Source organism: Papaver somniferum, unplaced genomic scaffold, assembly GCF_003573695.1.
Source record: "Papaver somniferum cultivar HN1 unplaced genomic scaffold, ASM357369v1 unplaced-scaffold_128, whole genome shotgun sequence".
NCBI lineage: Eukaryota > Viridiplantae > Streptophyta > Magnoliopsida > Ranunculales > Papaveraceae > Papaver > Papaver somniferum.
The window spans coordinates 13,844,236-13,988,414 of NW_020621936.1; the positions used below are offsets into that span (position 1 = coordinate 13,844,236).

The window sequence follows — 144,179 nt, forward strand, 5'->3', positions numbered from 1 at the left end:
GGGAACTCCAGGATCTTTGAGCAGGTTAAAAGCTGAAAGGAACCAAATTATGCCCCAGGATGGAGTTTATCGTCCAAATCAGATGGCTTCTATAATTTCGATGGAGCTGTCTTCTCAGAAATGGGAGAATGAGCTTACTCATGAACTTAAATCATTGAATGTTAATGGTGGGAGGGGCCACCATGACCAGAGTGGTAAAAGGGTCGAGAATTATTCCATGTCTCCAAGCTTGCTGCATAACAAAAGCATAGCAGGCAATGAAAATCAGTGAGTTCTTTCAGTAGGATTTTTCATGAGAATGGCTTTCATCTTTGCTATGTGTTTAACAAAACCAATCGTGTCACATATGGATTAAACTTTGCCCATGTTAGGAAATTTTTGGATCATTTCACACTGCACTACTAGTCTAGGATTTAGCCTTGTATTAACTCAGAGTTGAAGTCCTAACTAGCTGCAACTTGAGGTCCGTGTTTATATAATCAATATGCCTCTTTACATCTGCAAGATTAATGGTTGGCCTTAATTTTTTTTTTCTTCCTAATATGGATTGTTTATAAGCTTTTGCCCAATGTTAGGAAATCTTATGATCATTTCACACTGCGCTGCTGGTCTAGGATTTAGCCTTGTATTAAATCAGAGTTGAAGTCCTACTAGCTACAATTTAAGGTCCATGTTTATATAAGACGAATCAATATGGGATGATGCCCAGGAATTGTAATTTCTTCCATATGTTTGGTTAGCCTTGGTAATCTGTATTCATTTATGTACAAAAAAGACCGAACACGACCAAGTTTTTAGGTATCAATCAACCTAGTTCACCACGACCGTCATTTCCCCCCCTTTTTTTGTTACTACTATATTTATCACTCGTTTGCTTTATTTTCTACAGGGGATATGAATCAGGGACAGCTCCTACTTGTAATGGACTTCTTTGTTGGAAAAAGACTAAACCTTACAACAAAGGGAAGGTAAGCTTTTGAAGTGTATATAAGTTTTTTCTGATTTTGAAGTTTCAGTTGTTAGTACTTTTTTTTTCTTTCTTTCTTTTAAAAGATCAGCATTAGATGATCGTCCATCCTGAATTGTAACAGGTTAAACAAGGAACCCCTGTTCGATCACACAAAAGTAAGCAATTTTTGTTGTTTGGGAATTGCATGAAGCCTAAGAAGACTGAACGAAGTAGATTTAGTAAATGAAAAGCATGAATTCTGCTTCGAATATGCTCTGCTTGTTCCCCATGTATTAAAATTCTCCGGCTGTATCTTTCATAATTTAAGCATATGTAGTTGAAACAACAGAAAACGTATCTCTGACCATCTTATTTACAGTATTAAATTATTTATTCTTTCTTTATATATTGTCAGAATAAAAAGGTGACAATATCTTGTGTAACCTGTTATAAGGCGGCAGGTTTTATTAGAGGGCCGGAACCATGATAATAATGTCCCTCTAGTTGATTAGGGGCTGTAAATTGTCTAGATTACCTTTCAGCTTTAAATGGACTAATTTGCCCCTCCTTTATTAGTTAAAAAGACTGAGTTGTCCTCCATCATTTAAACCTAATGAATGGGAAGAGAAAACAAAATCAATTTTCTTCATCTTCTTCTCCTCCAATAGAACCGTAACCTCCATTCCCATTAAAATCGAAAACTTCTCGTCTTTAATTAATCGGCGATCGCAAAATTAATAGTCGTTGATTGAAGTCTACATTAGAGATGACGAAGAAGAAAAAAGTTGACAAAGATTGTAGCGATTCTAATCAAGCAAATCCTCCAATAGGTGAAGAACAACAATTTCAATTTCAAACCCCTAAACCGGACAAATTAATTGGAATGATTTACATGAGGTATATTTTGCGAAACTTAGTTAGGATTTAGTTTATTTTGTTTGATTTAAGTTAATTTTCTACGAAAAATTAGGGTTTTAGATGAAACTTAAAATTTCAAATTCTGGGTTTTTGTTATTTACGGTTGGTATTAAATCAATTACGCACCGTAACTGAAGATTCTGATGTTGTTACGGTTTGTAACAATTGAATTTATTTCAAATACCTACCGTAAAATTATGGATCTGATAATTTTGTTCAGTTACGGTTGATGTCGAAACCAACCTTACCAACCGTAATTCGTCCTGCATGTCTACAATTTGTTCTACGGCTAAAAATTACCAACCGTAGTTTAGGTACGGTGTATAATATGTCTTTTACCAACCGTATATAATCCTGTGGATGAATTCATATATATTGTACGGTTCATAAGTTTAGTTTATTTATAAACCGTAATGTAGTTACAGCATGTGTTGTTATCTATATTTTCAACCGTATATCATCCTGTGTCTGAAAACATAAGTATCAAATAGTGTTACGGTTGATCTCGAAACGCAACTCACCAACTGTAAATTATTTACGGGTTTTCTCGATTGTCAAGTTACATACCGTAACTAGTCACGGTTTGTGTTGATTATCACATTTCAAACCGTAAATTGTTTTGGTCACAATTTTTTTGGTTTATTTGTTTCTATTTTGTTTGTTCAACCCTTAGAAAATCAATCAATTGTATTGCTTGTGTAGGAATCCTGATAGGGTGAAGAATAAGAGAGGGAATAACTTAACTCCGATTGATCATACGGCCACCCCTCGCGGTGACAAGCATTTATGGGTAGATTATAGAGGTATCCACAAAAATGAGAAGAAGAAGGATCAATTTGAAATTAGGTTGAGAGAACCACCTGTAGCTAAATCCGGGGTTGATTTAGAAGGAGCGGAACCTAATGATCAAGAAATTGAAGAGGTGGGAGTCGAAATTAACCGTGAAGGCAAATAAAAACAAATTGTAGAGGAAAAATCTAATGATGAAGAAAAGGAAGAAAATTCTAATGAATCCGGTGATGAAGAAGAGGAGGAAGAGGAGTCAAATGATAAAGAAGAAGGGGAAAAGGAATAAAATGATGAAGAGGAGGGAGAGAAAGTAAATGATGAAGAAGGGGATGCAGAAGCAAATGATGAAGAGGGAGAACAAAACAAGGGGAAAGAAATTATTGTAGCTACAACTCTAGTTAAGCCAGTTAAAGAAAAGAAGCCGAGAAAGGAACCCGCACCAAAAGAGATGTATATTTTGAAAAGACTTGTTGTTTCCACCGAACAAGAATAGAAGACCTTGGGGCGAGGCCCCAGATAAGACCTCAATCTTATTTGGTTATAACAATTCTTGGGCCGCAAAAGCCCGTGAGACTAGGGTATGATTTTATTCTTAAAACATTGTTATAACTTATTTCGATTCATTTTGTTTGTATTGTTGTATATTTTTGTATATCTCAGTTTAACAAAATACGTTCGTATTTTTTTAGGATCATGCAAGGGCGAAAAAATTGCTCAAGCGTCAAAAGGCTAAATATTGGCCATTAGGTGAAGAATGTGCTTTTGTTCGTGCTCTAGTGGCTAGTTCAGGATTAGGGCCTGGAATTCTGATGCCCAAGCGTAGTATGATAGTGTTGTGGTCTCTGCCTTCAGGGAAAGATATTGGATTGAAACCGATACGTTTCATCTCCCATTTGGAGAGATGACAAATAATACCGGACGATGTGAAGCAAATTCTTGACTTGGAAGTTGAAGGAAAATCTGTGGCAGAAGGTTTCGACAACAACATGTCTTGGAATGATCTTTACATCCTTGTTGAAGAAACGCTTGGGTGGGAGAAAGACGAAACCGAGATGGAGTTTCGGTTGGCCGCTGGTTATGACCCAAAAGAACCACATAAGCAACCTATCATCAGAAAGCTATTATTAAATAATTTGAAGGCGAAGTTTGGAGACACGCTCAAAAAGGAATTGGCATGTGAGATGATAAATGAAACAAGAGCTAGGCATACAGCCACATTGTATTTGTTGTATTCTATTGGGACCGTATTCATGCCCGATAACTCGGGAAATAGGGTGAATGTTCATTACCTACAATTATTGAAGGATTTGAACAAGACCAGAGAGTATTTGTGGGGCACTGCCACCCTCGCATATTTACTTGACAGCCTAAGAAAGGCCTCTAGGGTTGGAGCTACTGAAATTGCTAGGAATGTTGCGCTTCTAATGGTAAGTTTGGTTACATTTTATTATTTTTTATTATATGATAGTTTGTTATATTTATCATTTTTAATCATGTGCCAATTGTTTAAATTTTTAGGCGTGGGTGTATGGCCACTTTCCGAGCCTGAGACTTTCTACTGAATGGGAAGAAGATGATTATGGCCCTACAGGAAAGAAATTCAAGTTCACTGGTAGACAAAAAAGGAACAAAGAAGAGAGGCTCATTCAAGTGAGGGAGTAAATAAATGCTCTCACTGTTGAAGATGTTATCTTTGACCCTTATTTGAGGATTCAAAATGGAGTTGATGTTCGTCAGTTCACACAGACCGCAGGCTACAACAGACCATTCTATCATCCCACATGTTATGTTATGACCAATCCTCGTCGAACTCTACACCAAATTGCTCATATTCAAGAAAAGATCATTAAGGAAAACTTCAAATTATCCGAGGAATGATCCACAACAAAAGGCCCCACCATTGTACTCAACTTCCGCCCAACTCTGACGATTGATGCTTGGAACAACCGCCATGACAAAAAATACCAACTCGCAGCGGGAGAAGCAACGACAACAACACGAAATAATCCGTTGATGATTACATAAATTGGTATTATCATTTTGGTCATCCACATGTGATTAATAATGATCCGGAGGCCCGGCCACTTATTCAAAAGGATCAAGAAAAAAGGAAGGTTGTCGAGGAGACCAAAGAGAAAAATGGTCTATTTGGTATGACTTGGAAGCAACTATATTTCATGGGGGTACATAACTTTGTTATCCTCGTGACTTGGAATTTAAAATTAATTTATATTATGGAATAATCTCTTCACACTCCTTTTTATATGTTAATAGAAAGAGCGAGGACAAGCTTTGGCAAATAGTTTGACTTCATGCATCCATGCTAATAGTGTGATTAAAGCTCCTCAACAAAGGACCTTACAAGATAAAATAAGGAACACGCACGATCCAACCAAGAAAGAATTGTACAAGGGGTTGGTCACGGAAGAAAGATTCTTAAAGAGGAGCAGAAACTCTTTTGGAGGTGTGAGTACTAGCCATAATCAACCGTCACCTAGCAGCAAAGAGACATATTTCGAAGAGTATGTGCACGGTGTGGGTACTAGCCAAAGAGGTGGTTGTAGTCGGGGTGGTCGTCGTGATGGTCCTCGCACTCGTGGTGGTGGTACCACCAACAAAAGAGGTTTTGGTCGTCGTGGTTAATTATGATTGTGTGATATTCGATAGGAGAACACACCTTTTATTTCTTTTCTTTGTGTGGTTAGTTATGGATTTTAACTTATGGATATTATCAAGAACTAATGGTTGTGTGGTTAGTTTTTAGCTTATGGATATTATCACGAACTAATGGTTATGGATTTTGGCTTATGGATTACTTAGAATGAATTAACTTATTATCAATTGTGTGGTTAGTCACTGGTTGAATGACTAAATTGAGATAGCCCACCTATTAAGGTTGGTCTTGATTTTCAATTACCAACCGTAACTCCTCAAGGAACCAATATGTTAATTATATCATCTGTTATGGTTGATCTCGATTTTCAGTTACCAACCGTAACTCCTCAAGAAAGACTCATATTCATGTATATCTCCTGTTACGGCTGGTATCGATTTTGAATTACCAACCGTAAATCACCCTGGAACTCAGATATTTAGAGAGGTCACAATTACGGTTGGTAAGGAAATTAGTTAATCAACCGTAACTCCTCAAGAAAGACTCATATTCATGTATATCTCCTGTTGCGACTGGTATATATTTTGAATTACCAACCGTAAATCACCCTGGAACTCAGAGATTCAGAGAGGTCACACTTACGGTTGGTATGTAAATTAGTTAATCAACCGTAACTCTGAGGCAGAACTATTATGCATAGTTACGGTGTGTAAGGTTATCAACCGTACCTCTGGAATTGTAAATTCGTTTCGATACTCTAGTTACCAACCGTAACTAGTCATTTTCAGGGGAAAAAAAGGTTTTGTACTGACATGTCCTTGTTTAATTTGAAAATATAGCCGTTGAAACCTTCAGCGACTTTATTTTCAAAAAATAGATTTGTTACATAGTACAAACTTTATATATATATATGCTTATCCACCTTACTTAAAAGTTACACCTCCACATGAATCATCTCCTACTAAACTACCTTAAACTAGATTATGGCTCAAGTTCCTGAATTTACTTTGGAATAAGACTTATGTATTTGCCGAAACTATGTTCTATGCTGTCCAAAAAAAGGAGAAGAACGACGTCGAGATGGTTTTGTGAGTACATGTTATTTGAAAACCATTTATGAAAATTTTTGTTCCGAAACAGGTAACCCTTATAATCGCGATGGAATTATGTTGTATGTTCGGTATGGAGCTATTCGGGATAAAGTTAAAGAATTTATGACATTAGTTCGTATTATGGGTCAAATACGATTAAGGGGTGAAACTGACGCTGAAGTTTTAGAGAGCTCTATTCAAGAATGGAAATGATGGAAAAGGTCGAATTTTCAATACTTACCTCATTTCAACATCCTTAAAGACTTCTATCGCGCTCGTAAACCTGAATATTAGTATCTTTTAAGTCGCACGAATACCTTGTACTGTCATTTATATTTTCAATGGTGTAATGGTTGTAATATTGGTTTAGTATTGAAGATGGTTTAGTAATGAAGATGGTTTAGTGGTGGTAAACTCAATGTCTTAGTTTTTAGTTCTTGTTACGGTTTGTAACAAGATAATAAGTACCAACCGTAACTGACCCTGTAAGTTTAAATAAGTTTTTAGTGTTACTTACGGTTCGTAACTAGATAGTAGTTACCAACCGTAAGTAACCCTGGAAGATGAAATAAGTTTTAATGTTAGTTACGGTTCGTAATGGAATGAAATAAGTTTTAAGAACAATATAACAATATAAATTGAACAAAATACTTCATTCATAACGTGAATCAAATAGATATGATATTGTCACTTTTAATCACATCACGTTTAGTCAAAATACCAAAATACAAAATATATAATATAATTCGCCACCCTTCACAACATTTACGCATCCTCATCATCAGTCATAACTATGAATTGGGTTGGCCTCGACAATTGTATGGCCTTCCATAATTCAATTCTTTCCTCAAAAAGATTGCACCATGTCTTGGGGAGTTCACCGTCACAATCAAATCCCATCCTTAATGTAGGTAATGGGCTTCCTTCCTTCAATCGGAAGCCGATGTAATGGTCTCCTAGCACGTGCCTAATGACAACTGTTTTTGTTGTTGGCAAATCTTTGTCAAACGGTATTCTTGTTGGTGCAAATGTAAAACTCATATCTCTGGAGATTAAATGAATGACGCAATTGGATGTGTTGGCGAGTAGTTGGCCGCATATTGGCATGCACATCCAATATTCCCTTGTCAAACATTTATTGCCGTTTAACCACCTTTCCCATTCCGCAAAGCTCTCGTTTAACACCGCATCAGTTTCGTTTATTTCAACTCTCATCATTGGTTTATAGAAGTCGGGGTGACCACGTAGTTCCATTAATCATTTTTGTCTTACATAAGTAACTTGGTCACAATCCCACTCTTTCGCGTCTTCAAAGGGCCCAAGTTGATCCACGAAGACGTGGTAACCACAATTCCCATCACCATGAACATCATCCGTGGCCTTGATATAATCACGAATAAAGTCGGGGAAACAAAAAAGGTAATATTCATAGAGAATGTAATAGTTCTGGATATATCGACCATTCTCATCTCTAGGTGGTGGTTTAGGCACTCCTTTTATACGAATCGTCTACTTCTCACCACTTGAGGAATTTTTTCAACCATCAGACTCCTTCCATTGTTCCTTGCTAATTGTTTAACACCAACTTTACCAACAAATCTTTTTACTTAACCGTAAATTAGTTACGTTCCAAGATTATTTTCAAATACGAACTGTATTTGACCTATGGTTGGTCTCGATTTTCAAATTACGAACCGTAAATACATCAAACATATCGTAATTACACATTTCCAACCGTAGCAAATATTTGCAAACATACAGAGTCATTTACGGTGCAAAACTAAAATAAAACATGAACCGTACAATGATTTACGGTTGGTAATGGTTTTCATCTTACCAACCGTAAATAGTGCAGCAAATACCTCCATGCACATGATGTTGGTTGGTAACTACTAAACGTTATAAACAACCGTAAATCTTAGTTACGGTTCGTCTCGTGGATTCATTTACCAACCGTAACTGGTTTTACGTATGGATTTTTCCCAAATTTAACCAGTTACGGTTGGTACTTCATCTTTTACGAACCGTAACTGATACTTACGGTTGGTTACGAGCAAAATTCCAACCGTAATTAGCACTGAAAATGTAAAAAAATAGAATTTTTTACGTACTTTATATAACTTTGAGCAACAAAAATCTAGTTGGGACTAATTTAGAAGTATACGTGGTCATTTTCAGTGCTTAGTTCTTCACTTTGTTGGTTAATTTCTTCAATTGATTGAGATTGACCTTCACTTTGGGTTAAAACATCTCTACCATCTAACAAATACTCCATATCCGGATCTCCATCAAGAGGTATGTAGTATTTGTTTTCTCTATCATATAGAGGTTTACCCATCTCAAATTTGTCGTTGGAATCACTCATTTTGGTTGAGTGAATCAAAATCTAGGGTTTCACAAATATCACAAAAGTTTTTCTTTTCTTCTCCTCTAATTTTTTTTTTTTAAACTCTAAAATCTGATTTTTTTTATGTATCATGATCAATCAGTTCGAAAATGCAGTTGTTCTTCCTCTGCAGTCTTCTCTTGAGAGTTTGTGGGTCTCCTTCAAATCTTATAGGAGGAGGAGCATTGAAAACTTGTCCTCTCATTTTGTTGAGGATTCCTTCTCCTATTTCTTTGGAACTTTTTCTCTGGCGTTTGGCCACACAATTCCAAAGGAGCTGCAAATTCTTGTGATTAAACAACCAAAACTAGGAGTTCTTCTTCCACCTCTCCGAATTGTAATCATTTGTCTAATCATTAGACCACAAAAATCAAAGTTCTTGATTCCTCTGACAAGATGATATACAAGTTCAACAACATCTCTAGTCCATCTGGACTTATGCATATTGCTAGGACACAGGTTCGCAGAAGCTAGTTTTCCAAATACTTTGAGATGAAATTCAACATTGTGAAGGAGAAACGAATTACCTGACCATGCTCCACCGATTACAGACGAGATGGTATCGTTGTCAACTCTAAATCTTTCATCCAAACATGGTAAGAATGTGTTCATGTAGGGACAGAGAATCAATTCTGAAATCACTTGTTTATTTACCTCAAATAACCTTGTACCAATCATAGTACGAAAAGTACAACCTTCAAAGTTCATTTCATGCATATTAGCATAGAAAAGCTTCACAGGGTCCGGAGTTGCCTTGAATAAGATTTCATGGATGATACCCCATTCACGGTGATTCACAAAATTCATGTATTTTTTATCCGAAACTTTGACAAATATCATTTCCATAATGGGTTCTTTGATTGAACCGAATTTCTTAACACATTCATCATTCACAAAATAATTTTGGGAACCAACATCATAAGTAAGACTAGGCATGTTTTCGTAATTGATATCCCTAGTAGAATAGAGCATTGAATTCCTACTTGATCCGTCTCCTCTAACGAAATTTCTACTACTCCTAACTCTATTCTCCATTAAATCAACAAGAAGAATGAAGAACCACTGACAATCGATAGAACTTGTTGAGCATTGAATCTCCTTGCTTGAGATGAGTTGGAGCGAATTAAGTGCAAACCTTTGTTCCTTTTGAACTCTAGGATCAGTTGAAACAAGTTTCTCTTCTTGAATCGAACATGCAAAGATTACAAGAGGAGAAATTTCGAACCCTCGTGCACTGTTGGGGTTTCTTTGAAACCGACGAAGGTAGAGGAAGAGAAAGACCCATCCTTCTTTGTTTTTATCACCAAGACTATCTTGTATTCGGATGTGGATTCGGATCCAATTAAGACCGAACCATAGGCATGGAAACTTGGTTAGTGTCAACCAATTAACGGTTTTTTGAAAAAAAGTCAACGTGTTCAAGTCTTGATGAATTGGAAATTTTAGGTATTGACATGAGATTTTCATACAATAATACTTCATCTGTTTTGAGCAAGTCAAAACTAGCTTTAGTAGGTCTAATGTTGATATCCATAATCTTAAAATATTCAAGAGATTCTTCTGAAGAGTCATAAAGATCATCTTCATAGATATCAGTTTCTTCAGAGGTGTAGGTCATCAAATACTCATAAATGAGTTGATTTCCTTTTGATTTATTAGTTTCTTTTGAGTTGTATAGCTCTTTCAGAAACTCATCAACCTCATTTTGAACCCTACTACTTTCTTCAAGGATCTTAAGTGTTTTACACAACGACTCATCTTCCTTTTGTTCATATATCTTAATCTCATTTGTTAAATCAGAGAGTTGTTTTTCCATTTCAGCAAATTCTGATAATTTTCTGTTGATTTTGCAAGAAGCATCTTCTGTGAGACTAAGATATAAACGACATTCGTCAAATGTCCAAATTTCTTTGGAACAAAGAGACTCAACAATTTTGTTGTTTGTGTTTATGTCACCCATCTTTGAGTCATCTAATCTTGAGACTTCGTATAGGTTAGCTAGAAAGTTACTAGGATATGAGACTTACAAGTATTACATGAAGACTTGAAGAATGTGAAGAAGTAAAGAGATACAACGACGACATCATCTTTCCACTTAAGTTTAGTAATATCTGACTTGAACTGTTTCATTCCTAACGTATCTTTCAAGTCGTGCATATTGAAAACATAATTGCGAAGCTATGAATGATTATACTCTAGTTAGACATAGTATTAAGAAATTACAATACGAAGTATAACGTCTATCTTTTGAACTTCGTATATAAGACATCGAAATAATCGTATAAATAACTATTGTGATTATGTGTATGGGTATGGGTGAAGATTTCGTCCTAGGAAATAATGTTTTACATTCGTTTAAAGGAAGTACAATTCATAAACTTGTTTTATGAATCGAAAGGGAAATCACTAGCCTTATTGGTATTGTTATTCATTGCAAATCTTTGGATTACCAATATGTGTGTTTAGTATAACCGCTCATAACTTGTTTATATATCTTGGTAAAACTGTTCACAATGCTGAATTTTGTATTGGTATGACTTTTATAAGTGAAACCGATCCTAAGTAATCACCTGAGATGGCATGATCGATATTTGTAATTGGTGTGACCATTCCTAGTCATTGGGTGACCGATCCTAGAACTTGGTTGGGACTAATCACAAGATGTGTAATAGATCCTTGTAGTAGGTTAATAAGTTTTAGTAAGTGGTGTGACTGATCCTATAACTTGTGCAACCGATCACAAGTAAGTACCATAAATAAGTGGTAACCGATCCTGGTACTTAGTTAACAATTTTTTGGAAACTAATGTGACCGATCCTAGTAGCCACTTGGAGGTAGAACCGAAACTTGTTTTGTTAGAACCGTTAAACCCATGAATGGTGATTGAATGTTTTTAATCAATCACATATTTCTTTGAAATCAGATGAGCCAATTCTAAACTCGTTTGGAAGTGTGGGAAATCGGTTCCAAGATTGTAAATGTGAAAAAGGATTTACAAAGTAAAGATGTCGACATACTTTGAACATGTGTAGTAACTCTTATCTTTTATTGTTCAAAGATATTCCTTAATAACTAAAGGAGAATCCCGGATAGAAATAAATTAAGAATCTTTTAATTAAGGTTTTTAGTTTTATATGCTTTTAATTTCCAGCAATTAAAATGCATATCTTCAGAAAATTAAAATTGGTAAATGTGCATTTACTAATTGGAGATTTTCTACTGAGATTTCGGTCAATATTTGGACAGAGCATTTCCAGGAATTATGAAAACCGAATTTGGAAATATATTGCATATCTTGAGAATATTTTTGGTTTTGGAAATTCTTTGGTGTCCAAACTTCCTTGGTTTATAAATATTGAAGTTTGCATTTTGAGCAAACTAATCTTGGAAGTTTGCAAACTTCAATATTTATAGACCAAGGAAGTTTTGACACCAAGGAATTTCCAAAACCGAATATTCTCAAGATATTCAATAAATGCCAAATCGGTTTTCATAATTCCTGGAAATGTTTTGTCCAAATATCTATCGAAATCTCACTAGACTTTCTACTGAATATCTATCGAAATATCTATCGAAATCTCACTTTCTACTGAATATCTATCGAAATATCTATCGAAATATCTATCGAAATATCTATTGTTTAAATTTTTAGGCGTGGGTGTATGGCCACTTTCCGAGCCTGAGACTTTCTACTGAATGGGAAGAAGATGATTATGGCCCTACAGGAAAGAAATTCAAGTTCACTGGTAGACAAAAAAGGAACAAAGAAGAGAGGCTCATTCAAGTGAGGGAGTAAATAAATGCTCTCACTGTTGAAGATGTTATCTTTGACCCTTATTTGAGGATTCAAAATGGAGTTGATGTTCGTCAGTTCACACAGACCGCAGGCTACAACAGACCATTCTATCATCCCACATGTTATGTTATGACCAATCCTCGTCGAACTCTACACCAAATTGCTCATATTCAAGAAAAGATCATTAAGGAAAACTTCAAATTATCCGAGGAATGATCCACAACAAAAGGCCCCACCATTGTACTCAACTTCCGCCCAACTCTGACGATTGATGCTTGGAACAACCGCCATGACAAAAAATACCAACTCGCAGCGGGAGAAGCAACGACAACAACACGAAATAAGCCGTTGATGATTACATAAATTGGTATTATCATTTTGGTCATCCACATGTGATTAATAATGATCCGGAGGCCCGGCCACTTATTCAAAAGGATCAAGAAAAAAGGAAGGTTGTCGAGGAGACCAAAGAGAAAAATGGTCTATTTGGTATGACTTGGAAGCAACTATATTTCATGGGGGTACATAACTTTGTTATCCTCGTGACTTGGAATTTAAAATTAATTTATATTATGGAATAATCTCTTCACACTCCTTTTTATATGTTAATAGAAAGAGCGAGGACAAGCTTTGGCAAATAGTTTGACTTCATGCATCCATGCTAATAGTGTGATTAAAGCTCCTCAACAAAGGACCTTACAAGATAAAATAAGGAACACGCATGATCCAACCAAGAAAGAATTGTACAAGGGGTTGGTCACGGAAGAAAGATTCTTAAAGAGGAGCAGAAACTCTTTTGGAGGTGTGAGTACTAGCCATAATCAACCGTCACCTAGCAGCGAAGAGACATATTTCGAAGAGTATGTGCACGGTGTGGGTACTAGCCAAAGAGGTGGTTGTAGTCGGGGTGGTCGTCGTGATGGTCCTCGCACTCGTGGTGGTGGTACCACCAACAAAAGAGGTTTTGGTCGTCGTGGTTAATTATGATTGTGTGATATTCGATAGGAGAACACACCTTTTATTTCTTTTCTTTGTGTGGTTAGTTATGGATTTTAACTTATGGATATTATCAAGAACTAATGGTTGTGTGGTTAGTTTTTAGCTTATGGATATTATCACGAACTAATGGTTATGGATTTTGGCTTATGGATTACTTAGAATGAATTAACTTATTATCAATTGTGTGGTTAGTCACTGGTTGAATGACTAAATTGATATAGCCCACCTATTAAGGTTGGTCTTGATTTTCAATTACCAACCGTAACTCCTCAAGGAACCAATATGTTAATTATATCATCTGTTATGGTTGATCTCGATTTTCAGTTACCAACCGTAACTCCTCAAGAAAGACTCGTATTCATGTATATCTCCTGTTACGGCTGGTATCGATTTTGAATTACCAACCGTAAATCACCCTGGAACTCAGATATTTAGAGAGGTCACAATTACGGTTGGTAAGGAAATTAGTTAATCAACCGTAACTCCTCAAGAAAGACTCATATTCATGTATATCTCCTGTTGCGACTGGTATATATTTTGAATTACCAACCGTAAATCACCCTGGAACTCAGAGATTCAGAGAGGTCACACTTACGGTTGGTATGTAAATTAGTTAATCAACCGTAACTCTGAGGCAGAACTATTATGCATAGTTACGGTGTGTAAGGTTATCAACCGTACCTCTGGAATTGTAAATTCGTTTCGATACTCTAGTTACCAACCGTAACTAGTCATTTTCAGGGGAAAAAAAGGTTTTGTACTGACATGTCCTTGTTTAATTTGAAAATATAGCCGTTGAAACCTTCAGCGACTTTATTTTCAAAAAATAGATTTGTTACATAGTACAAACTTTATATATATATGCTTATCCACCTTACTTAAAAGTTACACCTCCACATGAATCATCTCCTACTAAACTACCTTAAACTAGATTATGGCTCAAGTTCCTGAATTTACTTTGGAATAAGACTTATGTATTTGCCGAAACTATGTTCTATGCTGTCCAAAAAAAGGAGAAGAACGACGTCGAGATGGTTTTGTGAGTACATGTTATTTGAAAACCATTTATGAAAATTTTTGTTCCGAAACAGGTAACCCTTATAATCGCGATGGAATTATGTTGTATGTTCGGTATGGAGCTATTCGGGATAAAGTTAAAGAATTTATGACATTAGTTCGTATTATGGGTCAAATACGATTAAGGGGTGAAACTGACGCTGAAGTTTTAGAGAGCTCTATTCAAGAATGGAAATGATGGAAAAGGTCGAATTTTCAATACTTACCTCATTTCAACATCCTTAAAGACTTCTATCGCGCTCGTAAACCTGAATATTAGTATCTTTTAAGTCGCACGAATACCTTGTACTGTCATTTATATTTTCAATGGTGTAATGGTTTAGGTTTAGTATTGACGATGGTTTAGTAATGAAGATGGTTTAGTGGTGGTAAACTCAATGTCTTAGTTTTTAGTTCTTGTTACGGTTTGTAACAAGATAATAAGTACCAACCGTAACTGACCCTGTAAGTTTAAATAAGTTTTTAGTGTTACTTACGGTTCGTAACTAGATAGTAGTTACCAACCGTAAGTAACCCTGGAAGATGAAATAAGTTTTAATGTTAGTTACGGTTCGTAATGGAATGAAATAAGTTTTAAGAACAATATAACAATATAAATTGAACAAAATACTTCATTCATAACGTGAATCAAATAGATATGATATTGTCACTTTTAATCACATCACGTTTAGTCAAAATACCAAAATACAAAATATATAATATAATTCGCCACCCTTCACAACATTTACGCATCCTCATCATCAGTCATAACTATGAATTGGGTTGGCCTCGACAATTGTATGGCCTTCCATAATTCAATTCTTTCCTCAAAAAGATTGCACCATGTCTTGGGGAGTTCACCGTCACAATCAAATCCCATCCTTAATGTAGGTAATGGGCTTCCTTCCTTCAATCGGAGCCGATGTAATGGTCTCCTAGCACGTGCCTAATGACAACTGTTTTTGTTGTTGGCAAATCTTTGTCAAACGGTATTCTTGTTGGTGCAAATGTAAAACTCATATCTCTGGAGATTAAATGAATGACGCAATTGGATGTGTTGGCGAGTAGTTGGCCGCATATTGGCATGCACATCCAATATTCCCTTGTCAAACATTTATTGCCGTTTAACCACCTTTCCCATTCCGCAAAGCTCTCGTTTAACACCGCATCAGTTTCGTTTATTTCAACTCTCATCATTGGTTTATAGAAGTCGGGGTGACCACGTAGTTCCATTAATCATTTTTGTCTTACATAAGTAACTTGGTCACAATCCCACTCTTTCGCGTCTTCAAAGGGCCCAAGTTGATCCACGAAGACGTGGTAACCACAATTCCCATCACCATGAACATCATCCGTGGCCTTGATATAATCACGAATAAAGTCGGGGAAACAAAAAAGGTAATATTCATAGAGAATGTAATAGTTCTGGATATATCGACCATTCTCATCTCTAGGTGGTGGTTTAGGCACTCCTTTTATACGAATCGTCTACTTCTCACCACTTGAGGAATTTTTTCAACCATCAGACTCCTTCCATTGTTCCTTGCTAATTGTTTAACACCAACTTTACCAACAAGTCTTTTTACTTAACCGTAAATTAGTTACGTTCCAAGATTATTTTCAAATACGAACTGTAATTGACCTATGGTTGGTCTCGATTTTCAAATTACGAACCGTAAATACATCAAACATATCGTAATTACACATTTCCAACCGTAGAAAATATTTGCAAACATACAGAGTCATTTACGGTGCAAAACTAAAATAAAACATGAACCGTACAATGATTTACGGTTGGTAATGGTTTTCATCTTACCAACCGTAAATAGTGCAGCAAATACCTCCATGCACATGATGTTGGTTGGTAACTACTAAACGTTATAAACAACCGTAAATCTTAGTTACGGTTCGTCTCGTGGATTCATTTACCAATCGTAACTGGTTTTACGTATGGATTTTTCCCAAATTTAACCAGTTACGGTTGGTACTTCATCTTTTACGAACCGTAACTGATACTTACGGTTGGTTACGAGCAAAATTCCAACCGTAATTAGCACTGAAAATGTAAAAAAAATAGAATTTTTTACGTACTTTATATAACTTTGAGCAACAAAAATCTAGTTGGGACTAATTTAGAAGTATACGTGGTCATTTTCAGTGCTTAGTTCTTCACTTTGTTGGTTAATTTCTTCAATTGATTGAGATTGACCTTCACTTTGGGTTAAAACATCTCTACCATCTAACAAATACTCCATATCCGGATCTCCATCAAGAGGTATGTAGTATTTGTTTTCTCTATCATATAGAGGTTTACCCATCTCAAATTTGTCGTTGGAATCACTCATTTTGGTTGAGTGAATCAAAATCTAGGGTTTCACAAATATCACAAAAGTTTTTCTTTTCTTCTCCTCTAAATTTTTTTTTTTAAACTCTAAAATCTGATTTTTTTTTTATGTATCATGATCAATCAGTTCGAAAATGCAGTTGTTCTTCCTCTGCAGTCTTCTCTTGAGAGTTTGTGGGTCTCCTTCAAATCTTATAGGAGGAGGAGCATTGAAAACTTGTCCTCTCATTTTGTTGAGGATTCCTTCTCCTATTTCTTTGGAACTTTTTCTCTAGCGTTTGGCCACACAATTCCAAAGGAGCTGCAAATTCTTGTGATTAAACAACCAAAACAAGGAGTTCTTCTTCCACCTCTCCGAATTGTAATCATTTGTCTAATCATTAGACCACAAAAATCAAAGTTCTTGATTCCTCTGACAAGATGATATACAAGTTCAACAACATGTCTAGTCCATCTGGACTTATGCATATTGCTAGGACATAGGTTCGCAGAAGCTAGTTTTCCAAATACTTTGAGATGAAATTCAACATTGTGAAGGAGAAACGAATTACCTGACCATGCTCCACCGATTACAGACGAGATGGTATCGTTGTCAACTCTAAATCTTTCATCCAAACATGGTAAGAATGTGTTCATGTAGGGACAGAGAATCAATTCTGAAATCACTTGTTTATTTACCTCAAATAACCTTGTACCAATCATAGTACGAAAAGTACAACCTTCAAAGTTCATTTCATGCATATTAGCATAGAAAAGCTTCACAGGGTCCGGAGTTGCCTTGAATAAGATTTCATGGATGATACCCCATTCACGGTGATTCACAAAATTCATGTATTTTTTATCCGAAACTTTGACAAATATCATTTCCATAATGGGTTCTTTGATTGAACCGAATTTCTTAACACATTCATCATTCACAAAATAATTTTGGGAACCAACATCATAAGTAAGACTAGGCATGTTTTCGTAATTGATATCCCTAGTAGAATAGAGCATTGAATTCCTACTTGATCCGTCTCCTCTAACGAAATTTCTACTACTCCTAACTCTATTCTCCATTAAATCAACAAGAAGAATGAAGAACCACTGACAATCGATAGAACTTGTTGAGCATTGAATCTCCTTGCTTGAGATGAGTTGGAGCGAATTAAGTGCAAACCTTTGTTCCTTTTGAACTCTAGGATCAGTTGAAACAAGTTTCTCTTCTTGAATCGAACATGCAAAGATTACAAGAGGAGAAATTTCGAACCCTCGTGCACTGTTGGGGTTTCTTTGAAACCGACGAAGGTAGAGGAAGAGAAAGACCCATCCTTCTTTGTTTTTATCACCAAGATTATCTTGTATTCGGATGTGGATTCGGATCCAATTAAGACCGAACCATAGGCATGGAAACTTGGTTAGTGTCAACCAATTAACGGTTTTTTGAAAAAAAGTCAACGTGTTCAAGTCTTGATGAATTGGAAATTTTAGGTATTGACATGAGATTTTCATACAATAATACTTCATCTGTTTTGAGCAAGTCAAAACTAGCTTTAGTAGGTCTAATGTTGATATCCATAATCTTAAAATATTCAAGAGATTCTTCTGAAGAGTCATAAAGATCATCTTCATAGATATCAGTTTCTTCAGAGGTGTAGGTCATCAAATACTCATAAATGAGTTGATTTCCTTTTGATTTATTAGTTTCTTTTGAGTTGTATAGCTCTTTCAGAAACTCATCAACCTCATTTTGAACCCTACTACTTTCTTCAAGGATCTTAAGTGTTTTACACAACGACTCATCTTCCTTTTGTTCATATATCTTAATCTCATTTGTTAAATCAGAGAGTTGTTTTTCCATTTCATCAAATTCTGATAATTTTCTGTTGATTTTGCAAGAAGCATCTTCTGTGAGACTAAGATATAAACGACATTCGTCAAATGTCCAAATTTCTTTGGAACAAAGAGACTCAACAATTTTGTTGTTTGTGTTTATGTCACCCATCTTTGAGTCATCTAATCTTGAGACTTCGTATAGGTTAGCTAGAAAGTTACTAGGATATGAGACTTACAAGTATTACATGAAGACTTGAAGAATGTGAAGAAGTAAAGAGATACAACGACGACATCATCTTTCCACTTAAGTTTAGTAATATCTGACTTGAACTGTTTCATTCCTAACGTATCTTTCAAGTCGTGCATATTGAAAACATAATTGCGAATCTATGAATGATTATACTCTAGTTAGACATAGTATTAAGAAATTACAATACGAAGTATAACGTCTATCTTTTGAACTTCGTATATAAGACATCGAAATAATCGTATAAATAACTATTGTGATTATGTGTATGGGTATGGGTGAAGATTTCGTCCTAGGAAATAATGTTTTACATTCGTTTAAAGGAAGTACAATTCATAAACTTGTTTTATGAATCGAAAGGGAAATCACTAGCCTTATTGGTATTGTTATTCATTGCAAATCTTTGGATTACCAATATGTGTGTTTAGTATAACCGCTCATAACTTGTTTATATATCTTGGTAAAACTGTTCACAATGCTGAATTTTGTATTGGTATGACTTTTATAAGTGAAACCGATCCTAAGTAATCACCTGAGATGGCATGATCGATATTTGTAATTGGTGTGACCATTCCTAGTCATTGGGTGACCGATCCTAGAACTTGGTTGGGACTAATCACAAGATGTGTAATAGATCCTTGTAGTAGGTTAATAAGTTTTAGTAAGTGGTGTGACTGATCCTATAACTTGTGCAACCGATCACAAGTAAGTACCATAAATAAGTGGTAACCGATCCTGGTACTTAGTTAACAATTTTTTGGAAACTAATGTGACCGATCCTAGTAGCCACTTGGAGGTAGAACCGAAACTTGTTTTGTTAGAACCGTTAAACCCATGAATGGTGATTGAATGTTTTTAATCAATCACATATTTCTTGGAAATCAGATGAGCCAATTCTAAACTCGTTTGGAAGTGTGGGAAATCGGTTCCAAGATTGTAAATGTGAAAAAGGATTTACAAAGTAAAGATGTCGACATACTTTGAACATGTGTAGTAACTCTTATCTTTTATTGTTCAAAGATATTCCTTAATAACTAAAGGAGAATCCCGGATAGAAATAAATTAAGAATCTTTTAATTAAGGTTTTTAGTTTTATATGCTTTTAATTTCCAGCAATTAAAATGCATATCTTCAGAAAATTAAAATTGGTAAATGTGCATTTACTAATTGGAGATTTTCTACTGAGATTTCGGTCAATATTTGGACAGAGCATTTCCAGGAATTATGAAAACCGAATTTGGAAATATATTGCATATCTTGAGAATATTTTTGGTTTTGGAAATTCTTTGGTGTCCAAACTTCCTTGGTTTATAAATATTGAAGTTTGCATTTTGAGCAAACTAATCTTGGAAGTTTGCAAACTTCAATATTTATAGACCAAGGAAGTTTTGACACCAAGGAATTTCCAAAACCGAATATTCTCAAGATATTCAATAAATGCCAAATCGGTTTTCATAATTCCTGGAAATGTTTTGTCCAAATATCTATCGAAATCTCACTATAAAATCTCCAATTAGTAAATGCACATTACCAATTTTTATTTTCCAGAGATATGCATTTAATTGCTGGTAACTAAAAGCAAATAAAACTAAAAACCTTAATTAAAAGATTCTCAATTTATTTTGGTCCGGGATTCTCCTTTAGTTATTAAGGAATATCTTTGAACAATAAAAGATAAGAATTATTGTACGTGTCAAAGTAAGTAGACATCTTTATCTTTGTAAATCCTTTTTCATATTTACAATCTTGGAACCGATTTACCACCCTTCCAAACGAGTTTAGAATTGGTTCATCTGATTTCCAAGAACTAAATGTGATTGATAAAATATCAATTATCAAATCACTAATCATGGGTTTACGGTTCTACCAAACACAAGGATCGGTTCTACCTCCATATGTTTACTGGGACCGGTTACATCAGTTACCAGGTTCGGTTACATCAATTACCAGGACCGGTTACCATATACTCATGGTATTACTTGTGATCGGTCTCACCAGTTACCAGGATCAGTTACACCAATTACCAGGACCGGTTACACCAATTACAAGGATCGATTACACACTCTTTTGTTATCGGTCACACCAATTACTAGGATCGGTTACTCCAATTACTAGTATCGGTCACACCAATTACAAATATCGATCATACCATCTTAGGTGATTACTTAGGATCGGTTTCACTAATAAAAGTCATACCAATACATAAGTCAGGCACTGTGAATATTTTTACCAAGATACATAATAAATTATGATCGGTTGTACTAATCACACATATTGGTAATCCAAAGATATGCAATGAATAACAATACCAATAAGCCTAGTGATTTCCCTTTCGATTCACAAAACAAGTTTATGAATGTACTTCCTTTAAACGAATGTAAACATTGTTTACTAGGAAGAAATCTTCACCCATACCCATACACATAATCATAATAACATTCATACGATTATTTCGATGTCTTATATACGAAGTTCAAAAGATAAGCGTTATACTTCGTATTATAATTCCTTAATGCTATGTCGATCTACTAGAGTATAATTGAAAAGGCGAGGGTACCCAAATATACCTCAAGCTAAAACTTTTCCTTCCTATAAGTCCTTTCTCCGAAAGTGATTGTCTATGGACTGAGTCGAGACAATACAACTAATCGTTTCACACTTCGTGTGATTGTCTATGGATACGAGATCGAGACAATAGAAAAACGAAGTATGTTTACTTGATACAAAGGTTCGGACTTAACCAAACAAAATAGGATTGCTTATCAAGTAAATAGGAATTAACGTTTGTGTAGTTTACTTCAATTATAATAAAACAATTATAATGCGGAAATATAAAGTAAATGACACAGCAAGATTTTGTTAACGAGGAAAACCGCAAATGCAGAAAAACCCCGGGACCTTGTCCAGAATTGAATACTCTCAGAATTAAGACGCTATACAAAATAAACTAACTTCGTATAGTTGAGCCCAAGCAACTAAACCTATAGTTCACCTAGTTCCGTCTGTATTCCCACGCCTCCAATTTATAAATAAGTCACGTACTTGGAACAATTTCTTTGGTTCGTATTCCAGACAGTAAAGGAACAACAAATCTGTTTGGTATCAACTCTCTTCAACCAAGTGATATGAGTAGGACAAATGCTCTTCTGTTTATCTTAACATAAACTCCTTCGTTAGGTTCTTAGATCTATCTTATGTTCAATTACCCAAAGTAATCATAAGATTTTGCAATCAATACCTTTAATCCCAAGGAACCGTATTGATGCCGATCTACTCAACTATTTTATCCAATCTACCACAAGGATAAACCGATTATAGTGAGATCCTCTTTTTACCAAAACAAGTATTGTGCACACCAAAGATTTATATAACCAAGTCAGAAATCTTCTATCTCTTCTTTGTCTTCAAATCTTCTTAGATCTTCAATAAACACCTGCACACAACTAATTGAATCTCTTGTGATCAATCACACACAGAACGGAGTCTGTTAAAAATGGATTATCACAAGATCATCTTTAGAACTAACAACAGTCTAAAGATCCCTGTCGAAACTTCGAACTAGTTTGAGTGAATCTTATATCAGAAGAGAAGATTCTCAAGCATAAACAAACTAGGTGCAATCAAAGTTCAACCACCGTTAGTCAATCAAATCAATCGAAAACAAAAGATAAACCGTAATTATCTAGTTTCCCACCAACGGTACTCGTAGAGCTTATTAATCCCAAAGAGGTCTTTAAATTGAGCGGACGTAAGAGATTTCGCCTAATTAGGTTACTCTCCTCTCCGAATAGGCGGCTTCACCAGTAACAGTACAACAGAGGAAGTTTACTGTCACGAAGGATTAGTTTGCTAGAAATGCAAACTTCAAGTATTTATAGACAAGGAAGTTTGGACACCAAGGAATTTCCAAAACCGAAAATATTCTCAAGATATTCAATAATAATTTCCATATTCGGCTTTCATAATTCCTGAGAATGCTCTGTCCAAAAATATTGACCGAAAATCTCCTTGGAAAATCTTTAACTTGTAAATCCACATTACTAATTCTTATTTTCCATATATAATTAAAAGCCTTAATTAAAAGATTCTTAACTTATTTAATTACGATCCTGGGATTTACTTCCTTCTTAGCTGTTAAGGAATATCTTTGAACAATAAAAGATACGCATTACTGCATGTGTTCAAAGTGTGTCGACATCCTTACTTTGTAAGTCCTCTTTCATACTTACACACTTGAAACCGATTTACCACGCTTCCAAACAAGTTTAGAATTGGTTCATCTGACTTTCAAGAGCTATACGATTGATTAAGAACTCTCAATCACAAATCATGGGTTTAACGGTTCTACCAAAACAAGTTTCGGTTCTACCTCCATGTGAGTACTGTGCATAGTGACACTAGCTTCCCAAAATTCGGTTGACTAGGTACTAGGATCAATTCCCCACATATATATGGTATCTAACTCATATGTGTTCCACATGTCCATAGGATCGGTTCCCCTTTCTGCTATCAACCTTGTTGCACCCCATACAAGGATCGATTCCCTTTTTTGATGTGTTGCACCTCTTACTAGGATCGGTTCCCCTTTACCCAGTGTTAGATCTTATAAACTACACAAACTCAATCATACCATCAGGTGATTACTTAAGATCGGTTTCACTAATAAAAGTCATACCAATAAAAAAGTCAGGCCTCATGTGAATAGCTTTACCAGGAACAAAAACAAGTCATGAGCGGTTATACTAATCACATATATTGGTCGTTCATAAGATATGCAATGAAGAACAATTCCAATAACGCCTGGCGATTTCCTTTTCGATTCACAAACAAATTTCATGAACTTACTTCCTTAAAACACATGTAAACACATTGTTTCCTAGGATGAAATCCTCACCTCATACCCATACATAATCACAATAGCATTCAAACGATTATGTCGATGTCTTATCTACAAAGTTTAATGGTTAAGCAATAAACCTCGTATTATATTCCTTAATACTATGTCTATCTAGAGTGTTCATGCTTCGCAGTTTTGTTTTCAATATGCACGACTTGAAAGATACGTTAGGGAATGAAACAGTTCAAGTCAAATATCACTAACCTCAACTGGAAGGATGATGTTGTGGTTGTAGCTCCTTACTTCTTCACTTCTTCAAGTCTTCGCAATACTTGTAATGTCTCATATCCTAATACTTTCAAGCTAACCTATACGAAGTTGACTCTAGTACATTTAATCAAGCGACTCTTAAATGAGTTTTGCTTCACTAAAATATGACAACCAAACTTGACATACCAACGCTAAGTGGGTTCAACCGATCTATGCTCTAACAATCTCCCCCTTTGTCAATTTTAGTGACAAAACTCTTACAATCATATGGATAAACAAATTACAAGAATTCATTACACATACGCTTGATTCTCGAATTCAACAACACATAACCTGCATACATTCAATCCGTAAAAATGCAACAGTTGTTGACATTATAATAACAAAGCTCATACTCCCCCTAAAGGAGATAGGTAGATTTTCAATCCTCACGTCTTTGTTATACCAAATCATATGATATGTTACTCCCCCTTAGTCTATGTTTTTCCTCTTTCGTTAGATAAACGTTCAAGCACCAATGTCCTTCTTCCCTAGTGACACCAATCAATATAAATTGACACCACCATCACTTGTTTACTCCATATATTTCTCTCCATTTTTGTCGCAAAATGACAAAGAAACGAAAAAATAAAGGACAACACGAAATGGATCTTACAAATCTCAAAATAGACTTGCAACCTATTGAGTCAAGCACGAGGGTTCCACATATCATTTTTGATAACCAATATCAAAACCGAAACTACAAAGTAATTATGTTTTGATATGTTATCATGGAAATAATTGCCCGAAGAAATTTTCCCAAATAGTTTATCAAACCAAAAATGAACTAAGCATATTAGTTCCTTTGCTAAACCGATTGTACAAATACAATCGCTTCATTCGATAAGACCAAAATAAAGATAACTCTATTTTTCTCATCAGGTTCTAATTATCCATATAACTTAGACCTTTAAGTTTTAAACAAGCCAAATACTAGGTTAGTTAACTAGTATTTCTTGTTAAGGCATTCGATTAGACTTGAATAACCGAAACCTCCACTTTGATAAGTCTAACTAAGATCAGAATTAACTTAGTTTCTCTTATCGGGAATCAAATTGGACTAAACAACTCATCCCGTAAACATATTATTTTTTCAAGCCATAAATAATTCATACAAACCAAAACAAATTAACTTGCATAATTATTCACCTCAACCGGAAGCAATTGAAACAACATACACATTAAAGCACCGCAATTGCACCGTAAATTTTGTAAGCCTAAACAATTGATACCACACAACAAAGTAAGATAACAATAGTTTTTCTTAACCGGAACCAATTGAATCACACACACATCCATACACACATAATGGAATAAAAACATCAATTGTACCGAAACTTTGTTAAGCAAAAACAAAAAGATATAAGCAATAACATTAGGCTTTTCTTAAACAGGAAAACAATTAACTAACAAGATGGTTACCTCAATTTTGCATCCAACTTCTCCAATATGATCGCATCTTCTTCTTCCAGGGAGAATTGATATTGAAATACCATTATGTTGTCATCCTTATGCAAAACAAAAGAATAACAACAACCAACCTTTACCAGAGAAAGGTTAAAACCGGTTTTTAACTATTGCAAGCAAAAGTTGAAAAACCCGTGAAACACATATGCTTTTATGCTAAACCAAACTGATTCAACATATTGTGACTTTTTCACATATTGTTTCTATCAGAACCCCTCATGATCCTTTGATAAAGCCTACCAACATGGGCTAGAACTTAATCCTGCTAAATCAAAAAGTCACCTAAACCATATGGGTTCACAACATATTATGAGATCGAATATCAAGGTAATAAAACAGAAATCAAACATCTCATAAATATACATAGCAATAAATAAAGCATTCAAGCACAGGCTATGTAAATCAAAAATTATCACAAGAAAAATTATAAATCAAATAACTTTATTCATAATAGTTTTTTATTCATAATAGACTTATTACAATCAATGAAAGAAATCAAAAATTGCAGCCTATTTTTCTATCTCAGTTCTTGAAGACAATTCAATCTTCAATGACTGGTTCACAAAGAGTCTCATCTTATTGCTTCTTCTTGTTTTTCATACAAGAGTTTTTCCAATTCACTTGTAATTCCGTTTAAGGAGAAATCTCATCGAGTAGAGACTGAAACTTCCACAAAACATCCTCATAATGATTAAGGATGTTGGTAAGATGCTCAATATCGTTTGACGAATTTTTATGAGCAGTTTTTATTAACTCTTTGTAGTAGAGTACTCGTTTCCATTCACTATCAACTCTTTCATCAAGTAAAGCTCTTCTTCCGATCAGGTCCAGTACACCATCGAGTAGGCTAGATGCATGTACTTTTGAAGAGGACATGAGTTGAATCAAATGGTAGCATGTATTGTTGCACAATGTCAACCTGTTAGAGTGTAAGGAGTCAAGATATCTTTCAATTTTGTAAAGACAATAATCACTGACAATTTCTCTGCAGACTATACCATTCACTTCATAGAAGATGTGATAGCACTTCCCATCGAGCATGCGAGCAAGTTTCTTGGAAAGTATCATAGTAGTCAGTTTTCTCCTTAGATCTTCATTCGGTATCATCTTTGAACACATGCTTGTGAGACCTTCAAGATGACTACTTTGAATAATGAAAATATTTATCTTCACCAAAAATATCATAAAAACTTGCGGAAAAACTCAAGTTTTAATTTCCGATGTTGTGACAACATATATTTTAAGGAAAACATATTTTCGGAAATACGTTCTTTTGATACCAAACCATTCAAAGATTTTTAGGTACCGGATTGGCCCGTAGATCCGAAGATCAACCCACCGGTTGTGAGTTATGTTTGAGCAATTTCGGTACATAAACCGATTTGAACCTTTTAGATTACTGATTCCCTTTAGCCTATCGCTGGTTTCAATAAAGTCATTGTGCGGAGAATGCATATGGCTATTTTTCTTAGAAAATATGAAGGAATACTTCCTTTTATCAAACTTGCAAGTTCGAAGTTTCTCCTTAACTCGAATTACATTGTATCAGGGTTCTATTACAATATTGGTCTTTAGTAAAATAGGACTTACTTTATTAGTAACCTTTTGTGTTATTTGATTCTTTGTTTTAAAATACCTTTCTACAAGATTGCTTCTAAAATCTATTCCAACAGGATTCTTTGTGAATATCATTGATACAAGACCAAATGTAAGATTCACAAAGCTTAAGATTTTTACATGATTGTCTCTTTTAGAGAAGTGTTCATGGTGAGAAACAGAAGCAATAAAGGAGATATTTTGAAACCCTCTCAGTTCAACATTATAGAACCTTTTGGAACTGTATTGATTTCCTTGTATGAAAGATTCATCAACAGAAGAAATCACAGAATTGTCTCTTAGATCTAAGAGAGTTTTTCTTAAGAAATCACAAGTTCTGGACCAACTTTTAGATGATTCCTTAAGTGAGAATATAGCATTCTTCATTTGAGTTCTCCACCATGGAACCCTGAATAGGTCAAATCCTGCCATTACGTTAACTGAATCATTAATAAGATTCAATTCTTATAGGATGGATCGCACCAAACACAGATTGTTAGATCTTTTCGTGTTTGCATGCTCTGATACCAATTGAAAAGGCGAGGGTACCCAAATATACCTCAAGCTAAAACTTTTCCTTCCTATAAGTCCTTTCTCCGAAAGTGATTGTCTATGGACTGAGTCGAGACAATACAACTAATCGGTTCACACTTCGTGTGATCGTCTATGGATACGAGATCGAGACAATCGAACAACGAAGTATGTTTACTTGATACAAAGGTTCAGACTTAACCAAACACAATAGGATTGCTTATCAAGTAAATAGGAATTAACGTTTGTGTAATTTACTTTAATTATAATAAAACAATTATAATGCGGAAATATAAAGTAAATGACACAACAAGATTTTGTTAACGAGGAAAACCGCAAATGCAGAAAACCCTCGGGACCTTGTCCAGAATTGAATACTCTCAGGATTAAGACGCTATACAAAATAAACCAACTTCGTATAGTTGAGACCAAGCAACTAAACCTATAGTTCACATAGTTCCGTCTGTATTCCCACGCCTCCATCTTATAAATAAGTCACGTACTTGGAACAATTCCTTTGGTTCGTATTCCAGACAGTAAAAGAACAACAAATCTCTTTGGTATCAACTCTCTTCAACCAAGTGATATGAGTCGGACAAAGGCTCTTCTGTTTATCTTAACATAAACTCCTTCGTCAGGTTCTTAGATCTATCTTATGTTCAATTACCCAAAGTAATCATAAGATTTTGCAATCAATACCTTTAATCCCAAGGAACCGTATTGATGCTGATCTACTCAACTATTCTATCCAATCTACCACAAGGATAAACCGATTATAGTGAGATCCTCTTTTTACCAAAACAAGTATTGTGCACACCAACGATTTATATAACCAAGTCAAAAATCTTATATCTCTTCTTTGTTTTCAAATCTTCTTAGATCTTCAATAAACACCTGCGCACAACTACTTGAATCTCTTGTGATCAATCACACACAGAACAAAGTCTGTTAACAATGGATTATCACAAAATCGTCTTTAGACTAACAAAAGTCTAAGGATCCCTGTAGAAACTTCGAACTAGTTTGAGTGAATATTATATCAGAAGAGAAGATTCTCAAGCATAAACAAACTAGGTGCGATCAAATTTCAACCACCGGTAGTCAATCAAATCAATCGAAAACAAAAGATAAACCGCAATTATTTAGTTTCCCACCAACGGTACTCGTAGAGCTTCTTAATCCCAAAGAAGTCTTTAAATTGAGCGGTCGTAAGAGATTTCGCCTAATTAGGTTACTCTCCTCTCCGAATAGGCGGCTTCACCAGTAACAGTACAACAGAGGAAGTTTACTGTCACGAAGGATTAGTTTGCTAGAAATGCAAACTTCAAGTATTTATAGACAAGGAAGTTTGGACACCAAGGAATTTCCAAAACCGAAAATATCCTCAAGATATTCAATAATAATTTCCATATTCGGTTTTCATAATTCCTGAGAATGCTCTGTCCAAAAATATTGACCGAAAATCTCCTTGGAAAATCTTTAACTTGTAAATGCACATTACTAATTCTTATTTTCCATATATAATTAAAAACCTTAATTAAAAGATTCTTAACTTATTTAATTACGATCCTGGGATTTACTTCCTTCTTAGCTGTTAAGGAATATCTTTGAACAATAAAAGATACGCATTACTGCATGTGTTCAAAGTGTGTCGACATCCTTACTTTGTAAGTCTTCTTTCATACTTTCACACTTGACACCGATTTAGCATGCTTCCAAACAAGTTTAGAATTGGTTTATCTGACTTTCAAGAGCTATGCGATTGATTAAGAACTCTCAATCACAAATCACGGGTTTAACGGTTCTACCAAAACAAGTTTCAGTTCTACCTCCATGTGAGTATTGTGCATAGTCACACTAGCTTCCCAAAATTCGGTTGACTAGATAATAGGATCGGTTCCCCTTTCTGCTATAAACCTTGTTGCACCCCATACAAGGATCGATTCTCCTTTGTGATGTGTTGCACCTCTTACTAGGATCGGTTCCCCTTTACCTAGTGTTAGGTCTTACAAACTACACAAACTCGATCTTACCATCAGGTGATTACTTAAGATCGGTTTCACTAATAAAAGTCATACCAATACAAAAGTCAGGCCTCATGTGAATAGTTTTACCAAGAACACAAACAAGTCATGAGTGGTTGTAATAATCACATATATTGAACGTTCATAAGATATGCAATGAAGAACAATTCCAATAACGCCTGGCGATTTCCCTTTCGATTCACACACAAAGTTCATGAACTTACTTCCTTAAAACACATGTAAACACATTGTTTCCTAAGATGAAAAATCCTCACCTCATATCCATACTAATCACAATAGCATTCAAACGATTATGTCGATGTCTTATCTACAAAGTTTAATGGTTAAGCAATAAACCTCGTATTGTATTCCTTAATACTATGTCTATCTAGAGTGTTCATGCTTCGCAGTTTTGTTTTCAATATGCACGACTTGAAAGATACGTTAGGGAATGAAACAGTTCAAGTCAAATATCACTAACCTCAACTGGAAGGATGATGTTGTGGTTGTAGCTCCTTACTTCTTCACTTCTTCAAGTCTTCGCAATACTTGTAATGTTTGATATCTTAATACTTTCAAGCTAACCTATACGAAGTTGAATCTAGTACATTTAATCAAGCGACTTTTAAATGAGTTTTGCTTCACTAAAATATGACAACCAAACTTGACATACCAACGCTTGGTGGGTTCAACCGAGCTATGCTCTAACAAAAATCATTCACAGCTTCGCAGTTATGTTTTCAATATAGCACGACTTGAAAGATACGTTAGGAATGAAACAGTTCAAGTCAAAATATTACTAACCTCAAGAGGAAGGATGATGTCGTCGATTTAGCTCTTTACTTCTTCACATTCCTCAAGTCTTCGAGTAATACTTGTATGTCTCATATCTTAATAACTTTCTAGTTTAACCTATACGAATTTGTCTCTAGTATATAATCAAGCGACTCTTTAATTGAGTTTTGATTCACTAAAATATGACAACCAAACTTGACATACTAACGTTTTGTGGGTTCAACCGAGCTATGCTCTAACACCTTTCTCGGCTTTTTTTCTTTAACTGGCTTAACTGGAATTGTAGCTACAATAATTTCTTTCCCCTTGTTTTGTTCTCCCTCTTCATCATTTGCTTCCTCATCCCCCTGTTCATCATTTTCTTCCTCTTCCTCCTCTTCTTCATCATTTGCCTCCTCTTCCTCTTCTTCTTCATTTGCTTCCTCATCAGACCTCTTCAGTTTCTTGATCATTAGGTTTCGCTCCTTCTAAACCAACCACGAGTTCAGCTACAGGTGGTTCTCTCAACCTAATCTCAAATTGATTCTTCTTCTTCTCATCCTTGTGGATACCTCTATAATCCACCCCTAAATGCTTGTCACCGCGAGGGGTGGGCGTATGATTAATCAAAGTTAAGTTATTCCCTCTCTTATTCTTCACCCTATCAGGATTCCTACACAAGCAATACAATTGATTGATTTCCTAAGGGTTGAACAAACAAAATATAAACAAATAAACCAAAAAAATTGTGTCCAAAACAATTTACGGTTTGAAATGTGATAATCAACACAAACCGTAACTAGTTACGGTACGTAACTTGACAAACCGTAATATTTTACGGTTGATGAGTTGTGTTTCGATATCAACCGTAACACATTTGATACTTATGTTTTCAGACACATGATGATATACGGTTGAAAATATAGATAACAACATATGACGTAACTACATTACGGTTTATAAATAAACTAAACTTATGAACCGTACAATATAAATGAATTCAGCCACAGGATTATATACGGTTGGTAAAAGACATACAATTATACACCGTACCTAAACTACGGTTGGTAATTTTCATACAAATACGAACCGTACAACAAATTGTAGACATGCAGGACGAATTATGGTTCGTAATTCTAGTTTCGACATCAACCGTAACTGGACAAAATTCTCAGATCTATGAACCTACGGTTGGTATTTGAAATAAATTCAATTGTTTCAAACCGTAACATCATCAAAATCTTCAGTTACGGTGCGTAATTGATTTAATACCAACCGTAAATAACAAAAACCCAGAATTTGAATTTTTAAGTTTCATCTAAAATCCTAATTTTTTGTAGAAAATTAACTTAAATCAAACAAAATAAACTAAACCCTAACTGGGTTTCGCAAAACATACCTCATGTAAGTCATTCCAATTAATTTGTCCGGTTTAGGGGTTTGAAATTGAAATTGTTGTTCTTCACCTATTGGAGGATTTGCTTGATTAGAATCGCTACAATCTTCGTCAACTTTCTTCTTCTTCGTCATCTCTAATGTAGACTTCAATCAACGATTATTAATTTTGCGAATCGCCGATTAATTGAAGACGATGAAGTTTTCGGTTTTAATGGGAATGGAGGTTACGGTTCTAATGGAGGAGAAGAAGATGAAGAAAACTGATTTTGCTTTTTTTTTTCCCATTCATTAGGTTTAAATATGATAGAGGACAATTCAGTCTTTTTAACTAATAAAGGAGGGGCAAATTAGTCTATTTAAAGCTAAAAGGGTAATCTAGACAATTTACAGCCCCTATAGGACATATTCCCTAACCAGCTAGAGGGACATTAATATCATGGTTTCGCCCCTCTAATAAAACCTTCCGCCCCTATAACAGATTACTTCTTTAGAGCAAGTCAGGGATCAGTGGAGTGTAACATTATTTATTTATTTATTTTCTTAAAAAAAAATGAAAAACATTAAATTAAAAAGAAAAAGGAGCTTTCACCAACATCATGTGCCTCTTTTTCTTGTTCCTTATTATTACAACTTCACAATATCATGCGATTCCTCAGCTCACTTTCATTTAAGATTCTCCAGCACAATTTGAGTTGTGAAAAATACTATAACCCCCTATTATATGGGTTCAATATATAGAAGCCCCACAAAATGGATCCTTCACTATCAACTCCATTCTTTCGCATTTTGATATTTCTAGGCCCAAAACTTTAGAATTCAGGGCTTAACAATAAGAATATTATCCATAATAATTCTAATAATACCAAGACTGCCCTTTAATATTTATAAGTAATAAAATCAATTCTAATAATACCAAGACTACCCTTTAATATTTATAAGTAATAAAACCAGGTCTAGTTTAGTTTTCAGTTTCGTTTTCACTTTCTCTCTCTTCCTCTCTCATTTTCTTTTGCTCTCTCCTGGAAGAAATATCCAGCCGAAAAGCACTACACCAAAACAGCCAATTTGGGACGGATATATGTGTTGCAATGAATTTAACCAACGCCTATATCCGTTGGTAATATGGCGTAGCAAATTTCTGTGCAACGACAATATCGTCGCACCAATTAATCTGTACAACGTATAAACGTTGCTCATCCGGTGTAGCAACTTTATTTTCTAATTTGAGCAACGTTTGCATTAATTTAGCCACGCAATACACTAATTTGCGCAACATTTATATTGCAAAACTATTTACTGGTTAAAAAAAACCGACGATAATTCCGGAAGATTTCTGCAGAATATATAATGAGAATCAGAAAAAAATACAGAATTACAAAATCTGTATATTTTATTGTATATTCTCGTATAAAATATTCCTATTAAAAAAAGTATTACAAAAACTTGCACTAGCTACATTGAAACCAATAACTTCTAAAGTTGCTACAAGTGAAATGACATTATTTCTGTTCCTATGGTTATCTAGGATTTCATTGAGCTCTTGTTGCTTAAAACATTAAATGCCTAAAAAGTCAGATGAGATAAACTAACTAGAAGAAAAAAAAAATACAAGCAAATGAACAACAAATACACAACATCATGACAAATTACCTCGTTGTAACTCATCTTTAAGCCAAGCAGCTGATCCAATTGAACCTCTGCAAAGATCACCTTTAGTTCATGTTGTAGGGTATGCTCCAATGACTTTCCTTACTCTAGTGGATGCAAAAGTCCCACCAATTGCGCTTGCAACTTGAAAATCTCTTATTGCCTTAGTTGTTTCCCACACTGACACGTAGTCTTGTTATGTCCATGTATGCCACAGGTGCCCCACTTTTTCTGTCTCCTGGGTTGTGTTTCGTCTTCTCTCCTCAAAGTTCTTGGACTGCCATGCTTTCATCTAATAACAAGTGGGTTCACAACAGGTAATGGCTGAAATTAGACAAAAGACGATGTGATTAATTTCAGTTAAGAAGACAAAGTAATCAAGTTTCTATTGTTGAATTAAAATTAACATAAAAGAAGTAATAGTATTGATGTTCTAAATGGCCAATATTATGAGAGGTTTTGAATCGGTGCACAAGGCTGACAAGTGTAAAATAAAAGGCCATGAAACATAAAAGTCTCTCAAATTGGATGAGGACCATCCTCAAAACACCGGCGTTGCCGATCCTGAAGCAAAGAGTATATAAGTGAATGGGCTTCCGTTGACAGGCAGAAAAATGACAAATTAAAGAGAGTGAAGTACCTGCTAGTTAAGAAAATTAATACAACAACACAAACATATCTCTACATACAATGCTTTAAAGAAGGAGAGGGATTTCCGATTATAGGTTAGACTTTAGAACAACAACTTGCTCATATCCATATAGGATAAATCTGAATCTGAACCTTCATACATATCTAAGCATTCACTCTTCACATAAGAACAAAAAACTTGATCTCAACCTAGAAACTATAATTTGAATTAGGAGAGACAAACATACTAGTAAGGAAAGGGAGAAGCCATAAGAAATAAGCAATCCATGCTACAGCTTGGCTGGTCATGCCAAGGTGGGAAAAATAATGCCTATAAAAATGTATAGGTAAACGTTATTACAGAGATCTCAACACTGTAATGTAGAGAGAAAACCAACGTACCAGCCAACTCACCAAAAATTCTCCATGTATGGTTTCCATTTCCATTGATTGACCCAACTCTATCTTCATCTGCTTCAAGTGTTAGCTTTCGTACGCCCAGTATCCTTCTTTGTCGCTGCATTGGCAACAAAGAAATTTTTCAAAGTACTTCAAGTATATGATCAAGAACAACAGCCTGCACAACCACCATACAAGTTAAACCATACACATAAGTTCAAAATGCAACCATCATCAAACAACATTCCTAAAATAAGAACAAGTTATAGTTGAGCTTGTAGAGCACCATCAATAAACAACATCATCACCAGAGTATTAACCTTGTAGAGAACCATATCTACCCCTCCACACTTCACTATTTGCGTTTTCACCAACAACCACCCATAACGCCAACAACTGCAAACTGGAAAGAAAGTCTCTCACCAAAGGATCAACCCTTATACTAACAGCACTAAGCTTTCCAAGTGCAAGAGCTGCACTAGAACGCACAGTCCTGTAATATTAACAATTTAGTAAGAAGGCATAGAAGAGCGTGAATATAGGTAGGCGAATTCTGGAAGTCCACATTTAACTGACACATTCCACCTTGAGCCAACGAGTTACCAAATACATACAGTATCATGAGTACAACGAAGAGAGACATGTTGCATCAAGAGCCTACAATTTAAAAACTCTGTACAACCTAGACAAAGACCAATCGACCTATAGCTAGAAGTTCACACATCCATACATAAAAATGGGAACACAAAATTAAATCAATGGAAGTGCTGCATATACTTTACAGTGCTTTCCTAGCGAAGAGCAAACAAGAAACTCATTCAAGAGTACAGAAAAAAACAACAAAACAGAAGCAGCTAGACTGACCTCGCGCTATCCTGCAGGCACTTAATAAATGTTGTCTGGAGCTGAGGAAGAAACGGCTTAAGTGCAATCCCACCCTTGGTTATTATGATCGACAAGGTTGACAAAATGGCACTTTTCACTTGCCAAGGGAATCGATCGCTTATGATTCGGATGAGAGGCCTGTGACAAAAAGTGCAACAAAAAACTTAACATGGTACTGAAGCTTAAGTCATCACTCAGAAGCAAAAGACTGTAAATCACGATAATGTACAATCTTGGGAAGATGAGAATTATCAGAGAATAATTAGTTGAATTATGAAGGCATGCACCCATCATGCTAGGATTTAATCTAGTACATACCCGGTAATGGGACCACGAACTCTTTAAGTGCTTTCTCACTAGTCACTTCAATCAATTCTCCTAGACCTTGCGCAGCTTGTTCTCTTAGTTCAGCCGAGCCACTTATTAAGCCCTTCATATAAAATTAGACAAGTAATCATTTTCATTAAAAAAATTAGACAAGTAATCATTATCATTAAAAAAAATCATAAATTGGTATCATAATATGGAAGAAGATTTTTGTTAGACGCCAGAACAGAATGGAATGACCCCCAAAATTGAAGAAGCCACAAAACAAGCATGCCAACACGTTCTGGTGCCCCACATCAACGTTTGGATTATCACAGATATACCTGAATCAACGGCTGAAGAGCCTTCGGGAGACACAGTCCAGGTATAAGAACAGGCCCTCCCAGAAATCACCAGTAGTACCATTAAGAAAGGAACGAAGATAGGGTTTCACACCGTAGTTATCTGCAGTAACATACCAGCCATCATAAATGTTCATATCCAAATATCAACTGCAGTTTGTTACCGTTCTGTGAAGTATCTTCACAAACAACTTACCCAGACGAATATACACTAACTTAACCTACTGTACTACAGTACTAGCTATCCTCCTGCATTACTGCTGAAACATCTCGTATTTCTAGACTGTCGAACCTATATTACTTAAAATGAACTTCTATTTGACGGGTTAGTAGCATAAAACAAATATGACTTCAGATTCTTAACACCACCGAACTCAGAACTAAATGAAGATCAAAGTTTATAGAAAGGCTATATAACCATTCATAATCTTCAGTTGCAAGAACAATATCCATTCTAACACTTGTGCTCTCGATCACCTTTCACGGAAAACATAAACATTAGATGTATGATGATAATATCAATTTGAAATTCCAAAAGAAAAACTCCAAAGATTTTCTCAAGTATTTCACTTCAAAATTCAGATTTCAGAACAAAAGTTCAGAGAAGAAACTCAAAATAGGTTCAAAAAACTCAATCAGTTTTATAATTGAATCAAACTTGTCATCTAACAAACCTAGACAAGAAATCAAAGAGAATAGTTCACCAAATAAAAACCCCAAATTAAACTAAGCAAAAAAAATGAAACCTAAGAACAGATTAAGATCTGAAAATGGTTAGAGAGTGAGAGATGATTATACCTGTAGTAGAAATCTAGGGTTTAGATTTGGAGAAACGGAGTTTGATTTATGAAAACTTGAGTTTGATTCGGAGATACCGCTTAGGGTTGGAAGAGAAGAAAAATAGGGGGAGAGAACTCGATGCCTGAGAGAGAAGAAAATTAAAAGAAAATAAAAGGGAGACAATATAAATTAGATAGAAAATTTAGCCTCAAACTAACTTAATAAATACAAGCGCGTCCCTATTTTCTTTTCTTTTTATTTTTTGAGAACTTTGATTTTTAGTCCACTAAACTCGACTCGGGTTAATGGCTAGTCCAGCGGAAAAATATATTTACTCGTTAGTCCAAAAAAATTTTGAAAAGAGTAAAATTACTCTACTAACCCTAACATATAACACTATTACTACATACTACATATGTTACTACATACTACTAGTATGTTACTACTGCTACTAGTAACATACTAGTAGTATGTATTGATACTACATATCAATATGTAGTATCGACGTATATGTAGTAACAATATGTTATGACTACATATAAATAAATATTGTTATGTTATGTATTGATACTACATATCAATATGTAGTATCAATATGTTATGTATTGCATATAAATAAATATTGTTATGTTATGTATTGATACTACATATTGATATGTAGTATCAATATGTTATGTATTACATATCAATATTGTTATGTTATGTATTGATACTACATATTAATATTGTTATGTTATACTACATATGTCACTACTAGTAAAGTACTAATTATTACTAGTATACTAGTTACTACATATTATTACTAGTTACTACATATTACTACTAATTACTACTAGTATACTAATTACTACACATTACTACTAGTTACTACATATTGATACTACATATTACTACTAGTTACTACTAGTAGTATACTAGTTACTACATATTACTACTAGTTACTACATATTGATACTACATATTACTAGTTACTACTAGTAGTATACTAGTATACTAGTTACTACATATTACTACTAGTTACTACTAGTAAACTAGTTTACTTTACTAGTTAGTTACCTAATTTACTAGTAACATATTTTTGTTACTACTAGTATAGTACATATTAATATGTAATATCACCATATTGATACTACTAGTATGTAGTAACATACTACTAGTAACATTTACATGTGTTGATACTAATTAGATCTGGAAGGGTGATTTAGGCATTTAGAAAACACATTTTATAATCTCCACAAAGTTTTTGGACTAGCGAGTAAATAATCTAGTCCAAAAACATGTTTTTGGACTAGGGAGTAAATGTTTTTCACGGGTGGACTAGCCATTAACTGGGTCATGAAAAACTGGATTAAACAGTAATTCCTACCTTTTTTTTCTTTCCCTAATAATTAACATTTTGTGCAACGTATTTTTTGGTGTGCAACGGATATAGATGTTGCACCGGTGCAACGTCTATATCCGTTGCACATCCCCGAAATTGAGGCGTTGCTAAAACCAGGATATGGTGTAGTGAAGAAACAAATTCTCATCGAAATTTTCAGAGAAAAATGGTTTCAAAACCTAGATCTAATCTTTACAAACACAAATCCTGATTATCTAAACCTAATTCAACATCATCATCACTTGTTCTTGGGAGATTCGGTGAAAATCAACGGAAGACGAAGTCATAATCATCATCAACAACAAATGAATATGAAGATTCGACTACAAAATCAAATCAAACAGATAAGCATACTCATCTTTAACATTTCAATTGAATTGGTTGATTTAATTCTGAGATTTTGAATTTTTATTTTCTGAAAAATCATTTGGGAAACTTTAATAGTTTCATTTCAGTTCAAATATGTTACATAAATCATAAATAGAGTTAGATCTGTTATATTCTTACCTCAATTTTACTTTTGAGAGAAAATTTCCAAAGAAAATTCAAAGAAATTTTTTTAGGGTTCTTGAACAAAATTGGATCTATCTTTTAATCTCTCACCTCGATCAAAAATTGGTTTTCAGATTCAAAATATGTGAAGCATTATTCGTTTTACCCATCTATTTGATATGAATTTCGTTTACTTTAATTTTCGAACTGATTTGAGCTCATCTTTAATGGATTTTGTTCTTGGCTGATTGTTTTAAGTTCAATCTATATTTGTTACATTCAGTACCCTGTCTTGAAGATGAAATCTTAATCGATGAAGATAACTGGAAGCATACAGTTAAATCTAAGCAACTTCAACAACTATTTCAATAGAAAATCAATGAAATAAGATAAGTTTCTTTGAGTTTTTTTATGGTTTGAATGTATCATATTGAAATTGTATATGCTTTATGATTTGAGTTTACTTTTCTTTTAGTCAAAATTGGATTAATATTTCAATGTGATTGAGTTTCTCATTTTGATGATTATTCACAACATGTGTAACTTTCGTCTACACATCCAAATTGCATGTGTAACTTGCGTCTATACATCTGAATTTCATGTGTAACTCTCAGCTACACTATTCAGATGCTTTGTAACTCCTAGTTACACTAGTCATATACATGTGTAACTCCTATTTACACAAGTCACGTGCATGTAAAACTGGTTATACATTGTTGTGTGTATTGTTCTTTTTAATCTCATAAAAGCTTATTGTTTTTTTATTTCTTCAGGCTGCCAATAACACAATAAAATTGACTGCTTATTTGTGGTATTTTTGTAGGATGGTCTTCCTGGAATTGGAGTTGGCGCTGAAATGATGAAATGAGGACTAGGAAGTGGAATTCATAATTGAGCAATTTTGGAATTTCAAAATGGAACTGAGGACCAAGTGAAGAAGATTGTTGACACACTAACGGTGTTGAAATTGCATCCATAGATGTTGTTGGTGAGTGGATGCGTTGATAAATATTGTGAATACGCTATTACATTTGATATTACTATGGATTAGAAGTATTTAAATGTATATGGGAATGTTTTTTGTACAGAGGTTATGGTCAGTCCTCCATTTGTGTTCCTTACCTCGGCTAAAAGGTAATTGTACCATGAGATTCAAATGGCTGCTTGCTAGGTGAAGAAAGGAGGTGCTTTCACTGGTGAAGTTAGGTATGCATGTGTTCAACCTTTGTGCATTTAATTAATCAGTTTACAAACCTGATCATCATCTCATATTTGATTGAATTTATCCATCCATCACTACAAGTCATATGCATGTGTAACTGAAAGTTACACAAGTCAGATGCATGTGTATCTCCTAATTACACATGTTATATGCATGTGTAACTCTCAGTTACACAAGTCAGCTGGTGTAAGCTTACACGATGATATGTCTCTATATGATTCTTGGTTCATTTATGGTCAATGTATGCTGAAAAATATTGAATAGTGCTGGCAATAATTTTGATTGCTTTATTTAGTTTTGAATTATTTTTTTGTAGTGGATTGACTACCTCAAACTACACAGAGCTTGATCAATAGTATCATAAGTACAAGGATCAAGGTTTGTGTTTCGATTTTTAAATGTCAGTACCTTTGGTTTATTTCGTCTAAAACTTATATAAGTAATTCATTGGACTTGACTAATAGACTAGCTTTGGCAATTGATATCATGAGATACATTGACATATTTAAATGAACCAAGAATGTTGTTCATGTGAAACCAATCCATTGAATCTGCAGTTTAAAATATTTCGGGATTTTTGGTTGAATTAGATGTTTTGAATTGCATAGAATATAAGAATGATTTAACATATTATTATTGTCCATCTTTTTTGGTTATTAATGATGTTACAGTAACTTAGGATGTATACTAGTTGAAACATATTTTATTTGTTTTACATTTAAAGCTTTTGGTGACTACTTGTTGAATATGACCTTCAGTGCTTGTATCCGTATAGTTTTTGAAGAAGCTGATGGTGGTAGTTATGCTAATTTCAGAGAGGATGTGTTGGTTATATTTCAGGTTACACTAGTCATTTCATGTATAACTGCTAGTTATATTTCAGGTTACACTAGTCATTTCATGTATATTTCATCTTTTCCACATGTAATTTCATGTATAACTGCTATTCAGATGCATATATTTCAGGTTACACTAGCCAGATGCATCTTCAATTTTTCTTCTCTTTTATTTTTGTTGTTCTCTTAAATACTGAATAATATTTGTTTGCATTATTGTTTTGCCATTGGTCCATATGTCTGTTCATTGTAACTGTTATCAACATTAAGCACTCTTATGGACTATTTTTTGTTGTTCTCCTAAATATTGAACAATATTCTTTTGCATTTTTCTTTTGACACTGGTTCATGTTTGTTTGTTGTTATATTTCAGGTTTCTGATAAATTCAGAAAACCTAATTGCTTATTTGTGGTATTGGTCTCGCTGGAATTGGAGTTGACGCTGAATACACAAGTCAGATGCATGTGTAACTCTCAATTAGACTAGATAAATGCATATGTAACTCTCAATTACACTAGACAGATGTGTGTGTAACTTCTAGTTACACATGCTAAGAAATTATTATAAATGAATATTAAAGTAATACATGCATTTTTTGTATGCGTTTCTTTTTTATGTCTTTTTTTTTTTTGTAAATAAGGCATTGCATTAAAAAACTAGGACTCTGAGAGAGTCACCATTACAGAGGAAGTAGAGCCATCTAATATGGGGTTTATGAGACTCCCAATATTAGATTTATCTATTAAGAGTTGATTTTTACTACAAATTGGTGGGATCTGTTCCCATGCTAAACAGTTTGTTAAATTTTTAGCATATTTGGCTATACTATCAGCCACTTGATTTCTTGATCTAGGCACAAAGTCAAAACCTAAAAAGTTATTACAAAGATTAGCTAGTCTATGAGCATCTAGCATATACGCTTTGGCTCTCCAAGAAATGTCTGCATTCTAACCATTAATGTAGTTAAAAATGCTTTCACAATCCCCCTCAATACTGAAGTTCTGTATCTACTTCTCATTTTCCCAAACTGCGGTTTGTCATACTCCTATAGCTTCTGATTCTTGTGGGTTGAGACCTGCTGCAAGTCCTGCTTTCCCTCCTTCACAGTCTCCTGCTTCATTTCTCAGAATAAAGGCATAAGTAGAGGTTAAAGATTCCGAATTCCAAGTAGCATCAACATTAAATTTCAGCCTTCCTGTACTAGGTGCTTTCCATTTAAAGTTGGTTTTCTTTTTTTTTTGTATGTTTTAAAGGCTTTCTTTTTTTGGTGGACCAGAACTCAACATATCTAAGTATTTCTAAGTTTAAAGTAGAACTGTCTTTACTTTTAACTTCAAAGGTTCTATCACATCTCTCCTTTCAGATGAACCACATTTTTGTGAGTAAGGTTTCCAAGGGGATATCTTTCCTAGGATTTTTCAATCATATTTTACAAAAATCTAAAATTGTAGCAGATTGATCTAAATTCAAAGAAACAGGACTAGGGACAGATTTCCAGATAGAAATAGCATATGGATAATGAAAGAGAAGATGTTCAGTAGTTTCAATATCATTATTACACATAGTACACATAGGAGAAATATCTTTAACTTTACCATAAAGTTTGGAGTTAGAGGGCAGGGCATCCTGAATGCATTTCCAAAGAAAGAGTTTAATTCTCTCAGAGACATTAAGACTCTAGAGAGATTTCCAAAAGGATTCAAGAAGAGATATACTAGTAATATCTATACCATTTTCATTTAGTTTTTCATACATTGACTTAACTGTAAACTTTCCTGATTTAGTTAAAGTCCATCTTAATTGGTCTTTCCTAAGGGTATGATAAGAGTTTATAAAGAGATGAATTTGCATTATTTCATTAGCAATGTTACAAGGGAAAGCAGAACAGATAAGAGTAGCATTCCAAGAGGCATTTTCAGAATTAATCAGGTCAGAAACTTTAACAAGATAACTATTACTAGCATTTTTGAGCTGTGATAAAGTGTGTTTTAAACCAGGGATCCAATTATCATCCCAGATTTTGATATCTTGGTCATTACCTACTTCCCAAATACTGTACTTATAAACTAATTCTAGACCCTGTTTTATGCATTTCCAAGTCCAAGAACTTCTAGAGTTCACTTTATTCCTAAAGTATTTTGGTCCTAGAGTTTTGACCCATAAGGCATTAGGTTCTTTTAGTAACCTCCAAGCTACTTTTGTTATCATTGCAAGATTGAATTTTCTTGCATCTCTAAAGCCAAGCCCACCTTTAAGGATAGGCTTACAGAGATTTGTCCAAGCTTTGGGATAAAAGCCTTTTCCTCCAGCTTCTTTTCCCCACCAAAAATCTCTCTGTAAAGCATTTATTTTATTAGTTATATTTTTTGGTAGAACAAAACATCCCATCAAGTAGGTTGGAATACTAGAAAGCACTGCTTTATTAAGGACAGATCTACTAGGTTGCGCAAGAATAAGGTTTTTCCATCCTTTAGATTTAGATTCCATTCTTTCTATAATAGGTATGCAAGTTTTTATTTTAGATTTCTCCATAAGCAGAGGAGCTCCTAAGTATGGGTCTTTAAGATTAATATGTTTTATTTTTAAGAGCTTGGATATCATCCTTTGATGTTTAGGTTCTACTTTCCTACTAAAGAAAACTCCTGATTTTTCAAAGTTAATAACTTGACCCGAGGCTTTACTAAAAGTTGTTATTGTATATAGAAGATTTTTACATTCCACAAGATTAGCTTTGACAAAGAGAAGACAATCATCAGCAAAAAACAGGTGAGATATAAGCTCACTTTTAGGAGTTATTTTAACTCCATGCAGAACTTTGTTCTGTTCTTGTTTAAGTAGGAGCCTAGAAAAAAATTCCATGCAAAAAATAAAAAGATAAGGGGATAATGGATCACCTTGTCTTAATCCTCTAGTAGGATTAAAGAATTCTCCAGGACTGCCATTTAAGAAAACAACAATGAAGAAGTTGAGATACACTGTTCTATTAATTTACATACCTCTTCATTGAAACCAAAAGTTTTTAAAGCCTTTAAAAGAAAACTCCAATTAACCCTATCAAAAGCTTTAGACATATCAATTTTGATACCTAGACCTCCAGTTTTAACTTTTTTCTTTTTAAAAGAGTGAATGATCTCATGAACAACAATAATATTGTCTGAGATTTGTTTAGAGGATAGAAAGGCAGATTGAAAAGGTGAAATAATTTTTTCTAGAGTGGGTTTGATTCTATTTGCCAATAATTTGGCTATGACTTTGTAAATAGTATTACATATTCCTATAGGCCTGAATTGACTAGGCTTTTTAGAATTTTTAATTTTAGGGATCAGAAAGAGGTGGGTTATATTTAGGTCAGGGTTCATAATTTTTTCTTTAAAAAAGTTTTGGATTGTTTCTGTGACTTGGGTACCTACCAGATGCCAGTTATGGACGAAGAAATTAACTGGGAAACCATGAGGACCTGGGGATTTATTAGGTTTCATATTTTTAAGGACTAGTAAAATTTCCTCGTTAGAAGGAATAGCTAGAATTCTATCATTGTCTGAAACGGAGACAACAACATTAATATCAGAGAATATAGGGTATGAAAGCTCAACTTCAGTTGAAGGTTCACAAAAGATAGATTGAAAATGAGAAGTTAAAATATTGTGAATTTTCTTCATATCCTTAAAAATTTGATTTTGATCATTAGTAATACTTTGTATTTCCTTCATAATTTTTGACCTAATTCCAAGCGAAAATGCCATGCGATGAACCGGAAGATATTGTGGTGAAATGGAAGGGAATTGGAAGAAATTGTAGTGGAACTGTAGTTATTTCCTATGTCACACATCCGTACTAATTTGTTTCCGTTAATCTGTCAGGTACATTTGTACAATTTGGAATGAAAGCAGATCAATACCAACAGTAATGTAAATGAAGAATGGCGTAGCTTTCACTAGATTTCTAGTGTTTTCTCTTATATTTATTTTCTGTTTGCTTTTATGGGTTCCTCTATGTATTTACCTCTGTCTAATTTCCGTTTCTGTGTGTTCGTCAGGGTTTAGTAGCATCTTCAGGGATTTGATATGGGTTCTGATGGAGATGATGTGAAGGATTTAACAACGGAAAATGAAATTGCAGATGATGACTTGGAAACTCAAAGACTTGATAGTGAATCTTCATTGGAACTCAGTGATTTTAATGAGCTTGAATTCCAATCCACGGAACTATTTAATGGTACGAGTACGGCTCCAGTTGAAATTGAGACACAGGTATGGGTGGATGATGAGACTCAGGTGGTCGTAGAAGATTGCGATAACGATGATGAGAATGGGACTATGACACAGTTAGTGGTAGATGATACCGAGGTACAGAATTATAGTGATGGTGATGATGGAGGATTGTCAGATAGAACTGATATACTGACTGAGGCTGGAGAATCTGGCTGTGAGTCCGAAAGAGGAGTTGGATTAGGAGATGATGATGCTGTTTATTTCAATGATTCAACCAGTGAATGCCGCAATTCAGGTGAGTACTTTATATTGCATAAACCTTGTTCGTTGTCTTATTACTGTAGTCATTCCAATTCTGTTCACTCTTGTCAAATCTGGAGATCCAAAATCAGCATAAAACAGCTTCCTTCACTTCCAAATGAAAGGTTGTTTTTGGCAATGCCTCAATAGCAGTGGACGTACTGTCCTTCTCAACTGTGGATGTCTTACAGTTCCGAAGCTAGTCTTTCATTTGTCTTTTGAGGTTCTTGTTTAAGTAAGGTATGGATCTCTTTCAAGAACATAACAGTGAATGTGTGTTTCATTTTAGGGCAAAATGTTTCCACTGCAATACCGCTGAGCAACGGCACCAAAGAGCCAGATTGTGGTAAGAAGCTTCTATGATAATTGCTTGTTATTTCCATAATAAATTTGCGTGTTATCACATACATATAGGATGGAGTTGTTGGACTAATGGACATCAATTATGTTCTTCTATTGATTTAGGGCTTGTACCAAGTATTGATGGAACCAATGCCAACCGAGCTTCAATTCTGAATGGCAGTGAACCCACCTCATCAGCGGCAAGTGATGAGGATGGTGAAATGGCTGGTATAGATGATCCATCTTCGTTTGAGGAGGAAAGAATAGATGTTGATAGGGATTATGAAGGTGAGAACATGAAGTTGAAGGATGATATAAGAAATAGGGATGCAGTGAGAAAGCTTTTTGCTGATGAAACACCATATAAAAACAGTGGAGCAACAAATCATTGTGACAGTACCCATGGAGAAAGAGATTATCCACAGTTGGATGATGGTCACAAGTTGGCGGATTTAAGCTATCTGAACTCCCAAGAACCCGGGGAGCTATCACAAGCTAATGCGTTGGACGTTGTGGACAAGTTTCTTTTAATTAATAATGTGGATTGTTCTCAAGAAGATAAAGTTTACCTTGAAAAAATGGTTAAAGAGAAATCACCTATTGTCCCAAGTGCAAAGGGCCCTCGGATTCTGGCACATAGAAGCAATACTAAAAGTCCAGTTGGCGGAGTAGGTACCCTTGACTGGGATGCTAGCCGTGAGGATGAAGGAGGGGGTGAGTTCTTTAGTAAGAACAAGGATGTGTTGTTCCCAAGCTGTGGACGTGGACGCGGACGAGGACGCAAATCCTTTACACAACCTAGGATCCCCAGGAGTCTCAAATTCGGACAGGGAAAGAGCATGGATGATAAGGAACAAGATTTAAACCTCCATCAGAAAATAATGGGAACAGTTCATTCAGATTCAAGGCTATTGTTGCAAAAGTTGAGAGCAGATGATAAGAATCTACCCCAAATAAAAGCTAGAAAGAATCTCTTCCAGGAATTCGATGAACAGATGAATCTAGAGTCTGCAGAGCAGCAACTAGAAGAAACTAATATTGTCAAAGACTCTCGGGGGATGTATGATGTTGGCATTGACACTCAAAGGGCTGCAGAAGCTATGGAAGCCTTGGTTTGTGGGTTTCCAAACAGCCATGCTACTGCCGATGCTATTCAAGTTTTACCAAATTCGGGAGATGTGATGGGCATTACATCTTACCAAGACCATGCATCCACGCGGAAGAGGCTTTCTTCATCTAATGTAGAAGGTCTTTTTAAGCAATCCAAGAGAACAAAGACACATGATACCAAATTAAGTACTGAAATTCTAACTTCGTCTCGAATGGGTTCTAAGACTCTTGGGGAGGACTTGAGACAGGATTTCACAGCAACACCAAAACAAAAGAGGGGCAGGCCGATATCCATCGAAAAACCAAATACTGGAATTTCAGTTCCTATTTCATCTCGATTACGTTCTAAGGGAACTAAACTGGAGGCTTTTAGTGGGAGTTCAGCAATTAAACCAAAACAAAAAAGGGGTAGGCCAAAGTCTGGTGTAAGCTCAAGTACTGGGAATGCTGCTGCTCTATGTGAAACCTCTAGCAGGAGATTGTCAAAAGTGGTTGCTCAGGGAAAAGCAGTGGGAGTAGTTGACAAATCTAATTCCAATGAGGTAGATAAACACACTAAGTCCCCCCTCAGCGGAATGAGTTCATCTACTACACGGCAGTTACTGAATAAGAATCCAAGTCCCGTCGCCCGTCGTACCAGGCAATGTCGAACAATAGATGCACTTATGAAGCCAGAGAACTTACCTGGTGGTTCTGGTGAAAAGAAACATGATGATATGCCGGTGGCCAATGCTGTTGAGACAGAGAAAGTATGCAGTAAAATGGGAACATATACTCTCGAGCCCTCGGTTTGTAAAGGAAGATGCTCTGAATCAGGTCGCAACCTAATTGATGATGTTATAAAGGATAAGCCAACAACTCTGCATGAGCCGCTAGGCCTCGATTTCTCACATGAAAGGTCAGCTGATACCTGTTCGGAAGTAAATCGGGAGCGCAAACATGGAGGAAGGGAAAAGAATGTGAGCATGTCAGGTCACTTGAAGGAATCTGGTAACTTGGGTAGTTCGTCCACAGTAGTTGATGGGGTGTTAGAAGTTAATGGACCCATCAGAAGGTCGAGTAGGTTAAGAAATGATATAAGAAGCAGTGTTGTGGAGCTAGATATGAATAGGAAAACACAATCATCTAAATCTATTCATCCTTCATCTTCTTCAGTCAAGAATTCCAAGGGAAATTTGGTAGAGCAAGTTGTTGAACCTCTTTGTGCTTACGCTGTTGTTAATGGCTCTTTATCTCTGAATGATAAAGCTATTCTTAAAGATGATGGCAAAGCTACAGCTTCGAAGAAATTTGAAAAGGATGTGAGCATGGAAGGTCACTTGAAGGAATCTGGTAACTTGGGTAGTTCGTCCACAGTAGTTGATGGGGTGTTAGAAGTTAATGGACCCATCAGAAGGTCGAGTAGGTTAAGAAATGATATAAGAAGCAGTGTTGTGGAGCTAGATATGAATAGGAAAACACAATCATCTAAATCTATTCATCCTTCATCTTCTTCAGTCAAGAATTCCAAGGGAAATTTGGTAGAGCAAGTTGTTGAACCTCTTTGTGCTTACGCTGTTGTTAATGGCTCTTTATCTCTGAATGATAAAGCTATTCTTAAAGATGATGGCAAAGCTACAGCTTCGAAGAAATTTGAAAAGGATGTGAGCATGGAAGGTCACTTGAAGGAATCTGGTAACTTGGGTAGTTCGTCCACAGTAGTTGACGGGGCGTTAGAAGTTAATGGACCCATCAGAAGGTCGAGTAGGTTAAGAAATGATATAAGAAGCGCTGCTGTTGAGCTAGATATGAATAGGAAAACACAATCATCTATATCTGTTCATCCTTCATCTTCTTCAGTCAAGAATTCCAAGGGAAATTTGGTAGAGCAAGTTGTTGAACCTCTTTGTGCTTACGCTGCTGTTAATGTCTCTTTATCTGTGAATGATAAAGCTATTCTTAAAGGTGACGGCAAAGCTACAGCTTCTAAGAAATTTGAAAAGGATGTGAGCATGGAAGGTCACTTGAAGGAATCTGGTAACTTGGGTAGTTCGTCCACAGTAGTTGACAGGGTGTTAGAAGTTAATGGGCCAATCACAAGGTCGGGTAGGTTAAGAAATCATATAAGAAGCACCGCTATTGATCTAGATCTGAAGAGGAAAACACAAGCATCTGTATCTGGTCATCCTTCATCTTCTTCAGTCAAGAATTCCAAGGGTAATTTGATAGAGCAAGTTGTTGAACCTCTTTGTGCTGACACTGCTGTTAATGGCTCTTTATCTGTGAATGATAAAGCTCTTTTTAAAGATGATGGCAAAGATGCAGCTTCAAAGAAATTTGAAAAGAAAGGCGATGCCAGTCCTGTATCAACTCCTAAAGATGTTGCAGGGGAAAATACTGGATTGTCAACTCCCAAAGTTATTCCACATGGCTTACTCTGTGTTACTCCCGATAACTGCACCACACCTGCAAATTTGTCTACCCCATTAAATGAGGCATCACCAATTTGTTTTGGTAATGGCTATCAGAAACTGTCGTGTAAAAGAAGCCTCTCGAAGCCATCTCTCGCAAGGGAGCTTAATGATCTGTATATGGATGCAGTACATACTCCTTCATCCAAAGATTTGAGGAAAAGGAGAGACAATGGTAGTATACATGTCTTATTCAGCCGCCACTTGGGTAATGACATAATTAAGCAGCAGAAAAAGGTCACTCTTTTTCATCCTTCTTTTATTCTTATTTTTTGGGGTTGTGTGTAGAAGTGGGTTCAGATAATGTGCTACAGATATGTTGACATTTTAGTTTCATCTTTGCAGATTTTGGCACGACTTGGAGCTTCAGTTGCATCCTCTTCTTTGGAAGCCACACACTTTGTAGCAGATAAGTTTGTGCGTACTAGGAATATGCTGGAAGCGATTGCTCTTGGTAAACCGGTGGTGACACCTTTGTGGCTTAAGAGCTGTGGACAAGTAAGCTGTTTTACTGATGAGAGAAATTATATACTTAGGGATTTGAAGAAGGAAAAGGAGATTGGTTTCAGTATGCCAATATCTCTGACACGAGCAGGCCAAAGTCCACTATTGAAGGTAGGCCAAAGTTCACTTGTTAACAGGCTTCCAAGTTGGTCTAAATTTGTACTGTAACGAGGTGATAAATTGTGCATAATTATGATTAATTGACTTTTTAGGGTAGAAGAGTCTTTGTTACTGCAAGTGTCAAGCCTAGTCAAGAATTGGTTGCGAGTTTGGTTAAAGCTGTTCATGGACAGGTACCCTTTCAGAACCTTTTCTTATTACTTTCAGTCAGGTGGCTTGAGTTTTCAGCAGCAGTTATTAGACATATTTACTTCCATAAAGGATGCTGTTAAATCTTTACTTTACATTTTTTCGTGTTGCGCTACTAATTATAGTGTTCCCAGGCTGTGGAGAGATTAGGAAGATCTGCCATGAAAGATGATAAAGTTCTAGATGATCTTTTAGTTTTTTCATGTGAAGAAGATTATGAAATTTGTGTGCCTCTCCTTGAAAAAGGTACACATTTCCTTTATTTTCATAGTTGAACTTGAATAGTTTATGTTTTGTAAATATAAGCAAGTCTAAGAACAAATTTTACAGTTGTGTGGGTGTGATTTATTTAATTGCAGGAATAGCAATTTACAGTTCAGAGCTTCTTCTGAATGGGATTGTTATGCAGAAGTTGGAATACGAGAGGTCAGTCCTACAAGTCAGCACATAAAAATTTTCATAAGAAAATTTAAGCAAAAAATATTGTAACTGTTCTAATATCTTTTTCACTCTTTTAAAACAGGCATCGTCTTTTCAATGATAATATAAAGAGGACCCGCTCCTCTATATGGATCAGAAAAGATGGAGAAAAGTTTCTTCCTGTAACCAAGAGTAAATAGTTTCCTTACATTTTTCTTTTCTTGTAGCAATTTGTTGTGCTTTCTTCTTCTAACTCCTGTTTCTCCAATTTGTATCTTCCTGTTACTTGCTTAGTCTGAAGCTACATGTGTATATCATATCATCTATTGTAAATGTATTAATAAATGATTTTTTTTTCCGCGATCATTGTTGCCCTGCATCCAGTTTTAAGTTATTATGTTACAGATTTGAATGAAACAGATCCAAAAAAAATTTCCATGACTGTTGCCTTTGTATTTTGAGAATCGGTTATGGACAAAAACTAGCTGACCACAGTATGCAACACTGGCTAGTCTTATTGATCAGATGATCGGATATCTGCTTGAGAAGGCTGCTACGTTCCAAATTTTTGATGCAGCTTTATATCAACATCTTCCCACTTATCATCGGGACCCCCATTTTTATTTGGGGAGTCTCATAAATTTTTGGAAGCTCATAATTACTCCCTAGGATGAGATGACCAGTTGCTGTGCAGGTAAGTTGAATTTTGCATCCTTTTTTGTTGCGTTCTTGTTTGTGTTTGTATGTTTATGTTCTTGTGATGACTCTGTCAACCGCCAATCAGGTTCAATCTGTAGGAGTGCATTGTCTTGAAGTTTAAGAGTACATCTTACTCCAGCAACCAGTTTAGTTGCATTTTCCTCCTCCTTTTTTGCCCCCACAGATTTTGCATATACCAATTCATTTCAAGTGGCTAAAAATGTAGAAATCCTGATAGGTAGTGTTGGATGCAGGTGCGAAGTAAGTCATCTGATTCCAGGATTTGGGGGAAGGCTTGATGGCACAGATTTTTGTATGGGTTTACTAATGGTGGCAGTTTGACCGAATCAAAGTATGTTACGTTCGTGTGAGGGCTTCCATAATCTGACGAAAGATGGGTTGTTATATAATGGGGATTTTATTCCTGCCTGGACACCTATATGCGAGTAAGTACTAGTTGTGATAAAAAAGACCAATGAGGTAGAAAGTGATCAGAGAATAACTTCAGTGTAGGTCTTGATTGTTTGCGATGATGAAGGGCCTTGATGAAGGAGGGCGTTGGGGATTGTTTGCATGCAATCATCAACATACTCCTGTATTTTATATTAGATGCAGTATCTAGTTCATGTATTTTATCTCTGAGCATGCAATTTTAAATCATTAATCTCCATGCAGGCTTCTGCATATTATGGAGTTCCTCCAATTTCATCAAGGGCCCTTGCTGATATTGGTGGACTTCTTATAATGTCCTAAAGGTGTTTACTTGCTATTGATGGTGGAGTTTTCGATGGTTGAAGAACGCTGATAATGTAGCCTCAGGTTGCAATACGCCAACTGCAGGTGGTTTTCTTCGTCTGCATCTACCATGAAAAATCAATAATGCAGCCTCGGGTTCAAGACCTCAACCATAAGTAGTTGTCCTTCATCTGTTTCTACTGGATAGAGGACTGTTCAGTTTGCTCCACCTTTAATGGTTGGCGGTTGTTGATTTGTCAATGGATCAATGTCTTTTGGTTAGTTGTATTGGGTCCTGTATATGATGGAAAGGAAAGGAGTTGGTCACCTATCTTATTTATTTTCCCTAATAACAGACACGTAGCAATTTTCTTTGATAAAATCCCACTTTAAAGATGGCTGCAAGTCCTTTTGGCCCTCTAATTGATTTCTACATCTTATGTATGCAGTCGAGAATGTAATGAGATAGTGCCAATCATGTTCTGCTTAAGTTTGATCTACCTATGGTATTCCTTTTGTTCTTCATGCTGTGGTTACTCATCTGGTCACGTCATGAAGGGCTTCTTTTTCCTTCTGATTAAATATTTTGTAGGTAGCAAGTAAATACTGTAAATTGCTCTGCGAACATGTAGCGTTGATTGGCCACATGTTTTCAGTAAAGTTGTAGGAGCTATCCTCAGATTTCTTGGTTGTTTCTTCTCTTTTTAAGTATTTATAAATTAGGCAAGTTGGATATGAGTTGGATAGAGACTTGGGAGGCTCTCCATAGGCATTCTAGGCCTAGAGACAAACAAAAAAGAACCAAGGAACTCAAGATCACCACCAACAGGTAAGCAGAGAACCGTGCTACAAAGATTAAGATTAGTAAAGAGTCAGAAATTCTGCCAGCTTGTGAAGGTGTTACCACAGACTCAAATTTCTTCCATGGGACATTTGTTGTATACTGTTTGCCAATCAATGAGAGTCCAGTTCCATCACACTCGCGGTATATTTATTTTATAAGATAGAGTATAGAACTGGAACTGATATATATGATGACCCTATCCCATTAGAAAATGACAGTACTCTTTCAATCGAGATACACTTTAACATCAATTCCACTATCTATGAGAGACTGAACTACTGCCCTAATCTTCCCTTCAAACTTATCACGCTCCCTCGGAGTATAACATGCTGTGTAAACATCGGCCTCTCTTGCCCTATCAGCTAAGATTTTACCAACAGCTATGCACGCAGGTATGTCTGACCTAGAGTTAAGAACGGCTTTGATGTCTTTAGAATTTGTGCCAGCAACTGCTACCTGCTTACAGGTCACTCTATGTGTCAGAGATGCTGAGACAAACCGCTTGGAAATGAGGACATCCAGCGTAAATGGTTCCATGTATGCTACTGTCCGCTGCTTGAATGAAAGTTGCTTGTGGGGGTTCCTTGATTTCTTATCCTTCTGGTAAGTGTATGGACAACTATTATCATCGTCTTGGAAATCCTCCACCCCGAAGAAGCTTCTTGGAGCATAATTAACCTGTAAAAATACACCACAAATCAAGAAAAGATAGCCAACCATATGCTTGTTACATGCCAACTACATAGACAGTTAAAATATGTTAGTACTATTTGTTTCAGTAAAATATCCTTAGTCGACAAGACTCTCCGTGAGCCTGGAGATCCTAAAAATCCCTTTTATTAACAAGTATGGGAAAGCAATGCTCCAATGTATTATGGATGGATTATAAAAGATTGAGCAAAACAAAATGCGTCTGGATATGGTTCATAATCACCGACAGCAGAAATGCAAATTCTATAAACTGGCTCCTTGGAATGCATGATTATGGAGTGGTACTGTGGTAGAATTCGCCACTAACAGTGCCCAAAATACTATCAACAGTTTTCTGTACGAGATTGACAAGAAACTTGGTTACCGGGCAGATAACATAATCTGAAAAATTGCTCTCGGCAGACAGAGTGATCAACTTTTTATTTGTTCTCCAAGATGTTTTTCTATCTATAATTGTATTAATTAGGCGGTATCCAGTGGTGCCTAAAATTAGTTAAAACTTAAGAGATTCACAACCTTATGGAAAATTATCTGATACAAAGTATGCATACCTGTCCACTGTGAATGCTCTGAGTTAAGGCATACCAAATTGGCCTACTTTTGTTCCTTTGAAATTCAAAAACCCCTTTGTTGCTCCATGCATTCTGGAATACCCGCTTAAACATATTTTGTGAAACCAACACTTATGTCAACCTTGAAAGGTACTTAATCAGATATTAAGCTATACACCTGAAACAAGACATTAGAAAATGAGTTTAGAAATTAAATAGAAAAAATATGATCTCAAGACTGCAAAAGCACTTCATAAGTGTAACTCATTCAGCCATTTTATCGAACACATTGGATACAAAATCTCAAAATCACATAACAAAAGAGTGATTCAATCATAATGATTAGCAGACATCTAATGTAAAATGATACGTTAAGAATGAAGGAATAATGACACCTTTGAATTCTTTTTACTCTGAAACTATTCATTCGATAGGTTTCCACATTGAACAGCCATTCGTTTTATTCATAACTTACAACACATGAATTTAGCCTCAACGACAAGAATTCTTCACTGATATCTTCAGAAGCCACAAACCTAAACTTAGTAGAACAGAAAGCAAGCGATTTGGATTAGAAAAATGGGAGATGGAGAAGAGAATCTAATCGGTGAAGCATAAACCCTTATATGAGTATGTTTTCTTTTGACGAATTTTTGAACTGAAACGCAAGTACAAATGTGGCTATGTGGGATTTTATTCGTCTTATGCTACGACTCGTTTCAAAATCGTGAATCGCGACACGCTTCGTTTTTGTTGAATCGCGAATCGTTAATTCATTCCCACAATGTGGAGAAATCCACCCACGTGCTAGCGAAATTGGCATGATTCAACCACTGATGAATTGTCCGTTGAAGCATACGATTCGCGGTTTAAAGGTGAGCGAAGAATTATAAAATGAATCCTAAAGTTGTTTCTAAGAAGCACTTTACGAAGTTAAAGAGAAATAGCTAGTAAACCAAGAAATTTGAAATTACCATGGGCTGCGGCAACGGCAGTTTCAAGTTCTCATGTTTCTTGGTTTTTATGGCAGGGAGCAGTGTTAGTGTAACTTTGGTGAATGGTATAATTTTCGATACCATCACTGTTTTTGTTCAGAATGACTTGGAGAACAATCAACCATTAACTGTTCATTGTCAATCAAGAGACGACGATCTTGGTGAGCATGAGCTCGCTCATCGTCAAGATGTTCATTGGTCTTTTCATATAGATATATTCCAGTGGACAAGATTTTGGTGTTCAATGCAGTGGAGTAACAGTACTGGACAAATTGTACAAGGAACTTATGATATCTATTTTGTTAGAAGAGATTGGAGATTATGTGGGGATAATTGCTACTGGAGTACCCGGGAATCCGGCTGGTATTTATACCACAAGGATGGGGAAAGGTTTATTTTATGTATAAATGGCCATCCAATTAATCAACCAAGAAGCAAATTTCCAAGTGTAACGAATTAGGTGTTTTTCAACTCAAAAGTTAGTCATGTAACAAGTGACTACTTGAATTTTATAGATTCTGATTTGATTTCAAAAGTTCATATATAGTCACTACTAGATATCGTACTGTGCGGTATGGCTGCGCATTCAGCTGTACGGTAAAATCAGGGGTTAAACTAGCAAAGAATTGATTAGCTTACTAAGCTTTCTTGACACTCAATATTCTCTCAGCAAGTAACAAATCATCAGGAGTTGTAACCTGCATAGATGCAACCAAAAGATTTTATTAATGTTCGTTTCGAAGTGCAAATTTCACACACAAGTAAAACTATAATACTTTTGTCCTTCTAATGGAATTTGATTTTGTTCACCACGTTGTAACGTCGTTTAGGAAACTAAAAAACCACATTTGGATGCAGCAATTTGTCAAAACTACACGTCAAAGAAGGTGATTTTTTTAAAAGCTATTCTGCACACAAAAGATTCAAGCTTACTGCAATCAGTTCAGGTCTGGCACCACATTGCCCTGTCCATTAGGGTTTGATCATCTTTAGGCTAAGATGGTTTCCCTAAGGGTTTCAACTTCGTAATCATGTGGTTTAATTTTGACGAAGGTTCCAAACACTGAAATCTGTTCTAAAGCTCTAGATAGATGTTGGGTTAAAAAACACAGAACTAATTATTTGCTATACTTTAACAAGGAAGTGATTTTGGCTAACCTTAATGTTGGTGTAAGACCCTTCAGTGATGTACACGGGATGATTAAGGTGCTCCACAATAGAGACGTCATCAGTGACTTCAAGGCTTTTCCTGCAATGTCAGTTATGGAACATAGCCCCATATAAAAAAATGTCAAATAATTTCTCTGATCGTCCTCACCATGTACTAAAAATGATTCAAGTCAAAAGAAGAAGATGAACTAGCTCCTTTTATGAAATTTTGAGACAAAAGGGAATACTAATATTAAATAGTTGTGATAAGTTTGTTATCATGAAGTCTGTTTCTCGGCGGATGGCTGCTGTTACTTATATAAACTCACTATAACTATTGATTGCATAAAAAAGATGTTAATTTCAATCTTATAAAAGCAGTATTAAATCAAAGTCAAAAGTTAAAATAGTGTTTACTGGAAAGTTTTAGTTTATTACGTACTCGTTTACTAGCTCGAAACCTCTTCTAAGTAACTCGGGCTTCATAACCTGCAACGAGACCCACCTTTTATATGTCAAGAATATCTAGCAAGAACATACCGAGCGGGAAAATATATGCGTCCAGGTTACCTGGGGGGTCTGCATTTCCCAAAGCGTCTTCCTGTCCAGTGTTTTAACAACAAAGGATGCATTATTTGCCTGCATATACAACAAGAAACATAGACCGATCTCATCATTATATATAGTACACGAGATCGCATGGATATTTACTAGAAATACAATTAAGATGTGATTAGTTATAATGCTTGATGCCTATGGGTTGTGCAAGGCTTGGTCAGGCCGACGTAAAAACTATGTCCAATTTTCGGGAGTTAACATTGTCTCCTACCCAACCCGGTACTTGCTACTAGAAACGGGTTTTGGTGTTTGGTCTTTGGTCTTTAGTTATAATGCTTGATATGCTGATCTTGAATCAGCCGTTACCCCTTGAAGGAAGGGGAGTGGTTACACCATTCAAGTACCCTACTTAGCCTCGAAATAACTACATAACTACAACCTAAATCCACAATTTCCATCACTATTCTCTAATTTCTGCACACTTTCTTGCCCAACAAAGCCTTGGTCCTCTCATCAAACATTTAATACCTCGACTCATGAGCAGATTTTATCTTACTCACTTTCTCCTAACCGGTTAACAAAATATCTTAACTTCCTCCACTTTTTTCTGTGACAGACTTTTCAAGTGACCCTGTACCAGTTTAAACCAATTTACGACAACTATAAAGAATAAACAGAAAATCTTTGTGGAGGGAGCAGAAAGTACAGAGACATGCTTTCGCAAATCTGGTTCTGGTAACATACTCAAACACTTTTTGGCAATATATTTGAAAGCTACATGTTGTAGGTGTTGGACGAATAACAAATTGCACAGAAGTATAAAGGCTTGAATAGGAAAAAAAGAAGAAGTATCCATAACACATTCGAAGAAGTGCATATATTCATCTGTGACTGACAAATCAATAAGAAGTATCGTCTTGTTGAATGATCGTTAAGGTTATGGAAAAGCTGTATGAAGAAACATAACTAAGAGTAGAAAGTAAAAACCATTATAGGATTGTGTAACATGTGGGGTGGCAACTGCTTCAAAGATGTTGCTATTATCACATGAATCACAAAGTTGGGATGTAACTTTGTCGATCATTTGTAATTCAAAGTAACTCTTTAGATACAAACCTCTTTGATTGTAGCTTTCACAGGAACACCAAGTACTGCTGCGCCATTCAACTGACCATCAATTAGAACCTAGCAGCAACAACAGAAATTTGGAATACTGCTTTAAATGCGAAGATCATGTAGCATTTCTTTGTCATGTACTCAAGTAGGATACTCTTATATTTTTGATAATTAAATCATGTAAATCGGCGTTGTTAATTTTCAGAACATGGACATAGATGTGGGAGTTAAATTCCCACTTAAAGGAAATTCATTTGCACTAATAAACATAATCGATGTTCAAACAAACTATAAAGCATGCTAGTTGCACTGTCCCGTAAAAGTAAACAAATGTTGTATATAACTCTCAGGTCCAACCTTTTTTATATCCTCAGCTAATACGAGAGGTCGCGCTGAGTCGTGAACGCATACGAGTTCTGAATTAACATCTATTGCCTGGAAAAGTAGAAAAATAGAATGTAATTGTGTGACTGGGTTAAAGCTGACATGAACATAAAGTAATAATACAATCTTTTTTCTTACTCAAACATCTGGATTTGAAAGTATCAAATGCTGAACATTTCAGTGAACAGTTCAAATACGATCTAATGATCTACAAGAGTGTACCAGATAAATGCAAGGAACACTACGAGAATACGGTACCACAAACTCAAAACCATTTATCGGTCAACGAACAAGTTGAGCAGTCATGTAGAGAACAGGTACATAGTGACACAGGATGTACTCAAGCACGAGGGAGTTAAAAAAAACCAACCAATCAACCAGTTGATGAGGACGTGTGGCAAACCTAAATGACATAGGCTGCCAACTCCTAAAATTCTGATGATTAATAGGATAATTAAAGGATCAAAGATTCAAAATATACCAATAATCAGATGATTAATAACTTGAGTGCAGGAAAGACTGCTATAAAAACTTAAAACATATCACAGTTAAAGGATTGAGGAAGAGAAGAATCAATATTAATAACCTCACAACAGAAAGAACATGCACCTGAAGTCCACTGAAGACAGAATCTTGGCATGCAAATTCCAGGCAATGCAAATTTGAGGTCTACATGGATCTTTTCACGATTGTCTAAAATAAAGATAATTGACTTGTGATGTCCACTATAGCATAATACACATCAAATGGTCTGCCTGAAAGGAGAAATTAGAAGAAGAAAGAGGAAATGCAAAAACTAACAATACCTAACAAAGGGAAACTAACTCGAGCCATCAAATTGGCATATACATTTGGAACCAAAATAATGAGAGTAAAACTAAGCTCAAAATTTATATGAAAACACAGAATTTTCTACAAACCTTCGAAGACATCCTTGTAAGACGGATCACAAACGACAATAATTTCCTTCACTTCAATCATGCATGAGAAAGTGTAGAAACTACAAATGAATGATAGGAATTAGAACTCGGGTTCTGAAGAACATAAGCAGAGACAAATACACAGAATAGGGTATCTGTTTCACAATCTGTAACACTCTACCAGCAACTTGGTTTTCATGTAATGCTTTCGAGATCACAGAGTCACAAATCCAGTTCCAGACATGACATACTATTGCGCTATAGTTATTCAAATGGTTGTGAAATCTTGTTATAAGTTAATTCCTGGCAAGTACAGGACTTACAGGTACGATGTATAAAATAGTTATAAGTTCAGAAACTATCTACTTAATCCACTTTATGATACCTCCTAGAGGTGAACCCTGTCAAGTGTCAAGCAACCAACTCTAAGACGGAATGCAGTGGTGACATTAGGCTAATTTCTCATATGCTCTATAATATAGAGTTCAATTGCAAATTAGTTCTAGATACAAGTACAGTTTATGGTGTACACTTTCAAACTCACATGCCACCAGCTAGTCCACGAATAAAACGTCTTCATAAATCAAGCAGTAGATTAAAAAACATGGAAGACTTGTAAAGATTTGTATACAAATGTATTAAAAATTATGCATTCATTACCTATATAGAGCGATGGGTTGACCTAGGAGTGGAATATACTGCTTTGGCATGCTTGCCTACATACAAACACAGAGATAATTCATCTATATATACAAAATGTACCAATACCCAGAACATATAATATATAATCAACCTCTAGAAGCTGAACACAGTATATATAATAATAACTGAACAAGAAAAGAGAAACTTACACCCATTCTGGTGCCCTTTCCTCCAGCCAAAAGAAGCACAGAAACACTTCTCTCTTTGACAACCTCAGTTGTAGTTGGGGTTTTCTCAGAGCAAGTGATTCTCGTCTTTTTCCTATGCAATTTGGTTTTGTGAACTGTGTAATAAGAGAAACATAATCAGGTGAAAGTAGGAAAGGGGAATAAAGGAAGAGAGGTAGGAGGGTGTACCTGCCTGGAATTTGATGGTGAAATTTGAGAAAAGGCGACAAAGAAGTGGTAGAATAAGAAGCGTTGGGAGACAAGAATTTGGGGAAATTTTGCGGATACTTAACGAAGATGGATGAGGAAGATAATGAGGGAGAAATACTGACTCCAAGCGCCATTGAATTGAATAGCGGGAATTTTGGGTATAAAGATGAACTAAGGAAAAGATTTGAAAAAGTACAATCCTTTTTCTAGTCTCTTTTCAATCCAAGAAAAAGTGAGTGAAGGGAGCCAAAGGGGAGATGAGGGAATCTAATCTGTGTTCTATTTTACGCCAATCGGCATTAACTGGGCGGCTCTATGGGGAAAATAACTAATAAGATTCCAAGTTCCAATCCTTTACTGACACTACACTGCGGACGGAAGGGGATGAGTGTTCACTATATTTTAATGGCAACAAATAATGGGAAAAATATGGTTTAGTCCAAAAACCAGTCCAAAAATACGGTTTAGTTCAACCCGATTCAACTAGGTACAAATTAATTCAAAATATGAAAAAGTACACTAATAACCTTATTATTTACAGTGTTGTACAAATATACAAATATTTACAGTTTAGTCCACAATGACGTCATCAATTTGAAATAATGTATAAATAATTAAAAAACAATTTATCTTTTAAACCGCTCGTCCAAAATTCACAAACTTTATATATTCGTAAAGCTCTTTCCGAAATCTACAAAAAAAGTACCCATACGACGCGGTATTCATGCTTGTTGTAGAAAACCATGCCTTCCTGCAGTCGGTAACGCTTTACTTCAGTACTTGTGTACTGGAAAGTAGTATGCACGACGTATGGTTACAATCTCAACTGCTAGTATATGGCCTGCAATTGCACTTGCGGAGTTAGAAAAGAAAGACTATGTATGAAGGCGGGCACTACTACAATTATACATGTTGGGAGTTCAAGGATTTATATACTTCATTTGATCTATGTACATATTAATGATATGTGTACAATTATGTACACATTAATGACGATAAACAAATTTACAACCATGTACACATTAATGATAGGTGTACAATTAGGTACACATCAAGAATGAACAGATGTACAACTATGTACACATTAACAACTCGATAACAAAAGGTGATTGTTGCAATTCAACTTCTATATAATTTGAGAAAATGAAAAACCAGAAAAAGGTAAACAATTATATACAACCATATACAAATAAATTTGTAAGAAAAATCCAAAAACACAAATTCAACGACTATCCTTTAAATGATAAATCACGAAATGAAAGTTAGTACAGAGAAATCATATGACCTTAGGTGTCATGTTAGATGTAGTATCTACTTACTGTCCAATTTTTGTGTCTTAGTTTTCTTTTATTGAAAGCAGATAAACCAAAAGGCGATGGTGGAAAGTATTAGGATAACAGAAGGAGTGACTGTACTAACAACTGGATGAATTTCTCTATACTGTAGAAATATGAGTCATAAGGTTAAAAACAGAAATTGAACTTCCAGTTATTACTCACTAAAATGAATTGAAAATGAAACCGATCGAATACAATTTATTTTCGATATAAAAAAACATTCAATTTAACTAGTGCAAAATTCCATATTTCTCTCCGTTTCATATGATCATATTTACGAACATCACATGACAAAAGAGTAGTACTTACAACTAGCAGATGAAACCTTGGAGGTGGAGACTGAGGAACCATAGATCCAGCAAAAGGATTTATTTCATATCTAAAAATCAATAGGTGTACAATTATGTACACATTAACAAAGAACATGTGTACAACCATGTACACATGTGTATCCATAACATCTATACCCAAATGCTCGTATATGCAAGCTTAGAAGACCAAATAAAATAATTCCATGGGGTCCAACATAATGTACGTATCTTGCTCCTTATGCAAGGAGGACTATGGATATTTAGATATGTCGAGTGCAATTAAGAATCCTTAATTGAAATGGTAATGGACAGTGAATTTCTTTATTTGAAACTATAAAAATGCTACGTTCTGAACAGGACTATTTCATACAAACCACCCTAAGTTTATGTTCTGGATCCGCAGAGACGCAGAAACACCATAATTATATAGGATCAACTTTCCTTGTTGGTACAGTTAATAAAAAGCATGGAAAGTCAAGTCATATGTCCTAATATGTATTATCTTAATATGCAATATACTAAAATGCAATATACATTTGTATCAGCTAAAAGTCCAATAGAAAATGTGAGTCAACTTAATTAAAATGCAGTAACACAACTGCACTTTTCGTAATCGCTGGCTTCTTTATGAATTCCTGGCCCAAAAACATTAGCAACTTCCACTTAGGACTATGATGCCCAAATTCATTTCTCTATAACTAAAATACAGTTTATTTGAAATATGGAAAGTACACTAATAATCCTTATTCATCTTCCTCGTATAACAAGCACAAAAAAACGGGTGCACCTTAATGTGCACTACGTAATAACTGGTGTACAAGAAAATACACCCATTTTGTAGAAGTCATTTGTCATAGCTCGGTTTTTACACCATTGGCACTGATACCTCAATTTAAGTAGAAAATTACTATGACTTGAGTCGCTTGACGAAATAATGAATTTAAAACTGCGCACCAATTTTTCATGAATTAAATCCAATAAAGAAGAGGTGAGAGAAAGACATAAATTGTTGCACAGATTAGATAGGAATATATGATGCTCAAATATGGAACTTAAACAGAACTAATTAGTGCCCATGATAGATATGCATGTAAGGAACCTAAACAGAAGTAGTTACGGGTTCACATTAAAGATTTCTCCATATAATAAAGCATTGTGCTAAATTTTCATTTCCCAAGGGATACATACCATGATTCTACATGTAGAAAATCCAACTCCCAGGCGAGTTTGGTCACTTCTGTTACCACCCTGAAAATGGTCATCTAAACAGTCAGATAGACTGTTCGATATCGAACAAATAACAAAAGAAGCTATAAAATGCCGAATTTAGATCATAACAAAGAGAGGTGAACTACTAAAACCTTGTAAACTCGAGAAACTAATAACTTTTTAACCAGTTCTACTCCTAAAATAAGAAAATCCTCAAAACCTTTAGATGTTGGTTTCTTTTGTGAATCCAAAAGATACAAGGCATTCTCTATGGACTACCGGTCATCAGTAAATTTGTAAAGATATTAATAAATTTATGTCCTCATAGTACCTCAAGGTAACGCAAGTTGTTACCATCAGTCATCAGCAAATTCATCTCTACCAACTACATCAACATAAAGCAAGAGCAAAGGACTATACATTTAGAAAAAGAAGAAAAAAAAAAATCTGTGAAGTAACATTAGGGAGTGTTACTCGATAAAAACCTCAAAAATTAAAAATTGGCACATAATATTCAAGAATTAGTTTCTCGAAGGAAACTTATCATGGCTGTTATCGTTCAGTGCAATAATAAATGAATCTCAAAGATTATTGATAAGCTAGTGTGACCCTAATCGTAACATTTTATAAAGATGCCTCACAAATCAATCAGTGTCAAAGAGATAAAGAGATGGAATTAAGAGGAATTGTTAGTTTCAGCTTTTAATAGGTCAGATCATCATGAGTCTTCATCATCTCTAGTTCTCATAATCATCAAAGAAAAATTCGAAGAATAAAACGAAATCCTAAAATTTTCAGAAATGGAAAAAAAGGAAATCTGGAATTACCTGAGATCTGGTAAATTTTGTGGAGAAATTCAATGATCTAACTAATTAGATCTCAAATACAAATTAAAAAATTGTTAACCAACTTCTGATAATCGAGATGAAACGTGATGAATATCAAAAACCTATAACATTTCGGTGCAGAGCTTCGTCGTCACAGGATAATGAAGAAACCAAAAATGAATTAGAAACCCACATGGTTTCTACATGAAGGTCAATTTTGTCTATCCAAAAATAAGTTTAGGACTAAATCGTTCAAATAAGGACCGACTCGTTTGAGATTTGGTAAATTTGAACCAGAAAGTACCAGGCTTAAGAGGGGTGGACTAGAGCGTCTAAAGCCCATTAAAAATGGGGCTAAATGTTAATTTTTACACAAATAATTGAATCATTAGAAAAAGAGGAAGGATACGGGTAAAGCGTGCAAAGGCGATTGTCAAGAATATAAGTGGAGGCGATTTTCTTGCGATGTTGACTAAGTCAACATAGCCTTCATCTTCATCAATCTCAGTTCTATTCAGGAATTCTCTTCTGGATTTTTTCCCAATTTCATGGTTTGTTAGCTTTCTTATACCTTAATCCTGTCTATTATGTACTAATTTTAACTCAATCTGTTTTGTTTTTGCTGCTAAAGTTTTTTACCTAACTTTGATAGTTTTTTCGTTTTCTTTCTGCAATTGAAGTTTTATATTTGTTTTAATGATGATAAGCTAGGTTTGATTTTGTAAAATATCTAATCTCTTATTGATTTGTTTCCTTCCGGTCTTCTATTTCTTTCTTTCTGCTAATTTTTATTTTAGGTCATGAGCTAATGGAGGTAAAGTCACAGAGTTCGATGTTCTACATCATGAGATTCTATAATCAATTGGGATATAAGAAAAGATGGGTTAGTCTGGTTCTCGGTATGATACTCCGAATACTGTCTTTTTAAAATCACTCGTCAGACCATTGTTACTCTTTATTTAAAGAAGACAGTTGAGTCGCTCTGAGGTTTCTAGGTTCTTTGTGAGATCCTACTATGTGTAGGGATTGGATAATACATAGGGATTTTATGCTTTTCAAGTTAAGATTCCGCTTCCTTGATAATATACTTCTGAATTGTTCTGTTTTGAAGATTTTAAATATGCTTTATCTCAGTGAAGTCATTCCTTAATGATGATTATATTGGGACTGTTAGATAGCTTCATAGGCTTTGATTCTGTATTAATCCACCGGGAGTTTCTTGTTGGAATTAAAAGTTTGTTTCCTCTACATGAAAAGTTGTGTTAATATTTTTATCTTCCCACTATGCTGCTAATTTTATATTAAGAGAGATAAAATCTTTTTAATCAGTTCACTAATGCTCCTTATTAAGGGTGGCTGCTTCAAAAGTATTGATACACTTGGCAGTTTTTATTTCTTTGTTCAGCTGCTCTTTGATCTTCTATGTATTGAGAATAAGCATATTTGAGTTATCAGTTGCATGCTAATAATGGTTAATTCACTCAAGCGTGAAGTTTTTGTCAGTGGTGCAGTTTCAATCATATGTCACTTCCAACAACTGAGTTAATGTATTGTCTATCTAATTACTTACTGCTCTATAAATACAATGTTTGTTCTTTAGTTTCTTCACACTGCAAACCTTAGTTCTTCTTTACCTTTCTGAGTTTCACTAGTTGTTGTTATCCTATGGCTTATTCTGTTGATCAAGTTAGAGTGTTAGACCTAGTTGAAGAATTTCCACATATCTTTGCTGCTTTACTCTGTGATAACTCTCGTAGTTACTACAAAACTTCAGTGAAGCATCACCTTAACAGAATCTGGCCCATTAACTCTTCAGACTTCAAGCTTGCAAAACCATATATTCGAGGGATGGGTATTCAAAATTTATTTGTGGTCATGTTTAAGAAGTCTCAAGATAGAGATATTGCTTTTACCTGTAGGCCTTCACTTTTGTTTGGTCAGTTGTTTTTTAGTGCAACCTTTGAACAAACTGGAATCGGTTTTTGATCTGGTCTGGGAAACTACACTATGCCGGTTCAAGTTGATATCCCTACTGATCTTGTGAACAAAGGCAGAGTTCGTGAGGTGTTTGATCAGATAAGTACTTTTGTTGCGGGTGAAACCCCAGCTGGGAATAGTTATGAAGCCAAACTCATGGTTCCCCTTAACTCTCCATTAACAAGAAAGGTAGTTTTTAACACTAATAGTAAGACTTACTATATGACTGCATTTTATCCAAAATTGCCTTTCTGTGCTTGTAAGAGATGTTTTGTTCTCCTCCATGATGAGGAAAAGTGTAAGGAAATTCAGTCGAGAATCTATGTCAGAGCACTTCCATCTCCTACTCCAAGAGCTACTCATGTGGTTGTACCTAATCGAGGAATGAACATTGCTGCTGAGCGAGATTCTAGTGGAGCAGGCTCTTCAATTGCTGGTTCTGGTGCTTGTAATGCTCAAGGACAATCCAAGCCGTCTGCTTTCTCAGTATGTCTTCAACCTGCAGGGGCTCTAGGTAACAAGATTTCAACTCTTTCTTCTCATACTACATACTCTATGTTGTCATCACCACCTCCTTTGAACATTAGAGAAAACTCAAATACTGGTGGCTCCTCGTCTCGTCCTGATCCTCCTATGTACTCGAAATTTTTGTCGCCTTTTGATAACTTAACTCATACACTTGGTGGTACGCATTTTGATAGGAAAGGTAAAAGACCTAGAACTGTATTTGAAACATCATCCCATAATTCTCCTTCTGTTTCTTCTTCTTTTACTTTCATGCCTACGCCTTATTGGCATCCTATTTCTTCTTTACCACCTTTTACACCTCCTTCAGATGTCTCTTTTATTGTGGGAAATTTGGGTGAATCCTCTAGTATGGGTTCTTCAGGAGGAAATGTTTTCTGGGTTACTTCATGTTCCACCTTTTCTCAAACTGTGGTCTCGTCTTCGGGTTTTATTTTTGGTTCTTCTTCAGATATTAATTACTCCTCAGAAGCTTTTATGTCTCTCAACTCTAAAAATATCATTTTTAGTGACATGGGTCTTAATGATGAATTTAAAGACACTATCATCCTTGAACCAATGCCGATTTTTATGGTACCTCCTGAACCTGTTGTCACCGCTGAAGATTTCGAAAAGAAAATCGATCTCATGATGCTAGACTCGGACTCTATGGCTACTGAAACCTCTTCTTCTCATGACCTAGTAAGTACATCATATTTTCCTCCTTTCCTGTTCTGATTTCATTTAAGTTTATTCCTTCTTTATCATATCTACTTAGTTTGTTCGTTTTGTTTTTTCTACTATTACTGTTTTCCTGTGCTTTTAAATATGAAGTTTTTAAGTTGGAACATAAATGGTTGTTGCTCTGATAATAAATGGAGACATTTGTTTAATCTTGTTAGAAAGTATAAGCTGGATAGTGTTTGTCTTATGGAAACTATGGTAGATGAAGATACAGTTAGAAAATACATTCATCACTTACCTTTTGATTCTTGGGTATTTATTCCTGCTGTTGGTAAATCGGGTGGGCTTGCTTTTGGTTATTTTTCAAATTCGAATATTGAAGTGCTAGGTTGCTCCCTTAACATGATCCATATTCTGTGTGACATTACTCCTGCTATAAAAAAGTGTGTCATTTCCTTTATCTATGGATCTTTATCTCTGTATGGTAAGAGAAATCAATGAAATTTCTTGAATGACATGTTGCCCAATAACAATAACCCTTGGTTACTGGTTGGCGATTTTAATTTCATCCTTCATAGTTCTGAGAAACAAGGAGGGAATGCTGATAGTTCTTTACCTCCGAATTTTGTTAGAGAATCTTTAATAAAAATGAATATGAATGAAGTTTTTGCTTATGGTAACCCTTAAACTTGGTGTAATCGAAGTTTTAAAAACCCTGCTGATTTGATTTTTGAGAAATTGGATAGATCTTTTATGAATGATAAATGGGTCTCAGTTTTACCCCAGACTCGAGTCACAAACCTAGGTAGAATTTACTCTGATCACAGTCCTATCTTGATTAAGTGTTTTCATTATGAGAAGAATGTCAACATTCCGTATAAGTTTTTTAAGTGTTGGCAACTTAATCCTTAATTTAAAGATGTTCTGAATAATTCTTGGTCTTGGAGTGTGTCTGGTTCTCCCTATTTTGTTGTTGTCAAAAAACTCAGTCATGTTAAGGAGGTTTCAGGAAAGTGGAATGTTAACTCCTTTGGTCACATTAAGACTACCATAGGTAGACTAAATGCTGAGTTAGAAAAACTGCAAGTTATGCCTTATACTCCTCAGATTGGTGGCTATATTTTAAACTACTCCAAACAGCTAGATTATTGGTATGAAATAGAACATTGCTTCTATAAGCAAAAATCCAGAATAAACTACTTCACACATTATGATAGGAATACGAGTTTCTTTCATAACACTGTTAGACTAAGAAATATGTATAGCAGAATCCACACTATGAGGGATGATCAGGGTAATTGGTTGGAAAACAAGGAACAAGTTGCTGATTTGTTTGCAAAGCATTCCAAGAAAATTTATACTTCTTCGAATCCTTGTGAGAAAGACATTGAGGAATATTTAAATTGCATCTCTCCTATTATTACTGAAGATATGAATACCTCCTTAATTGCCATCCCCTCCTACCAAGAAATCTTGGATACAGTTAATATGATGGCACCTTGGAGCTCTCCAAGCCCGGATGGTTTCCCGCCTGGTTTTTCAAGGACAATTGGGATATTGTTCATTCTGAAGTTGTTTCGCATGTGGAGAGTTTTTTCATGAATAAGTTCCTTCTTAAACAAACAAATTTTGCTTATATATCTTTAATTCCTAAAATCAAGAATGCTGCCACCCCTCATGATTTCAGACCTATCAGTCTGTCCAATTGTGTGTACAAAATCATTTCAAAAATTTTAACTAATAGATTAAAGCCTATGTTAGATTCTCTGATCTCTCCTTACCAATCTGCTTTTGTAGCAAATCGTCAAATTCATGACAATATTGTGATAACTCATGAAATTCTTCATTCCTTTAAAGCAAAAAAGAAAATTTCGAAAAATAGTCATATAGCAATAAAGCTTGACCTTTCTAAAGCATTTGATAGATTAGAATGGTCTTTTATATTGTCTGTTTTTAAGAAATTGGGCTTCTCTGAAGACTGGTGTAGATTGATATATCAGTGTATAAGCACAGTTTCTTACTCTGTTTTAGTCAATGGTTCCCCGGGTGATACTTTCCTTCCTTCAAGGGGAACTAGACAAGGGGACTGTCTTTCGCCATATATTTTCATTTTGTGTATGGAGGTTTTATCTCAGTTGCTCATTAAAGCTGAAGATGAAAAACTGATTCAAGGTTTCAGATTCAGAAAAAATAGCACCTCTATTTCTCATCTGTTTTTTGCAGATGATTGTATGTTGTTTTGCAAAGCCTCTGTCACTTACGCAAGGAACATTCTCAAGGTTATTAATGTTTTGCGAAAGCTTCAGGACAGGCAATTAATTTTGATAAATCTGGTTTTATAACAAGTGGAAAAATGCATCATAGACACATTAAGATCTTATCTAAAACCCTTAATATGAAATTTCTTAGTAGCTCTGAAAAATATCTAGGTACCCCTTTGTTTATTGGTAAAGATAAGACCAAATCTTTTTCTTTCCTCATAGATAATTTCTATGCTAGGCTGAGTTCTTCAAGGAAATCCAATTTGAATGTTGCTGGCAGAACTGTAGTCACTAAACATGTCTTGTCTAGTCTGTCTACTTATCACATGGCTTGCTTTCCTCTTCCGAAAACTGTTACTAGTAAAATAGATACTATACATAGAACTTTCTGGTGGTCTAAAAAGAATCCTAAACATGCTGCTTATTTTAGATCCTGGGGGGATATAGGAAAATCGAAATTAAATGGAGGATTGGGTATTAAGAATTCTTTTGCTACCAATAGGATTTTCATTTGTAAACTTGGTTCGAGAATGTTAAAGAATCCAAATAATTTGCTTTTTTCTTTTCTTAAAGACAAATACTTTCCAAATCAGAATTTGTTGGAAATTGGCAAAGCAACCGATTCTTCCTCATGGATTTGGAAAGGTATTGTTAAGGGGTTGTAATTCATTAAAGCCAATTCAGTTGTTAAAATAAACAATGGAGCTTGTACTCCTATTTGGAATTCCATCTGGATTCCAGGGAAGAATAGCCCTCCTGTTCCTTTGCATCATAATTGTAGTAATTATTTCTTTGTCTCTGAACTTTTTAATTACTCCCATAATTGTTGGAACATTAATCTTTTGAATCAACTTTTCTCTCATGATGAAGTTATTAGGATTAGAACTATTAGGATTAATCTAGCACATCCTGATTTGTTTATGTAGCCGCATACCAGAAATTGTAATTTTACTATTAAGTCTGCTTATAGAATTTTCATGAATGATATTGCTTCTTCTGAAGACTCTGCTTTCTGGAGAAAGGTTTGGAATATCGACTGTTTACGGAACATAAAATTCTTTTTGTGGAATATATTTGCATATATGCTCCCTGTTAACTCCTTATTGGAGTTTTATAACTCTATTGTGGATGTGTCTTGTCCTTTTTGTCATTCTCATGAGGAAACTATCATGCATTTATTCATAAATTGCTCTGCAACCTCTCATATTTGGTTTGGTCTTTCCCTCCAGCATCTTACTCATATTGATTCTGAATGGATTGATGATATCTTTATTTATTGGCATGACTCTAATCTGGGAATATCTCCATATAAGGTCTCTTGGCCTAGTGTTGGTGCTATTGTTTTATGATGTATATGGAAATTGAGGTGTGATGTGATTTTCAAGAAGGTTGATGTGGATTTGAACATGAACATCTTAGACATTAAGAGGATGATCTGTTCTTATATTGTACCCCAATGCTCTTCTACAGTCTATTCTTGTGGAGTTAAAATTCCAAAAATTGAAGTTGATCATATTATGTTTGTAGATGGTTCCTTTAAGGATTTTAAAATGGGTATTGTTGTTATATGGTGTGATATTGCAGGAACAGTAAGAAGGGCAAGATCTGACTTTGGATGGATGCAAGATGCAGTTGAATCTGAAGTTGCTGCTCTAATTTTGGGGATCTCTTGGGCAGAAGAGATGCATCTTTCCAAAGTGGTTTTTGCTAGTGATTGTCTCCAACTGGTGGAATGTCTCAATGGTCGCAGCTCTAACATGGATTGGAGAATCTTAGATCTTCTAGAGAATTGTCGGAATTTACTTTATAGTAATGTGTCTTTTAAAGTTGTGTATATAAAGCGGTTGAATAATCCTCTTGAGGACCGGCTTGAACGCCGGGCTAGGAAGAATAGTATTAAGGGTCTTTGGTTCTGCCTTCCAAATTTTCTGAGCTCTCTAAATAGGAAGGTAAACATGGATGTAATTTGTAACTCTTTTCTTTGTTAATGCTTGAAGTGTCTTCTTAGCAAAAAAAAGAAAAGAGGAAGGATACACTCACATGGTTATATCCACACTATCTCACATTTTTGATGATATTTTCCCTAGTAAAACTGAAATTGTAATGAATTTTTGAAGTTAATATTTAGTGGATGCGTTCCTCTTACAACGCTCTACATATCTACCAAAAATGAGCTTGTTTCGAATTACCAAACTTCACTATCTATAGATCTTAATTTCAACGGTTGAAAATCCGTCAATTTTCAACGGCTAGTTTTCAAACATAGTAGATGGTAGTGTTATACGTCTCGGAATATGCCATTTTTAGTAGAAACATATATCTTTGTAAGAAAAACATATCCCCCAAATATCAGTTTCAAATCCATTACAGTTAAAAAAAGATTAAAAAGTATATCTCCGAAAATGTGAGATGGTGTGATTATAAGAGCATCTCCGATGGGAGGATGTTAACTTCCTAAACTCTTGGCCACCTAGGATCTATTGAGAATTTAACAGAAATTAGTCTCCAACGGAAATGTGAACAAAGAATGTGAGGATGAGGTGTCAAACGATTTGCTTCACATCCTCAAATAGATGCTATTAGATAATGTACTTGTGTCATCAGTCTGTGTGACAGTACAATGTACTTGTGTTAGAAGTCTGTGTATATCAGGTCAATATTTGTCAATGATTGACTTGACTTTTATTGCAGTTTTATGTTTTCCTTTATCTCAATAATTGCCTACTTAAGGCATTGTAATAACTTTTGTAGAACTATCGTTTTGATCAATAATATTACAGTTCTCTCATGGTATCAATCGGACGATCCTGAGCTGAAAATTTGAACACTGCAAAATCTTTTCCAACAAATTTTTCAACGTAGAAGATTACGAATCTTACACCTTTTTTCTAATATCTTTTTCAGAACCAATGCCTAATTTTTCAATATCTTTTCATATTTAATACCTAATTTTCAATAATTTTTCAATTGGGTTCATATCGAGATCTGATTTTTGAGTTGTATCGGTGGACTAGGAAGAGAGTATGATAACTTTGTTGTTATTGCACAGAATAGAGAAGTCCCATTTACTTTTGCTGGGATAAAACCTAGGCTCCTAAATCATGAGCAATGGCTCATTAACAACAAGATTCTAGTATTGTGTTTGATGCACAAAATCCATCTGCTTTTTATACCAGAAATATTAGTTTTGGTAATGGAAGAGGCAAGTCCAAGGGTAATTATAAGAATTGACAAGTAAATAATTTTTGGTACAAGAATGGTCAAGGCAGTAATTTTGTTCAAACAAATGATTCTTCTGGTAGCTCTTCTGCTCAACTTAATGCTTGGTATAAGAGATTTTTCATACATAGATTGTCAGATATGTAGAAAGAAAGGACATTATGCTAGCAGATGTAACTTTAGATATTATCCTCCTATTTTTTCTTCTGGTGGTTCTTCTTCTTTAACAATCAATACATGCAACGTGGGTCAACAACATGCATTTACTACAATGACCGAAGACCAAGTTTTTGGTGATCCATCAACTTCTGAACCTAAATAGTGGCTAGCTAACTCAGGAGCAACAACTCATATGACTGGAGATATGAGTCTTCTACAAAATACTTCTAGCTTCAGAGGAAAGGACAAGGTGCAAGTGGGTAATGGTAAGTCCTTGAATTTACTTCCGCTGGTACTTCTTTTATAAAGACACCAAAACTAGTTTTAGGCTTGACACGGTTCTTTTAGTTCCTGATATGAAACATAATCTAGTCTCAGTTGCTAAGTTCACGGAGAATAATTCTTGTTGTTTTAAGCTTGATCCATATGGATATGAGATTAAGGATTTATATTCAGGTGCTTTGCTTGATCATGGACTAATGGTTAACAATTTATATTATATTCAATGTGTTCCTTCTCATATCAATACTTCATGTGCTTTCTCATCTACTTTAAGTGCATCTTCTAAAACTTGGCATGACATACTAGGTCATCCATCTAGTATGATCCTACAGAAATTGCATTCTTCTAAACAAATTTCTTTATCATCACCTCAGTCCCATGCCTTGTGTCATCCTTGTCAGCTTGCTAAAAGCAAGAAGTTTCCTTTTCAACTTTCATCTACTCATGCTGATAAACCTCTTTTATTAATCCAGTGTGGTGTTTGGGGTCTAACTGTTCCATCCTTGAATGGTTATAAGTATTATATTATTTTTGTAGATGATTTCATTGGATTTATAAGTCTTTCTTAACTGTTATTGTTGAACCAAAGACCTTTAAGACAACCATTAAGGATCCTAAATGGCAAGTGTCCATGAAAGATGAGTACACTGCATTGAGGAACAATGATACATGGGACTATGTTCCACCTGAGCCACATATGTATATTTTGGGTTCAGAATGGGTTTGTAAGGTTAAACAGAAGACATATGGTACTATAGATAGATATAGATCAAGATTAGTTGCCAAATGGTATAATCAGCAAGATGGGATAAATTATAATGAGACTTTTAGTCCTGTAGTTAAATGCACTACTGTTAGAGTTGTATTATGTATGTCACTTACATATAATTGGCAAGTTAGACAATTAAATGTCAGCAATGCATTTTTACATGCTTTTTGGATGAAGATGTTTATATGGCACAACCACGGTTTATTAATCCAGATTATCCTTCAGATTATGTTTGTCATTTGAAGAATAACTTATGTATGGATTGAAACAAGCTCCCAGAGCTTGATTTCATAGATTCAACACTTTTCTTATATCTTGTGGGTTTAAAAAGTCTATTTCATACCATTCCGTGTTTGTTTATGTCTCTAAAAAGGGTATGGTGGTTCTCTTGTTGTATGTGGATGACATCTTGTTAACAAGGAGTTTCCCTACAATGTTGAATAATTTGATATTGTGTCTGAAGAAAGAGTTTGCTATGAAAAAATTGGGTGAATTAGGATATTTTCTTGGTTTGGAGGCAGTGAGAACTATAGATTCTATCATATTAACTTAAAAGAAGTATACTCTAGAGTTGTTAGACACGGAAAGAATGCTGCACTCACCCACATATATGCACTTACAACTTGTTAAGAAGATTAAGGTATTTGAAAGACACTATTGGCATGGGTATTACTCTAACAAAGGGAAGTTTTTGTCAGTTAAAGTACCTTTGTCAGAGTAATACCTTTGAACAATGTGCATTAAACAACCTGGGTATTACTCCGACAAGAGGAATACTTTGTTGTTTAATGCAATTTCTGAAAAATGCAACAATACCTTTCAAATACCTTTGTTTAACAACTGTCTTATCTTTTAGCTGACTTACATATTCAGTTGGATGGTCCTGCTTTACTTTTATGTGATAATACTAGTGCTCTGTCACTGGCTACTAACCCAGTTTTTCATGCCATGACAAAGCACATAGAAATACAATATCACACAGTTAGAGAATTGGTGGAGGAAAAATTTCTTCAACTACAACATATTGCATCTGAAAATCAGTTGGCAGATCTCTTCACTGAAGGTTTATGTTCTCCAACTTTTACCAGGTTATTAAATCAGTTGCTCGGTATCTCTGTTTCATCATCAATTACTTCAACAACTTCTTTCGTTCAGATAACTTCAGCAGATGATTAGTTTTTTGTTTTTGTTTAGTACATTGTTCTGTAATGTTTAGCTTCTCAATTGATACTGTGTTAGCCAGTGTCACGTTGAAGGGGTTGTATTAGACAATGTACTTGTGTCATTAGTATGTGTGAAAATATAATGTACTTGTGTTAGAAATCTGTGTATAGTAGGTCAATATTTTTCAATGATTGACTTGACTTTTATTACAGTTTTATGTTTTCCTATGTCTCAATAATTTCCTATTTAAGGCATTGTAATAATTCTTGTAGTGTTATGGGGCATATGTCCCATGGATGTGCGGTCCATTAGTATACTAGGGTTTTCCCCTTTACTCTTGTATAAATAGAATGATATACCTATGTAATGGGGTCCCCCTCTCTAGTTAATGAAAAGTTCTTCTCTCTTTTCTCTGTTTCTTATTCTTACTTCAACTCATTATAATCACGAGCTCTACCCTGCTAAAAGGATTTTTTTTATTCTAATCATACGTTCATAGTGCAATCTCGGAAATCCCATCTCACTACATTCCGTCGGTACCTCTGTCTTTTTTTGTTTTTCTCCAATCCAACATCAAAATAAAGCTCTCTTGGATTTTGGTACTACTGTTTTGTTCTTTTCTGCTTTTAATCTTTCGGAAAAATGAGCAAGACGGAATCAATCCGACAAGAATTTGGATTGTTGAACACATATGGACTTGAGTATCGCCGTTGGATGACTGATGTGGAGATCGATTTTATAGCAAAAGAATGCACTCACACCATCAAACCCTCTACTGACAAAGATGGTGTCTCCGCAACTGAAAAAGAAAAGTTCGAAGCCCTCCGATATTTAAAGAAACATATTGATCCTAATCTCCTTTGGGGATACCAACACATAAAGTGTCCTAAAGAACCGTGAGATGCACTAGCAAGCCGTTTTGGGAACATTGAGGATTCCCTTCTCCCACAGTTGAATGAATAGTGGAATGACATCCGGTTTCTTGATTATGTGAAGGTAGGTGATTTCCAGAAAGACATGCTTAAGCTACAAGAACGACTTAACTTCTGTGGGATAAAAATCACAGATAAAGACATGATTCAAAAGACATTGTCTACTTTCACTTTGTCATCTGTTATTCTAGCAAACCAATACCGCATAGAGGTTGATAATAATAGAAGAACAATTTTTATCAAGTTGATCAACTTATTGTGGGTGGCCGAAAGGCACAATGAAGTTCTAGTAAACAACAATGCTAGAGCCCCAGGGAAGAAGAAAATTCCCGAGGCTAACCATGGCAAGGATAACAAAGGAAAACACCCCAAATAAAAGAGGGTTAAAAATGTTGATTCATATTCTCATGCTCCATACTCACGTGGGGATAATAACCCACGTGGAATAGGAAAAAAGGGTCATCGTGAAAGGGGCCATAGGCGTGGAGGGCATTCAAATACCTGGTCTAGAGATGTTAATTCTGGACCTAGTGGTAGGGGCAACACTGTTGAAAAAACATATAAGAACCCCACACCTAAGAAGGTCGAGAATGGAAATGCACCTTGTTACATGTGTGGAGTCTCCGTACATTGGTACCAGCAATGCAAGGATAGTGCCAAAGTAGCATCCAGCTACAAAAAGTACCGGGAATCTATAGATCAAGAAGCTCACTGTGTGGAAGAACATGATCATGCCCCAGATGTCAACTTCACCATTTCAGACTTCCAGGGCAACAAGAACCATGCCCTAATGGAAACATCTGATTTTGGTTGATTACTGTTTTGTTTCGGTTATCCTCTAATATTAAACATTTGTTTATTTTCTTAGTTTTATGGTTTAAAAGACTTTGGTTTAAATATTTCTTTTGATGACTTAAACTATGTTAAGTAGTCTTAAATTATCGTTTTTTTTTGTTGATGGATCAGTAGTTTTTAATTTTTATGGGTATTCATTATGCTTTGGATTTAATTTTTATTTTGAAAATCTATTGTATGATTGAATGGTGTGACCGAATTCTCTGAAGTACATGAGATAAATTGTTCGGATTTTATGACAGTACCATTTATTTGTAGAGATGTCGTCTCCAGAAGAGATTGAGTGCCTAGCTGATAATGGCACCACACACACTATTTTAAGAAATATGCAATTATTTGCTGACTTAATTCCTTATAAATCCTCTGTGACTACGATGATTAGATCATCGTAAGTGATCATTGGGCGAGGTAATGCTCAATTTTTATTGCCAAATGGCACAATGATTAAAGTCACAGAAGCTCTATATGCACTAAGAGATAATCGTACCTTGTTGAGCTTCAAAGATATCCGTGCAAATGGTTATCATTTGGAAACTCACTGTGAAAATGGAATTGAATATATAAATATTAGGTATATTTTGATTTTGGGTCACATAAAAGTGACCAGAATTGCGTTTGGGTCATGAAACCATCTTGACCGTTAGTTAATTATTTACTTTTTAAAATTATATTAAATTTATCTAACACAGTTAGTCGTTGTTAACACAATCAGCACCACATGTCGGTAGTAGATTGAATTTTGTTAAAATCTTCCGAAGAAAATTTAATAGTTCACTCAAACATAATCATCCAGGCTCATCACATAGACCAGACCACCATTTTCACCTCCGTTGACACATTTACCATCGTCACCATTTTCATGCTCCTCGATACTTGAATCTTTTTTAGAAAATAAATCAGATCCAACAATTGATTGATTATTTGTTGAAGATTAGTTTTCACATATACCATCTTCACCATTTTCATGCTCCTCACCTTTTAATCAGATCCATCAAATTAGTTAAACCCACACAAAATTAAAATTGCTGACGATACAAGATTTAGGAAGACGAACATGAAAAACCCTTTCTCCTGTTTTTTTTGAAGATTGTGATGGTTAGGAAGAAGAACATGAAAAATACTGGAACTTGACGTTCCGGTTTCTTCAATGGATTTTTTTTAATTTGAATTTTTGTTGAACTTTTGGTATGAATTGAATACCATACATGAAATCGGATGCTATGCGGTAACGATTTTCGTACATATTTGATTTTCTTTTTGATTGTTTTTGCAAAAAAGGAAACCTAATTTGTTCTTTGATCATCTGGTCTGAATTTTTTTATGTTCGATAACAACTCAGAAAATATTGAAATTGAAAAGGCGATCTTTCACCATGTTTGTTTACTCCTGACTCATCTGAGTCGTCTGGATCTGAATCATCTGGATCTGAGTGAAATCACCTGACTCATATGGATCTGAGTCGATATGTTTGTTTTGAGTCAGATCTGACTCATCTGACTCGGAAATAAGTGAGTCAGTGGTTTGGTCCCATGAGTCAGGGGTATTTTGTTACCTGACTCAAATGAGTCCGAGTCAGGGGTTATGTCTGAGTCAGAGGTCGAGTCAGATCTGACTCAAAATGGAAAACAAACGGTCTGACTGCTGACTCGGTCAGAGTCAGGGGTTGACTCAGATTCAGACGCCGAGTCAGCTGCAAACAAACAAGTTCTTTGTTTGGTGATTCTAGGTTCTATCTTAGTTAGAGGATTTTTGTATCAAGACGTGGTAGGGGTAAAGTTACAGGGTAGGGGTGGGGCGGTAGTGAGGAAGAAGAAGATGAAAGGAAAATAAGTCATCCTAACCGTAAGGTTTTTAGGGGCGGCAAAGTTAGTAAATAATTTCAAATTCAAGTTTTAGTTAGTCATTTGCACTATTATCAACTTCTTTAACTGCCAACATGGTCAATGACGGCCTCGTGACCCAAATTCTAATTAAAATTTTGGCGTGACCCGAACGCAACTCTTCTCACTTTTATGTGACCCAAAGTCAAAATAACCCTAAATATTATCTCTAATAAATGCGGAAGAAAATGCATTTTAGAGAAGTTAATGAGTCACTCTAGTGGTTTGTACACTACTACTATTCGGATTATCGAATTACATGTTGTTACCAACGATGAACTGTTGAACAGTGTCTTATACAAGCTTTGGCACGATCGCTTGGGGCACCTAGGTCGTGATATGATGATCCATGTTTTAAAGAACTCACACGGACATCCTTTCTTTCGAGTGAAAATTAAAATGGGACAAAAGACAATTACAATGCAAAGTAACAACATCTTCCAGCCACTGTCATCTAAAGCAATAGATACACAACCCCTCTCTCATTCTACTTCGTGGACTTTGTCAAAAGCACACCACTCATTTTTCAAATCTTGTTCTTTAGGAAAGACAGGAGCGAGACCATCCTATGTTAAAGATACAAAACAAAACATTCCATTTTTACAAAGAATACAAGGTGATATTTGTGGACCTATACATCCAGAGTGCAGACCATTCACCTATTTTATGGTTCTGGTAGATGCTTCGACCAGTTGGTCACACGTTGCATTATTGTCCACAAGAAATGCTGCCTTTGTAAAGCTCCTAGCACAAATTGTACATTTGAGGGTTCACCACCCCGATTATCCAATCAAGTCTACCAGACTTGATAATGCTGGAGAATTTACATCTAAAGGATTTGATGATTTCTATATGTCTTTCGGAATTGACGTAAAGCACCCTGTAACCCACGTACACACTCAAAATGGTCTCGCAGAAGCTACCATCAAAAGGTTACAAATGATAGCTAGGGCATTGGTTATGCGTTCCAACCTGCCTATTACTGCCTGGGGGTACGCCATATTGCATGCAGCATTACTTATTCGCTTTAGACCCACCATTAGCCAACCATTTTCTGCTTACCAGTTGGTAACTGGATATGAGCATGATATTTCACATTTACGCATTTTTGGTTGTGATGGGTCACCAAAGACGATTACGTATTTATATTGGATATGAATCCCCAACAATTATCCGCTATTTGTAACCTTTGACAGGCAATCTCTTTACTGCTAGATTTGCGGACTGTAACTTTGATGAGACAACCTTCCCGTCGTTAGGGGAGGTATGAAAAAGGATTTCCTAAGGGAACAACATGAACTGTCGTGCTTTGTCCCCACTTTGTATCATCTTGATCCCCGCACCTCACAATGTGAAAGTGAAGTGAAAAGAATTATTGATCTTCAGAATGTGGCAAACTCAATGCCTGATGCATTCACTGATATTGCTAAAGTGACGAGATAACACATACCAGCTGCAAAGTACCTGCAAGGTTAGAAATCCCTAATACGGGAAAAGGCACCCTATATAGAGGTGTCAAACCTACACTTGGTGGAAGTTTGGCTGAGGCCGTGGCCCCCCAAAGTAAAAGGGGAAGACCACCTAGTTCGATGGGTACTCACCCAAGGAAGAAAAGAGTGAGTAAAGCACAACCCGATCCATTTATCATTAATAAAGATAATCCCTCTCATGAAATTGTATCTGATTATAGTTATGTCCATGAATCAATCCTGGAGGACGCTCCGATGTTTAAAATGATTCCGGAGAACATAGAAATCTCTATGAATTATGAGAGTGCATACGTGTTGATGGAACGATCCTCCACGCAGATTGAAGAAGCATTTGCATACACTGTTGCTCAAGAGATCATTGAGCACGATGACATCAAACCACACTCTATTGCAGAATGTCAAAAAAGAGCAGACTGGCCTAAATGGGAAGTTACAATCCAGGAAGAATTAAATTCACTGGCAAAAAGACGGGTATTTGGTGCGGTAGTGCTAACCCCACTAGGTGTAAAGCCCGTAGGACATAAATGGGTATTTTTCATAAAGCGTAATGAGAAGAATGAAGTCTTAAGGTATAAGGCTCGCCTTGTGGCGCAAGGTTTCTCACAACGCCTTGGAATTGATTATAAGGAAACATACTCTCCCGTAATGGACGTCATAACGTTCCGCTACTTAGTTAGCTTGGTGGTTTCAGAAGGACTTGAAATGCAACTTATGGATGTGGTTACATCATATCTCTATGGGGATATTGATTCAGAGATATACATGAAAGTGCCCGATGGCCGTCCATTTCCCGAATCAAGTAACTCTAAACCACGGAGTGCGTTTCCAATTAAGTTGAAACGCTCACTTTACGGATAAAAGAAATCTGGGTGGATGTGGTATACCCATATAAGTGATTATTTGATTGGGTAGGGATATACGAATAATGAGTTATGCCCCTGCGTATTTATAAAGAAAACGAGTTCCGGATTTGCAATTATAGTTGTTTATGTTGATGATATGAACGTAATAGGTACTCTTGATGAAATAAGAGAAACCGTAAGCTATCTGAAATCTGAATGTGAGATGAAAGATCTTGGGAAAACCCGTTTTGTTTAGGAATTGAACTAGAATACCGAGCCTGTGGAATATTAATCCACCAGTCTGCATATGTCCATAAGATATACTCAGGCAATTCAATATGGATAAGGTGCACCCTGCTAGCACTCCCATGATTGGTCGAAGTTTAGATGTACAAAAGGATCCATTTCGTCCCAAGGAAGATCACGAAGAGGTGTTGGGAGATAAAATTCCCTACCAAAGTGCAATAGGCGCATTATTGTACTTAGCGCAATGTACTCGACGTGATATATCATTCTTACTGAACTTGTTAGCTAGATACAGCTCAGCGCCAACGCAACGTCATTGGAATGGTATAAAGAATGTTTTCAGATACCTAAAAGGAACTATTGACATGGGTTTATTTTATCCCTATGAATAAGTAAGAAGGAATACTAATGTAAATGCAAATCCATACACTGAAACCCCAAACAATGTTTTGGTTGGTTTTGCTGATGCTGGGTACCTCTCCGACCCACATAAAGGTCGATCACAAACTGGTTATGTGTTTACTATTGGAAACACAACAATATCTTGGAGATCGACCAAGAAGACACTTGTGGCTACCTCCACGAACTACTCTGAAATCATCGCCTTACACGAGGAGTTTCGTGAGTGTATATGGTTAAGGTCTATCATTACACACATTCGAGGGACATCTGGTATGAGTTCTACCACTGATGAGCCAACTTGCATTTATGAGGATAATGCAGCTTGCATCGAACATATGAAGCAAGGGTACATTAAGGGTAATAATACGAAACACATATCACCAAAGTCTTTTACAATCAACAACAACAGTCTCTTCTGAAAATTCAAGTCAGTCAAGTAAAATTTGATGAGAATGTGGCAGACCTATTTACTAAGTCATTTCCTAAATCAACTTTTGAAAAGCATGTCAAAGGTATCAGACTAAGAAAATTGTCCGAACTTCCTTGATTGCAATCAGGGGGAGATGTCGACATCAGGGGGAGTATCTAATGATATAATGTGGACATCAGGGGGAGTGCATGTTGAACTCTTTTTCCCTTCACCGACTTTATTTTGTCCCAATGGGTTTTGTTACTCGGCAAGGTTTTTAATGAGGCAACAACAACACTAGGTTTATGACTCCCTGATTGAGATTATCTTTATCCCACATGGTTTTTATATTTTAGGTTTTTCTAAAGAGAATTGGCCAGCTTTATCAACACGTTGTACTCTTTTCCCTTCGTCAAGGTTTTGTCCCATTGGGTTTTTCTTGCCAAGGTTTTAATGAGGCAACACATTTGAAGTTCCGCTTTTGAACCGCACAAGGGGGAGTGTTATAGGGCCTATGGCCCATGGATGTGCGCTCCATTAGTATACTAGGGTTTTTCCCTTTATTATTGTATTAATAGAATGTTATATCTATGTAATGGGGTCCCCCTCTCTAGTTAATGAAAAGTTCTTCTCTATTTTCTCTCTTTCTTATTCTCACTTTGTGAGTAGGGAAAAACGATTTGCTGGCTTTTACGGAATTGAAGAGTCGACCGTGTGGAGACTCCTTGAACCGAGCGAAATGTTGAACCTTACACAGATGCACTGCAATAAGGGAGTGCTTTAAGTTCGAGAGATCAATCTGTAAGACCCAGACCTAAACCAAGAACAATGGCCGTTCCAGAGTCAATTCGGTCACCAGAGAGGATGGGTTGATCTGTAGGAGGGAAGCTGAGAAATACGTGAGATCAATGGTGATCTGAGATTGTAGGTGTGTTGTGAACTCAGCGTGAAAATGATCTGAATGATTGAATTTTGCTCAATTGAGAGTAATTTCTGTGAGTTCGTGTAGACGAAAGATTGTCTGTATGAACTTTGATGAGAAATTGCTCGTCTTGGCGAATGTTGTTTGAGTGTTCGAAAACTTCTATCCCTTTCGATCAGGATTCAGAGAAATTTTATAATGCTGTAGTTGAAAACACCATGATCCCATTAAGTGTGATAGTTGCTGGAATCAGAGAGTGGGAAATGGGGAAATCGTGTTAAAACCAATTACTCATCGTGCGGAGACTTGGTTAACTTTCCACCAACTACTTTGCTGACTCTTCCAACTGATTGCACGACTTGCTCACATTCTCATCGTGGGTGAACACACGTGTCGTAGACCGCCAGACCAAAACCCTAGTTAGTATCCCCCCATGTGACACGATTGAAATCTCGTGATTGTGGAGTCAGTTTCTGACTTTATGGGACGATGAGTCCATGTATTGTTGAGTTGAACATGATTAGCAAATGTTTCGAAACTCATGAATTTAATGTGTCTGCTGAGACGAGGTATCATCATAACCTAAGACGAGCAAAACTGTGTTGCTAAATTGTTGAATATTGATAGTTGAACCAATATTCTTTGATTTGAGCAAATATTGCTAGTCTGAGCGAATATTGCCAATTGAGTAAATATTGCTGGTTCGAGCGAATATTGCTAGTTCGAGCAAATATTGCTAGTTTGAACAAATATTGTTCTTTTGATGAATTGTTGGTAGCTGGACCAAATAAAATATTAATTTAAGTTACTGACTGCTGAGTCGAGCAAAATAAATACGAATGTTAATCATGGAATCAGCATAAAATTATCAGAGTGTTCGAATCTGCTCAGAATCACGTTTCTGCAGAGTTCTGGATTCAAAACCCTAATTTTACTGAGATGATGATTTACTGCAAATCACATAGGACCGGCTACATTGGATGACGGGTTCACCATATAACGCCCAAATGCTCGAATGAGCAAAAATACCAAAGTCTCTTGAGGACCAGTTGGTGAAAGAATGATTAAATGTTGATTTAATCATTTACTGAAATAATGCTCGTGTGAGCGACAAATCATAAAACCTGATGTAGAAAGTATGAGGGACCGACCAAGAAGTCATGAGACTGGCTCTTGGTGGTCGTGGGACCAGTAGACGGTCGTTTGAGTGAACTTCCAATTGTTTGGAAAGAGTTCGGACCTAATATGAGCAACTGAGCAAATTAGGTTAAAATCATTAAAACATGCGGGACCAGCTGTTTGCAAGCCTCAGGATCACCCTTGGTCGGTCAAGAGGATGTGCCCGTGTCACCATGATGTCCGTGCTTCAGTCCTGAGAATTTTGATATTTCCTGGTGCACGTTTGAGCAACATTTGGAAAAAATATGAAAAATCCATGGTTTTGCTGAAACTGGGAAAAATACATGAGATGATGAAAATAATAAATAAACAAGGAATCACAAGTTATGGGACCGGCCACGGCTAGGGCATGGCCGGCCAGCTGACACGTGGTCCCACGTGCTTTTCCTAGTTTTATGTGATTTTATGTATTTTTCTCTGATTTAAGGGAAATTCCATGAAACTGGAGAGTTTGGCGAAATTAGGGAACTTCCATGAGATGAGAGACATAAATTAAAATAAAAAATCGGGAATGGGAGTGTGGGACCGGCAATGGCCGTGGCATGGCCGGCCGGCCAATGGGCGCGGGTCCCAAGGCACTCTTCCCAATTTTATGTAATTTTGATGATTTTAGATAACTTTCATAAAATCAAAGGGATTTGTCGAAAACCAAGATATTTTGTTGAAATCAGGGAGTTTACATGAAATCAGGAAACAAAATACCAAATAATAATAAAATAATGGGCGTGTGGGACCGACTAGGGCATGGCCGGCCGGCTAGAGCCCGGTCTCACAAGTTTTCCTAATTTTTTTAATATTTTCCATGATTTTAGAGAAAATACATGAAATTAGGTAATTTTAGGGAAAATTCATAAAATCAAGAAATTTTCATAATTTGAGAACGAATAATAAAATAATGGGACGTGATGTGTGGGACCGGCCACGGCCAAGACATGGCCGGCTCGTGCTCGGTCCCGCGACACCTTTCCCTAATTTTATTATTTTTAATAAAATCATGTGATTTAGATAATTTCTTTGAAATAAAGGAAATTTGCTCGAACAAGAGGATTTTCATGAGATCGTGAAGATAGTAAAAATATGATAAAATATAAAATTGGGCGCGGGACTAGTCACGACATGACTGGCCGGCTGGTGAGCCTAGTCCCCTGGCGCTTTTGCTTAATATTTTATTATTATTATTTTCCCTTCCTATTTTGCATAGGTTCCTCGTTGGTTCGTATTTTTGAAATGCTCGTTCGTGCATTCAAAATGCTGGTATGTGCATTATCCGCTAATTACACTTGCACCATTTTTGTCAGTGCTTATTCGATGCTCAGATGCATGTTTCGTTGAATATTTATTACTAACCTGTGGAATTCTACTGGGAAGAACCACAGATTGAAGTAACGAAATATAACGAGGAATCGTAGAATATTGCTGGATATTCAGGCGATTGATTGACGACTCGTAGAATATTGCTGGATATTCAGGCGATGGCTCGTAGAATATTGCTGGATATTCAGACGATTTAAGATAATTAATTGCTGGCTCTATACTAGAAGGGCTTCCTGTCTAGGAGCATTAATTATCTGAGGGTTGAGCAATATGAACTTGCTGGAGTGTCATATTCCTCTTGCATAATCGGGGAAAACTTGGTTACATCCCGAAGACGTTGTCGCTCTATACTAGCAGACATGTTGTCTAGGAGCCGCCCAGTCTTTCGATTCTATACAGTATGAGATGTGCCGTGGCCTCAGCTGAGAGACTACACATCTTCATCTTCCCTGAGAGACTTTCTATATCAGAGATGGCATGAGCTTTCATGCATAGAGACATGAGTCACGATACTCATCCGATTGCCGGATCCAGAGTAATTACTGAAATTGCTCAGTATTCATGAGATGTGTCGTGGCCTCAACTGAGAGACTACACATCTACATGTACTCTGAGAGACGACCTTCTCAGTCAGAGATTTTATGGCATGAGCTTTCATGCTTTGATGAGAATGAGCCTCAATACTCATCCGGTTGCCGAATCTGGAGTATAGTTTTATAATTCTACCCTTTGTCCAAAATCCACCATCTACACACTTCAAATTATAGAACTATGGTTTTGATCAATAATATTACAGTTCTCTCAGATCCTCTGATTTTAGAAGGTCTCTTCGAGGATGTGAAGATTCAAGTGATACCTTATCCAAAATTAATTGGGTAGTTTCACATTTGCTTTTTATAAAATTTAAAGCTCTAAAACGCCTAACCAATTATACTCTTACAAGTAGGCATACAATTCTACTAAAGCATATTTGTTGTTGGAGATGATTTTCTTAAATTTGTTAAAATTAAGGAAAATTTCATTAAACATCAAAAGCACATTGAGGATCCATTGGAGATACTTTAGAAAAGAGTTAGTTCAGTTCCCGATTTTTTTTCCAATATCTGCGAATCATCTTTCCAAAAACGGAGGGAGTAGCTGAACTTAAACATGGACCTGGATTTTTTTTTTATTTTTTATCATCTTGACGGTGTTTCAAAGTCCGACTAATCTACATTCGCTTCCGAGAGAGGTTTGATACGACGTCTCACTTATTAAATAATACGCTCAGATTTAATCTTCGATCGCCAAGTTAAATTAAATTAAGCAGTTGCTAAAATTAAATTAAGCAGTTGCTAAATTTATATGGTAAATATCCCATAGTATATGACTTTACCATATAGTGCATATATATACACTTTTAGCATTTCCACTGCCGTCACAGTATAGTATTTACCAAATAATCGCATGACTGTGGATGCTCTTAACCTGTTGTAAACTGTATGTCACAGCAATTTTGTTATCCAGCTCACTAGTTCTGTCTTTGTAAGAGTTGTATAAATACTCTGTAATCATGCTTGGGTCACAAACAACAACAAAGAAAAACATAAATAGACATAAATTGAACATGGAGGAAAACATCATCTTAGTCTTTAACTCACCCGGGGGATAAACAGTAAACATGAAATAAAAGGGAAAACAAATCATCTTAGTCTTCAACGGTCCCAAGGGGGAATATACATTGTGTCGCAGTAAAACATGAAATACCTGAAAATCACCCTTGACAAACCTAATAATCATCTTAGTATTTTCCCAAGATGTTTCCTCTTGTTGTTTTACTTTTGCAGTTGTTACCCTCGTACTTCTTCTTATTGACTGCAATTTTTTCTTCTGTGCGGTTTTATATTTTTATGCAGTTGGGAGCTGCCTAAGAGTCGGTAAATTAGGGATCTCTGCATCTTGGTTTGCAGCTAAGCAGGAAGATGTTTCAGAAGAGGATCATGTCAAGGGTGAAGATCGGTGAATTTTTGGCTCACTTTGTATAACCTAAATTAAGACATGGGAAAATTGGGAAACTGTCCCATATTTCAATGTCCCGTTGGGAAAACACAAAATTGGTTAAAAAGACCAAAATCAACAATTTCTGGGTGAAATGGACAGTTAGATTTTGATACTGTTTAAATGGACAAAAATGTAAAAATAGGCAGGATGTAACCAGTTTCATCGTGCCCATTTTCAAATATTTTTTCTTATTTTTAATTTACACGGGATGTATCCAGTTTCATCCTTGCTATTTTTTAAATTTAAGCTAGGATGAAACCAGTTTCATCATTACTATTTTTTTTTGGCCATTTCACCCAAACTATTTTTTACTCGTCCATTTAAACCGTGATTTAAAAATATTTGGACAAATGACCCATTTTCCGTTGGACAAGTGACCCATTTTCCGTTGGGAAATGCACCATGAAAAAAAATTTATGGGAAAATGCCCCACCGTCACTTTTTCCGTCCAAATAGTCTTCTCTTCTCCCTTGATACGGTTTTGATCTCAATGCAAAAGATGAGACCGTCTTCTCTTCTCCTTCGGTCCTTCTTCCTACCCCATTCATCCTTCATGTTCATCTTCAATTAACATGGAAGAACTTCAATCTCATCTTCATCTTCCATCCATCTTCCATCACCAACAAGATAATACCCATTACACTTAACCCCAAAAAACAAAAATCAGAATAACCAAATTACAAACTCAAATTACTTCCATCCATGATCCATCACAAACCAGAAAAATCGAATTTCATATCGTCAAATTTCAGTCACTCCCCGAGACCCTTATGCATCTAAAGTAGAACTGAGTTTCATGTATTTACGATTTTTCACAACTCATATGGTTTTGATTCTTCATCTTTCAATGACTTACTTCAACGGTTCTTCAAATTTTTGACAGCAAAACTCTTCTATTTGTCTCCTTGGTAGATCAAGTAGAACTAATCAACATGAGTTAAACACAAAACTTTAATTTTCACTCAACCTCACCATTAAATTCTCACTGCAACTGTTTCTCACTGTCTCTGGTTTTTCTTGATTTGATTAAATGTCGTTGGAGAGTAGGAGGTATGGAGAATAAGGGGAATATTAATCTTCAGCCGTCCGTCATTCAAGACTGGCACGTGGCGAAATCCTGTGAACGGGCATATGTCCTTTTTTCGCACATGTAACATCACATGTGGAAAGATAAACCAGTTAACAGAGTTTGGACGGAAATGTGACGGTGGGGTATTTTCTCATAAAAAAAATTCATGGGGCATTTTCCCAACGGGGCATCGAAATATGGGACATTTTCCCAATTATCCCAAACATCTTACTGAATATATTCAACTTTTCCAGTGGAGGCACTCCAGCAGCATAATGGCGCAAGGACATAAGTAAACATCTTTTTTTTTGAGAAGTCTCTACAGCAGATTATTAAAAAAGAAAGAAAAAAAACATCAAAGATCAAACAAAAGTGTACTAGACTTTGGCAGACTTAGGCAAGGAAGAAGAATGAAGACTAGGTTAAGCATTCCAAATGTCGCCAAGGCTCATAATAGTTGTTCTTGCTATAGATTTAAGGGTTTGTAGAAACCAGAAATTTAGAGACAAACCAGAATTTTAGCGGCATTCTCTGTCACACGTACTTCATCTTTACACACACTAAATGAATCGGTCAGCTTAATACACGAGCCTACAAGGAAGCCAAATAAGTGGCAATCAAAGACTAGTTATGAGTGTAAGCAAACCACCAATCAGCAATATATAGCATAATAACCCACCACTGAGTTCAACAGGCATGCCTAATTCCTTCAGTTTGGGACACAAGTCCATTGCACTTGAACGGGGACGTAAAGGCAGATCATCATTTTTCTCAAATACCAGCTGAAACAAAGATAATTCCAAGGAACAAATGGTGAGAAAAGTATTAACACACTTGTCCAACTACACAAGCACCTAAGAAAATAGCTTTTCCTGACCGGTTCCATTGGTGTCTGGCCTAGCTTTACGAAGTCGTATTCTCTATATTCCTCAAACTTCCTGCAAAATTGAATACCATGGAAATTAAAGAAAGTAGTATCATCTCTGGTTTGTCAAAGCGCAAATTTCCTAATAACAACATTCTAATGACCCAAACTTCAACCCTACCTGAGTACCTCATCTTTGGTTTTATCAGTTAAAAGAACACCAACATCATCGTAACCACTAAGCATCTGGAAAGTTAAAAAGGCCCAACTAATAAGGATAGAGTAATAAAACTTAAAAAGCTGTCTAAAGTGGAGAAAATGCACTATTCCAATTGGTATTTTTTTGTTCGTACACTTCCAATTTTATGGAGACCAGGTCGCAATTCTTTAGTTTTATATCCTCCGTCTCCAGGTTTGAGTTCAGGATTGAGCTCAGCTTCTGAGACCAGTCCAACAATCCTTGACAAAGATCCTCTACGTCCAAAATAAACCATGCAACACAATTATTAGTTTAAATTGCAGTAGCACATAGAGATAAACATAGAATTTTATTGAATGTAATAATCATTATCAATACTTGTAGGAATTGCCGTCGTTGAGAGATTTGATGAACTTCTTGTAATCGGGGCTTTGATGTTTTGCATAAGCGAAAGTGAAAACACAGATGCTACTGTATCTTTCAATATCCGATTTAAAAGATTTCTTATTTAACGGGTTGTTCTTAAAGTACGTCCCCATCTCTCTGGCTTGAATGGTTTCCCTCTTTTTGGCTTCGCGCCTTTGATTCTCAAGCAGTGGCGCTTCTTGTTCCATCAAAATTACCTTTCATTCTTCCTCCAGTTTTTTTTTGTCTTTCTAGCCGGAAGTTCTTAATTTCAGCCTTATATTCTTGTGGAACAATTGCTGAATTATGCCTGCAAACAATCACAAAAAACAAACAAAACATTGTTATGGCTGAGTCCCGGACTAGGTCGCTTTCTTTAAGACGTTTCGCGGCTCTGCCCAAGATTGTGCAAGCAGTTCTTCAATGACGCGTCGTTCCCAGGATAAAACAGCCGAGATCAATCTCTTACACAATCACTCTTGCACGGTGAGAGGATGTGAAATTTCTACACTTCATTCTTGCTCAGAAACTCATTTAGAAAAATAAGAGATGTTCACACACTTATTTTCCTTTCTCTAAAATTCATTTCTTTTGTAAACTCAAGTCATAAAAAAAAGAAAAACTGTCTCACTAAAAAAAGATTTCAACAACTCTCCAAGTTCTTTTTAACACCAAAACATAAAAGAAAAATCTCTCTTTTATTATTTTTCCAACCAAAAATCTGATTTATAGTCAAGAGTTTCATAACAATTAAATGTTCATGAAAAATGTTATTATGGTTGAGTTAACACCATTAAAAACCACAAAATGAAACACTCAAAGTTATAATGGTGTAGTCAATACCATTAAAACTAAAAATATGAAACGGTCAAATTAATTATAACAAAAATTAATTTCTTTCAATAAAGGCTATAAAAAACATATTGATTGGGAATAAATTTATGTTTTGAAAATATATTCCCAACAATCCCCCACTTATATTTTTAAAACATTGAGCAAGAACGTACAGAGTTGTGCATAAGCAAAGGTGTCTCGCGACTTGAACCTTTACGTAGTGTTAATAGGCTCTCTTAAAATCTGACCATAGAGTGAACATAAGTCTTGAACTCTAGGAGATAAAAAGATTACTCAACACACACGACTATACTAGTGTAAAGTCTAAAGCCAGCACATTACGGCCCTGCGCTTGTATCCCAGTTTAATGAATGATCTAGAGAACTGCCCATATTCTCATAGAAAGCGGCCACACTTTCACATTCATATAGGTGAGTCTATCAAGAGTACTCCTGAATGTACCCCACTCTAAATAGAGATATAAACATCATTAAGAGTTTAAAATTTTAAAATTAAAAATTAAACTCAACCTTTACTCGTTTCAGGATGTCATGCCGTGGGATGAATTCTTCAAAAGCATGATTCTCGCATCTCCATATCATCCATGACTTCGTCTAGTCCCTTTGAACCAATTTCTAGGTTGGGTATCCACCATAAATGACTCAATCTCAATGGGCATAAACCTCATCCCTAAGATGTATTCACATCTTCTTATCAATCCTTTCGTCAAAGGACTAATGGGAACTATTTCCAGACATTATATAATCCATTCTCATAATATCAACTATTATAGTTGTCGTTGCATGCATTCTCAATTCTTGCAATAGTCGCGTACTATCACATTGGATTAATATGTCTATTCCCCTATGTTTTAGAGGATCGAATCGCTTCATCCCTTAAAGGATTCAACTGAAAGGATGTCCAATCAGCTTCGCAATATCCTTAAAGGATTGCAATAACCATTTAGATAGGGTATTTTTATTTATAAGGAGTGTTTGAAACACCTCATAACTTTCTCAAAATTTTACCAATTTTCCATACTAGGATTGGTAAATCCGAATATAAAACCCCCACTACATAAGTAATATATTAAACCCCACTACACAAAAAAAATACTTATATATAGTCAATCACGTAGCAAAGAAACATATTGATCTACCATACTCATGTCTAGTGCTATGAAACACAATCTCAAAAGCATTAGCATTAAACCAAATGAGTGAAAACTTATTTACAGTCAGGCTATATATATTTATCTCTATTTAAGATTCTATTTTCATTGAAATGAAAATTGATCTAAAGAAAGAAAAAATTCATTTCAAAAATATACACCATCTTCACTCATGTCTTTCATGTCAAATAGCAAACTAAGCATGTTCTTAATTTCATTTTCATCCTATAAGTTAGAATAAAAATTCAAAAAATCACGTATGCATAGAAAACAAAGAGTATTGTGCATTTCACTTTCATCAATTCTGAAATCATTCGAATGAATCAAGTAAACAATTTTTATTTTATAAATTATTTTAACTGTTTTTCAGAATATAAAGGATAACTTATCTAACTTATATGATTATTTTATTGTAGAAACTACACAGTTTTCCATGCTTGGTTTACATAGATTCTCATCCTTAATTTACACAAAAGTATATATTTCTACTTATGACTATAACAAATCATACATTGTAGAAACAATATCAACAATACAATCATGTAAGTTATTTAACGACATGAATGCAAGTGTTAAACAATTTTCTGTTTGCTTCTAAAAACAATAGGCTCACGAATTTATTTTTCCAAAGATTAAAATTGTAAGAACAAAGTTACTTTCTATGAGAAGTTATCTTCAAAATTATAAGCAACAAAATATCCATGACTACAATTTAGTCTCACTATATATGCTTTTCTAGGTTCATTCTTAGTGAATTACTTGTCACCTTCATTTTTCTAGTTCCTCTAATTTAAATCAAAGTTGGTAAAACATATATGGAACCCCCACTATTTTTTTTGACTCAAACAAGAATTTCAAAACAATATCCAAAGATCCCAACAATTGTGAAAAAACCAATAAATCAATGATCTAAACCCAAAACGTTTTGCACAACAATTTATTTGGAAGCAACATTGCCTAATTCACTACTCAAAAATCATATTTGATATCAAGACAAGTTACTCGAAACATCTTTATAAAATTCTCAAATACCTTATTTCATCCAATATCATTGCAAGCTGCGTAAGTTTGAAAATGGACATGATTTTAGAGTTAGGTAAGATTACATACATGTTACTCAAAAAATTACCAAGTTTATAAGAAAATATAACATGCTCATATTCATCACTAACTCACTGATTTCTTAAAAAGCATGACAAAATCTCATATTTCAAATATTCAAAATTCAATTTATGTTATGATAAAATTGCAATATTATGCTCAAACATTTTATCCATAACATATCATTTGTAGTATTGCATTGATCAAATTCAACAAATTTCTAATCTCAATCTTGTAACTAACAAGATATGGGGAAACTAGATTCTTTCTCATTTCGGAAGTATGAATATTTTTAATTCGTTCTTCTCGAGTAAACTTCGAGACCATACCAATACCGAAAATCCTAGAGATGTAAGTATATCTCAACACCAATTTCTTTCAAAAATTCCATTCAAATTTTGAACCATAACCTATCAAAACTAACATGGTGTAAAACACCAATATATCCCAGCCTCTCACTGTATCCACAATTCACATTAACTAAGCTTGAAAAGCGTTGTTAATAACATTTGATATCCTTGCAATGCCGTGCAGGAATATCTCATAATCATTGTTATGTTCATTTCTTAGTGAGAGTTGATATTCACAATTTTTTTGACTAGGTTTATAATTATTTCGGTTTTGGTTTCATATCAAATTTCCATCTCATAAGTTCCAAACTTATATGAGTCACATGTTTATTGTCATACACAATAATTCTCAATATCTTGTTTCCCTAAAGTTTATTCTAAGATTGAACAATCAATTTATTCAATTTAGAATGCCATTATTTGATCACAACAATAACTACAAATAGTTCATCAAACATACCTCAATTGCTTTTAAAGCTCAATTGGTTATAAACCATTGTCCATTCTTTTCCAACCAACAAAGAAATCAGCAACCCCATTGCTCCTCACATCGATTAATCTCCCGTAATTTTTATTTCATTGGAAAATAAAAACTTGCTCAAGTAAGTGAATTTTCACCTGTCACAATCATGTACACGTGAGCATTTCAAACCAAAAAATAAGTAACTATGCACTTACATAATTACTTGAAAATCAAATGAAACATATCACTTCAAGTTTCTCTTAAGTTTCAAACAAATATTCAAAGTTATATAGTTATAACATCATACATATAGTTATAACTTTCTATGAGGCATTTTATCAAACATATGTGTAGCACTAGTTTGATTGCTAACAATAATCTTCCTTTTTTTCATTACCAAAACAAGAGTATGAAGTATAAAATCAAAAGCATGATTTTTAATGTAGTTTTTTACATCTCTAATCTCAAGTATCACGTCTACTATTTTTGACAAGCATACATAACGATTTTGAAATCACCAAATCTATCAAACTAAATATCTAATTAGGAAATTTCAAAATGGGCTTTGAAGATAAGTTCCTGGACTACAAGTTTCGTGTGACACACGGATTCAAATTTTCTACACAAAGATAAGGAAAAGTTGATTTAATCAGGACAAATTTTCTGCCCGTCAGAATTTTTCAGATACGTTATGCAGTTTTCTAAAATACTTTAAAAATAGTTTTTGAACTCCAAAAATTCTGAAATTTGACGTGGCTTATCCTCGTGATGTCTAATATATCCAGATAAAATTTCTAGACCAAATTAATTTCGTTAAAGAGATGCACATAAAACTCTATAACCTGCCAAAAAAAAAGTTTGCGTATCTTCAACAATATTTTGAATATGCTAAAAACTCATGAAAAGACATCAACCATTTTATAATCCTAGTCCATAACATAAAATTAATTCTAGGTATCAGGTTACCTAAAATATCAAGCATCATTTTCAATCGTCAAAGAAAAATTATACCGATTATAATTCTATAAAACAAATTTAACAATGATACTTATCGCGTTTGAGCAATTGTTTTCTTTTGATATCCAAGGCAGAATAAATCGTCTTAAAATTGTTGGAACAATTGTTGAATTATGCCTGCAAACAATCACAAAAAACAAACAAAACATTGTTATGGTTGAGTCGCGGACTAGGTCGCTTTCTTTAAGACGTTTCGCGGCTCTGCCCAAGATTGTGCAAGCAGTTCTTCAATGGCGCGTCTTCCCCAGGATAAAACAACCGATATCAATCTCTTACACAATCACTCTTGCACGGTGAGAGGATGTGAAACTTCTACACTTCATTCTTGCTCAGAAACTCATTTAGAAAAATAAGAGATGTTCACACTTAGTTTCCTTTCTCTAAAATTCATTTCTTTTGTAAACTCAAGTCATAAAAAAAGAAAAACTCTCTCACTAAAAAAAGATCTCAACAACTCTCCAAGTTATTTTTAACACCAAAACGTAAAAGAAAAATCTCTCTTTTATTATTTTTCCAACCAAAAATCTAATTTATAGTCAAGAGTTTCAAAGCAATTAAATGTTCATGAAAAATGTTATTATGGTTGAGTTAACACTATTAAAAACCACAAAATGAAACTCTCAAAGTTATAATGGTGTAGTTAACACCATTAAAACTAAAAATATGAAACGGTCAAATTAATTATAACAAAAATTAATTTTTTTCAATAAAGGCTATAAAAAACATATTGATTGGGAATAAATTTATGTTTTGAAAATATATTCCCAACATATTCTTCCCAAGCTAAAGAAGAAAGTCAAAAAAATCCAACAAAGGAATCAGAGTTTAAGGTAAACAAAAACAGAGACAAACAAAGCAGAATGATTGTTGAGATTTAATTGATAATAGTCTCGAGTGTCTTACACATATTAGGGTCAAGAGTTTCCGGAAGACACAATCGCTCAAGAAAAACAGTCGTTTTTCTAGACATGAATAGAGAAAGATTTCAAGAATATGGAATTAAAACCTAAAAAAAATTGAGTAACCAAAATTAGAGAGTCCTCTTATGGTTCTCTTCTGTCCTCTTCCTCTGCTCATATGTCAGTATCGGAGCAGGTTCTCGAATGGATCTGAGAGTACTGTCGTGTTTACGCTTGTTGTCTGAAGTCGTCGTCATCTTGTTTATTGCTTCACTCACTCTGATCTTCCTCTCCTCCCTTGTGAGAAAAACTCCTCTTTCCCTTCATCTCCAAGAAGAAGAAAAAAAGTTCATATATATATATAGGTTATGGTTGTGTTTCGGGTCTTAAAAAGGAAAGGTTGGTTGGTGCATGCGGTGCGGGTTTTACCTTATTTAGAGCTAGCACTATGGTGGAGGGTATCCATTCCCTATCCCTCATATGTAGGGAAGGGATGGCACAAGGAAGCCAACCTTGCTATGGGGACATATCATCACTTCCCTACATGACACGGCTACTGAGTAGTCGTATAAATAGTGCCACACGGCTACTGAGTAGCCGTATTAGTCAACTCGTTGACTTGACCAATACGACAAATCAGTAGCCGTATCATATGGTTAAGTACTTAGAAGCGAGGTCGGGCTCCCCAGTTCTTCTTTTTCCTTCTTTTTATTCTCTATTTTTTTCCTCTCCACACCCCATTTCGATTTGAAGAGCCTCTGGTGCGATTAAAGAGATAATATTCAATGGGTTTGTCCCTTAATATACGGTGAAGCATTTGCATATTTCAATTTCGTGTTTCATCAACTAAATCGTCCAAGGTGAGTGTTTTAAATTTTAGGGTTTTAATTTAATTTCAGTTTGATTATAATTAAATTGGAGATGTTAGGTTCATTAAAAAGCTTCCTTGTATGTTGTTTGATCGTTTGACACATTGTTGATTGAATTTATGGTATATTATTAATTGAATCAAAGTGGTTGTTGTTTATGAATGATTGTTGACATAGATATGGTATTATTATTCATAATTTTTGATTGATGGATGATTAAATGAATAGGTATTATATCTAGGGCAGATTTTTGGTGGAGAGATTGTATTTGGATGGATAATTTAGGATTGAATTATTATTTTGTTTTTGTTTGATACATTATTTTGTACAATATATATGCATATGCATTGTGTAATTTTAGAATAAAATGGATTGTTTTGTGATGATTTTGTGTCCATTTTGTTAGAGCACTGCTCGGTCAAACTCGCATGCGTTGTTGTCTCAAGCATGTTTGTCAATGTTAGTGATCAAAACTATAAGTCTTGATTTCTAGTCTCTTATAGCTAAGCCTCGAACTAGGATAGTAAGTGTAGTTGAGCTCAAGGACTTCATGGAGATTCATCATACAAGTAGAAGATATACTCAAGGAACCGGTGGAACTTCTCGACAAAAAAGTATGTGGAGACTTGAACTTATCTGTCACTCAAAAGTCTATCTATTCTATCTCCTACTCTTTGAGAAAAAAGTCGTATGCTATATATATAGACTAGATCATACACATTTGGTATTTAGAGCCGAGTATACCTCGCCTATATATATCTCGAAATATGTGTCGGTAAACTTTTCGCTTCGACCAAGTTTATCTTTACCTAGTGACGAAAGTCATGAATGTTTCAATCACCTTGAAAATTGTTTTGACGAGAAATAGTGTAGCAACTATATAACGTCCTCTAAGAATGTTTCAATGATTGGAATGAGAGTTTAGATTACATAACCAATGGATTCCTTGAACTTTCGAACTTTGTTGATCAAGAGAACCGGAAGTATGGCAAGTGCCAAGTCCGCGACTCAGTCCGCGAACTGCCGAAGTTCTCAAACCCGAGAATTTCTGTTGGAGTTGACAAACTGCTTGCGTGAGCCAAGTCCACGAACCCAGTCTGCGAACCGGCGTTGTTCTCGAACCCGAGGATTTCTGCTGGAATTTGTAAACTCTATCCGGTGTCTTAAGTCCGCGAACCTAGTCTGCGAACTTGAGAAGGTTATATATCTAAAGATTATTTCTGAACTTAATCTTAAAAGACTAAGGAATGCATTTGCAAACCGTGGCTATTAAAGTTCATGAACTGATTCAAGTGAATCAAATCATCTCTGCTTCAATTGTGTCTTGTGTAGTTACATAATATTTCCTTGCAATTGAACAACTCTCTTAACTAGTTCATTTGAGTCAATTGAACTAGTTATGGTGAAGAAGAACATGGTTGGTATGAAACGCTCATATGGTTAACCTCTTTGGGTAGACTATTGTTTAACCAACAATGTACACGTTTGGGTGCGGTTAACAAACCTAGAAGCGTACAGTCATTTGTGTATGACAAGCTAAGTTTTCGATCTAATGGTTGAGAAATATTAGCTTGAATCTAAATTAGGTTTTCATCTAACGGTGAATATTGATTGCTTTGTAACTAAGGCAAAACCATGATTTGAAGACTATATAAAGGAGACATTTAGCATTGAGAAAACTAATCCCCACACATCCGTGTGATACTAGTTTCTCTGCTAGAGTCGATTCTCCTTTAACCTTTGGTTTTCTTCTTCTAAAACCAGGTTAATGACTTAAAGACTTCATTGGGATTGTGAAGCCAGACCGATACTACTTTTATCGTGGTTGTGTGATCTGATCTTGCATCTTCTATCGTCACAGTACAATCATGTTGATTGGCTTGAGATCGTGAGAGTTCTCCGATAGGCAAGATATAAAAAGTAATCACAAACACCTTCATCTCATCGTTTGTGATTCCACGACATCTTGTTTCGCTATCATACGATTAAGATTGTTGTGAGGTGATTGATTAATCTAGGCTGTTCTTCGGGAATATAAGACCGGATTATCAATTGGTTCCTGTTCACCTTGATTATTATCAAAAGACGGAATAAAAACTTTTAGGGTTTTTCTGTGGGAGACAGATTGATCCTTTGATAGACTTATCTGTGTGAGACAGATTTGTTTATTGTTAAAGCCTGCGATTTTGGGTCGTAGCAACTCTTAGTTGTGGGTGAGATCAGCTAAGGGAATCAAGTGCGCAGTATCCTGCTGGGATCAGAGGCGTAGGGAGTACAACTGTACCTTGGATCAGTGGGAGACTGATTGGGGGTTCAACTATAGTCCAGTCCGAAGTTAGCTTGGAGTAGGCTAGTGTCTGTAGCGGCTTAATACAGTGTGTATTCAATCTGGACTAGGTCCCGGGGTTTTCTGCATTTGCGGTTTCCTCGTTAACAAAATTCTGGTGTGTGGGTTATTTCTATTTCCGCATTATATTTTTTTATGTAATTGAAATAATACAGGTTGCGCGTTTGAATCAATCAATTGGAAATCCGACCTTTGGTTGTTGATTGATATTTATTGATCCTTGGACATTGGTCTTTGGTACCGTCCAAGTTATTCCTTGTGTTTGATTATAGAATCGCTGATTTCTATTAGCTTGAGTGAATCAAAACAAGAGAGAGATATTAACTCCTTGTGATTGAGTCTGACTGTCTAGTTGATTCTCTAGAAAGTGTTTCGGAGTTAGTCCATACAGATTGCTAAGCGAAATATTGGGTGGTGTTGTTAGACCCCCGCTTTTTCAATTGGTATCAGAGCAGGCAAACACGTTCAAGACCTTACAAGTCTGTGTTTGTAGCGATCTGACTCTCTGGACAGAGGTGTTATCTCTATTAACGTACCACCAGTCTTCGATGGCTCTAATTACTTATGGTGGAAAATTGCTATGCGAGCTTTTCTTCAAGCACGTGATTTTCAATCATGGGTATATGTTGTTAATGGATATGATGCTCCCGTTGTGGAAGTTGGAGATGTGAACGTTCCCAAACCTATTGGTGAATACACCCCTGCTGAGATAAATGTTGCAAAGCAAAATTCCAACGGTTTGAATGCTATCATACATGCCATTACCCCAAATCTTCAGCACCATGTGTTTAATTGCACTCGGTCTAAAGATGCTTGGGATATCTTAGAAACCGTATTCGAAGGTAACTCCAGTGAAAAGGAAGCTAGGCATCAAAACCTGAATTCCGATTGGGAGAACCTTCGTATGGCAGATGAAGATACGTTTGATGAGTTTAATCACAAAGTTTTTGAGATTGTTAATGCATCGTTTGCATTGGCTAAGACTATTCCTGAAAAGGACATTGTGATGAAAATTCTCAGATCGCTGCCATCTAGATACGAGTTTAAGAAGCAGGCCATCGTTGAGGGAAATAACCTTGATAATCTTTCCAGAAATACATTGGTTGGAAAGCTAAAGATCTTTGATCATGGGCATACATCCAAAATCGGAAAGGATGTTTCCCTTAAAGAACAAAGGAACACTAAATTACTTGATAAAAGTAAAAGTATTTATGTCTCTGAGGATGATTTTTCGGATGAATATCTTGACAAATCAGTCTCCTTGATCACAAGACTGTTTAGGGACCTTCTATTGAAGAGAAGTAAACGGTTTTCAAGAGACAAACCTAGGTCGTCAGATAAACCTCACAATCGCGTCTCTCCTAAAAACAAGGATGCTGACGAGACTGATGACGAGGATATTCCACAGTGCTTTAAGTGTAAAGGTTTTGGTCATTTTGCAAACGAGTGCCCAAATCGTATAAAATACACTGGGAACAAAGGTCTTGCTGTAACACTTGATGAGATGTCTAAGATCTATGATTCTGATGAAGATAGGAAATCAAGTGTCGGTCTTCTATGTGAAAACATTGATTTTGATAACTGTAGAAATACATATATCAATCTTGATGGTTTCGATGAAGATAAGAAGCCAATCATGCTGGAGAATCAATTGACCCAACCTTTGGAAACCCTGTCTGTAATGTTTCAGGATCTACCGTGTGTTTAGTTGTTGTTGCACCACAGATGCCTGATTATTATCCAAGATTGACGTGCTCGTTTTGTTCTCAGAAGGGTCATGAACTATCAAGATGTTACAAGTACAAACATCAATTGAGGCACGCCAACAAACTTCAACGAAGAGCAAATCAGTTAGCAAGGAAGCTTAAACTTGCTCAGAAGACCGCTGAGGTATGTAGGATTTTATCTTCGTCTAAGAAGTTAGTTTCCAAAGACATACCAAGACCATTTGAGAAGAAAGCATGGTCAAATCGCTTTGATAGACAGAAGTCAGAGGATTCCTCTCATGAGGAAAATGGTGGACAAATCATTGTTCACCACAGCACAAATTAATTGTGTTGTTTGGTAAATCATGTCTCATGTTCCTGTTCAAAAGAGACAAGGTTGTGAACGCACGGGCTTTAGGAAAAGTTTTCTTAGTTTTATTCTTCTCTGTCTATTAAATAAAAGGAAGGATTACTTTCGAAAATTCTACTCTTTATAGGGTTTAGAGTTGGACGTCCACGAACCTGTTTAAAGGTTTCGAACCCTACATTCCTTTTTCCTCTTTGATATTCTTTATATTCCAAGACTGCTTGTTAAGATTGTGAATTCCAATCACAAAAATCAGTTGGTTATAGCTGTTCTCATAAGCATCATGTCTTTGGATGGAAAGGATGTTAACATGATTGTTAAGCCATCAATCAAGGAAAAAGAAAAATCTCCAGTAATTCCGTCCTTAAAAAGAAAAAGGAGGAATAAGAAAGCCAAGGGTTGTCCCTTCTAACTCTCAGAAATTTTCCGATGTTCTTGATGAGTTGAAGGAGGTAAGAAAGGAGATTCGTGATATAAAAGCTTGCGTTTTAAGATCTTTGGAAATTCAGAAAGCCCTGGTTCGACATCATCGGCCAAGACGGTTTGTTGATATTAACTCCTATCTTCACGAACCTTATGTACCAATGGTTGTTTACGACAAAGAGTTCGGAAATGATAAAGAATTTCTCAAAGACATTGTTGCCTAATATGTCTTCTTTTTGGCGTAGTCGGAAGAATAACTAGTGCTTTGAATAGCGATGATTGTGACTACACATAGCTATTATTTTTATCTTCTTGTTTTTAGGTTTTTTGGTTTAAAATTATAAAACTATCTGGAGGATGATGTTTTGCAATATTTTTGATTTGTTATATTGCAACTTGTTATGTGATATTTGTATTTACGTCCGTGAACCTTGTTGTCCCATATTTTGTCAAAAGTAAAGTCGTTCACAATCGGTATTCATGTATTGGTTTAAGAATGAATAGACTTTTGACATATACAAAAGTTAAGCCTATAGTGTCAACCCTTGATGGAAAATAGGTTAAAATCTTTTATATCAAAGGATTATTGCTATTGTATATGCTTGTGCAAAAGAATGAATCCTTGTATATTCCACGATATAGATCTTAATTGATCCATCTTTTTGTATTACCGTAAGGCTCCGTGATGTGTCTTATGTTGAGCACGATACGACTAAGTTGATTAATTTTTGATTAGCTTGGTTGGTTGTTCCGTAAGATACTTTATGATGAGCATTTATGAACTAAATTAATCATCTTGTTTGGTTACTTAGTTATTGCTCCGTAAGTTCTCTTATGTCGAGCAAAATAAATTACAATTAAATTGATTACTTTTGTGATTAGTTTGATTGTGTATTCCCATTAGATTAATTATGGGATCTCTCATAATTATTCTAGTTGAGTTTTCATATATTCCATGAGTTTTTATTGTGTTGAGTATATGAACGGCTATCTTAATAATTTTCTAATGGTTATGTTAGTCGTTGCTCCGTAAGTTTACTTATGTTGAGCACAATGAATTAAATTGATCGCTTTTGTGGTTAATATTCCTATTATATTATTCATGGATTTACTTATGAATAATTTGATTGAGTGTTGGATATAAAAATCATTCTCATGATTTTGGTGTCCAATAAAATCCTTCGTTTCTCTTGAAATTCAGATCGCTCGTTGTTGTTCCCTTGGGAATGACATCAAATGGGGGAGAGTTCTTTTGAACTTGTGCTTAATGGTCATATCTTGAGGAGTGTGCGGTTGTGGAATTTTAGAGGGGTTATCTTGTATCTTTAAACTCCTTTATGAATGTTGTTAGCTTCGGATATACGATTGCATATAAATAAGATGATGTGTGTTTCTTTCTCTCAGTCATGAAATGTCTCTTACGGAAATTTCATTATGATCTCGTTCTTGTACCTTTGCCAATTTTATTGACAAAAAGGGGGAGAATTAATATGTAGTTCACACTATAAATACATATGGTTTTCGGATCATTGTGTAAGGGGGAGTGGTTTTCATGTGAGATGGAGTATTGACTAAGGGGGAGTGATACATATCACCATAGTATTCTTGTTGAAGTTGTGATACAATTGGACTTTGACACTGTAGATGGTGGATTTTCGACAAAGGCTAAAATCGTAAACCCATAATTATACGAAGTTCTGATCCAGCAATCAGACGCGAGTACTGAGACACGGGTCTCTCATCGAACCTCTGACTGAGAATACTGTCTCTCAGAGTACATGCAGATATGTAGTCTCTCGGCTGGACAGCGGCATATCTCATGAATACTGAACACTTCAGTAATTATTTCTATATAGAATCACGAGATTGACGTCTCCTAGACAGCTTGCTCTGCTAGTATAGAGCGATAACGTCTCCAAGATACAAACAAAGAGTTTCCCATACTATATAAAGGATATGAAGCTCCAGCAAGCTCATGTCAGAATAATTAATGCTCCTAGACAGCTTTCTCTGCTCGTATAGAGCCATAAGTTAATTATTCCTAAATTCTTGGATTCATCCACTGAATTTCCGAAAATATTCAAATATTTTCGCAGTATTTCGTTACTTCAATCTATGGTTCTTCCCAACAGAATTCCATGGGTTAGTAATAAATATTCAACGCATGGGCATCTGAGCTACCTCTGAGTAAGCCCCGGCTCAAAAGGTGCAAGTGTACTCAACGATGATGCACTAACAATCATCGCACGAACAAGTATTTCAAAATACGACGAAACGATGAACCTATGCAAAATAGGAAAGAAAATAATAAATAATTAAAATATTGTCCAAGGCGCCAGGGGATTGGCTCACCGACCGGCCGGCCGTGCCGTGGCCAATCCCACGCCAGTTTTATATTTTATTATATTTTTGTCATTTTCCTTAATCTTATGAAAATCCTTTCATTTGAACAAATATCCTTCGTTTTGAGGAAACTACTCAGTTCCATGGTGCTTCCTTCACACGAAGGAAATAATATAAAATTGGGAAAAATGTTGTGGGGCCGTGATCATTGGCCAACCGGCCATGCCTTGATCCCGGTCGTCCCCACACCTCATGGTTCCTCATTATTTTATTATTATTTCCCTAAACTCATGAAAACTCCTTGATCTCATGGTATTTTCACAAATCCATGAAAAATAACACATAAAATTGGGGAAACCGTGGGACCGGGCCCTAGCCGGTCCCACATGCCCCTTATTTTATTATTATTTATTTTTAAATTTTCCTTGGTCCCATGAAATTCCTTGATTTCATGGTATTTCTCTCAAATTATGAAAACTCCTTCATCTCATGGTGTTTTCATAAACCCATGAAAAATATAACATAAAATTAGGGAAATACCCTTATATGGGTATTCTCAAAAAAAAATAAAAAAAAATAAATCTTCTCGGTATAGATTTATATTAGAAATGTAACGTAGAAAAAATTGTTGTACGAAATCCAAGTACAAGTTACAACCCATACTGAAATGCCTATAAGATCCCAAAATGAAAAACCTCATTACTATACCAAAATGAATGAATCCCTGGCCAAAATTCACATACCCTAAAACTTAGGGGTGAGCATGAGCTGATATGGATCGTTTTTTTATCTCATCCGCATCCAATCCGATTCATTACGGATTTCAGATTTGGCATCCGCATTCAATCTAACATCCAACGGATTTATATCTAATGGGTACACGTATGGATCGATTCGATGTGGATAATCCAATGGATTTGTTTTATAATTAAAATTTATTATAGAGAAATAAAGACAACAAGTTTATGAATGGTTTAAGGGTATAAAATTGGATTTAGATGTTATTCTTTGAAGTTCCTCATAATTTGAAGAAGGAAAAAAACCCGGCCCATTTAAAGATGTTTTTGTTGTACTTGGGATCAAGTATGCACATCTATAATCTCATCAAAGTAAGACATAAAAGGAAAACATAATTTGGCAAAAAAAATAAATGTACTAACTTCATATTTGTACCGAAGAAGTTTGAAAAAAAAAGTACTAACGGTATGGGTGTCCAACGGATTTTCAAGGTTGCATCCGGACCCAATCCATAATCCGTTGGATTTCAAAAATCCTATTTGCATTTGCATCCAATCAATTAGCGAACGGTCCGGGTACCTACCCGCAAAAATACGGATGGTCCTGACTAAATCCGCGGATTGCGGGTCAAATGCTCACCCCTACTAAGAATACTCGAAAAAAAACGATCCCAAATAAAGAATGATTTTTTAGGGACCATAGTTTTTTTGAGGGGACCATGGTTTTATTAGGCCACCCTCCCTATAGTGATAAGGGGTGTCCTAAAACGTTGAAATAACTAACCTACCCTTAACCTAATTTAATTTAAAACCAACCTAATAACCACCTATATATATATAACCACCACCTTCTCCCACCACCACCACCCACCATCGCCGATTACTACCACCACCACCTCCGATTATCACCACCACAAACCACCGATTACCACCACCACCACCGCCCACCACCGCCGATTACCACCACCACCACCTCCGATTATCACCACCACCAACCACTGATTACCACCACCTCCTCCCACCACCACCACCGCCGCCTATTTAAGAAATGTAACAACATCAATGCAATCACAATTAAGTTCGGTTACATAATAATTTTATCGAGTATAAAAGACGCCAGCAGCAACCTGATTCTGCCATGGGACCACTCCGGAGGTATTTTCCGACAAACCCTTCGCTTTAATTTGATTTTGATTGCTTCAATCGAATAGAAATCATCAAAATAGGGTTTTAATAGGAGTTACAGAGCCATGTTCGGTTAGGTCGATTTTCCAAAAAACCCTAGTTTACTAACCGAACTTCTTGAAAATGAAGAACACGAAGAACAGTTCGGTTCTATTGGATTTAAAACTAAGTCACCGAACTCTCTGTTCGGTTGTTTCGCAAAAAAATTTAAAATTACAAAGTAACCGAACTCCACCCTTAGAACCGAAAAAAAAAACAAATCCAGTCTAACCGAACTGTGTTGTTGTGGCCACTATGTTGAGTTCCAAAATAACCGAACTTAGCCAATAGATTTCGGTTTGTTCACAAAAAATTTTAAAACTACAAAGTAACCGAACTTAGCCAATAGATGCTGGAACTTCACATTTTTGTTTGTTTGTTAAGTTCGGTTTCGCAGAAACCGAACTCAGAGTTCGGTTGGTTAGCTGTTAGGTTCAAGTTTGCGAAAGAACCGAACTTTGTAAACTTATATACTCTTATATTGCGTAAAGTTCGGTTAGATCAAAAGTGCATGCAGTTTGCGAACCAACCGAACTTTGTACACCAAAGTTCGGTTAGTTGAGAACCAACCGAACACAACGCTGTAACTCCTAGAAATTATTAGAGACTTCGGTAACCTGCGTGTTTGGAACAAGTAACCGAACTACACTTTCAGATGAGTTCGGTTACTTGTTCATCTCACGGGGCAACCGAACTACAGCTTCAGATGAGTTCGGTTACTTGTTCTTCATATAAAGTAACCGAACTGTTCAAAATCCAGTTCAAATCCAGATCATTTTGAAGATTAACAAATATTCTAGGATAGGATGGAGATGAAGAATCAGATGAGTTTTTATCATTTGAATACTCAAACTTAGTGAATTGGAAAAAAAATTATTTTCCATGTTTTTCTCCTTCATCTTCTCTAACTCTACTCTCTCAATAATTCTACTCAACTAATAATAAACCAATCTTTTAATTTAATCTCACTAATTTTTTTTAACTAATCATTCACTAATCATACCTAAAATTAATTAAGAGGGTAGATTAGGTACTAAATAAATAACTAGATATGGGGTAAACCTAGAATTACTTCTAATGCCTTTACCCAAAATAAAATCATGGTCCCCAAAAAAATCATGGTCCCCAAAAAATCGTTCCAAATAAATATTGCGTAAAACACTTTGAAAAGCCCAAATATCATATGAACATAAGTCCACAAGTAAACCAAGTTAAGAAGCCCACAAGAGATAAACCCTAACAAACATTAGGTCTCCATCACAGTTTGTCGTCAACCCCACTGCCTCCACTGTTGCGGCTGTCGCTTTTGCCGATCACCGCTTTCTGCCTTCAAACCACCTTCACTTTCACCTTTACTAGTTACTACCACAATTATCACCCAAAAAGAGTCATATATCAATGGAAACCACTGTTGCTATTCGTAAAACGAAGGCCACAATGACCAAAAAAATTTGATGACCAAACATCCAATTGATCTACACCATTTTCATTACTAGTACCCTCATGAGAACATTAGAAGCACCCCTTCACCAACTAAATCAGTACCCATTACTGTCACCTAGGTAAAGATTTTTTGGATTGAACCAAATAAACGAAACGAAAACTAGATTTTTGTGGAGATTTTATGAATATGGAAGAGAGATAAGCACATGGAGTTGCAGTCAAACAAGAATATGATAGAGGAGTAACAATAGAGATAATACAATATCCTGGAAATGCAAACATCTCACCATCAACTGCCGCCATCATGAAACATCAAATCCGTCAACATACTTTGAAACCGCTCTAAGAATAATATGATACTTTTACACAAAGGCTTGACAAAATATGATGCTGAAGAAAATGGGAAAGAGAGATGAAGAACAAAAAACAAATCACCAAGTTCTGTATCTAAAAAGATAAGGATTTTGAGTTTTTAAAAAAAAAAAAAGAAAAAAAACAAGGCAAACACCCACTTCAGACTTTCATGACCACACCTAATTTTGTTAGGTTTATAAAGTGAATAAGCTCATAGTCATTTCCGAGTAATCATAAATGATATCTCTCCATACAAATACCAATGAGATGCTCATGCCATTTGCAAAACCTTATTAAGACAAACGCATATTATAAGTTTGCAATGTTTAGTTCAGTATTTTTTTTAGCCATACTTGGTTGGTAGTTGGGTACTGCATTAAGCAATGGTTGTTTTCAATGGGTAACTTGATTAACTAATTCAAATACAAGTGATTGTTATTTTTGATAGGACTCCAGAGACATGAATTTATAAATAACTTCATCAATCGATTCAACCATTGCGAGTATCTCATGATACCATCTTGAAATGACGAGTACCCAAGTACACCACAATCTTTTCGTTTCAACATATAAGTCTGATACCTTAAATGATCATCTGTAGAAAAAGTCGAGATAATACAACTTTAAGATATTCACTTGATAATAGTTGCGATCCAAAGCCGATTTACTATATGATCAATGTGAAGTGATTAAGATTACCGTACAAGTGTATTTACTTTTAATTATAATAAAGACAATTATCGCGGAAAGTAAAAGTACATGACACGGCAAGATTTTGTCAACGAGGAAACCACAAATGCAGAAAAATCCTGGGACCTAGTCCAGTTTTGAATACTCTCATAATAAAGTTGGTATACAAAGAACAAATCCAACTTTGTATAGTTGAGACCAAGTAATATACCCCTAATTACTTAGTTCCCTCGGTAACCCTGCGCCTACAACCGTATGGTCAACGCGCATGAATCTCAAGACAGAAATCACTATCTTATTGAGTTGCTTTACCGGTATAAAATCTTAAGCACCCAACTCCTTTTGATCGTCTTCCAAACAGTAAAGGAACAAAGTTGTTTGGTGAGTACTCCAATAATATTTTAAGAAATGATTCTTTAAGATTTTACAAAGGCTCTTCCGTTTAAACTAGTAGACTCCTTCGTCGTGTAAGATCAATCCAGATATGAAAATCATATATAGATATTCCCAACTATCATATTAGGATACTGTAGAATACCACCAAATGATACTTGCAAGATCTGAATAACTATCTTATCAAATTTATCAAAGTAGATCTTAGTTGAATCACATCCGATCAAGATGTGTGCACAAATATCACAAGATACAAAAACAAGTCAGAAAAATATTCTTGTCTTCAAATCTTCAATTGCCTTTTCTTGTACCTGTACACCACAAACTTGATTCCACTTATGATCGATTACACACAGAACTGAGTCTGTTAATAATGGATGATCACAAGTTATCTTCAGATCTAAAAATATTTCTGAATATCACGTCAATACTTTGATCTAGTTTGTGTGAGATGATCTCTCTGTCACATAAGTAGACTTATTGCTTGATGGTCCATAAGTACCATTAAGGCTTACAAGAAGTCTTTTTCATTGTTAATCCTGAAGTTAAAAAGACAATATAAAACTGGTGTGTAACAGATGATTGATCTAGATACTAGGTGTATAATATCGGTTGTGCACCAGGTGAAAGATTTGGTAGTCAATCCTCTATGTACTGGTATAGTAAAGAAGTTATCTAAAAATTGTGTAGTATTTGCATCACCAACTGTTTTAAGAAATTTTTACGTCAGGACAGTAATTTTGCAAAATTTATTAGACTTAAACGCGTCGTACACATTTCCTTAGCCAAGGTTTTTCCCCATTAGGTTTTCCTTGTAAGAGCTTGAATAAGGCATATGATTCCAGTGGTATCTACAATTCAACATGTTGTACTATTTTTCCTTCATGTGGGTTTTTGTCTATCTGGGTTTTTCTAGATAAGGTTTTAACGAGGCAATATATGCGTGTTCAACTCGATTTTTTAATATGTTTATAGTTGCACTCTTTTTTCCCTCGCTCAGGATTTTCCTTTTGGGTTTTCCAGACAAGGTTTTGATGAGGCAACCAACTTAGAAAAGTTATAAAGTGAAGTGCTTGAAGAGATATTCAAAGACATTATTCGAAGACCAACATCTCGTTTCCAACAAAGATGACTGGTGTATAAATTCTACTCGAAAACTAACATTAAGTGAATAGTTTTAGGATGCATTAGAGGGGGTTTATTTTCAAAGGGAGAAACAACTTCCATCAACCGTGTAACAAATTTTGAATATTTTTCGTTTATGTGAAATTTTTTTCCTTTGTCTAGGTTTTGTACCATTGGTTTTTCCTAGCAAAGTTCTGATGAGGTAGTACACAGCGAATGTAACACTCTTCTTTATAATCTGTTTTTTTTTCTCCCTTTGTATCGGTTTTTTCTGTTTAGGTTTCCCTTGCAAGGATTCAACGAGACCATGATAATAATGTGATGTCATCCAAGAGGGAGTGTTATAAATTAAATATATGGTCATAGTGAATTTCATTCCACTTAAACACCTCCACCTTTTCACTTCTTTTTTATGTTGTAACTTTCATTATTGGTAGTATATGTTTAGTGACTAGTGAAGGTTGCATGCCATTAGTTACACTCAATGCTACCTTTACTACCTTTTCTTAATAGAAAGAAGATTAAAAATAGTTGGTAAAAATTTGTTTGTTTTTAAAGTAAACTCCAATAAAGATCACGAGGAAAAATCTTCATGGTTATCTAATCTCAATGAAAAAAAATACACTATTGATATTGCTGAAGAAGACTGGAATTTTACATACCAATAATGGACTGTTCACTTCAAAGGTTTGTTACTTGAGCACCATCAGTTGTTGTTTGTGATGAAGCGGTGGTTGTCTTAGGAACAAAAGCCAGTGATTACTATTTTAAGGACTATAGGCTAAAGTATAACAATACAGTGATTGCACGTGTAAAAAGAGACTTGATCTTATCCCTATAAAGAGGTGAATGATGTAACATAAGAGCTGGTGGTGTTAATTGGGTCAAAATATCACTTGGAAAGACAACCACACAAAATGTGTGACCATTACCAGAGCGTGGATATAATGAGAAAAATTATGTTGATGTTGCAGAAGATTTCTGTGTGAGAGGATTAACTGAAGAAGAATATGCAGATTATTATAAGGAGTTTATTAATGGAGAGAGGAAGTTGGCTAATGATAGGAGTGCTTCATAAGAAACTATGCTTGATGCTGGGATTGTCAATCCCCCTATTAGCACCGATGTCCATAGACAAAATAAAAGATCAAGAAATCATGTTGATGAACCAACTATCACTTCTGTCTCAAATCCATCTCATATTATTGCTCATCATAATTTGAATAACCAAAATCTGGTAAAAGAACTTTTGCAGCAAAGCAAACTGATAATATAAAGGGGATCGAAATTGATGGAAATGCAGAGGATGGAAATGGCTCAAGGGAGATCAATCCTGAATAACAAGTTAACACTACAAGCCTTATAAGTCCTAACTCTTTAACAAATTTTTATTCTGTTAGTAAGTTGTGTAACTACTACTCTCATTTTATCCTCATTTCCATTATGTATCTTAAAATCTGCGGTTTTCTTTCATGCACCACTACACTTGCTAATGCACACCTGTATTTTTATTCTCGGATGGTAGATTTTTAAAGATTTCACTCTAGGTTTAATTCTCTATTTAGAATTATTTGTGTGAACATGAGGATTTTAGCTTGGAATTTCCAAGGCTTTCTTAAAAAGTCACTAGGGACCATCTTAGGGACTTATTAAACAAATATGATCTGGATGTCATTTTTATTTCTGAAACTAAAGTTGATTGTGAGAAAATGCTGAAACTGATTAGACATTTTAATTTTCCTAATAATAAACTTGTATCACTTAGATATATTTCCAAAGGGCTAATCCTATTATGGAAGGATGGTTTTCATTTTGAGGTTGTGAATTCAGAATCGTGGATAATAAATTGTATAGTGCAAAATGAACTTTTTAAACTAGAGTGGTTACTTACCTACATGTATAAATCTTTTTACAATAATGAAAATAAGATACAATAGGATTATACCAAAAACCTGAGTCCAACAGTTGATAAACCGTGGATATTAATTGGTTATCTAAACTTCACCTTTAGCAGTGATGAGAGGATAAGGTGAGGTATTCTTTTACATAAGTGTGTGCATGATGCTTCTACGTCTCGCTCCTCTTCAACTAGCACTCCCATTGAAGAAGCATGCCTGGAAGATATGGGTTTTACAGAGAGACCATTCACATGGACTTCTAATGACATGGTATAGGCATTCCGTAAGGAAAGATTGGACATATCTATTACTAACAGTGATTGGACTCAATGCTTCCCAGATGTAAAGCTGCTACATCTTTCCCAACTTGGTTTCCGTCACTGCCTTATTCTGTTGGATTTTAGCTTCAAATGAAGACAAAAAAAAAACTTGAAATACTTTCAGTGCTTTGAACGAGATAATACTCTGAAGGTACAAATTGTTGTTGCCTGATAAACGCATTTATGTGTCTATTTTGATCTCAATTATATATATTGTTAGTGCTCATTTTTGTATACATTATGGATTTTTATGTCTTTATAAGTGTTTTGGAGAAATAAGCTTTTACGGGGAAATTGGCTCGAAAAGTGACATTTAAAGGCCCCCGGAGAAAATTACTAAAGGCACCCCAAAAATGTGTTAAAGTCACCCATGAAAATTACTATTTACGCTCAAAAATTACTAGTTGCACCTATCAGGCATGTGCTAAAGGGACCCATCAGTGAATAAGGGGTACCCAAATTACTATCGGCACCCCAACAACAGGATAAGGGGACACCATCTTCAGCACTTCAAATTTGAAAAATTGGCGGGAAAACCAGTTACATAAAGTTCAAAATTAGGGTTCGAATTTTGAAGATGTTTTAATGAGATTCAACTGCTGATTTTTGCTGGAATGACTTGAAATGACGAAACAGGAAAGGTATGGTCACCAAAATTGGTTAGTTTGGGCTGGATTATTGATTTGAAGCGAAACACAGGAGGATAGTTCTTATCGGGTTTGTTTGGACTTTTGAGATGTTTCTGTGGAGATTCAATCACTAGATTTGATTGGGATGGACTCATTAAAGCATAACATGGTTGGTAAGAGTAATTGAATTGATTGAATTGGGATGTATAATCAAATTGAAGAAAACAGAGGTGATAGAAGTTACGGGTTTCAGGTGAAGTCTGATTTTGGAAGATTTGACGAGAAATAAGGAAATAATGTATTCTGAGATATTTGTTTCTATCATATGAAGGTTCTGCAATGATCTGTATAAATCAGATACGCGCCAGAAAAGAAAACTTGAAGAGGAGAAATAAAGAGATTTAATCGGGATTTTAGGGTTTCTTTGGTATATAAAAGGCATAGTCGAGTTCTAGGGAAAGGAATAAAACTTTAGGAGAGGTTTGGAAGAGAACGGAGCGCTGAAATCACGAATTGGAGAATTTTTCTGCTGCTGCATCATCAAGAACACGAAGAACAAAAGACCCGGAAGAACCGTCGTTTATTTAACTATTCTGTTAGCACTGTTTATCTGCGACATAAACCTTTTATTGTTTTCCACTACAACAATGTATTCGCAACACTTATATCCGTTGTAAATTCCTGTTGAAAATGCGGGGGTCTAACAACCACACCCAATATTTCGATTAGCAATCTGTATGGACTAACTCTAATATACTTTTAAGAGAATCAACTAGACAGTCAGACTCAATCTTAATAAAAAGTATATCAAGGAGTTAATATCTCTATCTCTTGATTTGAATCTTACTCAAGCAATTTACGAGTCTCGATTAAATACAAGAGAGATAAACTTGGATGGTACCAAATACCAATATCCAAGGATAAATCAATTTCCAATCAACAACCAAAGGTTGGATTTCACAATTGATCGATACAAACATACAACCTGTGATATTTCACTTATATAACAAAATATAATGCGGAATAGAAATAACATAGACACCATAAATTTTGTTAACGAGGAAATCGCAAATGCAGAAAAATCCCGGGACCTAGTCCAGATTGAACACCACATTGTATTACGCCGCTACAGACACTAGCCTACTACAAACTAACTTCGGTCTGGACTGTAATTGAACCCTAATAATTCTCACACTGATTCAAGGTACAGTTGCGCTCCTTACGTCTCTGATCCCAGCAGGATACTACGCACTTGATTCCCTTAGATGATCTCACCCACAACCAAGAGTTGCTACGACCCAAAGTCGAAGACTTTAGTAAACAAATCTGTATCACACAGAAAAGTCTACAAGGATAGATAAATCTGTCTCCCACAGATAAACCTAAAAGTTTTGTTCTGTCTTTTGATAAAAATCAAGGTGAACAAGAACCAATTGATAAACCGCACTTATATTCCCGAAGAACGGCCTAGTATTATCAATCACCTCACAATAATCCAAATCGTATGGTAGCGAAACTAGATATTGTCGAATCACAAATGATGAGACGAAGACGTTTGTGATTTCTTTTTATCTTGCCCTATCGGAGATATAATCTCAAGTCAATTATTCAATTGAAATCGTACGATAGAAAATGGCAAGATCAGATCGCTCAACTACAAGAGAAGTAGTTTCATCTAGCTTCACAATCCCAATGAAGTCTTTCAGTCGTTAATCGACAGGGTCTCGAGAAGAAACCTACGATTAAAGGAGAATCGACTCTAGAAAATCAACTAGTATCACACAGGAGGTGTGGGGATTAGTTTTGCACATTTTCTAGACGTCTCCTTATATAGTTTTCAAATCAGGGTTTGCAATCTAAGTTACCTTGGTAACAAAGCATTCAATAATCACCGTTAGATGAAAAACCTGATTTATCCAAGCTAATATCTTTCAACTGTTAGATCGAAACTTAGCTTGTCACACACATATGAAATGTATTAATTTAGGTTTGAGTAACCGTACCTAAATGTGTACATTCGTTGATTCACAAATGGTTAGCCATATGAGTGCTTTCATATTAACCGTATTCATCTTTCTCATAACCAGTTCAAATGACTCATAAGAACTAGTTCAAGAGTTGTTCAATTTCTTAGGTCTTTATACATAGACACAATTGAAACAAAATCGGTTTGATTCATTTGAATCAATTCATGAACAATATACCCACGGTTTGCAAAGATTGCATTCCTTATAATTTATTGTTTTAAGTCCATGAACTACCGATTTGAGAAATAACTAGCTTGGGTGCGCGTACGGGTATGCGTACCTTAGCTACCGGATTTAGAGTTGGTTTTAGTTTCCAAAATCAGTAGACTTTTTCGGGTGAAAAGGTTCCGCCAGTACGCGTACCTAAGGTGACTGGTTTTTGAGTTCGTAAACTTCAAACTCAGCAGAATTTCACGGACGTGAATTTCCGCCAGTACGCGTACCCAACTTGTCTCCTTCACCAATACCGCATGCACACATATGCACGCACTTGGTTTCCGGCACATGGATTTATACACTAATGTACGAACACACTATATTCTTACATCCATAGGTGGTTACATATTCTCAACTCTACATTTCAATCGTTGAAATATTCTTCTATAATGTTATAACAGTCGTTAGACATAAAGAATCGACTATCGTCATCAAAGATATTTTCAAGATTGAAACATCATCATGACTTTCGTCACGGGTAAAGATGAAGATGGTTAAAGCAAAAGATTACCAACACGTATTTCGAGAAAAAGATAGGCGAGTAAACTCGGCTCGAAATAACAAATGTGTATGTATGAAAACTATCATACTTATACGACTTTTGTCTCAAGAGTAGGAGATAGAGTAGATAGACTTTTGAGTGACAAGATGAGTTCAAGTCTCCCCATACCTTTTGGTCGGATGAAGTTCCACTGGTTCCTTGAGTAGTTCTTCGTCTTTGCAAGATAATCTCCATGGAGTCTGAAGCTCAACTATTCCTAACTATCCTAGACCGAGACTTAGTCATAAGTATACTAGAAATCAAGACATATAGTTTCAATCACTAATATTGACAAACATGATTGAGATAGAAACGCATGCAAGTTCGACCGAGCAATGCTCTAACACCTGTATCATCACTTTTCACCTCTTTAATAAACTTTTGAGCCATAAACATATATTTTGAGCACATGATTAATATGAGGAGCTAAACCCCATTGTTGAGGCAATGAAGGAAGCCATTTTTCCAATTATGTGGTAATTTCTATTTAAATTAATTATTGCGATGCTTTTATGATTTTTACATTGGAGTTCATTATATGATTTTGATTAAGTAGTTGTGCTCTCCCTTGATGGTGTATGCATGCTTATTCTAGGTTTTTTGATGTCCCGTACTTGCGACTAACATTTATTCTTTTGAAAATCTACTTGTCTAGGCAATATGTTAGAATCAAATTAAATGTTTTGAATTGCATAATTATTGATTAGATTGAATCACTAAAATCGGTTAACGGTGGAATCTTTTATAATCCTTTGTTTTAGTATTATGAGTTAAATCCAAAATCAACTTTTACAAGTCTTATAATAAACACTTTTCTTACCGAGAATTTTTTTTGATGGGGGCCATTTTGGATAGGGGTGTGGGGGACCAACAAAAAACTGCCATTTATCATTCTTAATTTATTTGTTTCAGCCAATTGATATTTTAAACTAGGGGTATTTTGGAAACCAATTAATCTTTCTCCTTCCCTTCGTTACCAGGGATAACTAATCTTACTCCGTGTAGCCTAATCATATCTTAATATACCAACAAAAAAAAATGGAAAAAAAATGGTTTTTCACATTTAGTCTCCATCGATCTCTAACCTAATTAAACATTATCTCCAATCGTCTCTCATTATTTAACTGTGGGTGAATTAATGGGGATGGGGAGACGACCGAGGAGAATTATTTTTTTTAACCTGTCCAAGAGAAAGATGGGGAGTAGAAATTAAAAGATTTGTTAGGATCAAGATCCAAAATCATGCAAATAAAAATAATTTTTTAATTTTACTTTATATTTTTCCCTAGATCAAAAAGGATCTAATATCAGTAAAGAAAAATTTATACACACAATCCAAACGAACCCAAAATTTTATTTCTAAAGTTCCAACTAGAAACTTGACCTATTTGAACTTCTTCACGAATTGTATGTTATAATTTCACGAAGATGAAGGAAGTTTCTCTTCCTACAGATTTCTTCCATCCGTGTAATGACAAAAAACTTAGTGACAGACTATATTCCCGAAACACCCTTGTGTCAAAAATTAGTAGATTGAATTGGTTAGAAAATTTAATGACAAATGGAAATTTTCTATTGGTATCCCATGCCCCCATCCAAAATTAGCCCCATCAAAAATTTTCTCTTTCTTAGACTGTAAAAACTACATCACTGCCTGGAATATACAAGTGGATGGTTCTGCTACTTTTCAAGTATTGAGGAAGTTAGCTACTACTAGAACTATCCTAGCTAAATGGAACATGGAAAAATTTGGATAGATATAAATATAAACCTTCTTCATCAACAATTGGTGATATGTGAAAAAGCGGAGGTCTAACAACACCACGCAATATTTCGATTACCAATCTGTATGGACTAACGCCGAAATACTTTGCTAGAGAATCAACTAGACAGTCAGACTCAATCTAGATAAAAGTATCTCAAGGAGTTAATATCTCTTTCTTGATTTGATTTTTACTCAAGCTAAAAACAATATCGAGTTTTTATCAAATACAAGGAATACTTGGACGGTACCAAATACCAATGTCCAAGGATCAATCAATATCAATCAACAACCAAAGGTTGGATTTCCAATTGATGATCACGAACGCACAACCTGTATTATTTCAATTATATAAAATAGAATGCGGAAAAGAAATAACACAGACACCAGAAATTTTGTTAACGAGGAAACCGCAAATGCAGAAAAACCTCGGGACCTAGTTTAGATTGATTACACATTGTATTAAGCCGCTACAGACACTAGCCTACTGTAAACTAACTTCGGACTGGAATATAGTTGAACCCATATCAATCTCCCACTGATACAAGGTACAATTGTACTCCTACGCCTCTGATCCCAGCAGGATACGACACACTTGATTCCCTTAGCTGATCTCACCCACAACCAAGAGTTGCTGTAACCCAAAATCACAGACTTGATAATAAACAGATCTGTCTCACACAAAAAAGTCTATAAAAGGATAAATCTGTCTCCCACAGATAAACCCTAGGTTTTATTCCGTCTTTAGATATAAAATCAAGGTAACATGAACCAATTGATAATCCGGTCTTATATTTCCGAAGAACAACCTAGATTAATCAATCACCTCTCTACAATCCTTCCTGACTACACAAGCTGATTGTCTAGGAATCACAAACAGTGAGACGAAGGTGTTTGTGACTTATTTATCTTGCCTATCGGAGAACTCTCACGATCTCAAGCCAATCAATCGATTTTACTCGTACGATAGAAGATGCAAGATCAGATCACACAACTACGATAAAGTAGTATCGGTCTGGCTTCACAATCCCAATGAAGTCTTTAAGTCGTTAACCTGATTTTAGAGAAGAAAATCAAAGGTTAATGGAGATCGACTCTAGCGGGCGCACTAGTAGCACACAGAAGTGTGGGGATTTTTTTTGCACAATGCTAGATGTCTCCTTTATATAGCCTTCAAATCAGGGTTTTGCCTTAGTTACAGAGCAATCCATATTCACCGTTAGATGAAAACCCGATTTAGATTCAAGCTAATATTTCTCAACCGGTGGATCGAAAACTTAGCTTGTCACACACACTTGGGTAGACGTTTACTGGGTTCGTGAAAACCATGCCCAAACGTGTACGTGTATGTCGGTTCAACATAGTAACCCAAAAGGTTAACCATATGAGCATTTCATATTAACCTTGTTCTTCTTCACCATAACTAGTTCAATTGACTCAAGTGAACTAGTTACAGAGTTGTTCAATTGCTATGAGATCTTATATAACTACACAAGACACAATTGAAGCAAAGATGATTCGATTCGATTGAATCGGCTCATGAACATTATAGCCACGGTTTGCATAAAGCATTCCTTAGTAATTTATTGTAACTAAGGAAAAACCCTGATTTGAAGACTATATAAAGGAGACATTTAGCATTAAGAAAACTAATCCCCACACGTCCGTGTGATACTAATTTCTCTGCTAGAGTCGATTCTCCTTTAACCTTTGGTTTTCTTCTTCTAAAACCAGATTAACGACTTAAATACTTCATTGGGATTGTGAAGCCAGACTGATACTACTTTTATCGTAGTTCTGTGATCTGATCTTGCATCTTCTATCGTCACATTACAATCATATTGATTGGCTTGAGACCGTGAGAGTTCTTCGATAGGCAATATATAAAAAGTAATCACAAACACCTTCGTCTCATCGTTTGTGATTCCATGACATCTTGTTTCGCTAATATACGACTAAGATTGTTGTGAGGTGATTGATTAATCTAGGATGTTCTTCGGGAATATAAGACCGGATTATCAATTAGTTCATGTTCACCTTGATTATTATCAAAACACGGAATAAAAACTTTTAGGGTTTTTCTGTGGGAGACAGATTGATCCTTTGATAGACTTGTCTGTGTGAGACAGATTTGTTTATTGTTAAAGCCTGCGATTTTGGGTCGTAGCAACTCTTAGTTGTGGGTGAGATCAGCTAACGGAATCAAGTGCGCAGTATCCTGTTGGGATCATAGGCGTAGGGAGTACAACTGTACCTTGGATCAGTGGGAGACTGATTGGGGTTCAACTATAGTCCAGTCTGAAGTTATCTTGGAGTAGGCTAGTGTCTGTAGCGACTTAATACAGTGTGTATTCAATCTGGACTAGGTCCCAGGGTTTTTCTGCATTTGCGGTTTCCTCGTTAACAAAATTCTGGTGTCTGTGTTATTTCTATTTCCGCATTATATTTGTTTATATAATTGAAATAATATAGGTTGTGTGTTTGAATCAATCAATTGGAAATCCAACCTTTGGTTGTTGATTGATATTGATTGATCCTTGGATATTGGTTTTTGGTACCGTCCAAGTTATTCCTTGTGTTTGATTATAGACTCGTTGATTTCTATTATCTTGAGTGAATCAAAAAAAGAGAGAGAGATATTAACTCCTTGAGATACTTTTACCTAGATTGAGTCTGACTGTCTAGTTGATTCTCTAGAAAGTATTTCGGAATTAGTCCATACAGATTGCTAAGCGAAATATTTGGTGGTGTTGTTAGACCCCCCGCTTTTTCACATGTGTGTTGTAGATGTACTCCGCATATTTTCAACGAATTATGAAAGAAACAATTCCGGTTTCTTCTAAAAAACATAGTGATCATAAACTGAAAATCCCAATCTCGACAGATGAGAAGCAGTTAGCTCTTAAAAATCAAAGTAGTGTAAGCCAACTTCATGAAATGTATACCGTCGTTTGTAAATTTCCACATGCTAGACAACTTGTAGAAGACTGTGGGTTTAGTTCAATTTTCAAGATACATTATCCGAAATTACAAGACAACTGCCTAACTACTAGTATATTTGAAAGGTGATGGCATACCACCAATACATTTCACTTTCCTAGTTTTGAAATTGGGTTTACCCCATTAGACTTCACTCAAATTACCGGAATTCCAATTGGCCGAGGAAATCGCATAACATTGGAATAAATTACTATGGACCGACTGCATGAGATTGCTCCCCAAACCGTAGATTGTTTGCTCCCATATATTAACGCCCACTCTACAACAAGAAGAAAGAAAGGAAATGAAACTATGGTGATTATTGGAATATAAGAAGTTAGACAAGAAAACATTCTCGAGTAGAGAGCTCAAATTGTGGATAGAGGCAGGGCGATCAAGAAGAGTTTGATTAAAACGTTTCTTGACCATAGACTCGGCTTAGATAACAGTGTTCTTGAACATGAGCAAATTGCAAGATGGTTTTTGATTTGGTGTTTTGGGAATATCGTTTTCCCAAATAAGAACAATGTAGTTGAGTTAAAATGGCTTAGTATAATGAGGGATTTAAATGTACTGAGGCATTATGATTGGGGTTCGGTGTTGTACGGTAGTATGTTATGGGGCTTGAGTACTGGAGTAATGTGCAACAAGCCTTACTTGCAGTTCTTTTCGTATCCATTGATGGTAAAAATTCATACCCACTAGTAATCTTACTTTCCTTACTTATTTTTTAATTGTGATTGTATAATGCAAATAATTAGTAGTTAATAATAACTAATATTATTGCAGCCTTGGTTTTGGGCATATTTCAATGTCTATTTCCCTATACAAAGGCGGAGAATGAAAATATGGATCCGTGGCCAGCGGATAGGTTATATGATGGATACCAAAGAGAAAGTAAAAGAGGCGGACAGAATGATACAGGTACCAATTCAGTGATTCAGGTGCGTTACCAGATTGATAACTTTCCATTTGATTCTGTAGTATGGTCGCCATGGGAGGATAGTGAATGGAAGACTAACCCCGAGGTGGAAGAGGTTAAACAAATGTTTGTAACACGGAAGGTCTTTTACGATCCATTTGATCACAATGTCTTGTACCTGGGAGAACGGTGTCTCAAACAAGTTCTTGGTATGACAGTAATACCATGCAATCCTCTTGATTTAATAGTACAAATCAACAGTGAGTATTTGTACACCAACAATCAACTTAATTCCTTGGATTATGTTGAATTACCCGATCATGAGTATAAGTTGTGGTGGAAGGAGAAGTCAGTTGGGAAGTACTCAGGTGCAATTGTACATGAAGGAAACAGGGATTTGTATGGTACGCAGGATAACGATGCTTATGTACGCAAACCAGCACCGCAACGAAAAAGCAGATACACTCAAGATTTGGTGCCCGTCGATCGTCATCTCTTCCCACATCCAACAAAAAATCTTACATCTCGAGTATGCATCCCTAATTTTGAACCGGTTCATATTCCTATTGGAATGGAGTATTTGGGGGAGTATGCGGCCCTAATGTTGAGGGGACAACCGCGTATACTATTCGTCCGGACCGTCTTCTGGAGGACCGCCGAGATTCATTTCCGGATTGTAATAATCCCAGTGAGCCAGGTTAGCTTTAAAGATTAAGTAGCACTCAAAACATGTAAATTCTGTATGAGTATCTAGTTGGTACACAAATTTGGCCATTTCCTCCTACGCAAAACAAACATAAACCAATAGGTTAGTGTGTATAAGTAAACAACATTTCAAATATTATAACCATTGTTGATGACCTACAGTAATCGCAATTGTCATGTGTTGTGGGGCGTAACCATGAATCCTTTTTTGAATTGCAACGTACTTGCGAACCATTATATCAATGCGATATAGATGTTGTTGAACTTGTCTTCTTGTTCGGTTATTAACGTTTCCAAACGCTTGTACAAATTCGTCGAACACCAGTGTCCATTGTTCATGGGCGGAGAGGTTTTGAATATCTTCAGTAGGCAGAGTAGCAGCATTTACAAACGATGTGGTGATTGCAACATCTTCTTCGACGGTATACCCAACCATTACCATGTTATCTTAAGAAACAAATTTTTTTTTGGAGACACTTAGGATACTAAGGCCAACTATTTTGGATTGTATTTGTTGACGAAGATTATGACAATTTATAATAGGCATTGGAAGTTGCCGTTGGAATTTAACCGTTGGAAATTAGCCGTTACTAAAGATCCGTTGGTATAACAAAAGATAATTCAAATTATCGTAATTAGAATATAAATTAATGTTACTGACAAAAAGGGAAACTACATTACTGGAACTTAAAAACGGCCTTACTTAAAAAAAAAAAACAATTAAACTAAGCTATTACAAATTGAACATATTATGTTGTTGCCTCTCGAACTGCCTGGCCAATATGGCATTCTGTTTTAATTCAAAGTACTTTTTGGCATTTAGAGCCATCTTTTTGAGATCCAATTGCATTATTTCCCTTTCTTCTTTGTCTGGAGCAGCTTCAATTTGTTGTTGTGTTGTCTCTTACAACCTTTCCATAATTTGGTTTTGTTGTTCCTGACGAGGTGCGATTGTAGTTCGGGATTCTTTTAGATAATCAACGAGTTTACTGCCCACGTCGCTCATCTGGGAGTCTTGCGAGGATGGTGTGGCGGGTCTACTTGTCCCGGCGACATTTTTATTCATTAGGGCTTTTTTTGCTGCTCTAGAAATGCGTTTATCTCCTGTAAATCCACCTGACGACGTTCCAGGTATTGTACTTGGGTTCGTACCATGGGTATATCCTAATGGAAAAGGGATACCGCTAGGGACATTATAAGGGTTGAAATTGATTTGCAAATGGAGTCTCGATGAATTGGCTTGTAGGTGGATTTTGAGAAAATTGGTTTGGAGAACTAAATGTATTAGAGAAATTTCCATGATTTTGAGATGACGGAGGATTAGAATCTTGGTCCATATCTTCAGCAACACCCAGTTGTACATTAGGAACATCTTTAAGCATTTCATACTCGACATCTCGCTCAAAGTTTTTTTGTGTATTTCAACATGTAAGCTTTTCGCAATTAACATCTACACCAATGTAAACAAACCATAAATAAGATACGCATAAATAAAACTATTTACAAACAACATATACAACAATTATAATGAAACATAGTTAAATAACATACCCGGTTAATAGAGTCCAAGCCCGGATTACTTATATTAGCTCTTGCAACACAATCGGAAAACCTATCGATTTCGGTCTTGATTTTGCTATACCGATTACGAATGCTTTTTGCAGAACGTGCTTGTTTGTTCCCACCACAAGCTTCCACATATTTTTGAAAAAGCTTGTCCCAAAACTCCTCCTTATCTTGATAATTGTTATAACCGAGAGCCATGTACTGAGTAAGAATGTGCTGATCTTCCAAAGTATTAAATCTCGTTCTCTGCTTCCTTTTCTGCGCCTGATTCTCTGACATTATTGAGCAAAAAAAAATTTGAATGTATTACTTAAACAAAAAAAAATTGGAGAGATTTTAGTGAAGAAATCAATTGATGTAAGAAGAAGAAATTGATTTGGTGTGGTTTGAGTAGAGAATTAGAGTGATATTTATAGAGGATTTTGAAAAAATGACCGTTGGGATCCGACGGTGGAGAAGATAGCCGTTATTAGTGATGGATGGTTAGGATCGGGTGTGAGAGAGGTGTAAATGAAAAAAGTCAGGCAAATATTATTTCCGAAACGACTATTGAGTAGTCGTGAAAAAACTACGGCTACTCAGTATCCGTAAAACAGAATTTCACACGATAACTCAGTAGCCGTTTGATTTCCCTTAACTACAGGCGGGATCAGATGTGATCCCCCATGTAGGGAAGAGGGTTAATATCCCTACTCATTTAGGGATTTGGGAGACCGTAGAGGTTGTCATTTTGGTTTTTTGAGGGAAATTGAGGGATAGGGAGGGGATGAACCCCTCCATAGTGCTAGCTCTTACTGTAACAAGTGTGTAATCTGAATGTCGAATCTTTGCCTAGATTTTAGGCGTTTCATTTGGTAGTTTTATGGATTGATCTGTGGGTCGTGCTATCCCGCACGACAGTGCGGGGGGTTTATAAGCTAGCAAGTAATCAGCCGTTGGATATGAAACGGACGTACACGATATCATTATAAAGTTGGTGCCTGCTATTAAAGATTAAAAATTCCTAATAGGTCCTCCAGCTTAAACTTATTACTACTAGTAAAACCGCACGAGCGATGCGAGTGCCAGTCCATTCCAACACCAGCAATATATATAGTTTATTGCTTATCCTTTTTGAGCTGAAGGACTCCAATGACTACCCTACCTTTACAACAACCAGCCAAATAACTCAAAACTAAGATCAGCAACACTCCTGGGCTTACTGCAATGTTCAGTAGATGTCCAAAGTCATGTCAAGAGTGCAGTTTGGTTTTATTATTAATACAATGTTGATACATTAATTGCTTTTGTAGTACCTTCCAAGCTTTCAATTGTTCGTTCTTTGTCAAGGAAATTTGTGTTTAAATACCTCATGAGTCATGAAGCATGCTGTCTCAAGTGCTCGTTCCTCTGACCACGATAATCATCCAACCACTAAGGCCGATGCTCTCTCCAAACACGCTTTGCATGAGCTAGCATTAAGTATCTTCCAGCAGTGCGCAAGAACGTAAACTGACTCACTTCCAGAAGACAATCCTTTCACTTTAGCCTTGCATAACCACCATCACGTATTGCACAGCAGCAGTATCAAGCACAGCCTTCACCAAATCCTGGAATTTTTGTCCCTTTGGAGTAAAATTCCAACAAACAGTCTTATTAGGAGCCGAAAATTCGTCAAAGAAACTATAATGTTTTGCCCACCCAAAGTAACTGTCAAGGAAGACTCTTCCCCCGTTATACGGGTAACCCTGTGGGAGAGCAGTATGTGTTTTCTGCATAGCATAACGTCTAATCTGATAATGATAAGTCAGCAAAATTTAACCCTATAGCTACTAAACAGATCGATTAATTGAACATAATGATTGTGTTTAATTTCATTGGAGTACATAAGTAATGGTTAGCACTGTGATTACTCTTTCAATAATCTTGGATACCTCTCAAAGTCGAGCTAGCTCAGTTTTTCTTGGAGAAAACTCAAAACCATTGAAATCAACCACAAATGTAACAACATAAGTTGAAGTAAAATCTGTCATCAAAGTTAACAAAGAATTCGAACAAAAATTGAGTTCATGCCACAATAAGCTAAAGTTACACAGTGATATTCTGTTAGGTATTTATATGAACAACTAATGTTCATAAACTTAATATTTTGATACTACAACTAATAACAAACTACTAACTTAAATAAAATAGATTTCTGAAAGTGAAATTAGAAAAGTATCAACATAGTCAGAAGCTAAAGAAGTAAGTGGAATATGCGTCTGCTGCTCGAATACTGCCTGCCCTTTGAACAAAATGATTCAGTGATCCAAACTTATCTAATGACACTATTATATTCATAAATGTCTAGCTTTCTGCCTCTAAAATTGGAAACACTAAGTTAATACAGTGACTAAAAATACAGTGATATTTCAAATATGCCTAAATTGGCACTTGCTACTACAGGTGCAGATTGGGTGGCTATAGTGACTATGAGTAAATAACCACACCAAGTTCTTTTATGTACACACATAAATCATTAAATAAGATTTTCGTGGTATCAAACTACCCAGCCATCCGACATGAATTTCGACTCAAGTACTCAACTGAATTCTCAGCAACAAATTTGTTTACCCGAAAGAAGTATAAAGAATATTTAAGAGCAAAAAAATGAGTGTTATTCGAGTTAAATAGGTACACAGGTAGTACACTGGGGTGTGGACATTTATGTTGGAATCGAGATAAGTAAGAAATCCCCACTGTTTGCATACGGGATTAGAAATAAGCATAGATTTATGTAATGATACAAATGATGAGACTGAAATTTGGAATGAAGAGAGCGCTTACCATTTTCTCGGGCAAACGATCGAACTCCTACACGAATCATAGATTATCTCTGAATATTTTGTTCATCCGTTCAGCTATTAGCTCCTTAAATCAATGGTCTTACCAAGTACCTATATAATAGAAGTTTGTCAGGCCACAAATCGCTGCATAGCAATTTCCTTAAGTAGTTAAAAAGACACCAACATTCGACATAGGTATTTCTAGTACATGTTTGACCCAAAAATCTAAAACTAACACTAAAACTTAAAAGAAAATATGCTTCCCAATCAAAAGTGGTAAACTGGTGCAAAGAGAAAGTAAGAATTAAAAGCATCACACCTGGTGCAAAGAGAAAGTAAGAATTAAAAGCATCACACTTTTGATCCTACACTTGCATTCATTTCATAGAGTCACGGATTCCATTATCACATTTTTTTATTTTTCCCATCTGAAAACACATCATTCATATAGTCTCAGATTTCATTATCGCATTGTCCCAATTTGAAAGCACATTTCTTTTTCTGCTTGGTATTTGCACAAACAGTTAAAGGGTGTTACAAAAGTCGAAATTGGGAATAACCCAACAATTTATCACAATGTTACTGTAAGAGTAAGATGTAAGAAAATCGAAATTTCAAAACAAAAAAAGACGATTCAAAATCGAAATTTTGGAATAGATATGTAACAGTTGTACCTGGAGTAAATTGATTATGATTGCGTATGAATTTGGTGGTGCAGCTGGTTAAGACGGTGCCGATGGTGTAGTAGTAGTGTTATGAATTTGACGGTTATGGTGCCGGTGGCGATGGTTGATGGTGCTGGTGACGGTTGCGGTGGCGGCGATGGTGTTAATGATGAAGGAGTATATTGATCTTATTAGGAGTAGCTGACGGTGTTATGATTTTGATGGTGCAAGTGGAGGTGGTTGCCGGAGATGGTTATGGTGTTGGCGATGTTGTTGGCGGTGAAGGAGTGGTTCGTGGTGTTGGTTTCATGCTCTAAATTAGAATGGTAAGGCTCGTCGAGTGGTTTAAATTTTGGAACGCCAACAAATTGAAAAACACGGGAGGGTATAACGGTTTTATCAGGTGCAAAAGACCGCCAAAAAGACCCCTTTTATTTATTATAGAAAGATATCTAAACCCTTCTTCATGTTCACTATGTGAGTTTGGAAGAGAACCCATTGTCACCGCCACCTGCACTACCCCTTTGCCGAAAGCACCACCATCACAAAAATCAAAATTGAACAACACATCCTCAATGCATAACATGTTATGCAGCCCAATATATGAATGCATGACCGGTTATGCATTTTTCAATATTGAAAAGGAATTAAGCAGGGTTGTGTTTTTAAATGCATAATAAGTTATGCACCTTTACAAATCAATGCATGACATATTATTCAGTTCCAATATTAAATGCATGACTAGTTATGCACCTTAATAAATCAATGCATAACATGTTATGCATAGTTTAGACTTGCTGCATCACAGGTTATGCATATAAAACAATGTTGTTATATTTGTTATGCATTCCTTTGTTGTTCTAAATAGCAGTTCTAAAATGCATTTTTTTTGTTCTTTTTTTTTACGCAGTTAAACCTAAAACCAAATCTACAGTTCAAGGAGGTACTTATAGAGCAGGTTTCCTTAGGGTAGGTCACTTGTTTAGTAAGATAAAAGACAGAGGTGGTTTGAATCCGTTGCAGGCTAACATGATGAATGTGTGTGTGTTTGGAAATTTCTATAACTGGTTATATGTTGCAAACATGGCATACTTGGATGGTAAGAGCAACAAGCTGATGGATGAAGTCTTTCTATCATATGACCATGAAGAATTGAATCAACATTCATTCAAGTTGTCTGAAAACAAGTTCATAGCATCAACGTCTAGTGAGCTTGCTGTTACATTTCTGATTCCAAGAATTGAAGGAGACAGAGGAAATGATATTCTGACTTCGAAGGCAGAGATAGAGATGACTCAGTCACATCCCCTCGTCAAGCAATTCCCATTCAAAACAAAGCCAGGATTTATCAGCAAAGATCCCAAAACACGGGTAACAAAGGTGCGGATAGATGATATTGAAAGGCTGGTGTTGTAAAAACTTGATAAGAAAGGTCATGAAGAGGAAGTTGTCTGCCTTATCTGCCTTTACATGCTAGTCGTCTTGTTCTTTTGTCGTTCAAGTGGAGACAATTTAGATGTCTCGTATGTTGGTTTGGTTAAGGATTTGGAAACCATGGACTCTGTCTCTTTTCCTGATCTTATTCATGAACACCTGATGGAGAGCATCAAGACTGTCAAAAGAAACAATCTTCATATCAGGAATTGCAGTGGTTGCACTATATATTCTCTTGTGAGTTAGTTTTTTTTTTACTTTCATAACATCTGTCGATAAATATTACGTTCTTGGATACAAAATATCTTATTAGTTATTATTTTTTGCAGCTTTGGTTGGCTGAGCATTCTAACATAGATGAGATATCATCAGACATCGTCAAGGTCATTTCCAATGCTACACCGAGAGCTGTGAAGTGGGACTTGGCAGCAATGAAGAAAGCAATGCTCAAGAAGAATATTACGTTCTTAAAGGTACCTGTTTGTGAACATTTCATGATTTATAATTGACCTTCATGCATCTATGACTGTATCTCTAAATTCCTTAAAAATGAATGCATAATAAGTTACGTTAGCAAAAAATGATAACTGCATAATAAGTTATGCACCTTAATAAATCAATGCATAACATGTTATGCAACCCAATATATGAATGCATGACCGGTTATGCATTTTTCAATATTGAAAAGGAGTTAAGCAGGGTTGTGTTTTTAAATGCATAATAAGTTATGCACCTTAACAAAAATCAATGCATGACATATTATTCAGTTCCAATATTAAATGCATGACTAGTTATGCACCTTAATAAATCAATGCATAACATGTTATGAAGCCCAATATATGAATGCATGACCGGTTATGCATTTTTCAATATTGAAAAGGAGTTAAGCAGGGTTTTGTTTTTAAATGCATAATAAGTTATGCACCTTAACAAATCAATGCATGACATATTATTCAGTTCCAATATTAAATGCATGACTAGTTATGCATTGTTTAGATTAGCTGCATCACAGGTTATGCATATAAAAAATGTTGTTATATTTTTTATGCATTCCTTTGATGAGTGTCATTAATCATGTTGCAGTATAATGAGAAATTTAGAGATGAGTACAGTGTAATGGAGATGGAATTCTGTGAACCAAGAAAACCAAGAAAAAGGAAAGAGATATATGATCTCGTCGCAATGAATCTTGAAGAGAACAGGGACAAGTATGAAGAAGCATTTCTGGATGCGATTAAGATCATTGAACAAGAAACGTGTCCCCCCGATAGTGCTGAAGCAAGGTTGCAGATCATTGAAGCAAAGCTGAAAGACATGAAGCAGACTCAAGAGAGGAATAGACAGAGTGGAGTAGACTTCAATGAAAAGTTGTATAATTACGTGAAGGAATTGCTTGTTGATTGTGGCAACATAGAAGTGCAGGAGGAGTCGTCAGGTGGACCTAGTGTCAATGTATCATCAGCTGAGCCAAGCGACCCACTGAGCCAAAACTTGCCAAGGAATGAGACTCTTGTTGAACTGGTATCTTCAACTGAACCACCTACACAAGAATCAGTTCCAGAAGTTATCAGACTCGATAGCCGAGACCAAACGACTAGTCAAGGTATCCAGTCTTCACCTTTCAAGTTCATGGACATGGAAAAAGCTGTTAATCTCTCCAGCGACGACAAGGAAACAGAAACTCAAGTGGAATTGGAGACAACACCAAATATAGCAACAACACAAGAAAGAATTGAAGCACAGGAAAGAGACTTTTTGGCCGGTGGTGATGATGACATTCTTCCAGAAACTCAGAAGAAAGCAGAAGAATATGTGGTGCCCACATTTAATCTGCATTTATCACAACCTGCTGCTGCAATTAAAGATGATGCTGGTGAACCACAAGAGCAAGCTGAAAATCTACAACAACCCACTGTTGAGATACCACAACATCAAACTTAAGAACCACAACAACCAGAAGAGCCAGTGGCTGAAAAGCCACAACAAGTAGCTGTTGAGATGGTTGTTGATGCAGAGAAGGAGATGGTGGTTGAGAATCCTTTAACTCCTGGTGCCACACAAGATGCTGAAAAAGAAAAAGGCTATAATGAAGATGCTGAGATGGAGACCGTTTCAAAAAACCTGGTACCTCTTCTTTTATTATAAACTGTTTACTATATTGTTATTTTGTTGTTTAATCAACTATTTACTTAGTTTCATAATAAACTGTTTATATCTAACACATTTTGGTTACATGAATCTCTAGGAAGAAGACGTAGGAGGGGAGTTTGTACCAAGAACAGAATTTTTGAAGAGGTCACCATTGAAGAAAAAGTCAGTATTGAAGCGAAAAGCAAACAAGGCAGAAGAGGATGGGAAGAAACCAGGAAGCAAGGTAAGAAGAATCAAGGAAAGGACAACATGTAATCAAAGGACAGCCAGTGTACTACTCAAAGATTGTGAGATAGGGAAGCAGAAGAAGCAAAAAGACAAGCCTGATGAGAATAAAGTTGAAGAAGAAAATCCCAGTACGTCTACTGGCTTGCCGTTCAGAAAATTACCTCCGCTAGAAACAATGGAATGCTTTCAAGATTACAAGGATACAATAGAACCAGCCATGATGGAAGTACTGAAGACATACTTTGAGAATGCCAACAGCCTGTAAGTACATCAAAATTACCTTTATGCTTGTTTGCATAATATGTCATGCAGCTCCCAATGTTTAATGCAGGGTTAGTTATGCATTGTTTAAAATATCTATATCACATGTTATGCAGCTCCAATGTTTAATGCATGTTCAGTTATGCAAAAAATATTGTTATATTTATTATGCTTGTTTAAGAATTCAATGCATTACAGGTTATGCTTCTGATGAAATAAATGCATAACAAGTTATGCTTAAAAAAAAACCATGCATAACACAATCCTCTAGTTTATGGTTCTGCCGCATGTCACTTGAATAAAACATCTCACCAATTGTGTCTTATGTCATCTGCAGAAATTCGGCTTGGAGTATCAGAGAAGGAGAAGACCCGCACTTGTGGGATATTCAGATTCACGGAGATATAATAAGGCAGCTAATGAACAACGAATACTTAGAAGAACAAGTAGTACGCTACTACAGTTATAGGTTGTTCAAGAAGCGGGAAAATGAAAATATGGCTGATAGTGTTGAACATAGGTATGCGGAGTCTGCATTCATGATGCCAGATGCTTGGGTAAGTCAAGAAAATAAAATCATTTTACTGCATAACAAGTCATTCATGCATATTATCTTATGCCCATATAATTACTTCAGCATAAAATGTTATGCAACTAGATTGAACTGCATAACAAGTTATTCAGCATTGTTTTCTACACCTGTTGTGCACCCTTTCAATTGCATCCACTAACTTTTTTTTCCTAAAAAATATTTCTTTTGCAGTTCTTTGTTAAAACAAAGGAGAAAGATGGGATTGCCAAATTTGTTGGAGAATTCATCTTGAATCTCCCTATTGAAGTTGAGAGAATGTTCATTCCAATGAACTATATGACAAAGGAAAACCCTGCTGGTACACATTGGACATTGTTAGAGTATGACTTTTCAGAGGGTGAGTGGAACTACTATAACAGTGTTGAAGGCTATAAATCTAACTGCAAGAAACAAGCTCTCATAATGGCAAAGTCTTGTATGTCGTATTTGATCCAAAGATATGATGAACTGAATCTATCACCACAAATCGTGGATATAAAGCGGGAACCGCTTGTATACAAGGATATTTTTACCAAGATTGTTCCTGAACAAGGTCATCACCCCGACTGCCTCATATTTGTATGTTATTATATGAAGATGAGCATGAAGTCTCAAGTCAGGAACATATGGCTGAAGTTGGGAAAGGAAGATGCAGTAGAAAAAGCCAACAAGAAAAGAGTAAGTCTGGTATTGAAAATGCTGACGGATCTTAGAAACAGTTGGGCGATAGATGCCAATGAAGACATCTGGGATGATATTGCGCGTCAATGTGATGAAGATGAGCGTCAAATGTGAAGTTGTGCATAATAGAAAGGCTCAAACATAACTTTGTTTTAACAACCTGTGTGTTGTTGGTAGGTTGAGAAATTTAACTTGGGAGTGAAAACTAATGGGAAAGTAGTTAGTAGTTCTTGTCAGAACAACTTATGTTATCTTGTCGATGTTTATAAATATATTTATTATATATCAATGCTGGTTTCAGTGCTTCTATTTGATGCAATCTTATTTCATTTAACTGTACTATGATATAAATCTTACAAGGAAAATGAAGGAACAACAAGTTACATATAAACATCTAAATAACAAGTTATGCAACAAAATAAACCTGAATAACATGTTATTCCTAATAAAATAAATGTGCATGACTTGTTATGCAGATGCAGATGCATGAAGGAACCACATTTGCATGAGTCGTTATGACGCCATCTTTAAAAGAATAAATGCATAACAGATCGTGCATCGTCGAAAAACAATGCATAAGAGATTATGCATCTTCAAAACAATAACGCATAATACGTTATGCATCATAAAAACTAATGCATAACAAGTTATGCATCATCAAAAACTAAAGCATAATCCATTATGCATTTAAGAATAAAAATGAAAACATTATCTGATAGAAGCAGAAAAACACACAGTGAAAAAAAAAAGTATTTTTCATAAAACCAATACAAAAAAGAAACTAAGTACAGAAAAAGTACTTGTTCATAAAAACTAATACAGAAACTAATGAAACAAAATAAACCTGAATAACATGTTATTCCTAATAAAATAAATGTGCATGACTTGTTATGCAGATGCAGATGCATGAAGGAACCACATTTGCATGAGTCGTTATGACGCCATCTTTAAAAGAATAAATGCATAACAGATCGTGTATCGTCGAAAAACAATGCATAAGAGATTATGCATATACAAACAATAAAGCATAATACGTTATGCATCATAAAAACTAATACATCATCAAAAACTAAAGCATAATCCATTATGCATTTAAGAATAAAAATGAAAACATTATCTGATAGAAGCAGAAAAACACACAGTGAAAAAAAAAAGTATTTTTCATAAAACCAATACAAAAAAGAAACTAAGTATAGAAAAAGTATTTGTTCATAAAAACTAATACAGAAACTAATGAAAGAAAAATGAATAAGGTTCAAACATAAAAGTAATAGTCTGAAGAAACAAACAAGATAATTGCTCTTCTTTAACTTCCTGCTTCGGCGGCTTCGGAGGCTTCTTGTAACAGGTAGGATTCGTACATGTTTGCTTGTTATGATGATCAAGCTCAAAACCATTACCACATTGAATATCTCTCCTGGGCGGCTTCTCATATCTGCTCAAATGCCTATTAGCTTGTGGTCTCCCTGACGGCCTCCTAACATCAGATACATCGATAATATCATTACCTTCATAAACTTTAGGTCTGTTATAGTTCGGAATAGGATGAATTGCATGACTGTAGGCATTATTGAAGTATGAAGTAGTGAAATAAGGTTCAACAAAATCATATGGATTAGAACCAGACATTGTTATCGATGCGAAAGCATGCACACATGGAAACCCATAGACGCGCCACCTCTGACAGGTACATGTCCTTGCCACAAGGTTAACACTATGAGAATTGTCCCCTCCTTCCACTTCATAAACATGAGTATCGGACTGTATAACCAGCCAGGTTAAACCCCCATCAATAAGAGCCTTCATTTTATTTTCATTCTTCGATGTGAGAATTGTTATGAAACTATTACCCGTATTCCGCCTTTCTGACATCATACTCATCACATCCTTCCTTATCTGATCCAGAAGAGCATTTGCAGGGAGCTTCTTGTGTACCTTCATCCAACTATTGAAGGATTCAGCAAGAGTAGAAGATGTCCTACCATACCTACAACCCTGGAAAAAGGCATTTGACCACTTATCTGGAGGGATATCTTCAATATAGTCGGCAACCCAACCACAACCAAGACCCCTAATAGTAGCGATGGCAGTTTGGAAACCTTGGCGACTAAGAGCATAAGCAGCAGCTTGAAATGAATCAATAACTGCACCATACCTTTCGTCAGATGCATTAATAGGTAAGTTCATCTTAAGATGATAATAGCAGAAACTATGGAAGGCTCCAGGAAAGTAAAATTAAATCGCTCTCTTTAATCCTTCTGCACGATCAGATAAAAATGTGATTGGCCTTTGATCATGATCAAGAACATTACTCAAATTCCTCATGAAGCATTCCCAGTTATCATTATCTTCACCAGGTACCAGGGCCATGGCTAGTGGGAAGAAGCCTGCACATAAAAAAAATATAAAATCAAGCCAGCGTCTACATGAAGTATGTGCAGCTAAAAAAATGCATAATGGCTCATGCATCTAAACTAAATAATGCATAAGGCATTATGCATCTAAAACAGAAAATGATGCATAACCAGAAAAGTGAAAACAAATAATGCATAATGTCTTATGCATCTAAACTAAATGATGCATAAGACATTATGCATGTGCATAAAAAGGATGCATAAAATCAATAAGTGAAAACCATAATGCATAAGACATTATGCATCTAAACTAAATAATGCATAAGACATTATGCATCTAAAACATAAATGATGCATAACCAGAAAAGTGAAAACAAATAATGCATAATGTCTTATACATCTAAACTAAATAATGCATAAGACATTATGCATCTAAAACAGAAATGATGCATAACCAGAAAAGTGAAAACAAATAATGCATAACGTCTTATGCATCTAAACTAAATGATGCATAAGACATTATGCATCAAAAATAAATAATGCATGAGACATTATGCACATATATAAAAAGGATGCATTATCAGAAAAATTACCATTTTCAGCATTGATAGCGGTTGCAGCCATGAGGCATCCTCTATATGTCCCTGTAAGAAAGGTAGCATCGACATAAACCATGGGGCGAAGGTAACGGTAACCATGGATGCATGCCTCGAAAGCAATAAAAAGACGCACAAACTTATTTGAAGGTGCCTCATCTTCTAATTCAGCTGAACTATCCTCGTTCGCTTCAGGTTCATCCGTTTGAACTTGAAAATTAATCCAACTCCCAGGATTTGTGCTGCGAATGGAATTTACATACCATGAAAGATGCGAATACGACATGGCTTCATCACCAAATATATCCTCATACACTTTCTCTCTTCCGTTGTAAGCTTGGTAGTATTTCACATTGATCCCGTAGCTAGTTTTGAAAAACTTCGCCAAATCAGATGCTTTGAAACTCGGATCACTTCGGATTTCATCCTTGATCAGACTAGAAACAAATTTACTGCTGAGCCTGTGGAAAAGCCTTACAGTTCCAACACCACAGGTATGACTGCTCTCATATTTCTTAACCTTAAGCATCCTGTTTTCAACATCAACAGCACAAACCTTATACTCCCAAGGGCAATTTTCTTTTGAGCATTTTGCATAGAATCTGCTAGGTTCATTCTTCTTATATACAAGAACACGCCCAGCTTTTAACTCGTATTTCTTCACTATGATACGTACCTCTACTACACCTCCAAAAAACACTTTACCAACTTCACCAAGTAATTTATCCCAACCTTCAGTCCTAAGAACCTTGTTAACAGGCACAGAACCATCTTCAAGGAAATTCACCATAGCTTGTTCGGGTTCAGGTTCTATTACACGACTACTTGAAGCTCTACTACGACTTCTGGAAGAATTACAGCCAACTTCGACAAGTAAATCAAAGCTCTTCTGACCTTTACAGTGGCAACGAGATACAAAACATTGAAGCAGAATATCAGAATCAACTCGCACAAACTTGCTTCCATCATTAAAGGAAAATCTGACATGATGCGGTAATAAACGAGTCCAGTTCTGGCAAACGGCTGTCTTCAAAGACTCCAAAGTTGTGTTGACATCAACAGGATGTGCTAAGAATTCATTGAAGTAGTGAATTACAGCAAATGCACTACCAACAGGCATTTTCACCCTGCAAAACACAAAAGAGAAAAAACCAAACATATTTATCCTGCATATTCCTTCACAAAAATTCTTACTCAAAATTAAAAGATCAAATCAACAACAACAAACAATCTACATTAACCATAATCAGATGAGAAATCAACAGGATATCAAAATTAATAACAGATAACAGATCAAAAATAAGAATGGAAAAACAAATCAAATAAAAAATCCAACAGAACAGAAGCAAAACCTAGTAAATTGGTATGTCAACATCGGAACATGAAATCGAAACAAAAAAATTTAATCGAAAAGATCTACATTGATGTTAACAAATTCAAAACCTAGAAAATAAACAAAAATTCAAAAATAATCTTAAAAGATCTAAAAAACGATGCAAAAAACTAAAGTAAGCTTCGGAAACCTAAAATAATAGATCATAATCTTACAGAAACTAAAACATAGAATCGAATCAAGATTAAAAAAAAATCAGAATCAAAGATTGGAAAAAAACGAACGAACCTGAAGCTTTGCTGAGTAAATTGAATCTCTCTCGGTAATCAAGGACAAGTGAGGCTAAAGCTTGCTGAGTAAATTGAATCAATCTCTTGAAAATAAACAGGATATACTGAAACTGAAAGTGAGGCTAAACTGGGAAATAAAAAAGAAAATAAACGAATTTTGAAAACTCTGGGCCTGCAAATAATTTGTTGGCTGCTTTTGGGTGCGCCCGTGAGATTTTGTGAAGGTGGGTTTCATAGTAGGAAAATGCGTAACAATGGGTCTCCATGTAGTTTTCACTATTTCAAAAACAAAATTAAATTACACATTTGAACATCAACATTAATACTTAGTAAAAAAGAAGGCGAAGGCGTGCTCCATTAATGATGGTAATAGAGGAGAAAAAGTTTCTCATTTTTCTTGTCGATCAACTCGGTCGAAGAAATTACTGAATAGATTAAAAATGTATGTAATTTGCAAAAATCTGGATTTGATCTTGTTGATGTTTTCTCCTGTAACAAAGTTGAAATTAATTAGGTAAGTTCCTTTCAGTTTAGGATTCCTTTAATCATGGTTACATGTAAAAATCCGAAGTGCCAAAAATTCATTGATGTAGAAATTTTTGAGGAGAATCAAATAGTGGGTACTACTTGTTTTTGTGATTAAACTCAATATTAGAGTATAATCATGCAAACCCTTATACAAAATTTTGTTTTATGAGAATTATTGGAATTCTGCAAGGAAATTATCATTAAGAAAGTAAATCTATAAAGGCATCAGATTACCTAGCCATTTCTACTATTCTTTGATCCGTATCTGCAAATGCATCCAGTTCTCACGGATAATTTTAATGGAAAACATTTTTCCTAGTTAGCAGAGACAGTGATGAAGAGGGCTTATAAGAAAATATTGTAATACATGGGGACTGTAACAGAGGGCTTATTTACAATTTATGTTATGGACAGCTGTTCAATTATCATCAACGGCTAAAACTTATTATCTATTATTATCCAATGGTATTAAACACGCTAGCTTATAAAGACAATATATATACAAGGTCACGCCGGATAGCATTAGCCTTGATCTGTAGGAAAAATGGTTGATGAAATGCCACTGTTGGAACCACAATCTCAACGGCCGCTCATTCCGTGCAAGCCTTTTAATGTTTTTGATAGGATCGAAGTTTGCTTCTTTAAAAATTTAGATATCTGCCAAAAAAATTGAAGGGATTGTTGAAGCTCAACCGGGAACAAAAACTTTCTAGTCAATTTGATACTCCCTCCGTCCCACCTGACCTAGTAGTACAATTTAAAAATGATTTATCTCTCAAACTATATCATAGATATTTGTAAATATTATGTCATTGATAAGCATTTTAAAACACCTACTTGACAAATATAAACATGAGTATCAAATGATATAAAATCAGCTATTAATGGGACAAAATCTAAAAATGAGTAGGTCCAACTAATAGTGGGACGGAGGGGGTATATTGGATGTTTTTAACGGAAGTAAGCGTTTCCTCTAGTGAATTTCTCACCTGCTCTCAGGTATGGTTTTTATTTTTATTTTATCATTATTTTCTTTTTTATACTTTTCTAATTTCCTTTAAAGTTGTTGTGTCCGCATATCAATGTTCTGGTGCAAACCAAGGGTCAAGCGCAAAGTTTTAAGGGAGGTTCTATGGCTGATGGCGATAGGCAAGGAAATTCATAAGATTTATCTTGCTCATCAACCGGAGGAGGGGGGAAAAGCTGATCCTTGCTCAAGTTAATTTATAGTCCCATTCCTTTATTGTGGTAATTACCTGTTTTTGAGATGTTTCATACATTCTGACTTGCTGGTTTGTTTATCTACGTAAACAGGGATGCCGAGGGCCAGATGTTCCTCGAGACAGTCCCTTGTACCGAAAAAGAAATAAGCCAGTCGCTTCTGCATCCAGATGTACATGATGAATTGATCTCAAACTGAGGAAAGAGTGTATAGGTTTTCTAAATTTCAGGTAAGTGAAGGCATGACAAGTGACAACCTCCACCAACGACCAGAGGCTTGTGTAATAGAAGGAAAAGCCTTTCTTATAACAATGCAAGGAAAATCCGTAACCTTAATATAGGAACACGTTTTCTAATCATAGCTCAACTGAAAATGTCACACACTTTTGATCAACAAACACTGAGTACTCAGTGTAAACTAATCCATGGTTTTCTTATATAAACCACCAATTTTTGTTGCATCTTTTGTTTCACCGACAAAACTGCACAACTGAAGATTGTCAAAAATAACGTAAAACAAAATACAACATAATGTAACATATATCTCTAAGTAGTTGGGCAAGGAAATATTTTTTCCCTAGCTTAGCCAATGACTGGGTTGGCTGGTGCTGCCCAATACCATTAATTGAGTTGGTGGTGTCGCTCAATCCTCTTGATGGTACTAGCATCATTTGCCAACTTGCGCTTCAGGCGCAAAAACAATAGTAACAAGTTCTACAACCAAACTTCAGAGTTCAATTCTGCCCAATCATGCAACAAAGTTTAGTTTTAGCTCTCCTCCTTTTGCTAAAGGAGAGTGCAATTCACATCAACCTTATATATCAAAAGCAACAATGCATGAACACTAACAAGAAATTAATCAGTTGAAGGACATAAACCTATACACAAATGTTTCACATAAGAAGTTTGTAACAAATATTGTTAGCTTAGTTACTGTTCTCTTGCAGTGACATGCAAACCACTTTTACTGTTCCAATCTGCCGCATCAAAAACAGCATCAATGCATACAAAATAAAATAAACTAATAATGTTAAGCATTCAAAATATCAGAATGTGCAAAAATAAAATAAAATTAGAAAGTTTATATTGCGTACATACAACATTCAGACAAAAAAACCTAAACGAGGCTAAACATAAGAAACACGTTTGTGGAAAGCTGTGGGGCATTACAGGCAGGAAAAACACGTTTTGCTTAAGCTGCAAACCGGGTCTCCACAATACTTTTTGCACGATTAAAAGTATGCGCACCCCCAAACATATTAACATGCAACCAAAACATACAGAGCTACGCACGCGTGCAATACCAGAGATCAATGGAGGGAAGGGGATTGAAATGAATAAACAATATTAAATCAACAATACACGGCTACACGAAAGGTCTAGTCGGATTCTTATAGGTTCTGTATATATCATCTTGGTACTTACAACCCTAATTGGCTCAGCTACCATGAGGTTTAAACAAGAAAGACTTCAACAATATAATTAAGGAGCAATAGAGAATTTTTACTCAATTCTGGATAGCTTAAATCTATGACACAAAATATTCTCAACCCCTACATAATCAATATGAGTTTCTTTGTGAATTAAGAGATAACGTTTCAAGCTACTAGCATGTCAGATGCAAAAACAATAGTAGCAAGTTTGCCAACCAAACACATGGTGATTTTACGACCGCCTAATCGAAGTTTGTACCCCATTAGAATTTCAAAGCCAACAAATTAACTGGGTAATTCACAAATCCCAACTTTGAAATGTCAACTCCTGACGATTTTGAAGAACTAAAAAAGTACTCATATGAACCCAAGTTGCTGTTTTTTGGTTGTATTTTGCAACAATTGAATCTACTCAATAGTTCATACACCTTTATAACATTAGTTCTAAAGAACAGACAAGCCAATTTGAGGTTTTACGAGTAGAATTAAATGTTTAAGCAATTCCTACTAACAGTCAACAAAAAAAGGGGTTAGAATGATTTTACCTTTCTAATACGAACAGATATTGACTTCTTCAAGTTCCCACCCAGCAAGCTTCTTACATTGCCAACACATAAAATTCAATTAAGAACAATGAAACCCCTAACTCCCAAAAGTCATGTAAAGCTGCAAAAACAAATGTTTGGAGAAATAAGAATAAATGAGAAAAAATAACTTCAACAAAATACAAGTGATAACTGACGAGTTCTTCTGAACAAGGCGAGTTCATTTTCAGAAACTCCTGGGGTACCATTCCTCCGTAAGGACGTCGAGACATACAGCACAACAATCTGTTCTGCTTTGGGTCCTAACTCCAAATGTCAACTATATATTCAACTATTTTTATATGATCCTAATGTATTCATAAAAGGGATCCAAAAGGTATTTTTTAAGTTATAAGAGTGTAACATGAGCCAAGTTTAACCATAAAAAAAAAGACATGGGCTAGAATTGCACAAGAATATTCCCCGTTATGCTGACCGTCCTGCAAAGGGGCCATCAGGATACTAAGTTCGGACTGACTTCTATCAAGACATTAACATACCAAGTATCAGTCGCTTTTTTCAGCCTTGTGAATGGTAAAGACATAAGTCAAGCATCTGAATTTTTCATACAACACATGGACTATACAGACTAAAATACGAAATAAGATAAGCAACAGAAAAATCAATCCTTGGAGAATGGACTTCACTTGAGCATACTGAATCTGTAAACATGGAACTATTAAACCGTACTTTGACTCTATTAGCAGGTATGCAGTGTACAAAATAGTTGACCTTGGCAAACCTAGTTCACTATTAAACCGTGCCGTATCACAATGCCAAAGCATAAATCTTCACAGCGGATGTTCATCACATTTAAAGCTAATCTCAGTAAATCTACAGCTTTTTCAAATCACCACTTGCATTAAAGAGATGCTAAAAAGCCTAAAATCAAGGTTCGCTGTACCAAAATATTAAGATATACTTTGATACTACAAGCATGACCTCAATCATTGACTGGATCTCAAAAGCCACTAACCTGAACTTGCAAGTAAAACAGAAAATCAGCCTGGCTTTTGCAGCAATTGAAACAACTAAGAACAGGATATCTGTAACAGAGAAAAATTACATAGGAAAGATACGTTCCACATGGAACTCCAACGCAAATCGCCTTCCTGTATCTGAATATCATAATCTATAATAATGACCAAAATCATTTTCCAGAGATTGCAAATACTATCAGAAGACCTATCCTAGTGAACGCACATGTCCTTGTAACAGGGTTAACTAAAGCCTACTATTTGTTTTCTCACAAGTTTATAAGACCGGATTAATATCGTTTGAGGAAGGTTCAACTGCAGAAGAGAATCTGGGAAGACGAAATCGCAGTCATTTCTTGGATATAACAAAATCAAACAGACCGCAATTGGAATGCATTGACTCGTTGACTCAGATTGTGGACGGAAATGGAATACCAAGGTGGAGTCGGTTAATAAATTACATGAAAATGGCCTTACTTGCAGAATTAACAAATGTTCTGACACTTTTCTTTCTTGCTTTTTGATATGGATGCCAGCAAATTCATCACATAGGCCATAAGGCATGAACCCAAGCCACAAAGTTCCCACCCACTTTAAATACCAGACATCATGCACCATTGGATATAGGTAAAACTAAACCTTGTCAATGCCCAATAAAGTGGTGCACGCTGCCCTAGGAGGAACAAAAGAACTATTTGCTTAATCAGCAAAAAATATTGCATATCAAAGTAATTGAGAAATCCGCAATTTCATAAAGTAAGAAATGTAAAAAGAATATAATAAGAAAACCAGAAGGTCAGACGATGTGGTTCAACTTCAAGTTTATTCATAAAGCGACCAATTCAACAAATATGAGATACAGTTTCATTCACAAAGACTAATTGGAGGTAAAGGAAAAAAACCTTGGGTCTCAGCAGCTCTTACGCATATTCCCACAGTGGTACATGGCCCTTTGTTCTCAGCGCCGTTTTGGAGCAAATTTACGATGCATCTCAAGCAGCTGATCAAGGGACACCAGCGACCAACCCGCTTCTGTCTGTGCAAAGACTTTCTGATTTATGGAATCCACATATATACTTATGTTACCAAAACCATATATCTGAAGACCATTATGTGACCTGCCAGGCTTTGGTTTAAACAGCAACTCATGCTGTTGTGCATGTGCCTCAATAATTTCTTTCAGACTCATTTCGAGCACCCCACCCATATCGTCCACATGCACTCCACTTCGCATGCTGGCAGCAGCTTGTTGTTGTGCATAAGCTGCTTCCTTTTGACGAGCCTCAAACTGTCTTTGTTCAGTCACACGTAGGTAACTAATGTTCTCTCTGGCCCCAGGTTGAGCCACCTCCATACCTTCAACAGCCTGGTTCATCATGTCCAGGCCTATGTCTAACTGATAGCGTATCCGATCATTGGCTAGCAATTCTGCAGCTTCTGCCGTGAAAATTCCTTTCCAGCCCAAATACCATTGTGTAACTTCTTCAAAATTTGGATTTGAGCACAACCAGTGATACAGAACCTGTTGCCATTTCGGAAAGAACTCCACCTCCAACATTGTTACCATATGGCGACTCGGAATGGCAGTTGCCCAGGACATAACCCAACGGAACTCATCAAGCTTCTGATTAGCAGGGTTCACTTGAAACGTCTTCAACGCATCTACCAATTTCGGAACTATAAATTGAACGATAAGATGTTCCCAACTATCAGGATCAAAAACTGTCTTCCAAGGAGACAATATAGCATATGCAGATGCATCACTCGGGTGCCAAGCATGGAGCACCTTTCCCAATTTAAACCGTATGGTGTAATACAAACTTTCCAATTTCTGTCCCAATAGTGGCAGCCATGGATGCACCCAGACATGGATGGAAACCGTCTCCCTTTGTGGATCCCATGTCTCCACAGCATAAGACAACTTTGGCATTATCACATTGTCCAAAATGCTCTGAAGAACTGATGGTGGAAGCAGCGACTCCCACAACTCCAATAGCCGAAGCATTGGCTCAGGATCCCTGGGATTCCATGTATTAGTGCCACATATCCTCACAGCAGGGAAAACAACCTCCATTACTAATTGGGTGTAAGGTGAAACATCGTCCGAGTAATCAAATGGATCATCTCTCTGTAACAAGTTTTTCCATGAAGCCATCAGCTGCAACCCATGTAACGCATTTTGGAGCGGATTCCATCCCTGAAAAACTCTTATAAGTAATGGTAGTGCATAAGAACACGCAATGCAAGACAAGTTACATAACTTGTACTCGTCCCTGTAATTTGTCTGCAGCTCCGTAAATATATTTGAAAGTGACTCTATGGTCAAAGTGCCCATCACATTCTCCCCATCTATTCGATCCATCACTGCAATTATTTCCTCCATGTTATCAAGCTGTTTCTTCTGCCGACCAGCATCCTTTTGGAGTGTTTCCTTCTCCGACTGCAAGCTTACAACCTTTTCCCTCTCCATCCTCAGATCCCTATCAATTTTCTCAATATCACGTTGAGCCAAATCCAAAATCAGTTTGATATTATATTGAAGTTCAGGCATGGGTTTATCACTATCCCTAGCTTTCTCTTCTGCATTCAAGTCCTCCAAATTCGTCAAAACTCTAACCTGTGGACCT

General features: G+C 35.7%; 6 protein-coding genes, 3 long non-coding RNA genes and 2 pseudogenes across 20 annotated transcripts in view; 4 read left to right on the plus strand and 7 right to left on the minus strand.

The window, feature by feature from the left end:
• The window catches only part of LOC113331951 (protein STICHEL-like), a 7,633-nt gene extending 6,280 nt beyond the window's left edge, over window positions 1–1,353 (plus strand). For all 4 annotated transcript variants that reach the window (XM_026578587.1, XM_026578589.1, XM_026578590.1 and 1 more), the window contains exons 6-8: window positions 1–267; window positions 890–968; window positions 1,092–1,353. The exon at window positions 1–267 is cut by the window's left edge. In XM_026578587.1, coding sequence (XP_026434372.1) covers window positions 1–267; window positions 890–968; window positions 1,092–1,196 — 451 coding nt within the window. In that variant the 3' untranslated portion in view covers window positions 1,197–1,353. The remainder of the gene's footprint in view (window positions 268–889; window positions 969–1,091) is intronic.
• A 31,987-nt stretch (window positions 1,354–33,340) lies between these two features.
• On the minus strand, window positions 33,341–37,118 carry LOC113332041. Of its 5 annotated transcripts, none has more exons than XR_003351298.1 (7): window positions 36,968–37,118; window positions 36,152–36,272; window positions 35,820–35,931; window positions 35,481–35,639; window positions 34,937–35,109; window positions 34,632–34,734; window positions 33,341–33,911 (listed from the first exon to the last, which is right to left on the minus strand). It is a non-coding gene; the product is annotated as an uncharacterized LOC113332041 (long non-coding RNA). The 5 variants fall into 5 exon arrangements; XR_003351297.1 differs by having other exon boundaries at window positions 34,620–34,734; XR_003351295.1 differs by having other exon boundaries at window positions 34,632–34,794.
• A 6,894-nt stretch (window positions 37,119–44,012) lies between these two features.
• Window positions 44,013–50,893, plus strand: LOC113332136. Of its 4 annotated transcripts, XM_026578815.1 has the most exons (11): window positions 44,274–44,459; window positions 44,742–44,789; window positions 44,918–45,387; window positions 45,682–45,738; window positions 45,858–47,816; window positions 48,159–49,531; window positions 49,640–49,909; window positions 50,011–50,091; window positions 50,242–50,353; window positions 50,467–50,533; window positions 50,631–50,893. In XM_026578815.1, the coding sequence occupies exons 3-11, from the start codon at window positions 44,946–44,948 to the stop codon at window positions 50,725–50,727; spliced, it is 4,458 nt and encodes a 1,485-aa protein (XP_026434600.1). In that variant the 5' UTR covers window positions 44,274–44,459; window positions 44,742–44,789; window positions 44,918–44,945; the 3' UTR covers window positions 50,728–50,893. The 4 variants fall into 4 exon arrangements, with proteins under 4 accessions (XP_026434598.1, XP_026434600.1, XP_026434596.1 ...); XM_026578813.1 differs by lacking the exon at window positions 44,274–44,459 and adding an exon at window positions 44,013–44,074 and having other exon boundaries at window positions 45,858–49,531; XM_026578811.1 differs by having other exon boundaries at window positions 45,858–49,531.
• Window positions 50,894–52,972: 2,079 nt separating this feature from the next.
• LOC113332137 lies at window positions 52,973–54,720 on the minus strand. Its single transcript, XM_026578816.1, has 3 exons — window positions 54,463–54,720; window positions 54,068–54,245; window positions 52,973–53,483 (listed from the first exon to the last, which is right to left on the minus strand). Exons 2-3 carry the CDS (start codon window positions 54,179–54,181, stop codon window positions 53,031–53,033), a joined length of 567 nt encoding a protein of 188 aa, XP_026434601.1. The 5' UTR covers window positions 54,182–54,245; window positions 54,463–54,720; the 3' UTR covers window positions 52,973–53,030.
• Window positions 54,721–55,470: 750 nt separating this feature from the next.
• Window positions 55,471–60,544, minus strand: LOC113331811 (annotated as a pseudogene).
• Window positions 60,545–60,762: 218 nt separating this feature from the next.
• Window positions 60,763–64,156, minus strand: LOC113332040. Its single transcript, XR_003351294.1, has 3 exons — window positions 63,953–64,156; window positions 63,105–63,164; window positions 60,763–61,109 (listed from the first exon to the last, which is right to left on the minus strand). It is a non-coding gene; the product is annotated as an uncharacterized LOC113332040 (long non-coding RNA).
• Window positions 64,157–76,045: 11,889 nt separating this feature from the next.
• On the plus strand, window positions 76,046–76,717 carry LOC113331926. Its single transcript, XM_026578562.1, has 2 exons — window positions 76,046–76,247; window positions 76,353–76,717. The coding sequence occupies exons 1-2, from the start codon at window positions 76,046–76,048 to the stop codon at window positions 76,715–76,717; spliced, it is 567 nt and encodes a 188-aa protein (XP_026434347.1).
• Window positions 76,718–88,049: 11,332 nt separating this feature from the next.
• LOC113331927 lies at window positions 88,050–90,229 on the minus strand. Its single transcript, XM_026578563.1, has 7 exons — window positions 89,994–90,229; window positions 89,770–89,890; window positions 89,598–89,662; window positions 89,429–89,489; window positions 89,231–89,333; window positions 89,063–89,142; window positions 88,050–88,124 (listed from the first exon to the last, which is right to left on the minus strand). Exons 1-7 carry the CDS (start codon window positions 90,227–90,229, stop codon window positions 88,050–88,052), a joined length of 741 nt encoding a protein of 246 aa, XP_026434348.1.
• A 34,293-nt stretch (window positions 90,230–124,522) lies between these two features.
• LOC113332070 lies at window positions 124,523–127,419 on the minus strand. Of its 2 annotated transcripts, XR_003351309.1 has the most exons (4): window positions 126,920–127,419; window positions 126,565–126,673; window positions 126,247–126,356; window positions 124,523–125,045 (listed from the first exon to the last, which is right to left on the minus strand). It is a non-coding gene; the product is annotated as an uncharacterized LOC113332070 (long non-coding RNA). The 2 variants fall into 2 exon arrangements; XR_003351310.1 differs by lacking the exon at window positions 126,565–126,673.
• Window positions 127,420–130,276: 2,857 nt separating this feature from the next.
• On the plus strand, window positions 130,277–138,757 carry LOC113331928. Its single transcript, XM_026578564.1, has 5 exons — window positions 130,277–130,468; window positions 130,590–130,984; window positions 131,322–131,541; window positions 138,401–138,486; window positions 138,652–138,757. The coding sequence occupies exons 1-5, from the start codon at window positions 130,343–130,345 to the stop codon at window positions 138,755–138,757; spliced, it is 933 nt and encodes a 310-aa protein (XP_026434349.1). The 5' UTR covers window positions 130,277–130,342.
• Window positions 138,758–138,783: 26 nt separating this feature from the next.
• The window catches only part of LOC113332022, a 6,437-nt pseudogene continuing 1,041 nt past the window's right edge, over window positions 138,784–144,179 (minus strand).

What these genes read in the sequence shown, in the direction of transcription:
- LOC113332136 (XM_026578813.1), top strand. Translation starts at nt 44,946, where the DNA reads ATGGGTTCTGATGGAGATGATGTGAAGGATTTAACAACGGAAAATGAA. An exon ending in TAATTAAGCAGCAGAAAAAG is followed by an intron (nt 49,532 to 49,639) that starts GTCACTCTTTTT and finishes TCATCTTTGCAG; the next exon opens with ATTTTGGCACGACTTGGAGC. An exon ending in CAGAAGTTGGAATACGAGAG is followed by an intron (nt 50,534 to 50,630) that starts GTCAGTCCTACA and finishes CTTTTAAAACAG; the next exon opens with GCATCGTCTTTTCAATGATA.
- LOC113332137 (XM_026578816.1), bottom strand. Translation starts at nt 54,181, where the DNA reads ATGTTTAAGCGGGTATTCCAGAATGCATGGAGCAACAAAGGGGTTTTT. An exon ending in AGAGCATTCACAGTGGACAG is followed by an intron (nt 53,484 to 54,067) that starts GTATGCATACTT and finishes GTATTTTTACAG; the next exon opens with GTTAATTATGCTCCAAGAAG.
- LOC113331926 (XM_026578562.1), top strand. Translation starts at nt 76,046, where the DNA reads ATGATTCAAAAGACATTGTCTACTTTCACTTTGTCATCTGTTATTCTA. An exon ending in AATTCCCGAGGCTAACCATG is followed by an intron (nt 76,248 to 76,352) that starts GCAAGGATAACA and finishes CACGTGGAATAG; the next exon opens with GAAAAAAGGGTCATCGTGAA.
- LOC113331927 (XM_026578563.1), bottom strand. Translation starts at nt 90,229, where the DNA reads ATGGAACAAGAAGCGCCACTGCTTGAGAATCAAAGGCGCGAAGCCAAA. An exon ending in ACCAAAGATGAGGTACTCAG is followed by an intron (nt 89,490 to 89,597) that starts GTAGGGTTGAAG and finishes TCAATTTTGCAG; the next exon opens with GAAGTTTGAGGAATATAGAG. An exon ending in GCCAGACACCAATGGAACCG is followed by an intron (nt 89,334 to 89,428) that starts GTCAGGAAAAGC and finishes TCTTTGTTTCAG; the next exon opens with CTGGTATTTGAGAAAAATGA.
- LOC113331928 (XM_026578564.1), top strand. Translation starts at nt 130,343, where the DNA reads ATGGTTGTTGATGCAGAGAAGGAGATGGTGGTTGAGAATCCTTTAACT. An exon ending in TCATGATGCCAGATGCTTGG is followed by an intron (nt 131,542 to 138,400) that starts GTAAGTCAAGAA and finishes TTTCCTTTAAAG; the next exon opens with TTGTTGTGTCCGCATATCAA. An exon ending in TCTATGGCTGATGGCGATAG is followed by an intron (nt 138,487 to 138,651) that starts GCAAGGAAATTC and finishes CTACGTAAACAG; the next exon opens with GGATGCCGAGGGCCAGATGT.